Source organism: Culex pipiens, chromosome 2 (assembly GCF_016801865.2).
Source record: "Culex pipiens pallens isolate TS chromosome 2, TS_CPP_V2, whole genome shotgun sequence".
NCBI classification, from domain to species: Eukaryota; Metazoa; Arthropoda; class Insecta; order Diptera; family Culicidae; genus Culex; species Culex pipiens.
The window spans coordinates 77,871,452-77,985,980 of NC_068938.1; the positions used below are offsets into that span (position 1 = coordinate 77,871,452).

General features: G+C 36.5%; 4 protein-coding genes and 3 non-coding genes across 14 annotated transcripts; 3 read left to right on the plus strand and 4 right to left on the minus strand.

Moving 5' to 3' along the window:
- Window positions 1–10,567: 10,567 nt before the first annotated feature.
- LOC120419183 (uncharacterized) lies at window positions 10,568–11,466 on the minus strand. Its single transcript, XM_039581851.2, has 4 exons — window positions 11,313–11,466; window positions 11,095–11,250; window positions 10,775–11,032; window positions 10,568–10,719 (listed from the first exon to the last, which is right to left on the minus strand). Exons 1-4 carry the CDS (start codon window positions 11,382–11,384, stop codon window positions 10,660–10,662), a joined length of 546 nt encoding a protein of 181 aa, XP_039437785.1. The 5' UTR covers window positions 11,385–11,466; the 3' UTR covers window positions 10,568–10,659.
- On the minus strand, window positions 11,436–110,435 carry LOC120419182 (translation factor GUF1 homolog, mitochondrial). 2 transcript variants are annotated; one of them, XM_039581850.2, is made up of 4 exons: window positions 110,246–110,435; window positions 108,401–110,165; window positions 108,213–108,342; window positions 11,436–11,573 (listed from the first exon to the last, which is right to left on the minus strand). In XM_039581850.2, the coding sequence occupies exons 1-3, from the start codon at window positions 110,296–110,298 to the stop codon at window positions 108,217–108,219; spliced, it is 1,944 nt and encodes a 647-aa protein (XP_039437784.1). In that variant the 5' UTR covers window positions 110,299–110,435; the 3' UTR covers window positions 11,436–11,573; window positions 108,213–108,216. The 2 variants fall into 2 exon arrangements, with proteins under 2 accessions (XP_039437784.1, XP_039437783.1); XM_039581849.2 differs by lacking the exon at window positions 11,436–11,573 and having other exon boundaries at window positions 108,175–108,342.
- On the plus strand, window positions 20,812–90,595 carry LOC120419180 (vascular endothelial growth factor receptor kdr-like). Of its 7 annotated transcripts, none has more exons than XM_039581840.2 (17): window positions 20,812–21,659; window positions 55,113–55,688; window positions 66,342–66,455; window positions 67,070–67,233; window positions 67,292–67,627; window positions 70,574–70,718; window positions 74,932–74,946; window positions 77,160–77,317; window positions 77,380–77,869; window positions 78,025–78,200; window positions 82,010–82,063; window positions 82,210–83,437; window positions 83,491–83,659; window positions 84,092–84,390; window positions 88,815–89,419; window positions 89,477–89,633; window positions 89,697–90,595. In XM_039581840.2, exons 2-17 carry the CDS (start codon window positions 55,589–55,591, stop codon window positions 90,092–90,094), a joined length of 4,608 nt encoding a protein of 1,535 aa, XP_039437774.1. In that variant the 5' UTR covers window positions 20,812–21,659; window positions 55,113–55,588; the 3' UTR covers window positions 90,095–90,595. The 7 variants fall into 7 exon arrangements, with proteins under 7 accessions (XP_039437774.1, XP_039437780.1, XP_039437776.1 ...); XM_039581846.2 differs by having other exon boundaries at window positions 84,257–84,390; XM_039581842.2 differs by lacking the exons at window positions 70,574–70,718; window positions 74,932–74,946 and adding an exon at window positions 67,776–67,920.
- On the plus strand, window positions 88,517–88,588 carry Trnah-gug (transfer RNA histidin (anticodon GUG)). The gene has a single exon. It is a non-coding gene; the product is annotated as a tRNA-His (tRNA).
- Trnav-aac (transfer RNA valine (anticodon AAC)) lies at window positions 88,675–88,747 on the minus strand. The gene has a single exon. It is a non-coding gene; the product is annotated as a tRNA-Val (tRNA).
- Trnav-aac (transfer RNA valine (anticodon AAC)) lies at window positions 97,485–97,557 on the minus strand. The gene has a single exon. It is a non-coding gene; the product is annotated as a tRNA-Val (tRNA).
- Window positions 98,684–108,041, plus strand: LOC120419181 (vascular endothelial growth factor receptor 1-like). The gene is made up of 6 exons (XM_039581848.2): window positions 98,684–99,219; window positions 104,609–105,244; window positions 105,303–105,478; window positions 105,532–106,741; window positions 106,797–106,944; window positions 107,006–108,041. The coding sequence occupies exons 1-6, from the start codon at window positions 99,153–99,155 to the stop codon at window positions 108,000–108,002; spliced, it is 3,234 nt and encodes a 1,077-aa protein (XP_039437782.1). The 5' UTR covers window positions 98,684–99,152; the 3' UTR covers window positions 108,003–108,041.
- Window positions 110,436–114,529: the final 4,094 nt, after the last annotated feature.

The window sequence follows — 114,529 nt, forward strand, 5'->3', positions numbered from 1 at the left end:
CATCATTCCAAATCGGCCATTTGGCGGCCATGTTTGTTTTAGAAAAACATTCAAATCTTTATTCAGAATGTTTCAATCAAATAAATGGTTTTCTGTGTGTTGTTTGCAGAAGCATTTTTCATATCGTGATTATTTTTTCATTACAATTTACTATTTCTGGACCCTGAATCCAGAACCATCATTGACAGTCGCCTTAAGAATGAAGGACACCTTCTCCGACCTTTATACAGTAGGGTGCCCAGAATATGGGACTTTTTCTCAAAACCTCGCTCCACAAGCTGAATATTGTTCCTTGAGCTATTTTAGGACTCTAGGCCAAATATGAGCCAAATCGGTCATCATTTACCCATTGATACTCGCAGGTGAAGTTTGTATGGAAAAAAACGAAAAAATGTATGGAAAACCCAATATTCTCACGGTTTGGTCTGCACGGCGGGCTATTTCTTTTCAAATATTCCCAAAAGTGAGATTCTCATTGGAAATTTAATGCTCTACAACTTTGTAGAACATACCAACGCTGTAAAACTCGATCCTGAAAAGTTATCAACGAGTTAAAAAAGTCATTTTTGTATGAAAATCATTTTTTTCTCCAACTTTAGGCTCGGGTATCAATGGGTTAATCTCAACCAATTTTGCTCAAAATTTACACAGATGCTTAAAATAACCCAAAAAACCGTTTTCCGCTTGTGGAGCAGGGGGTCATTTTTTCTGGGCACTATATTATACAGCCATCCAGCGTCAAACAGGAAGTCTCTAAATCAAAAGTGCTCCGATTTGGCTCAAATTTGGAGTGACGGTTCTTTGTTTGTATTTTTTGTTTGGTGATTAGGGTGCTCCTAACCGTAATAGGGTGGTCCAAAAAATTGCATTTTTCGTCGGTTTTCGCAAAAAGCACATCTTTCCAAAAATCATATCTCCGGAACGGCTGAACCGATTTTAGAGCACCACAATTCAAAAGAAAGATTATTAGTTGTGCTTTTAAGGAAAAATATGTGGAGGGTCGAAAAAGCTAGCTGAATATTTCAAATGGTCCTAGGAAAATTTAATTTGCTAATTTGAAGGTCTCGGGACCAAAGAGCTCATATCTGAAAAAAAATTATCCTGACTCCTTGTAATATTTTGCATAACATATCCAAAAATTGCGAGTATCCATTAACACGATTCGGAGATATGAATTTTTGAACTGAAAACTAGGTTTTTCGACGCACCGCGCGCAAAAACGGAAAAATTACGAAACCGGGTAAAAATCATCTTTTTTCACTAAAACGATAACTTGAAAATTTCAGCGATGACCCATACATTTTTGGGTACCAAAAGTTGCGTCTTTCAATTACGAAAATTTTGGTACCCAAACATGCATAGGTGTGTTTGATGTTGTCGGTGTTTTAGTGATTTTTGTTATTTTTACCCGTTTTTGTCATTTTACCGTTTTTGCACGCGGCGCGTCGAAAAAAACCAGTTTTTATGTTTAAAAAATCATGTCTTCGAATCGTGTTAACGGATATTCGCAATTTTTGGATATGTTATGTAAAATATTACAAGGAATCAGGGAAAAATATTTTCAGGCATGAGCTATTTTGTCCCGTTGCCTTCAAATCAGCAAATGAATGTTTCATAGGACCTTTTGAAATATTCGGCTAGCTTTTTCGATCCTCCACATATTTTTCCTTAAAAGCCCAACCGATAACCCTTCTTTTGAAATGTTGTGCTCATAAATTGGTTCAGCCATTTCGGAGATATGATTTTTTGCAAAATGTGCTTTTTTGCGAAAATCGACAAAAAATGCCATTTTTTGGACCATCCTATTTCGGAGAGGAGCACCCTAATCGCCAAACAAAAAAACAGACATCGAACTATTGGTTCTCACCAAATTTGAATCTCATGAAGATATGGGAGTAATGTTTTGTTTAGGCTGTTCACATATTTCCCGGCCTTAAAATCGACTAGAAAAATCAAGAGACAAATTTAGTATTCGAACCTTTTACAAATTCAATGCAAATAGAAGTCTAATTAAATTAAAAAGCAATTGTCATGTTAAGCATGTTTGGGTTCGAATAAAAATATTTTGAATTATTTTGAATGGCATTGTGGCGTCATCCATAAAGTACGTACGCTCTTAGAGCGGGAGGGGGGGGGGGGTTACCGTAGGTGTGACAAGATGTGACGAAGGGGGGGGGGGAGGGAGATTTGCGAGACTGTGACGTCACGCTAGGTTTTTTTTATGATTGCATAATATTAATTCAAAATATACACAATTTAATTAAATCCTTTTTTCTAAAATTGTTTGCTTACTATTATTTAGAAGTACCGTCATCAGGGGTGACATTGGGTCTGGGGGGTGAGATTGGGTCATACAAATTTCTGCATTTTTGCATGAGCCAAACTCACCCCCCAGATCCAATGTCACCCCTGATGTCGGTATCACATTATAATTTATTATATAGTCACATTTTTTTCAGCTGGAACTTCAACATTTTGCAAATTCTTGCTTGATAAAAATAAATGCTTTGAAAGCAGGGTGTTCATAAGACAACTGATATAAATAGTTTAAACTTATAAGATACAAAGCTGTGAAAAACAGTTTTCAGGATATGTTTGTGGTAGATTGTTTCACCAGGTCTTCTAATTTTTAAAAGATACAAAACTGTTTTGATATCGCAAACTTTTTTTTTTTCATATTAAAAATGCCAAAAATACCAAAATTTTGAGAGTATAAATATTAGGGTGTTTCAGCCAAACAAAAAAGTTCTCAGAATCAGGCAAACCGAGGTTCCCCTAGTAGAGGATACCCATAGGGACTCTCATGCCAAATACCAGCCCATTTGGTTGAGAATTGGCCTGTCCCCAGCGGTTCAAAGTTTACATGTAAATTACTATGGGATTTTCATGCTTTTCGTTCAATCGTTCCTACAGGTCTGGGGACAACATGGATTCACTCGGAATAAAGACAGGTGTGTAGGGGATGGTCCAATGAACACATTCCAGAAGGAATTAGGGTTGTCCATTCTGTCCCCAAGGTGCGCATTGGATCGACGTCCGGTGTCTCCAGAATCATCGATTCACCCTTCAAATGTACGCATTGTCCTTAGTATGCTATGACGGCTAGGAGAAAATTACGACGCTCCATGTCAGACGGTGAACACGTGGCAGAGCATCTACTCGAGTTTTGGCTCAGAAACATTCTTTAAAGTACTAAAATTATAATTATTGATGTTCCTGAAAGAATTTCAACTATTCTAAATAAAGTAAAATGATGATTTTGTGTTAATAATGCAATCGATGCCTCTCCACGTGTTCACCGTCTCATATGGGGCGTCGTGGTTTCCACCTAGCCGTCATAGCATACTAAGGACAATGCGTACATTTGAAGGGTGAATCGATGATTCTGGAGACACCGGACGTCGATCCAATGCGCACCTTGGGGACAGAATGGACAACCCTAATTCCTTCTGGAATGTGTTCATTGGACCATCCCCTACACACCTGTCTTTATTCCGAGTGAATCCATGTTGTCCCCAGACCTGTAGGAACGATTGAACGAAAAGCACAAAAATCCCATAGTAATTTCCATGTAAACTTTAAACCGCTGGGGACAGGCCAATTCTCAACCAAATGGGCTGATATTTGGCATGAGAGTCCCTATGGGTATCCTCTACTAGGGGAACCTCGGTTTGCCTGATTCTGAGAACTTTTTTGTTTGGCTGAAACACCCTAATAAATATATAAAAAAAACTATAAAAAATCCCATCAAAAACAAGGGGGGGGGGTGGGGGGCTTGCAAAATGTGACGTACTTTTTGAGGGGTTGTCCAACCTTGTGTGACAAAGTGTGACATAGGGAGGAGGAGGTTAATTTTAGCCGATTTTTGTGTGATATGCTTTATGGATGACGCCTGTACAGTAATGAAAAAATATGTTTTTTCCTCGAAAGCAACATTTTCGTCAACTTTCAACAATATTAAGATAAGTTAGAATAAGTTTGCAAAAAAAACTGAACATTAACTTCATAAAATATTCGCAACAAAATTAGGCTTCAACTCAAATAAAAAAAGAGCTTTTCCTGCAACAAAAACCACAAAAAAAATCTGGTTAATTGTAAAATAATAAATTCACCTTATTTTATTTAACATTACTATTTTACATTAACATGTATAATTTTGTAAAAAAAGGTTTATTACCGTTAATTTGTCATTAAATTATTTTATTCAACGCCGTCAAACTGTTTCATCACAGTAAATTCAAATATTTTGAGAAAAAAAAGAAAACAACAACACTTTAGACAAAGTTAAATTTTGGAAAGTTAAAAATTTGATTGTTACAAATACCTTCAATTCCAGTAAAAAAAAAGGATTTTTTTTTATTCATGAAAAAAAAGGATTTATGAAATAGTAGTTTATGCAACAAGTTGCAAAAAGAGGATTTTTTCAGCACGAGTCGTACATTTATCCAACGAGGTTCACCGAGTTGGATAAATACGAAAAGTGCTGAAAAAATCAAGTTTTGTAACGAGTTCCATACAACGTTTTTTGCAATTCCAAAAAACACACACTGATTGAAATTTTATGTCAAATTTTCATGTATTTTGTCAATAAATCGTTTAAATAAAAAAATGTTGAAAAGAGTTACTTTTCGAAAAAAGTGCTGAAAAGTTCAACTTTTCAGCACCCATTTGAGTGCTGAAAAGTAGAACTTTTCAGCATTTATTTTGAAAAATGTTGCTATTCGATTCTGTTATTTTTGGTACAGAAAAGTAGGCTATTTCGTCGTTCAAGAATGACAGGAAAAGTAAGTAGTTTCACGACGGAATTGCAAAAATTGTTATTTCATATCAAGAACTGAAAATTTCATTATTTTTTATGGATTTTTTACAAATAATTTTCAGAGTAAAATCACATTAAAAGAGGTAATATGCTACTATTAAATTTTAAACCTTTCAAATTTTTACATTGTGCCCCAGTAGCATTAAAATTATGTTATTTTTTTTTTTGGAAATAAAGGTCACTGTTTGCCAAATAGATAACATTTGTTATACACAAATTTAATTTAAAAAAATTGCGGAAAATGTCTGTTCTGTGTTTTACATAATTTCCCAATGTTTTTAATTTATATTTTTCTATTCTGTCAAATAATATTCTTTGGAAAAAAAAAATCATAATCATTACGAGTTAATCAACCCAGAAGATGCAAATAGTATAAGTTTACCAAAATTTAATCGTACTTGAATTTTTTTTCTCAAATTTGATACCATAAAATGCCATTTGAAAACTAGATTTGGTTCGCAAACACCATAAATTCAGTTCTATAGTTTACATCACCAGATCATGCCTTTTCATCCATGCGTTTTTGTGGTATCAATCAAATTTCAAAGCATCATGTTAACAAAATGCGGAGTTTTACTCAATGAAATACTTTTTAAAGAACTTTTGAATACCAGAATCCGGTATCATAAGCTGCTCGGAGAATGTTGATGATACACCAAAATATTCAAAATTATGAAAAAGGTGCAAAAACCATCATACTCCAAATATTATGATAATTTATTCATCACCTTTGTTTTGAGTTTATAAAAGGTAATACAAATTTTGTTTGTATCAAGACTTAAATTTTATTTACAAATTTTATCTAGTAGTAGTAGGAGTAATGTAAAGGGGATTTTTTTTGTAGAATAATTGGCAATTAACTCGAGCTTTACGTGACATTTCTTTTATCATGTTATTCTATGATACAATCAGTAACGATCCATGAGGCAATCATTTAGTCATTAGTTCCACCACCAGCTATGAACAATATTAGAATTCACAAAGAGTTTTATAATTGTACCTAATACATTTTTGTTTATAGTCAAATTATACAAAAAAAAAACATATTAGAAAATTAAAACACACTAACACAGGCAATCGCTGCTCCTATGACACTTATCAGTAATAAAAATAGCACTTTCTGCACACTCTCAACTCCATTCCTCGATAATCTGCAAGCCATTTTTTTTGCTAGTCACAACTCTAAAACACTTTGAAGTAGAACGTTAGAGATTATATTTCCCAGCACAAGGTATCCTATCCAATCCAGCTCGCACGGCAGCCTCCGGAAAACTAAACACCCATCAAGATGAACTTGAAAATCGTCAACTCTTCCCTCGCGGCTGGATGAGCTTTACTCTGTGTAGAACGCCAAACACAACCCCCTCCACCGGCTGTACGGTTCACTAAGCCGAGCTTTGGATTAGCGTAAAGCTACGCTTGTTAGACACTATTTTTCGGTTGTTAAGGTTTGTCGAACAGTCGTAGTGCAACGGTTATTAGCAGGTTCTATCGCAAGCCAATCGTGGCAAGTAACAGATTTTCCACGTTACAACCAGTGACGTCAAACATTCGAGCAGTTCGAGCAGTGATTTTCCGGTGCGACCAGGCGTAAAGATTAAGCTAGTGACTCATTCTGCGGACTCTTAAAATTAATCACTGGGATGTTTGCCAATATTTGAACAATTTAAACGAATTAAAGCTTGTTCATCGATTGCCAAATTTCTCCAAACAAAAACGGATACTACTAAATTAGAATAACCAGTCAGCCTTAATCCCTTCTAATTATTTGTCCCACCGGGGAATCATCGTCACGACGTCAGACAACTAGATACTATCGGCGTCGATTCCCCGACGAGGCGTGATGAGTTTTTCCACCGCAAGATCAAAATGGGAGGAAAAACGGGTTTTTCGCGCCAACGGCAGTCACATATTGCGCTGGGGGAGGCGGATTAAGTGGCGGTAATATAATCGCGCGCACAACACTAAAGCTATACTATGGTGCGCTGCAATTAGCCGCTAATGATGACAGTACTTGCGGGTGCAAAATCAGTGATTTTCACTAGTTGGAGTTGTTAGAAGCAATGAGATGATGCTGGACTTGGTGTGTCGTCTGTTAGGGGAGAGAAAAGTTTCCATGCGTTGGTACTACTGGAGATGGGTGACATTAGTTGATTTGCTAGGCTTTACTCTCATTTAGAGAAGAACTAAACTAAAAGTTTCATAACTCTTAACTCAATCCTTCCTAGAATTCATAACTAGTATATAGTTCTTGACTACCCATTTCGAACTGAATCTTGGCACATGGCATTTAATTTGAATAAATAATTTCAAATGACGGGGTAACCACACGCATTATTTCGTTGAAAGGTAGACTTAACAATCATTTACACACTATTTTCTCAGAAGTACCTCGGAAAATATAGCTTTATGAGGGATGGTTGAATAAAATTAAACCTGCTGTGTGCTAAAAGCCCATCGATCAATCAAGTTCCTGACACTTATTGACAGCAAAAATTCACAAAATGTGAAACAACAACGTATATATAATATAATATTATATATAATTGATATCCAAGTCAGAAACAAACCTGACCTAAAATTGCTATTGTAAAATTTAGTATTACTTAAAAAAAATAAGTAATCAATTACACAAAATAAATTATTTTCTAAATTTTATTTTTTATTTTCTAGATATAAACTTTTTAAAATATGTATGTTTTTCAATATGTGTTGAATTAACTTTTTTCATGGTGTCAAAAACATTCCCAATTTGACTGAAAAAAAGAAAATAAACATTGTAAATTACATTTTAATTAAACTCGCTTGTATGAGAACTTTCAACATAAATTTTGAGTTTTTGTTGAAGTCTATATTTTTGCTCCATAATTTTGTTGGATAATTTATATATATTATTATTGGCTAAGAGCAAATATATCTGAAAATATAATATTATGCATTTTGACAAGATAAGCCTGTTATATTTTATTAAGATTTTGAAATTTTAATTGTTAATTTCAAACAAATTCTATTTTTGCCCATTTTAGAAAGAATTTTTAAAAAGAAAAGTACTTTAGATTATTGCAAAGTATTTCGCGATTGTTAAATTTGTTATTTCTTTATTTGAATGAAACTTTCTTCAAACATTATCTATGTCAAAAGATCCTGCTGTTTATTCGACCGTATCAATAAATTTTTAGGTTAGGTTTTGGCTTTCGGTCTGTTTGGGAAATCAAAACACTTGTTTGTTCTCTTCATCCGACGTTTCGACCCGGACCCAAAACGGGTCGAAACGTCGGATGAAGAGAACAAACAAGTGTTTTGATATGTCAAAAGAAGCAATTTTGCATCACAAAATAAGTACTTAAGTATAAAAAAATGCATCCTGAGATGGGATTTTGTCTTCGTCAAAATTGTACATTATAATAAGGAAAATAGCAAATAAAAAAACATATTAATTTGATTATTTTTCAATAAAAGTTGTATTGCCAAATAAGTATTTAATATTTTCTATTTTATATATGTTCTAGGAACTCCAAAAGACATCTTTTGAGCGAGCATGATGGTGCAAAATTGGTTCCAGAGTTATATTTTTTGGAAAAAAGCTTTGCAAATTGGCAATCGAAAAGTACCTTACCCATTTTTGTGATAAGAACACAGTTTTGGAGTTAAACCAATTTTAGTTTTTTTTTAGATTTTTTTTTTTATAATTTTTTATGAAGGGAGGCCATTTTCGGAAGAACTATTACCGTAAAACGGGGTGACTTTGATAGCCGGGGTGACTTTGATAGGTTTTTCCGCATAATGAAAAATACAATTAAAATACGTACGGAATTGTTTAGAATCATACTAACCGTGGTAGAGAAGTGTTCAAAGTACCTCAAAAAGAACTTTTCATAAAATTTTGAAATGTTTAGAAAGTTAGTTAACTAGAATTAAGAAAATGTCGATAAATAGCATCATTTTAATATTCTCAAAGTGTTATGATTTTCTCAATGAACCTGATTTTGAATCAAAAAATGGAATGCATTTTCGGATTCTTTGGACAATTTTCTACTAGGAGAAGGTAAAATAAATTTGTAAATAATTGATATTATGTGTTTTGGAAACATAATTCAAAAAAATCTCCCAATTTATAGGCATTTTCAGTAGAACAAACTTTATATAAAATGTGAAAACTATCGATTCTTGCTTCGATTTCAGTATAAAATGCCATATGAATCGATAATTTTATAATCAAAACTAGTTTTAACAAATTTCAGGCAAAATTCCGACCTTTTAACAGTTTTACCTTAAATTCATATGTACTTTGTTTAAAAGCTTATAAATTTAGTTAATTAAATATAAACATCGATTTTTTTATCTTAAAAACTGTATCGGTTACTTTAGTGATGGTACATTTAACGTACAAATAAAGTTTGATCATCTTTAATATGATTTTAACAAGAAAAACTATTACTATCAAAGTCACCCCGGAATTTAAACTAAGATTTTTTAACGTAACTATTTTTTTAAACACCATTGAAAAAAAAATTCCATAAAAGTGCATGGACTTTGTGTGGCCTACCCCAGTACACGTTTTAAAAATAATAAGCTTCAGAAAAACCTTACCTGTTAGAAAATATTCCAAAAACAAATTGAAATCCTATCAAAGTCACCCCGGTTTACGGTACTAGAAAGCTGAGAAAATCTCCTACAATTTTCTCTTTGAAATGACTTTAAAAATTGGAAAATTAGTTTGTTTTTTAAATACAACATCACAAAAAAATCATATCGATGAAAATAAGTTTTCCAAGTGTCACTTATTCAGCCCGTTATTTAAAATTAACGATAGCTCAGAACCTATTAGTTCAATTTTCAATGCTAAAAAATGAAAAATTTGTGAAGTTTTTAGATCCATTCAATTAAATTAATTTCAATTTTTTTTAAATTTGGTCTAAAATTTACAACGAAGAAAATTATCTATTTCTAGACCTTTTCAATTGTTATGCTAGATTTTAAAATTTTGAATGTATATTTATTTAAAAGATTTGAAGAAAATTTTACATAAGTTTCTGAGAAATCGTACGATAAAAATGGCAGGCTAATTATGTAACACCAAGCAAAACAAATAAAAAAAATCATTGATCTATGAAAAAAAATTATAGTTTTTAGTTTTTAGTTTTTAGTTTTTAGTTTTTAGTTTTTAGTTTTTAGTTTTTAGTTTTTAGTTTTTAGTTTTTAGTTTTTAGTTTTTAGTTTTTAGTTTTTAGTTTTTAGTTTTTAGTTTTTAGTTTTTAGTTTTTAGTTTTTAGTTTTTAGTTTTTAGTTTTTTGTTTTTAGTTTTTAGTTTTTAGTTTTTAGTTTTTAGTTTTTAGTTTTTAGTTTTTAGTTTTTAGTTTTTAGTTTTTAGTTTTTAGTTTTTAGTTTTTAGTTTTTAGTTTTTAGTTTTTAGTTTTTAGTTTTTAGTTTTTTAGTTTTTAGTTTTTAGTTTTTAGTTTTTAGTTTTTAGTTTTTAGTTTTTAGTTTTTAGTTTTTGTTTTTAGTTTTTAGTTTTTAGTTTTTAGTTTTTAGTTTTTAGTTTTTAGTTTTTAGTTTTTAGTTTTTAGTTTTTAGTTTTTAGTTTTTAGTTTTTAGTTTTTAGTTTTTAGTTTTTAGTTTTTAGTTTTTAGTTTTTAGTTTTTAGTTTTTAGTTTTTAGTTTTTAGTTTTTAGTTTTTAGTTTTTAGTTTTTAGTTTTTAGTTTTGTTCGAAACATCACACTTAGACAACACACTTAGAGTTGAATTAATTTCCAAATGAAACAAATACTTTATTACTCATTTTTTGATTGACCGATAAAATTTTAAATAAAAAAATTCAACTTCTTTGGTACTGCAATGATTATCCAATTAGACCACCATTCTTTTTCACCTGCATGTTGACTTTGAAACAGCTTTCTCCCTATAAAAAAAAATAATTATTATATACTTAAATAAAAAACAAAAAATACACTCACGTTATCATGCACAACCTTGCAGTCCACCTGGATCTTCCCTTCAGCCAAGAACAGATGCTGTTTGTACTTTTCCAGACTGTACTCCTGGCTCTCGTCGGTCTTGATTTCGGTGGCCTCAACCGGACAGTGGTCCGGAACTCCAAACATGGTCATAATTTCCGCAGCATCCTTGTTGTTCTTGGAATCCTCCATGCTGGCACACAAATCGATCTGTTCGTTCACCACCGGCAGTCCGTTCTTGGAGATGGTGACCGTCATCTGGAATCGGCCACAAGTAGTTGAAAATTGTACATTACTTCGAACAATGTCGACCAACTTACATCAGCGGTTTTAAATCCAGAAGTTTTGACCGTTGATTTGGAGTTCACTTTACAGTCCTCCGTCAGCGATGCAGTCGATTTTGGATCAATCGTAACGACCTGATTCGGTCCGCCACAGTTTTCAATACTCTCGATGATGAGCTCAAATCCTCCATTCTAAGCAGAACAAAATATTTTTCCAATCAAAAAAGATTTAAGCAAAGTCACTGCAGTCTTACGCAAGCGTTGGCCTCCAAAATGGCCACAACCATCAGCAATCCAACGAAATAACCCTTTCCACAAAGTGCCATTTTTGGGGTTTTCTGCAGCAGCCAGCAATCAATTAGTAACACTTCACTTGTCCAAATAGCGAATATTTCCAGGAGCGTGGTTATTTATAGAGCCAAAAATGTCACGATTGCGTGACATGATAACTGGTTTCAGTGCATCGGAAACAAGGAAAAAACTGTCTCACTGAACTATTTCCGGGCTGGATTGATCTGGAAGTGCAACGATGTGATCAATTACACGTAATTAGTAAACTTTTTATTGCCAGAATACCCATAGAAACAACAAATGAAGCTTTCATTTCATTTCGAAAATATTTATAGAATGCTCTTAAACAAAAGCCATTTCATCATATGATGGCTATGATGATATGAACAAAAAAAACAATTATTTATCTGAATTATAAAAAAAATCCAATTCCAATTGAAACTTCGTAAATTACATTATTCAAAAATAAAGCGCCTGAGCAGACGGCAAATGTATGACACCACACTTCCCGCTCAAGTGCCGCTGTACATAAAATTCTCTAGCAATGCATTTGCAAAGCAACATGTGGCCGATTGACGGTGTTCATTCATTTTTGCAAGTGAATATTCATTCATAAGCTTGAACAAAAGGCTTCATTATAACTTTGCGCTTCTTTAACCCTCTACTGCCCATTTTTTTCGATTCTTTTTATTTTTCCCGTGTTTAAGAGGTCATTTGGAGCAACTTTTGTTCTACGAAAAACTTTACTTCTCTTGTTTTATAATTTTCTTGTTGCATTTTTAGTATTTTAATTTGCATTTATCTTGTTAGGTTATCTTTTTTTGTGTTTTTTGACTACTTTTGTAGGGTACGGGGCAGAATGGGCCACCTTAGAAAAACAAGCCATTTCGTCTGATACAATGTTGAAGGGAGATAAGAAATGACTTAAGGGACCTTTCTAACATAGTTTCCATGAAGTTAGACCATTTTTATAATAATAGTCACTTACCAAAACAAACATGTTTGAAAATAGTGTTAATATGTTGTTAAATGACACTATTTTTACAAATAATTAGCATCAAAGCATCAAAGCAAGTAAAAAACTAATAATTAATAATAACTAAAACTAATGTTGCATTAAATGTGATTTGTGAGGCTACTAGGAGTGAATAATTCCATTTACTCTAAATTTTGAAACTTTTGATTGTATTCATAAGGCAGGAAAAGGGTGGTCCATTCTGCCCCTAAGTGGATTTTTATTTAACACTTCCACCACCAAGCCTCTAAGTAATTTGAAGGTTCCATTGTTGTTTGTTTACCTTGGAAGCAACATCTAGTAACGTTATAAGCGAAGAACAAACTTATTCAAACAATCCAACTTTTCAGAAAGCTTATTTTAAAACCTCGAAATAAACAACATTTGCGTGGTTTTGTCAATACATTTACATTTTTGCTCATAATTCGAAAAATACAATGAATTCAAATGTCGTGTTCGGTATGGTGATGTTATATGACGTCCTTTATAAGACCCTTGCCTTACAGTTGGTCTAAATCCATTCTAATGCCAAAAACTAAGGGTGGCCCATTCTGCCCCCCCCCCCCTGCCTCTATTTTTAAATCCCTGAAACCGGTTTTATTTTTCATTGATGTGATTAGTTTTCAGTAAATGGATTCTTAAAGAAGACTGTCTTACTGTCTTTTTAACAAAAGCATGAAAATTTTGGTCTTAATTTGAATAGTTATTTGAGCTTTATTTTAACTACTTTTCATATAATACGTGTATATTTTTAAACATAATTGCATGACCAAAACCCCCTTTCTGACCACAACCAAAGCTAAGAAATTAAAACTTTAGGAAAAAAATATATTCAATAGCCTTAAGACTTTTTGCCTTAAATTTGAGAATGATATTTACAATATTTACACAAGAAATCTTACGCCAAAGACAGCCTAAACATTTGTTAAAGATTTTAAAATGTAATGTTTTGCCAAAATAATATTTTGCCTTGTTTTAAAACAAACAAAAAAAATGTATTTTTTTAGGCAACGATGTTTATGACTTTTTACAATAAAGGACCGTTTTAAAAAGTTTTGGGTGTTCGAAAGCATTAAAATCATATTTTGAATCATCAACATTCAATCGTACATTTTTTGCCATATGATTAGACATTTTTTCTAACAATTGAACAAATATTTTATTTAATCAAGTCCCCAGATTGATCTTATAGGGCAGATTTTGTCATCTTCGTTCAGCTTCAGATTAACCCTTTCAGGCCTGATGAGTAATTTTGACCTACAAATTTTCTAAAATAACCTATAATTTTCGCATGGTCCAAAAATTGATTTTAATCTGAAAACATTTTTTCAAAAGTCAGGCCTGGTTAAAAACACAGATGAAAACACAGATTTTTCTCGATATTTTGTTTTGAGTCATTGGATTGTATCAAAAAGGAATGAAACAAGATTTTTGTTCAACACATTTGATTCAATATTAGTTTATTGAAGAGTTCCCGAAGTTTAACGTGCTTAAAATGCTATAACAAAATGTATTTTGTTAGGGTTAAATTATTCAAAAAGAATAATTTTATTGTAAAGGTCAGAAAATTTCACAAAAAATCCTTTTTATCATTTGAAAATGAAGACTTGTCTTTTCTTAAGAAAAAAAACTTTTAAGAATTTTCAGATTTAACACATGAAAAAATATTTTTAAAAATCAAAACGTTTACTTATATCACATTGAAAATCGAGATAAAAATTGAGAGATTGAAAAATTGATGCTTATTTGATGACGCTTCAAAACTTTTTTTGTTTGCTCTTTCGAAAGCCAAATCTCAGCAATCAGTTAACCGATCAAGAAAGTTCTAAAAGGGAAATTATAAGAAATTTTCTCAGCTTTTCAAAAATATGTTCTCATTTGTGATTGCATAGCATAGCATTGGTGTCTACCCGTAGCTGCTACTTCGTTATTGACCAGGACCCCCAAACATTGCTCCGTGGACCACAGATGAAAAGTAGGAACCAATCATCACCCCTTCGTAATTTTCAAAGGTCCCTATCGTGCTGATCAATACCGACGCCGGCCACGACCAGAGGTAAGACACGGGGAAGTGGATGGGAATGTTAGCCGATACTTGAGTGATGGAACCGCTAAATCAGCTGCGTCTCCGACAAAGTATCACATGAGTTTTGAGGGGTTAGTAAGATGGGTATGAGGTCAGGATTCACTGTGGTAGGTGATGCGACCATGAGCAATTTGTTTATCGGTTGAAATTTTTAAAAATCTTGGGCAGCCGGCTGCGGAAAGATACCTATCTAGGGATTTAAATATAGTATTAATTCGACCGCGATTCTCCAGAAATTCTCCGTCGGCGTGCCTTCCGATCAACGGTGATGTAGGAAGGGCTTCATTCATTAAAATTATTTTATATCTTAAGCCTTAATACATATCCGTCGACGTGCCTTCCGATCCTCGATGATATGCACGCAAACGAGAAATCCGAGAGGACGGCCCTCCCAATTTGAGTTGTGCGGAACAGTGCTGAAATCGCGTGGAAATCCCTCCCAATTAAGACGGTCTCGAAAATTCACGCATACCATCACAGAAAAATTACTAATTTTATTTGCAACGCGCGCAAACACACACAAGAGGTTTCATCTCACGCGTTGGTGCTGTGTGCATGTATGCGTGCTTGCTATTTTTCGCCAATAAGGACAAATTCATCTAGCAGTGAGGTGCAAGAATCATATTGAAATTGATTAGGGTAATTCTCTACCAACTCACACGAAATCGGGAAAAGTTGCCCCGACCCCTCTTCGATTTGCGTGAAACTTTGTCCTAAGGGGTAACTTTTGTCCCTGATCACGAATCCGAGGTCCGTTTTTTGATATCTCGTGACGGAGGGGCGGTACGACCCCTTCCATTTTTGAACATGCGAAAAAAGAGGTATTTTTCAATAATTTGCAGCCTGAAACGGTGATGAGATAGAAATTTGGTGTCAAAGGGACTTTTATGTAAAATTAGACGCCCGATTTGATGGCGTACTCAGAATTCCGAAAAAACGTATTTTTCATCGAAAAAAACACTAAAAAAGTTTTAAAAATCCTCCCATTTTCCGTTACTCGACTGTAAAAAATTTTGGAACATGTCATTTTATGGGAAATTTAATGTACTTTTCGAATCTACATTGTCCCAGAAGGGTCATTTTTTCATTTAGAACAAAATTTTTCATTTTAAAATTTCGTGTTTTTTCTAACTTTGCAGGGTTATTTTTTAGAGTGTAACAATGTTCTACAAAGTTGTAGAGCAGACAATTACAAAAATTTTGATATATAGACATAAGGGGTTTGCTTATAAACATCACAAGTTATCGCGATTTTACGAAAAAAAGTTTTGAAAAAGTTACTTTTTGCGTTTCTCTTTGTTTCGTCGTCCGTGTCTGTCGCGGGTGACCATGAACGGCCATGATCGATGACGACCAACTTTTTCAAAACTTTTTTTCGTGAAATCACGATAACTCGTGATGTTTATAAGCAAACCCCTTATGTCTATATATCAAAATTTTTGTAATTGTCTGCTCTACAACTTTGTAGAACATTGTTACACTCTAAAAAATAACCCTGCAAAGTTAGAAAAAACACGAAATTTTAAAATGAAAAATTTTGTTCTAAATGAAAAAATGACCCTTCTGGGACAATGTAGATTCGAAAAGTACATTAAATTTCCCATTAAATGACATGTTTCAAAATTTTTTACAGTCGAGTAACGGAAAATGGGAGAATTTTTAAAACTTTTTTAGTGTTTTTTTCGATGAAAAATACGTTTTTTCGGAATTCTGAGTACGCCATCAAATCGGGCGTCTAATTTTACATAAAAGTCCCTTTGACACCAAATTTCTATCTCATCACCGTTTCAGGCTGCAAATTATTGAAAAACACCTCTTTTTTCGCATGTTCAAAAATGGAAGGGGTCGTACCGCCCCTCCGTCACGAGATATCAAAAAACGGACCTCGGATTCGTGATCAGGGACAAAAGTTACCCCTTAGGACAAAGTTTCACGCAAATCGAAGAGGGGTCGGGGCAACTGCTGTGTGAGTTGGCGGAGAATTACCCATTATGGGATGAATTTTATTTTTTAAATAAGAAATTATTTAATTGTAAACTTATTTAATTGTTTAATTGTTTAATTGTTTAATTGTTTAATTGTTTAATTGTTTAATTGTTTAATTGTTTAATTGTTTAATTGTTTAATTGTTTAATTGTTTAATTGTTTAATTGTTTAATTGTTTAATTGTTTAATTGTTTAATTGTTTAATTGTTTAATTGTTTAATTGTTTAATTGTTTAATTGTTTAATTGTTTAATTGTTTAATTGTTTAATTGTTTAATTGTTTAATTGTTTAATTGTTTAATTGTTTAATTGTTTAATTGTTTAATTGTTTAATTGTTTAATTGTTTAATTGTTTAATTGTTTAATTGTTTAATTGTTTAATTGTTTAATTGTTTAATTGTTTAATTGTTTAATTGTTTAATTGTTTAATTGTTTAGCGTCAAACAGTCAAAATGTCAAAATGTCAAAATGTCAAAATGTCAAAATGTCAAAATGTCAAAATGTCAAAATGTCAAAATGTCAAAATGTCAAAATGTCAAAATGTCAAAATGTCAAAATGTCAAAATGTCAAAATGTCAAAATGTCAAAATGTCAAAATGTCAAAATGTCAAAATGTCAAAATGTCAAAATGTCAAAATGTCAAAATGTCAAAATGTCAAAATGTCAAAATGTCAAAATGTCAAAATGTCAAAATGTCAAAATGTCAAAATGTCAAAATGTCAAAATGTCAAAATGTCAAAATGTCAAAATGTCAAAATGTCAAAATGTCAAAATGTCAAAATGTCAAAATGTCAAAATGTCAAAATGTCAAAATGTCAAAATGTCAAAATGTCAAAATGTCAAAATGTCAAAATGTCAAAATGTCAAAATGTCAAAATGTCAAAATGTCAAAATGTCAAAATGTCAAAATGTCAAAATGTCAAAATGTCAAAATGTTAAAATGTCAAAATGTCAAAATGTCAAAATGTCAAAATGTCAAAATGTCAAAATGTCAAAATATCAAAATATCAAAATGTCAAAATGTCAAAATGACAATTTGACAATTTGACAATTTGACAATTTGACAATTTGACAATTTGACAATTTGACAATTTGACAATTTGACAATTTGACAATTTGACAATTTGACAATTTGACAATTTGACAATTTGACAATTTGACAATTTGACAATTTGACAATTTGACAATTTGACAATTTAACAATTTGACAATTTGACAATTTGACAATTTGACAATTTGACAATTTGACAATTTGACAATGCGACAATTTGACAATTTGACAATTTGACAATTTGACAATTTGACAATTTGACAATTTGACAATTTGACAATTTGACAATTTGACAATTTGACAATTTGACAATTTGACAATTTGACAATTTGACAATTTTACAATTTTACAATTTTACAATTTTACAATTTTACAATTTTACAATTTTACAATTTTACAATTTTACAATTTTACAATTTTACAATTTTACAATTTTACAATTTTACAATTTTACAATTTTACAATTTTACAATTTTACAATTTTACAATTTTACAATTTTACAATTTTACAATTTTACAATTTTACAATTTTACAATTTTACAATTTTACAATTTTACAATTTTACAATTTTACAATTTTACAATTTTACAATTTTACAATTTTACAATTTTACAATTTTACAATTTTACAATTTTACAATTTGACAATTTTACAATTTTACAATTTTACAATTTTACAATTTTACAATTTTACAATTTTACAATTTTACAATTTTACAATTTTACAATTTTACAATTTTACAATTTTACAATTTTACAATTTTACAATTTTACAATTTTACAATTTTACAATTTTACAATTTTACAATTTTACAATTTTACAATTTTACAATTTTACAATTTTACAATTTTACAATTTTACAATTTTACAATTTTACAATTTTACAATTTTACAATTTTACAATTTTACAATTTTACAATTTTACAATTTTACAATTTTACAATTTTACAATTTTACAATTTTACAATTTTACAATTTTACAATTTTACAATTTTACAATTTTACAATTTTACAATTTTACAATTTTACAATTTTACAATTTTACAATTTTACAATTTTACAATTTTACAATTTTACAATTTTACAATTTTACAATTTTACAATTTTACAATTTTACAATTTTACAATTTTACAATTTTACAATTTTACAATTTTACAATTTTACAATTTTACAATTTTACAATTTTACAATTTTACAATTTTACAATTTTACAATTTTACAATTTTACAATTTTACAATTTTACAATTTTACAATTTTACAATTTTACAATTTTACAATTTTACAATTTTACAATTTTACAATTTTACAATTTTACAATTTTACAATTTTACAATTTTACAATTTTACAATTTTACAATTTTACAATTTTACAATTTTACAATTTTACAATTTTACAATTTTACAATTTTACAATTTTACAATTTTACAATTTTACAATTTTACAATTTTACAATTTTACAATTTTACAATTTTACAATTTTACAATTTTACAATTTTACAATTTTACAATTTTACAATTTTACAATTTTACAATTTTACAATTTTACAATTTTACAATTTTACAATTTTACAATTTTACAATTTTACAATTTTACAATTTTACAATTTTACAATTTTACAATTTTACAATTTTACAATTTTACAATTTTACAATTTTACAATTTTACAATTTTACAATTTTACAATTTTACAATTTTACAATTTTACAATTTTACAATTTTACAATTTTAAAATTTTACAATTTTACAATTTTACAATTTTACAATTTTACAATTTTACAATTTTACAATTTTTCAATTTTACAATTTTACAATTTTACAATTTTACAATTTTACAATTTTACAATTTTACAATTTTACAATTTTACAATTTTACAATTTTACAATTTTACAATTTTACAATTTTACAATTTTACAATTTTACAATTTTACAATTTTACAATTTTACAATTTTACAATTTTACAATTTTACAATTTTACAATTTTACAATTTTACAATTTTACAATTTTACAATTTTTCAATTTTACAATTTTTCAATTTTACAATTTTACAATTTTTAATTTTACAATTTTACAATTTTACAATTTGCTAGATTTTTTGAAAATTTAAATTTAGAAAAATTTAATACTTTTCCGATACTATTCTTACTGCTGCATAAGAACAGTAACTTTGCTGCAGACCTTGGGCTGTGCCGACCTTGATGTGTTGTGACAGTTCGCTTGTGATTTTTCTACTTGAAATATGAAACATTCGTGGATTTTTCCGGCCTTTTTGAAAAAATATTTTCAAAAATTTAAAATCAAGACTAACATTTCAAACAGGCCAAACATTTACTATTACGCCCATTCTGGAAATTTCTGAAAAATTGGTATTTGATGTCCTCTAAAGATATCAAAAAATAAAAAAATTAAAAATAGTGTTTTTTGCAAATCAAGTTTTTGTGACAAAAATTGAAATAAAAAATCACCTTTTTTTACCGTGTATCATTTTTTTCAGTGTAGTCCATATCCATACCTACAACTTTGCCTAAGACACCAAATCGATCAAAAAATTCCTTCAAAAGATACAGATTTTTGAATTTTCACAAATCATGTATGTTTGAAATTATATGAACGAACTAATGATGCAAAATGGCTTCTTTGGGCATACCGTAGGCACCAAAAAAGTTTTAGCCGGATTAAAAAATGCAAAAAAAAATTGATTTACCGAAATCTCAGAGAATTGCTCACCTATCATCATCGTCTACCAGATTAAAATGCGTTAACATTTTTACTTTTTTGAAGTTTTTTTTTCAAATATAAATATAATTATATCAGTAACTAGGGGAAGAGCATCTTATTCCAGCGTGCCTCTAATGTTGGCAGGTCAGAACTTTGACATTCAATTAAAGCTTATTAAAAGGGTTTTCAACTGAAATCGAGTGATAAATAGCTCAAAAAGAAGTGAGCGAGCAAGTTTCTATCAAAAGTTTTGCAAAATTAGTTGTTTGAATAGTGAAAATCAGCAAATTGGATGGAGTTAGGAGCGAGGGCTTAACCTGCCAAATAAACGATAATTTCCCCTAAAATAAATTTTAAAAGAAATAAAATTAATTGAAAAAATACGTTTAGGTACCTCAACCCACAGTACCCTGCTTCATTCCACGAACCTAAATGAATATCCGTTCATCCCATCAATGAATCGGATAAACGCAATCACTGCACCGCTGCTTCATCCACTCCACTGGCTAGAGCCGATACGACTATCTTTCAGGTTCCAGTCACAGTCATTCACCGCTTGCTACGCTCACTCGCCTCGTTCCTTCGTTCGTCTTCGTTGCGCGTTCAGTCCCGAGTGAACCGTGAACCGTGGCGGACGTGTTTTCCGCGTACGCGCCAAGAGTCAACTCAATTTGTAGCCCGCGAAGCCGGTCTCGCGCAAAGAATTCCACAAGTGTGCGGTAGAGGTAAAAGTTTTATGGTAAAGGTGTGCTATAAAAGCCGCGCACACACAACCCTAATTGAAGTTCAAAGAATATAAAGGGTTTTGCGGGCGGTGAGTAATTCCGTCGTGTGTTACCTGTTGGGGCAGTGGGTGTTTGTGTGTGATATTACGTTACTTGAGGAAGTCTGTAAGCCCCTTTAAGTAAGTGTAGTGTAGTGGATACGCGATACGGTTCGTGTCACGTCTAGATGTTTTCGATTGTGAGAAGAGATTGTGCAAGTCTAGAGAGTGGAAGAGCCGTTCTACAGATGTACTAGCCATCTGGAGAGCACTTGAGCCCGGAGTTGTTTTGTACGTATACTGCTCGTAGTGCACCCAAGTTCTGGTGGTGAATGGAAGTGATAAATAATCGCTAGAAGGGAAAGAAGGAAACCCTGAAGAAGACCAAGTAGCCGCCGGACGGACGGACGTCGCGGGGTCACCCAGATTGTGTAAGAGGAGTGGAAGCTAAGAAGATCCCCGCGTAGAACGCAGCGTGCCTGGGCCAAGAACAAGCATAGAGTTCAACACAGAGAGTTAATGAATGAATGGAAAGCCGACCAAAGAATCCGGGGAAAGAAGTTTGTCGGTCGGTCATAAATATCAGTATCAACGAGATTCTCCGAAGAAGCTGAAAAGCCGACTTGTGCATCGCTAGTGATACATGTTAAAGGAGAATACAAAAATTTCATCGGAACCGCTCAAAAAGTAAGTACCGTGACATCACCGTGATTTCACGGGAAAATTTCCTCATAATTTCGTGCGTGCATTTCAACTATATTTAGCGTGGCCATCACCGTGCAAAACGTACAGTTTGGGGTCACGACAACGGAGTGTCTGCGAGTGCGTTCAAGAATAACAACGCAGCATCGTTCAGAGAGAGGAAGATGTTTGTGAAATGTGTTTGTTTATAATAAAAAAATGGCAAGACCCTGGCCGGGCGGCTGCGAGGCGTCAGCGTGGAAAAACATTCAAACAAGCGTCCGGAACGCGTGAGGAATTCACGCGCCGGATAGAGCACTCAATTCGTTTGCGATGTTTGTGAAGGGAAAGGTTAACGGTTAAGTGCAAATAAATTTAAAATGTTTGCAATTGTTAATTGATTTAGACATTCGAAAGTTTGCGAATTCATCGAAATTTTCAATATCATTTTCAAATAAGCATTGAAGTTAAAAATCGTAAAAATCTTGTTGAACAAATGTAAATTTTGTGAAATGCCACATTTTTTTTCATTTTTACTTTTTATGGAACTATTTTATTTTAAATGACAGTATGCAGAAAAAAGAGAGCGTCGAAATGGTCTATTCTAAATTTATATGTTTTACATAATTAAAAGTGACATTCTGTTACTTGTGTAGCTTGCAGCAACATTGTCAAAACAAACAAAAGCGTTCCCACATATCATGTGTCTCCACCCAAACATCCACACCCAAAGCCACTTAGTCAACCCGGTAAGCTGGCCACCACACATGCATGCAGCGCACCCAACTAAAGCTTACTCACACCAGACCACATTTCATACTTGTATCAAACGAAAGAATACACCTCAATTCACGTGAATCAGCCACGACGATGATGACGACGACATCGCGCGCAAGGTAATCTCCTCGGCCAGAAACAGAAACGAAGAAACACCGAAAAATAAACCGGTTGATTGTGCCAACTCCCTTCTCGCGTTCCTCAGACATATCAGTACATACAAACATTTTTTGGAGTATTGCTCGAATGTTACCTTCGACATCGCGAACTTATACTGTTATACAGGTACTACACACGTTTAGTTTGTCTTTTGTTGTTCTTTTTTTTTCCTAGTACGTCGCAATTGTCCGATTCTGCGGAGATAACCTGTACTCTGAGTTTATCGTAGTGTGGATTGTTCAAAAGTTACATCATCAACAGAGACATGTTTAACCTTCTAGTGCAAAAGCGTGGTGCAGTTTGGGTGCATTGTTTTATACTGCGTGTATAGAAGAGTAGTTCAAAAGGGAGTTTTCCTCGTCCACTACAGGGCTGAATTGTATGAGTGAACTGAGACTAAATCCCAAAACTGGGCTATTTATTGTATGAGAAAGGTTACTTTTTTCAGGAATAGCCATTTTTGAACATACAGTCGACTTTGTGGCTGTCGATCTTCTCGTTATCAATATTGCTCCAGCTGTCAATAATTTTGTCAGTTCCTTCAAGGAGCATGCTTTGATTTTTAGTTCTATAATTTGATACCTCCCGCTCTCAGCGGTCCCTTCAATATCGACAACGAGAAAGTCCACTGTATTACAGACTAAGAATTGCTTTAAACAACCGACTCATCGGTAAACATTTTTTAATGATAATCCGGTTAAAAAAATAAAACTTTCCCAAAAATTGTTAATTTTTTTCAGATTTTCGGTTGTTTGAAATGTTGACTAAAATATGGTAGAAAATGACAAAAAATTTACCCGATATACCGAGACTCAGTTAAATGTAGGTCAGCCATCTTTGTATGTGTGGAGAGCAATGATTTCAGGTGTTTTAAAGCAGTGTATAATTTATCGAAATAGCAGATTGAGTTATTTTTTATTTTGATTTGATTTGGATTGAGAGCAAGCTTCGCTTAGCTGACGGTACAGCTCAAATCGGGAATTTTTCTGGTACTTTTGTACAGTCATCCCACATATTCGGAACGGTTTACAGATCGACCAATATTCAACAAATCATAGAAAATCGTTAATTGAGCATAATGATTTGCTTTTACCTTCATGTGAAAGCTTTTCTTGCGATCTTTCGGTTGATGTATAGACCGGCTGTACATTTTTACGTTTTATATCAAGTCCGAATCCACAAATTCGGAACACTTTTTTCTTACGATGTAAACAAACTTTTTTTTCTCTCCAGGAGTACTTATTTTTTACAAAATACTAACTTCACACTCTGAAACCAATAAAACACATGCTTAGTAATGTTTTATGAGTGGTCTGATAACTTTTTTGTGAAAATATCAGTTAAATTCAGGTGTTCCACAATTGTGGGAGGCACAATAACATCCCACAATCATGGAACAAGCAATTTGGAGGCAGTATTTGCTGCTCTTGAAATGCAGTTTTTTGTTGAAACAGTACTACTTTTACTAGTGGAATAGCAAGATAATGTACAAATAAAGGTCCTAAAAATAGCAGGGTCGACAGAAAAGTTGCATTTGGCATCCTATTGACAAATTACCACAAAAGTGTTCCGAATTTGTGGGTGTTCCGAATATGTGGGATGACTGTACCCGACCCTCTCCGATTTCAACGAAACTTTGTAGACATGTTATTCTAGGCCTATATAAGCCATTTTTGTGTATATGGAGCCAATTGCAACCGAAAATAACATGTATTTTGTAATTAAAAAATAACTGTATCTCGAAGCCAACAACTTGTAGGAAATTGGACGGGCTTTCTGAAAAAAATACACTGAAAGATAAATACATGCCACTTCTATGAGATTTTCAGATTTTTAAGTTTAAAAGTTAAATTTTAAGGTGATGTCACGATTTTTTTCGTTCTAAATTTTTGAGGAAATAGCCTAAGATGTTACAAAAAGACTCACAAAAAATGCAGGATGGTATGTCTCTCCTAAAAAAATACAAAAATCATTTACTATAAGTATAACTATATTTTTTTAAAGTGGTCTAAACGTCAACATTTTCAAAAACCGATAGCGGGAATCGATTTCAAAGACAATTTTACATAAAAACCTCCATATTGACCATTGTCCTTTATCCACACTAAAAAAAATTAGTTCGCGTAAACGTGAACAGATTTCATGCCACCGGGAACCAGGAAGAAAACTGTTCAACTTTTATAGTGCATTGCACCATGAAAGTGATCAGTTTTCTTCCTGGTTCCTGTTGGCATGAACTCTGTTCACGTTTACGCGAACTCATTTATTTTGAGTGCAATACTTGGGAAGATACACCGGTTTTTTTTTTTTAATAAAAATGTTGAAAAAATAGGTTTTTTGTGGTTTTTGGCAATTTTTATATGACAGACTTGATTTTTCAGTCTCGTAAATATTTTTAACGGAAAGCTCGCCAAATTTGTCATAAATTTGCCTTTGACAGCTTTTTAATTTGACTCGTTTTAGTATTTACGTAAGCTTATTTTCTATCCAGGTTTCTGCCACATTGAAAAAAATATTCTATTTTCAGTTATAAGCATTGTAATAAAGCTTATATATGGGTCATTCCACCTGAAGTGTGCAAGAAAAAATGCTATTTTGAAAATTACCATCTCCGATTCTGCTTAAATTTGGCTGAGCTGTATCAATCTAGTAATTATTGATCAGCACGACTGAGTGCTTCTAGCATATGCGGCGAGTGTAGCTAATTTAGGTAATTTCATATACTCAAAATTTTAAAATTCGATATCTCTGGAACGAAACATATGTCTTTCTGTCGATAAGTGATTCTTATGTAAAATTGGACGGGGAATACGATGGTGAGGTCAAATTTAAATAATAAATGGGGCTGTTTTGAGATACGGCCATTTAAAATTTTTCAATTGCGAAATACAGGTAGAAAAAATATTTTAATCCAAATTTTGATCACGGAAATGGATTCTACGTCGAATTTCCATCAAAATTGAGTCTAAGACCGACCCTCTAAGATTTGTGGTTCCTGAGCAATCGCCGTTTGAAGATAAGAGTTTCGCTCAAAAATCGCCAAAAAGTCGATTTTTTGGGAGGGTACAAAACTGGAGGGGGAGGTCCGATTTGGATGAAATTCGGGATTTTTGCATGTTTTGATAGAATGTTTCGAGCAGATTCGGAGATGGTAATTTTCAAATGATGTTTCGCTTCAGATGGAATGACCCATATGTAAGCCCATACATCCAATTGAAATGGCAAACTCAGTCAGAGGCAATCTTATGAGAAATTGGACGAGCTTTCTGGTAAAAATATTTACGAGACTGAAAAATCAAGTCTGTCATATAAAAATTGCTAAAAAGCCTATTTTTTCAACATTTTTATTTTTAAAACCGCTGTATCTTAACAAGGATTGGACAAAAGACAATGGTCAATATGGAGATTTATATAAAATTGTCTGGGGAATCGATTCCCACTATCGGTTTTTTTTTTAATTTTGATATTTAGACCACTTTTCAAAAAAACAGTAAAAGTAAATGATTTTTGTATTTTTTTTAGTAGAGACATACCATCCTGCATTTTTCGTGAGTCTTTTTGTAACATCTTAGGCTATTTCCTCAAAAATTTTGAACGAAAAAAAATCGTGACATCACCTTAAAATTTACTTTTAAACTTAAAAACCAAAAAATCTTATAGAAGTGGCGTGTATTTTTATTTCAGTGTATGTTGTTTAGAAAGCCCGTTCAATTTCCTACAAGTTTGTCTTTGACCACTTTTTGTAACGATGCAACGGCTTCGAGATACAGTAATTTTTGAATTACAAAATACAAAAATATTTAATTAACGTATGCCCTTCTCAAATGTTATTTTCGGGTACAATTGGCTCCATATACACTCAACCCCCGGTGGTTGGTCACTTTTTCGTTTGACACTTTTTTAGTTTGTACCCCGTTGGTTGGTCAAAGTCAAACTAAAAAGTGACGAACTGTCACTTTTTATACGGCGCTCACGCACACTATCAAAACAAACGTTTGGTAATGTGTGTGAACTCCGTGTAAAAGGGATGTCAAACTAAAAAGTGACCCCGTTCGTTTGACAACAGTTGGTGTCAAACCAACGGGGTTTGAGTGTACACAAAATGGCTTATATAGGCCTAGAATAACATGTCTACAAAGTTTCGTTGAAATCGGAGAGGGTCGGGTACAAATGTACCAGAAAAATTCCCGATTTGAGCTGGAATTGCACAATAATGTCATAATTGTTTTTAATTAGATTTCGTGCACGCTCTTGCGGACTAATAAACATGCTGGGGAGCCTAAATTAAGCAAGCATGATGTTAACACTTTTTTCCGTGTGATGCTTTATAATTATTTATAATCAAAGAGTAATCTAGTGGAAAGTTGTGGAGTGCACCATTTTTGAGTTAAAACTATTTGTAAGTATTTTTATAAATCACGAATAACATTTCAAAAGGATGGCATAATAAGTTTAATGCTATTTTAAAATAGAAAGAGATAGACTTTTTCAAAACTTTTCTTTGTAAAATCGCGTAACTCGTGATGATTACAAGCAAATTCCTTATGTTTCTATATCAACATTTTTGTAATTGTCTGCTCTACAACTTTGTACAACATTGTTACACTCTCAAAAATAACCCTTCAAAATTAGAAAACACACGAAATTTTAAAATGAAAAATTTTGTTCTCAATGAAAAATGTCCCTTCTGGGTTAATGTAGATTCAAAAAGTACATTAAATTTCCCTTAAAATGACATGTTCCTGAATTTTTTACAGTCGATTAACGGAAAATGGCAGAGTTTTTAACACTTTTTTAGTGTTTTTTTAATGAAAAATGCGTTTTTTTTTTAATTCTGAGTACGCCATCGGGCGTCCAATTTTACACAAAGTCTTTCTATCTCATCACCGTTTCAGGCTGCAAATTATTGAAAAACACCTCTTTTTTCGCATGTTCAAAAATGAAAGGGGTCGCACCGCCCCTCCGTCACGAGATATCAAAAAACGGACCTCGGATTCGTGATCAGGGACAAAAGTTACCCCTTAGGATAAAGTTTCACGCAAATCGAAGAGGGGTCGGAGCAACTGCTGTGTGAGTTGGCGGAGAATTACCCAAATGTAAATTTAACATTTTCTTTTTGTTTTCCAACCACGTGAAGTGGCGATTTCGTAGAACAGGGCTTCTCGTTTTTCTTAGATCTTGTTTAAAACCATAGTGATTTTTTTTTTCTAAGTTTAACATAAACTTACGAAACCTAAATCGCACTTGACATTCCAGTACTCCTCTCTATTAAACTACAGCAATATTATACCCCGCTCAAACATCAAGTGCGAAGCGACAAAAACCACCCGCGACCAATCATGTCTGCGTGCCCTGATGCCATGAATGTCATCGTCGCTCAATTGCTTGCACCAACAACAATTCTACGACGCGGCGGTGCAACATCTTGAGACAAAACAGACCCAACACACACTCGCGTATGCCATCGCCGACAACCGTCATGCTTCATTGAATTTTAAATTAACGCTTGGGCGCTTCGTACGCGAGAGCTAATTGAATGAACGCGACTTGTTGGCTGCGAACTTCACGACTTGAGCGCGGGGTCCAATTCCTGGATCTTGAGTCGCTTTGTTCCTTGCTCTGACTGACTTGGTTGGCATGTGTATTAATTAGTAATGCAGTTCGGGTACGAGATGTTGCAAACTTTGAGCTCGAGGTGTTCCACCCAGATGTCTGTTGGAATTTAAGATTTTGAGCAGAAGTCAGGTGAGCAAATCAAGTGCAACGAGGAGAAGGAGAAGTCTAATTGAAATTAAGCTTGAGCAGCTGAGAATAACACTTCAAACCATTGCGAAGTACTTCGGTTGAATGTGAAATTCGCCGTTGAACCTGAATCAGTAATGAGATAATCGTGTTAGAAGATTTTTCACCCTCCTCTTTTTAAATGTGAGTCTTCTCGATACCGCCGAACTCAGTCAGGTAAAACGCCAATTGTGGTTGAGTTACTGACAGTTTTGTACGAAAACTTTGAGGTTAGAGTGAAAGAATCACCAAAAGTTCGCATCGAATTTAGTGATCTGGAACGAACTTTAACTTTAATGGAATCTTAACGCAATTTTGTCGAGTCACGCGCAACATTCCTGTTAACACTGCTTTGCAACGCGGAACAAACAGTCATAAAGCTTAAGGCGTGGCCTAGAACTGCTTGAAGTACGATCTGCGTACACTTCAAACACCATCTGGAAGTGATACACACTCGCATGGATTGCCTTGGAGTGAAAATCAGCGAAATTTCTTCGAACCAATCAAGATCGGCTAGTAGCGAGAAGAACACTCACTCCGATCAATTGACCGCACCGTGCGAAGAACGTGTGTCTCTTATTGACCAGCAGATATGAAGTCTTGAAAGGCAATTGACGGAGTGCGAAAGTGGCTGACTTTGGCGTCATCGCCGATTGCCGATGAGTCAAGATGTTGAGATGCTCCTCGAAATCTCTCGTGAATTAGTCAGGTCAATTCCTGATTTCAATTTGAAGTTACTCATGAATATTGCATTATTTATTAAATCAATTTCGATCAAAAAATCCCCACCCATGTGACATTTTCCAGACACTGGAAAATTAGCCAACATCATCATCATCATTATTTATTTAACCACCTCGCTCCATATGTGGTGGGCACTTTGTCATCGTGGTGGTGGTGGTAATGGATAAACTGACCAGAAGAAGGTCACGCGCAGGCCATTCGGAACCGGCTTCCAGCCAGGCAAATCTGTAAAGTTTAATGTCACGCATACCTGTGCCAAACAAGAGTACACGCGCGCACGCAACTCGGCCTGCGGGTCGTTAAGGGAAGAGGGTGATGATGATGGTACGAAATCCTCCCAGAAGTGTTAGACGGGGTTAGGCGAATAAGAACATTTTTTTAAAATAAAACATTGATTTTACTTTACGAACTATCCAAAACAAACTCAAAACAGAGAATTTTTCATAAAAAATTTGATATTCAAAAACATAGAATTTGAAAAAAAAAACAAAATGAGCTAAAGTTTAACGTTTTCTTCTGATCTAAATTCCCAATTTTCTAATTTTAAAAAGCTAAAAAGCGACCCATTCAAAAAACACAAAATAAATGTTTCACAATGTGTTCAAAACAGTTTAACATCGTTTGTACAACTGTAAGAATGCAAGAACATGCAAAATAATAATATAACTTTTTATACAGCAATTCCCCACGTAAAAAAAATAGTTTACTGATCAGACCCAGATTTGGCCAGAATAATTGGACCAGATTTTTTGTATGGCCATTAGGGTGACCTACTAGTTAGGGTGATCCAAAAAATGGCCGTCGTCGATTTTTGCAAACAACGCAAATGAAAGGTGATTGATAGGGCTTTCAGAAAAAAATATTTTGGAGTTTCAAAAACCTTGCCTTGTATTTTAAAAGGTCGTTTAAATGCGGTTTTGGAGGTCTCGGGACAAAATAGCCTATTCAAAATGGTGTAGTTTCATCAACAGGATTCCGAGATTTGTTTTTAATAATGGGAACTGGTTTTTTGGACGGAAAAAATAAGAAATATCAGAAAGTTTCACAAATGAGCAATTCTCTACAAAATAGGCCGATTTCAACCATTTTATTTTTTGTATTTTTTGATTTGGAATCTGTAACTTTTGAATGAATTTTCTGATCAATGAATGTCTTCGGCAAAGTTGTAGGAATTGTTGAGGAATATCCAGAAAAATAGGTACACGGAAAAATAATTGTCGATTTTTTAAATAACGGTTTAATGACAAAAACTCAATTTCCCAAAATAGGTATATTTTTTATTTTCGAGATTTTTTGATATGTTTTAGGGGACCAAAACCCGCAACTTTTGAGCCATTGAGAAATATTTTGATTTTGATTTGATTTGATGTGATAACCAACAGGGCCACAAGGATGACCTATGTAGCGGTTGCCTAGAATTACAGTGGCTCAGACTTAAAGGGAGCATCTTCAAATTACTGCCGTATGAAGGGCCAAAAGGGGGTGGTTGGACGCGAACAAGCAAAATCACTCACGGTGTCCTCAGGGGAAGAGAATCTCCTTCCGACAGTAACCTCCAATAACTCCGAAAAAAGACTGACAAAACTGAAAAACAGGGCTCGCACCCTGTTGGGGGCCTAAAAGGGCGCGGCAGACAGCTGGAGACTGACAGAGGTCAATAGATGTAGTAATTAGACAATCCTTTAGAATTGAATAATTAATAAACTATTTTCCCCTTGTGACGTAGTTCTGGTCTTCCACTATCTACATCCAATCTCCGCCATTACAGCATACCGTCCATTGAGAAATATGATCAAAAATTCTGCCGCTGAGTTATGATTTTTTGAAAACATAGTGAGGCCGTTGCAAATATTTTTTGAAGTTTATGTCCCTCAACTCTGACCAAAGTCGAGGGGGGGGGCAAAAAAAATAAAAAAGTTGAAAAATTGAAATTACAGGCCACGATATCAAAATTTGAATGAAAAAAGTGTTTTAAAATGCATTTCACATCTGTCCAGTTGTTTTGCAATCATAAGTTTCCAAAATTTCTAAGTATTGACGAAAATTTTATTTTTGCGTAAAAAAAAGTTTTTGCGGTGCTGTACATTTTAATTTCATAAAAGTTCAAAATATTTTTAAACGAACCCAAACCTGCTAAATATGATTATCAATGCAGAAAAAGGCATTTTAGATTGATTTCAGTTGATTAGACCTCTACTTCCATTGAAATTTTCAAGTTTTTTGAAAAAAATATTTTTTTGCCCCCTGATTTTTTCGACCAATTTTGAAGGGGGGGGCGACATAAACTTTAAAAAATATTTGCAACGGCCTGATTTTTGGAAAAAAAATCTAAATTTCATACATAAAATTTTTTTGACCAAATTTTTAAATTTAAAATTGATTTTGCAATCGAAAAATACTTTACAGATTTTTTGATTTATTGTTCCGTTTTCAAGATGTAGCCGCTGAAAGTTGGATTTCAGTGAAATATTTAAAGTTTTTCGATTTTTAAAAATAGTGACCATGAGTGACTATCTCTGATTTTTTTTTTTTTAGTTCGGAAAATTTGCCATAAAATTGTCTAAGAGACATTGAAGATTGGACCTACGGTTCCTGAGATACAGCGGATAAAATAATAACCTAAACCTAAACAACCCACCATTTTCTAATGTCGAGATCTCAGCAACTAATGGTCCGTTTTCAATGTTAAAATATTAAACATTCGTGAAATTTTCCGATCTTTTCGAAAACAATATTTTGAATTTTTTTTTGAGTCAAGAGTTACATTTCAAAGGAGCGTAATATTGAATGTTTGGCCAACGCACCAATCGATCCCAAAATTCCATCGAAAGATACAGATTTTTTCAAATTTACGTACCATTTTTGTATGGAGAACTGTATGGGTAAACCAATGACACAAAATAGCTCCTTTGGTCAAATTGAAGTCCCAAAGAGTTTGAGCCAAATCAAAATATACAAATAAAGTCATTCTCGAGCGACGAAACGGCCTACTTTTCTCTACCAAAAATAACAGAATGGGAAATTAATACTTTAAAATAGCACTGAAATGGGTGCTGAAAAGTTGAATTTTTCAGCACTTGTATCGAAAAGTAACATTTTACAATATTTTTTGGTTTGAACGGTGAATTCACTTAATACATGGATGCTTGACATAAAATTCTATTCAAAAAGCGTTTCTCAGAATTGTAAAAAATATTGTAAGCAACTTGTTGCAAAACTTGATTTTTTCAACTTGTTGCAAAAACTACTAATCCGGAATTCAGGAACACAAATTTTTCTTTTTAAGAGAACGAGTAAAAGTTAGATATGATTAAGAGTTGGGCAAGTCTCCAAAAGACATTCGAATATCATCCAATTTGATTATATGACATGGATAGGGGATTACTTTCATCCTAAATCACATGTCAAAAATCTAACAGTTCTAAACCCTTTCCTCCACCCCAAATGACGAATCAACCTTCCACTTAACTCCACACTAAGCTAACCCCAAGCTCCAAGCCAGAATCGCGCGTCATCGCTGTCGCACATGCAACTCCATGTAACAAAACATCTGGTTTGCAGGTATGTGTGTGCTTTAGGGCCGGCTCTCCCCCCTTCACATGCCGGTGGAGCCGGTGGAGCACACTCACACCAACTCCAACAACTTGAATCACCTCCACGCGGAGCCAGTAGCTGCTGGAGCCATAAAGTGTACAATATAAAACAACACGCAAAGGGGTTTTGCCGGTAAGCCGGCTTTGGCTAGTGAAGCTGAACACCGGCGGAGAAGGTCTGGTCGACGACGAACTCAAGAAGTTGCGCGCAGTGATGAATCATCGACGCTCGTTCACCGCGACGACTTCGAAGACGTGATTTCCGAACTTTCGTCACATGACGCTCGACCCGAAGGTTGTCGAATCCCAGTGGCTTTTTTTGCAGACATAATTCGCTGGTTGTTATCAGTGAAGAAGCGAGGGTCTTTCCGTTCCTGCTGTTGTTGGAGATACTGCACATTCAAAAAATGCAGAGGCTTTATCAGTGCGTTTTCCGCTCGATTTATCACAAACAGAAAGAGGGCCTGAAAAAAGATTATCAGCAATCGCTTGGAAAGTGTCTCGAAAGTTGGGCTAAGAAAAAAACCCCAACACGGGAAGGTAAAGTTGAACCTGCAAAGTCATTTCTGCGATTACCTTACCTTGTGCTGTTTACCTTTCTTCGCTGGCCACTTGGTGAAGGCAATCCGGTTTCGCGAGTTTCGTTCTTCGTTCTGGCTGTGGTGTTTGCAGTGGTTATCAATATCCGGTTATTTGTTTTGGGGGATTGGACGGTGAAAGGAATTTGAAAAATGAGGATTTTTAGCAGAGTGGCTTTTTAAGCCACCTTTTTGATTTTTAGAAGACCGATCGGTTTTATCTTCCTTTTTTTCACGAAAGTTTTAGATTAACATGCAAGATTTGAAGCGTTATCTTGAAGTTTGGTTGATAGGCTTAAATAGTTGATTGATAACTTGATGTATGCTGTATACAGCAATTCCCCACGAAAACAGCATGGAAAAAAACAAAAGTGCTCGGATCGGGCTCCAAAATTTTCTGGGGGTTCCTTGGCCGAAATAATTAGACCCGTATTTTTTTGTTTGGCCATTAGGGTGACCTAAGCCGTGTTAGGGTGGTCTGAAAAATTGCAGTTTTCGTCGATTTTCGCAAAAACCACATTTTTCGAAAAGCCATAACTCCTCGCCATTTTAACCGATTTCAATTGTCTTATACGCAAATGAAAGGTGATAAGTTGGCCTTTCAAAGAAAAATAGTAAGAAGTTTCAAAAATCTAGCCTAACATATGAAAAGGGCGTATGAAACTTTAAAATGCCGTTTTGACGGTGTCTGGACCAAAGAGCCTATGTCTGGAAATATTTTTATCGGATTCCCCGGACATTTTTACATAACATACTAAAAAATGGGAGGAGTTCATTAACAGGTTTTTGAGATATGATTTTTTGAAAATAAAATCCGTGTTTTTCGACGCGCCGCGCGCAAAAACCGGAGAATGACGAAATCGGCAAAAAATCAACTTTTTCACTAAAACTGCGATAACTTTAAAATTTTAGCGATGACCTATACATGTCTGGGTACCAAAAGTTGCGTCTTTTAATTACGAAAATTTTGGTACCCAGACATGTATAGGTCATCGCTGCAATTTTATAGTTATCGCAGTTTTAGTGAAAAAAGTTGATTTTTTGCCGATTTCGTCATTCTCCGGTTTTTGCGCGCGGCGCGTCGAAAAACACGGATTTTATTTTCAAAAAATCATATCTCGGAATCCTGTTAATGAACTCCTTCCATTTTATAGTATGTTATGTGAAAATTTCCGGGGAATCCGATAACAATATTTCCAGACATAGGCTCTTTGGTCCAGACACCGTCAACACGGCATTTTAATGTTTCATATGCCCTTTTCATATGTTAGGCTAGTTTTTTGAAACTTCTTATTATTTTTCTTTGAAAGGCCAACTTATCACCTTTCATTTGCGTATAACACAATTGAAATTGGTTGATATGGCGAGGAGTTATGTTTTTTGAAAAAAGTGGTTTTTGCGAAAATCGACGAAAATGGCCATTTTTCAGACCACCCTAAGACGGCGTAGGTTACCCTAATGGCCAAACAAAAAAAAGGGTCTAATTATTTCGACCAGGGAACCCCCAGCAAAAATTTGAGCCCGATCCGAGCACTTTTGTTTTTTTCCATGCTGTTTTCGTGGGGAATTGCTGTATATTTACACTTTTATTTGCATCCGCCTCGGGATTCGAACCGGCGACCTTTGGATTGTGAGCATAACCATTTTTGTTAAAGTGCTTCATTTTCCACACAGTTTCATATACGAAGTGATTTTTGCGAATAATGCCAAGCTCTGTAGATTCAACCTCAATCTTTTTCGTTTCTTAGATTAAGACATTGCTCGGAAAAACCTATCGTAGGGGAAATCTACCCATTTTAATCCTAATAAGCGGTCGTGTTTGAATGATGCTGGATAATCTAGAGTCTCCCTTGAATTTTACTAAAACCAAGTACACCAACGAGTAGAGCAAGTTTTTGTGAACATTTCTGTTTATTTTCACTTTCACTAAAAGTTATTCTATTTCTTTACCAAACATTTAACAAAAAAAAATTCCCAAGGGTATTCTAATCGAGGCGAATGCATTGGGCCACGCCCATTTTTCTAATATCGGCTTAGTTCTTTTTTCTTCCAACACTCTGTCGAGTGTTGCCATTTGCGCTGACAGTTCAAACGAACACTCACGAAAAGTGGCATTTATAGGGAAAGTTTCCTGGCATCGCTGGCTGTGCTGCTGGTGGTGTTGACGGCCAGCCTTTGTTGTTTTTTGCCTTCGTCTCTCGCTCGGTTTTCTTCAGCCTTCGATTGGAATGCAAAGTGAAAATTGAAACGTCAAACGACTTGGCGCGTTTGTTTTTTTGATGGCGCTTGCTAATTTATTACATTTTTCGGGATTATTCTTCAAGTGAGTGACTAAGTAACGGTCAAAAGAACATGTTGCCGGTAGTTGGAAGCAATTTCATATCTTAAGCGCCGTGAAAAAGTAAGCGAAAGTGAAAAGTTAATTTTGGCGATATTCATTAAGCGTTTGAGGGAGTCTCGTGTGTGTCACTGTGTGTGCCAACAAAATGATGAGAAGTGGTCTCGCAAAATACAAATTATGATCAAAAGTGCATTAAATGTGATCTTTTTGGCCAGTAAGTGGCATACATTTGCGTGCTTACTCGAGGCGGTGCTGTTGCTGGTAAGTTTATAGCCCAAATAGTATTTTTGGAGCTTTAATCGAGCATCAAACTCTCCATATGACGAAGATAGGTGTTTGATTGGAAAGGGTAGATTTCCCCTAAATAATATTTCCTCGAAAGCGACAGCCACGCTGTTTTCTCGTGAAGAAGCGCGTGCATCCAACGATACACAAATTCCGTAAACTTGCTTCTGTATTACCCACCCATGACATCATCTTTGCCCCCCTTGCTCACAAGACAACCGTTTAACGTCGTTGCAGTGAATCTGCCCCTGGTTGAAGATCGCCAACGTCAATTCGCCAAAACGATTCCCGGTAGCTCGCCGTCGATTCTGTTAAAGATATTCAATTCACGTCGTCATCGGTTGCTGCTCTGGTTCATCACTTTCAGCTGTTTGCAGCGAAGAAAACACATCCAGAGAAACAAATTAACAAATTGAACTAGTGGAAATTCCGCCACTCTACGAGACACGAGACGCCGTTTGAATAAATTACGAGCCGCGGTGTGGGGAGGTGACTCTCCTTTGGCCGGAATTATAACGGGAAATGTTCGGTCTCTAGTTGCTTTGATTATGGACACTTGCCCTGAATTTGAATGTATAATTTTCAAGATCACATGCCCGGCACCAAATACGGAGGGGGCCACAATCAGTCTCGGAGCTATGGATTTGAAGACAGCACGTCTTCGTCAACTCTATCTGAACATGATGTTTCTGGGGTGTGACGAGCCGTCTGACCGAACGGGGCAAGGGTCAATTTAGGGACTGAACTATCATTATTAGTGCTTTTCGTCATAAACCACGACTAGTGAGGCAGAACCTTCCATTCTCGACCATCACTTAGAGATTCCATTCCATAAAACACTACCAGTAAATTGAGTGTAACAATAGCTCAAGAATATTCAGCGAAGCGTAAGCGTGCCTCGTTCTGATAAAATGACTGTAATAATAACACACTCTACGTAACAATAACAGTCGGCTTTTGTTTTTGAGCGTTTTCCCTTTTGACATTGGATTTTCGCGAGTTTGAATTCAACTCTGCTGTTATCGCAATTTTTACACTGTTTCTCATCATCGTCATGGATGGCAGGTGATTTTTGAAATTATTTCATGTGATTTTGAAAAGGGCTTTAAGAAATATGTTTTCTTTTTTTTCGTTCTTGTTTCAGTAGAAGTTGTTTTACTATTTATGTGTTTTGATATGCGACGACAAATACGACAAAAAGATTTGCAACGACCTTACCAAAATTGCATATGAAACGATGTATATTTTCACATTTTTAGAAGAAATTTTATACATTTTTTTTAATATCTATCACATAGGTATTTAATTACATGCCCTGGTAAACATTTTTAAGACTCAAGTGTTTTGATAGTACACACAAAAAAAAAGTAATCCAGCAAAAAAAAGGGTGTTTGTTAAATGTAAATAAAATTTTGAATTACTTTATGAAATTCTATATAATATTACACCCTGAAATATGTAGTCCATCAGTATGGGAAACCTACTTGGCCGAAATGTCAAGCTCATATATGCGTTCATCGATTCCTTATTGGTATGATGGCCGAGCGGGCTAAGGCGTCAGTCCTTACTGTTGGTGCTGGGTTTGAATACCATCGGTTGCAACATTTTTTTGTGTTTATAAAAATTGTACATGCAGAATGTAATATTAAGTGTATTTTTTGACGAAGGTGATGTGCATGGTTTTGCCTGCGATTTTACCATCGGATTTTTTGCTGTGTAGGTTAGGTTAAATTTTTTACAATTATTAGTTTTCGAAAAATAGGAGTTTAACGAAAAGATATGTTTGTGGTCCCACCCGTGTGGATCGAAATGGAACCAGGAACGAAAAGATATGTTTGTGGTCCCACCCGTGTGGATCAATCGGACCGCGCACTGTACTCACAATCCAGAGGTTGGTGGTTCAAATCCCGCGGCGGGTGCTCTAAAATTCTAAGTGTAAATATGTAAATCCAGCCCCGTCGCTCCGGCGAATTCCTTGTAGTTAAAAGGAAGACACTAGTGGTTGGTACTAGCAATGGTGGCCGACAGCTATAAAGTCAACTTCGTATATGTTTGCGAAAAGGGACATCTAATTTGAAGAAAAGCCTCACTAAATAGTTGAAAAAAAAACATTTCTGAATTACTTAGTATCCAAAAGATCAGCCATTTTGCTTAACACTCTTAAAAAAAAACATTTTTAGATTATTGATCTTTATTTAACCTTCCTTCGGTATTGGAGTCCTTTTCGGCCATAACGGCCAAAATTTTCTGACATTAAATTTATAGTATAAATACACATTTTACAAACCAAATACACCTCGGATGAACCCTAAGCGAACGTTCATAAAAAAAGTTACTTTAAAGGTATTGGGGTCCTTTTCGACCCCAAACTAAAAAAAATCGTCGAAAATCCAGTTTTTGACTGATTCTGGTTCATTTGGTCACAAATGAAAGCTTAGGATGTCCCTTTTCCGAAACCCACCTGGAAAACCGGCCATCGAGATTCGGCTACAACCGAAAAATACCTTTTTGAGACCCCAACTTTAACGACCTGAATCTCCGACAAATTTCAACCAATCAGGATGCTCCGGGTTGCATTCGACGGGTATTTACCTGTACTTTGACCACAAATATTAAAATCAGAGCCAGGTGACCTACCGGTTCCGGAAATCCGGAACATCCGAAAAGTTCATGTTTTACTGTTTTTCACGTATATCTGATACCAATACACTAATGAATGTTGAAATTGATCCATAAAACTTACTAAAAACACAAAACACGATTGCCAGAACCACGCTGGAGTGTTACTGGCCACTTCCGAGTAACCTGGAACCGGTTCCCGGGTACTCGATGAACGGCCAACTTGACTTTTTTGGTGAAAACCCATCATGTTGCACATCAAACTCCATGAAATTAAAAGATATGTCCATCTTTGGTAATGTCGTTGTTCGCCGAGCCATCCTAGCCAATCTGAAACCGGTTACCGGCCCCTTGGGGACACTTCCGGAATATGAGAGAAACCCTATCATCCGATATATCAAACTTTATGAAATATATAGATATGTCAATATGGATTTTTGACGATTTTTTTAAAGTTTGGGGTCGAAAAGGTGATTTTTTTAAATACCCAGGGAAGGTTAAAGTATCACAGCAAAAGGCATTCACAGATAGGAATGCGCACAGATTGTTGGCTTTCGGGTCGTTGAAGATAAGGAAGGATAAACGCCTATATGAACTTGACATTTCAATCAATTAAGTTTTCCATACCGATAGGCTGCATATTTTCGGGTGTAATAGTGCACTGAATTTAATAAGAAAATGCTAAATTTATTTAACTCTCAGGCCTTTTATACGCAGCTGGATTTACTTCATTTGCTTCATTTACTGTTATATAGAAATTGAAAAAGTAAACAATCCCCACAGTATGTAAAAAATGGCTTGAAAAATTTACAAAAAAAAAAAACAATGGTTTTCTTATGTTAAAATTTTAATTTAAAAAAAAAGTTTTATTAACAGATTACAATAACTCATGAAGAATGCAAGCAAACCTCACGCAAATTCACTGATTTCATGTGAGCTGAAGAGACTTTGGGTTCGTTCAAAAATTACGTCCATGAATAGGGGGAGGGGAGGTACCGTCATTGAGGGAAGATCGGGACACATTGGGCAAATTGGGACCGTTGTTTTAGCCATGTGTTTGCACAATAATTTGATAGTTTTGATTGATTGGACTAGAACAGACATTGATTTACAAATTTAAAGTTTTTAAGTGATGTAATAACTTTTTAGTCAACAGTCCCGATCCGCCCCAGTTGACGGTACAACAAGAAAACAAGCAACATTAGTGACAGTTTGGTGTCATCTTTTGGTTAACCTAGAAACAAGATCGCCGTCTTCGGAAGACGACATGTCTGCCTTCCCACACGCACCTGTTTGTTATATTTAGCTCGCACTAAATCCACCAAAGTCGACTTACATTGACAAGGTAAAGATAGTACGTAGACTGACTAAAGCCGGTACAAATGTAGCTTGCTTCTTTGCCTTTCGACGTTGCAAGCGTACACATTCCTAGACACGCGATCTCTCATCAGCTGGTTTTACCCTCGTAATCCTGCCACCGAACTCGCTTCCTCCCAACACAATTGGGAGGGTAACATTTTAGTCTGTCTGTCATCGCAGTAGTGCCCCAGCTCTGAGCTGTTAAATATGCATGTAGTGCACTGATCTCCACAGAATGAGACATTCCTCGAATCGCTCGCTTTACTGCGTACTTGTGATGGATGAACTTTCAAGTGGCGAGTAGATAACTTTTTTAAAGGTTTTTTTTACTGGTTGAAATATTTTCAAGTTTTGGTCGTAAATCCACTCGAATGTATGGCACAGATTGTTGCTGCCCTTCTCATCAATAACTCAGAACGCGACCGCAATCAATTCTGGCACTGTTGGTAATAAATTTTCGTTAAGCGACTATTTTTAGCCCGATTGCGCGTGCCACTTGAGAGGCACACACTTTGAATCGAACCGTTTCATCCCAAGAGTTGAATTTCAGTAGACCCCTTTCAAATGTGATGTACCCCCCTTTGAACAAGTATCATATTCACCGCGCCCACTTCTTAAACCAAAACGCATTCAGTTGCACTGAGGATGGAATTTCAGAGATTGCTGACGACGACGTCTCGGGGTGCGCATCATTTCTTGGAGGAAGTTTGACCGGTTTTTGCGCCAGACCGCGGAAATTCCTTGGCGTTCCTCTGGGAGCACACGCGGTCAATTCTGGAACCCATATATGACGCCCCGAAGGTGGTCTAGCCATAACGGATCGCCACAGGAACAACTCAATCAAGGCTTCGAGCAGGTATCGGTAGCGATCAACCAGATCACGAGACCTTTGGAAGACAGTGGTGCCACTGTTTTCGATCACTTCAAACATTGTAACGACTAGCAGTCTTACAAACTTTGTTCCACAATTTGAAAATTAAACCAAAATCAGTAGGATCACTGTACCCCTTACGCACCCAAGATCCACAGCTCAATATGGCGATGATTGATTTTCCGGTTTTCGCTCTGACGATTTGTTTTTGCTTCGACGGACGATTAAAAGTGATTGGGATGATGACTAATGCCTGCAAGATGTTCGAATCGAATACCGTGCTGCTGCTTCCGAGAAATGATTGCACCCTCTTTTAAACGGCGATTGTTTCACCTTTTCACGAATGACTTTGTGGGGCGCTGGGGAAGAGTGCACCGCACTACTGCTGGTCATGGTTCAATCGTTTGGTTTTATTACCGCAGGAATGTTTGGGAATTTAAAGCGGGGTTTAATTGCTGTTGTGATGTACTGGTTTTAAAACAAACATTTATTTAGCGTCAAGCCATTCGATATATATTGTTAGCAATAAAAATAAGTGCCTTTAAAAACGGGAAAACATTGTGGAAAACGCCCGAACGATTTTCTGATGGATATTATTTCTTTTCATGTAAAATGTTTTAATGAAGCAGACACAATTATTGTTCATTTTGGTGACGTAAACAGTTCTCCGTAGAATGGCTTTTAAAATATTCAAAAATCTGTATCTTCGAACGATCGAATTTTCTTGGTGTTTAATGATTTGGATGAAACTTTGTCCATGCATTCCCTAAGTCAAAAGTAGTCATCATTTGTTTTTCCATACAAGTCTCCATACAATTTTGGGGCTGATCATACAAAATGGGTATGTCAATGTATGAAATTCTGTATCTTTAGAAGGGATGCTCTGATCGATTTGGTGTCTTCGGCAAAGTTGTAGGTTATGATTAGGACCTTCAAAAAAAATAGGTTTACGGAAAAAATCCGATGAAAAAAGTTTGATTTTGCGCTGCACTCTGTCCTATGAATTCAAATCCGAAATAAGTTTCTCACATATAAAAACCGAACTATGCGGGATTCACCCCTTTTTGTTGAAAAGTACACCTTCCGAGTGCTGCGCAAAATCAAACTTTTTTCAGTAAAATCGCTGTATCTCGCCAATAGTTTAAAACTGAATTTTAATGCTTAAAACGTTAAACGTTTATTTTTATCGAATTCCTTGGACAATTTTCTATAAAATGCAACCTGTAGAAAGTCTTTTGCTTAAATAGTTGCAAAGTTATGATTATAAGAAAAAAAAGTTTTTTAGAAAATCGTCAAAAAAGAGGGCGGTTCCATAAATAGAGGGAAGGTCCAATCAGCACCAAACTTGGGATTTCTGTTAACTATCGATAGATGAACGTTCCCTCCAAGTTTGGTCCAAATCGGTGAAGGTCGAGTCCAAAAGTGTACTCAGTTGACCTGAAATGACCCATATATGAGCTTGAAATTTCGGTCAAGTAGGATTCCCATACTGATGGGCAACATATTTCAGGGTGTAATATTACATAAAATTTCATAAAACAATGCAAAAATTAATGTACACCCAGGATTTAACACGCAGCAGAATTACTCCTTACTCCTCTTTTGCTGTGTACGTACCCGATTCTGCAACAACCTGATTGTAAAAATAGGTAAAACTAGCTGTAAACTATTTTTTAGACAGTACTTTTTGGAATGAATAAAAAAAAATATATCGATAGTTTCCGTAGTTATGAAGATATAAAAATGTCTGAAGCCAAATTCTTGGTGCAAAAGCTCTATAGTTGATGTGCAACGTTAAATCATTTTTTAAAAAGCTTGACATTTTTTTATCGAGCTTTGTAGCCTAATGGTAATGTTGACATTAGTTGATTAATAACTGTCACTGAATCTGCTTTGTAAAAGAAAAGCATTCCTGAAAAAAATATTTTTGAAAAGCGGAGAAAATTTGCTACCATTTTGTATCTGGAACATTGAAAATCAGACAACAAGTTTCTGAGATACAGCCTCACAAAGAATTTGAATCGCTGAAAATGATTTTTTCTAATTGTACTGTTTTATTCTATTGGTCTGATTTTCAATGCTAAAAAATTGTGTGAAATTTTCTGATCTTTTCATTAAAAATTATAGTTTTTTTTATCATGTCCAATAAAAAAAATCATTTTTTTTGCTTTTTGAGTATTTTTTGAACATCTCTGAATCAAGAGTATTCAAAAAAACCCAAATAGCAAAAATGAAAATTTTGTTTATTTGAACTATACAAACTGTATACAAAAACACTAGAAATATTTTAACCCAAAATACACAAAGAAAAATAAATAAATATTTGTTTGTTCATACTGTAGTCCCGATTTACCCCAGTTGACGGTATCCGAAATTCACAAATTTATTTATTGATTAAGATAATATTAATTAAAAATTCTGACGATTGGAGCGTGGTCAGAGAGCCCAAATTTATCACAACTTGACGAAACTGACGAATTCTGTTACTTCTCGGATAAGTTCATATTTAATCTGATGTTAAATAATGTCTACATACCTACTAGCTACAACTAAGCATATTGATTTTTTTTAATTGCACCTAACAGTGCTAAAAAATAATTATACCAGGATGGAAGCGATTCCTTCTCTGCCAAGAAAATCAATACAAATTACATTAAAAAGTGAACCTGTGCCACTCTATAAATAGCACTCGCTATGCAACAAGATATTTCTGTTGTCCTTCGGTCTTTTTGCTTCCTGTCTGTTGAAATATTAATATTACACTGCAGCGCACAATAGTGCAAGAAAAACAGTGATAAATCATTACTTCAAGCCCTCCACCCTCCGCATCTGGTTGGTTTGACAAAACGTCAAACTAGCCCAGCTTGTTTTGTTTGTTATGCTCACTCTCTCTGTTATCACACTGCTCGTTCAGCATACATTGTATGTTTTGTACATGTTTAGGGTAGTTTCAGGACAACTGAGACACGAATAGACTTTGATTGTATTACAAATTTTAAAAAGTCCAACATAGGCACCCTACCCTTAGTTGACATTTATCGCACATATGCTCAAGAGCTCACAATGTGCTGCGAAGAAAAAATCATGAATGTTTGCCTTATTGAACCTGAGCTTCAGAGTCTGAAGACTCTTCAGAGGAGGACCATCTGTTGCATCCATCGCTCCCACACAAGAGTCCATTGACGTTGGCCTTATCTTTGGAGGCGAAGACAACGTTGGTGTAGAAGTACACAGCCGAGCTTAAAACGATTATAGCGAAAGTTCAGCCTTGAAAGAGGTCGTCGTCCAAGTGTCACACACGATGATCGGCGGTACAAACGAGCCTGAATGGCGGCTGGATCCCTCTTGCTTTATGCAAATTGATCTCAAATGACGGCGTGACAAATTTCAATTTAAGCAAACAGGCGTTGAATGCAGTCACCGCTTGAAAGAAATTTTCCCTACAGGCCTCGCGCCGACTGTCTCACACACCTTCCATTAAGCTTATGCACATATTTCATGAATCATTACGGACTCTCTATGGGCACAAGTGTCACGGGCAGATCGCATGGTGGAGGGTTTTCCCCGTTATAATTACGAGTTCCAATGATCTCAGCTTGAAATGTGATCTCGAACTTCTACAAAGATTAGCTCTAGTAATCTGTTATTGATTGAGGATTAAAATTTTGAACTCTGGGAACCACCCTAGTGCAGAGACATATCAGCGCACAGAGCGAGAAGCTAATAAAATGCAAATATCTGATTGTGGTCACGCCTCGTCCGGGCAATCTAGATTACCCACAGGAGAGAAAACTGTGCGATTTTTTCCTCCCTTCTTTCTCCCCCTTGCGACAATATTTCATAGTTTACTGCAAACAGTTCCCCGCGTACCTAAGTGGCACACTTTTAAAGCATATGGATTGAATTATATTATATTACGGACGCCAACGGATTGTTATCAAGGCTTATATCAGTCTGATGGCCATGGGAGCGAGCCTATAGGATAGGTTCGCGAGACCGTTTAGTTTAAGTGGTTTAGTGAGTTATTCTTGATTAAAAACCGGGCAGGGATTTGGATTTGGTGCACTTGAAATTAATTTGAAAATTGAAGGTCCTCGCAAATGCGACTGCTGCACGTGCGGTGTTGAGCTCTTAAATTTTGTCAAGGTATAATAGAGAACGCTCCCTGAACACGCTCAAATCGACAGGATTGAATATTAGAGAATTTCCTGCCAAGAAATAAAATTGTAAATTTCGGGAATAAATGCTAGTGAATTGTCTTAGGCAACCATATGCACCCACGCATCCACTATCGCAAATTAAAAATTAAAATGATTTTCAAAAAGCTAAGCCAGAATTTCGGCTTTCGATTAGTTTTTGTGTTATTTTTATTTGCCGTAATTTTTGTACGGGCCTTCCTATGACCAAAGAATACATTTTTGCGCCAATCTAAAAAAAATTACAGCTATCCACACAAAAATGGTATTTAAGTAATCTTGAATCTGTATTCCGTTCTCAAGGAATTTCAGAAAGTTGGAACATTATAAAAACGGAAAAAAATCAACTTATTTTTTGGTGCAGTTTTCAAGGGTTTACAGAAGGACTGGCAAACAATTCTTGATTACTTTGATGTTGTGCTTGTAATTAGGTAATTCTGTATTTATTTGATAATTAACAGTTATTCAAGTAATTAAAAGTAATTAATGAGTAGTTCTAGTAATAAACTAGTTTTTAAAGTAATTGATTTATTTTTGAAGACTTTTTTGGGTTTTTTTTATTGGTTTAAAATCTTTATTGAATGCATTTTTCAAATATTTTTCTACGTAAAACAAGAGTATAATGATTTTAGAATCACTGTAATGTAAATTCAATAGATTGAGAAAAATAAATAGATTGTTTGCAAAATCATTGATGAATAATTCATTATTGTCATCTGGAGCCAACTGGGACAACTGTTTTAGTCTTGCCACTGTATTTTTTTTATATATATATTTTTTTGATTGGTTTGGATAGAACAGACACAGATTATTAAAAAAAAAATAGTGCTTTGCTTTCCAAATTTCAAGCTTTTAGGTGCTACCTACTGTTCCTATTCATTTTTCCCTGGATTTTTGTTATAATCAGTATTTTCGCGCATTTTCTTTTTTATGCAACTAAGATTTTTTCAAACTTAAAATTAGAGACACTTCAACTTTCTTATGCTTAATTTGAAAAATATATATTTCAAAGCAAAAATTACTTAAATTATTTTGCTCTTTCAAACATATTTAACAATTTGTCATAAAGTTCACAAAATAAAATTATGTTCAAGGAATTCAAAACCTTTTTGGCATGAGAAAATTAAAAGTAACAGAGAATTAATGTTCTGATCTGACATAACTTTTATATTTTGTAAGAAAGGTGTAGCTCACATGTCGGTGGATTAATCGAAGTTTCATAACATGAAGGTCCAAATTGTTCCAAATATAAAATGCTTTCAATAACACAAATTCGCCAAAATGTATATTTTTATTTTATTTGTAACGAAATTATTTAAGACAAAAGTCTCCTTAAACTTCTTAAAAATATGAAAAAAGTAATTTGGTCATTTGTAGGAATATTGTCCATGAGAAGTGAGTTGATCACTTTTTTTTAATTTCAGATCCCTCCTTCTCCTGTACATAGAAAAAAAAATCTTTAAAGAGCCACACCATGAGCTTTTCTTATTTCAGTAAATACATAAAAAAAAAGATGGACTGGTAAAATAGTAGTTTATGCAACAAGTTGCAAAAAGAGGATTTTTTTCAGCACGAGTCGTACATTTGTCCAACGAGGTTCACCGAGTTGGATAAATACGACGAGTGCTGAAAAAACAAGTTTTGCAACGAGTTCCATACAACATTTTTAGCAATTCCGAAAAACTCATAGAGTGAAATTTTAAGTCAAATTTTCATGTTTTTTAGTAAATCGTTTAAATCAAAAAAATGTTGAAGTGTTACCTTTCGAAACAAGTGCTAAAAAGTTCAACTTTTCAGCACCCATTTCAGTGCTGAAAAGTAGAACTTTTCAGCATTTATTTTGAAAAGTGTTGCTATTCGATTCTGTTAGTTTTGGTACAGAAAAGTAGGCTAATTCGTCGTTCAAGAATGACAGGAAAAGTAAGTAGTTTCACGACGGAATTGCAAAAAAGTAATTTAAGTTATTTATCAATGTGAGTCCAATTATTGGAGTAGTTAATAAGCTGACTGGGGAGTAATAAATGCATACATTTGGCAGTTTTTTTTTTTTTTTTTTTCGAAAAATAATTCCAATTATGTTTGCAAAAATTTTCTTTTGATCTTCTAAAAACCTCAAATAACAAAGAATTAAATATGCTGATTATTGATAGCATTGCTCATTTGATGATATCAAGCAGCAATTTTTTTTAATTAAATACTCATATGCTATTTTCAAATAGTTGGATTTCATCATTTTCAAGGTTTGAAAATTTCCCAGCTTTTTAAAGAATGTTGTGATAGTGTAACGTATCTTATTTTGATATGCCATCATAAAATGGTTTATACCTAAATTCTTTACTAGTTATCGTTATTTTGTTTGGAAAAGTACTTATTTTAACACTTTAAAGAAGTTTTCGGTTAATAACGCAACCGTATGCTTTTAAAATAATTTGTCTATCAAAAAGTTTAGCAAATTTAACCTAAATCGAAGAAAAAGAATGACCCAATAACTTCACCATTGTTCCATTTTTAACTATACTCATTTTATAGCTTCCCTGCACCGTGCGGTACACGCGGTTCACTTGTACCTCGGGTTTGCTTTGCGCCTGCTTTGTTCGGTTTACACCCGTACCCGACTCACACGAACCGAGGGTATTTTGGTTCATCGTACCAGCGCACCACGACACTCTCGGTTCGCCGCGTCGGTTTTGTGTCTGGCACTCACCCATGGCATGAACCCGGTATATGAGCCAAGGTGCTTCACTCGTTACGAGCCGAGGTACGTGCCGTGGTACGCGCTGGCGGTACAAAACGGGTTCAATACCACGGCGCGTACCACGGCACGCTGGGTTCATGCCATGGGTGAGTGCCAGACACAAAACCGATGAGGCGAGCCGAGAGTGTCGTGGTGCGCTGGTACGATGTACCAAGATACCAATACACAAATGGGTTCAGGCACGTACCGAAGCTAGAAAACCAAACCCGCGGTGTGCGTTGGCACTGGCGCATGGGAAGCTTGTTTTATACCATCTTTCTTAGAAATTTATACCATTTCAATATTTATAAATATTTCCGACTCTATTGTTTCAACCCGTTTAAAATTCCATCAACGAAAGTAACCCGAAAAACCCCACACATGAGCCCGACGATAAAATCGATCTTATCCGGGACCCATAAAACCTCTTCACTTTGGCACGACACCCACTCACAACTTCACACTGGAAACCAAGAAATCCCCATCACAAGACCGGCGAAGCATAAAATGTTGCAAATTGCTCCCCGGAGGCCACTTTTAACCCCTCAATTACTGGCCGGAAAATTCGCACCTCCCAGACGTCTTGCACTTTTCCGGCTCTTTAACGTAAACGCACCATGCATGCAACCCAGAAGAATGCCACGAAAGATGTTGTTGGCAGAGAGTTTTCAAGAGTGCAAAGGTCGCTCCCTTAAGTAGGGAGGGGAATTTCCTTGGGGCACTCTTAAAACAATAACATCTTTTAGAGTGGTTTGAGTTGTTGAAATTTCTTTCTAAAAAAAATAATCAAATTTATAAATGTATCCATTTTTAAGGCAAATGATTGAATTCTTTAAATCATATTTTTCAACAGTTTTCCTAGTGTTTCCCCTCAAGTAAACGATTGCATACCTATCAGGCGGATAAGATGACCTTGCTGGGGTAGAGCGGTTCCTTCTCTCATTTCTGTACAATGGCCCCTCCATATGCTGCGACTATCGATTTTTAATCCTAGGCCCATGCTGTGCCTCCCCTTAATCCTCAACAACAGTTAGTATATGCCACTAAAGGCCGCACTAAAAGGGAATGAAGTGCAATTCTCATGTTTCGTCCACGTATGCCACCGAATGATAACTTTATTTACACTCAAAATTTAATTAAATTTAATGTTGTTACGGTTTCAATTACAGTGTAAACTGTCAAACAAATATTTGCATTTCATAAACATTATCAGCCAATGATAATTTAATTTATGTTTGGGGAACTAATTTTAACCGTGTTCCCCGTAATCCTAACCTGCTGATGAGTGTGACTTGGCACAACACTAATCCATTTGTGGCCAATGACCACACATTTTGCTGTCCACAGTGACACACAGCCCGGGCCGGGGTAGCACCCGCCGCGCGAAATTAGAGCAAAATTGACGACCCGCTACTTCGCCTTACAACGTCCATGTTATGCTCGCTTGGTGCAAAAGTAATTGTTTCAATTTGTGGAAAAAAATAAAACGTATGAAAATTAAATAAATCTTAACAATTTAAAAATGATGTATTTAATACGTAATACCTGAACGAGCCGTTTAAAAAAAAATGATTTGGGAAATTCAAACTCAGAAACTGTCAAAACTTCAATGGTTAGAGTCTTGGCTACTTAGAACGCCATCTTTATTGAAACAAAAAGTTATTCTTCCACAAAACGACACACAAGGCAACAAACCTAAATCGCAACCAACGCGTTGATCTATGACATTTTGTTTCTCGGAATGACAACTATTTTGCTGCGTGGTCGCGAAATTCCTCGGAAGTTGCCGTGACGATTCGAAATATATTTTGCACCGTTAATAAAAATGACATTATCAGCGTGTGACTTTCTCGTTCGAACCAAATGAAAGGAAAAGAAAAAAATCCATACCACAAAGAGTGGCACAAACAGACGTCAGGCATTGCCCCGGAAAGCCAACTGTTGACAGTTTACCCTTGAAGTGGGGGCCGCTGATGCTCATCAGGTCATATGTTTGTCCTGACCGGGGGTAATTGAAAGCTTGTTCGATGGTGGCCAGCAGAAAAACCCCGACGGTGAGTGATTTCATCCAATTTATTAAGCTGGAAGAAGTGTTGTCGTTACGCAGCTGGAAGGGTCGTCCTTCGACCCGACTCTTGACCAAACGACGACGGTTCGGCGGTTCAATTTAGAATTCAATCCAAATCTCGACCGAAAAATATCCATCAAATTTTAATTGAAAAATTTTTGCGGATAAAATCAGGTATAACGTAATTTAGTGGATGGCCCATCGACGCGACGGAAAATCGTTTTAAAACGATGGGAGCGATTTAAACAATTTATCACCACTTCTCCGGGGGTGATCTGGAGAGTGAAGAGATGTGTTCTCCCATATACGCGTGCGGATTTATTACCCCACTATAGTTGTGGTTTTACTAGAGCGACGCCGATACAGCATGCGGGATTACACTTGAGGAAATTTTACAGAATCAAGAGTATTGCATGGTATGACAACCGTTTATTTTTTACTAATATTTTGAGCATTTCTGTACTTTAAATATCATAGAAAAAAACTGAGTTTGCGAATTTGATTTCTTGTGAAAAAAGTTGATTTGATAATCAGATATTTACGTGTACCATTTTATTCGGAAAAGTCCTCATCAATACTTAAAACTTTGCCGAAGACATCAAATCAATCACAAAATGCCTTTAAAAAGACACAGATTTTCGAATATTTACGTACCATTTTTGAATGAACAACTGCCAACATTGTATGGAGTTTTGTATGAAAAATTTCGCCAATTTCGCAGAGAATTGCTCAACCTGAAAACAGTACACAATATCAAAATTTCTTCAGAGTTCTTTCCGATTGCAAATTTGACTTTACATTAATATTAAGGCATTTTTTTCGGCTTTTTCTCCATGGTTTCCGAAATTCATGATTTTCTCGAAAATAAACTTGGCAGCACTGTCTAATGGATTTTTAAGCAACTTGTGTTTAAGCTCCAAAAATAGCATTTTTGTCATCTAAAACGTTTCCAAAATTGATAATAAAAAAAACGATTATTTTGCGCAATCTTCTTTTTTTGTTTTTGAAAAGAATAAAAAACACGTCTTCATGGTATGGTTGTTACAAAAATTATGTCATTTCTGTTGTTTTTACTATTGAAATCTTTTTCGACTTTTTCCCTATAAAATAAAGCAAAAAGTAGGTCAATGTATAGTTTTTCATTTTCGTTAATTCATCCAAATTTTAAATGCACGTTAACAGACATTTTAAAGCCTGCAGTACTGCCGCTTTATGGCGGAATGACGTATACGCCATTTTCTCATTTATTTTATTTTACCGCAAAAGATGGTAAGACTAGTTTGTGCAAATAAAATCATCCTAAAAAGTGAAAAGACTTATAAAATACAAAAAAATACGTTAAATTTGAGCTTAAGAAATTTGATTAGCACAGCATGCCAAATGTGATTTATCCGTATTTTGATCCCGATTAAACGACACAAATATTTTGTTAAAGAATCTATCTCATTGAAACAAATTAACAAATTTAATTGTGAATAAGAACAGTAAATTTCGTCAAAATTTTACTGGAAATTAAAGTTTATTTCGCACTTAGATACCTCCCACCTTGAGATTCGAACTCATTACATTTGGATTCTGAATCTGAGTGATTACCATCTGATTCACTGCCCACCATTGAAAAAACGGCTAATATCCACTTCTAATCTAATCTAATCTAATCTAACCCTAGCGCAGCCAGTCTTTCGAGGGCATCCTGGAAAATGCCTTAGGTTGATTAACGCCTAGCATCCTCTTGTCATTATTAACAATTGCAGTGCCCCAATGCAATAAATTGCTTTGAAACATCACAAAAGTTAAAGCGGCCAGGCCAACTGCGTAAAGTTTACCGCAAAGATGATTCGTTGAAGTGGGTTGAGTTTGAGCACGAATGTTCAAACAACAACACAATTCTGAATCTACAGGGGAGGAAGAAACGTGGGGATCCCCCGCTCACGTTCCTGTTTGTTAGAGCAATAAATCGATGGGAGCACCATGCTAAGAAGTTTTGGTGCTCCGGGACCCTTGGGGATGGGACATTGTATTTCCACAAATGCCCTGGACACTACTTGCCGTGGTTATAGCGCCACAACTAGCTCTGAAAAAACGGCTAATATCCACTTTTGGCAAAAACGAGATATTAGCACCAGGTGGTAGAGGATGTTCCAACGCATCTTCTGAAACTTGAATTTCACTGAAATAGTGTTTAGACTTGGCTGCCGATGCGAAAAACCAAACGGCTAATATGCCACTCTTATGGGAAATTGAATTGACGGAGATTTTGTGACAAACACTAAAACGCGTTTTTCTCGGAATACTTGATTTGGCATAATAGCCGAATTTTCAATTATGGGCAGTTCAGGCAGACCAACATTTACCAATTGAAATTTTCATCGAATCGGAGAGATAACTGTAGCTAAATCCTTTCGCAACAATTAATCATCATAAGTTACACTTTACGGTAAGATAAAACTAATCCATCACATATTTCTTTACAAAGTTGAAAATTCCCCTTTCAAAATATATTTTAATCAATTTAAGAGTTTCAATAAATACACAAGTGCATTCAAATAAAACGTTATTTTTATTTTTATTGTACTTGTGAAATCAAGATTGTTTTCAGTCAAAAACCCACCTTAGACCGTGGTTTGTTAACTTCTCACAAAAAAAAAATTGGTCGCGTATAAAATGCAATAAAAAGCTTTTTATTTTCTTTTTGGCTTCGTTGATTTAAATCTATTGGAACTAATTGGTTGGAAGATTTTTTACCTCATCTGTTGAAAAAATAACATTTTCTGTTGTGTCTAATCAATACCTGAATAATAATAAAAATAAAATTTAGAAAAACTGACAGGTTTTTTACACGAAAAAAATTTAGGATATTTAGGTGAAATTTAGATTTGAATATAACTTTTGAAGATACAGTACTTGTTGGGCTGAGAACGGAGCCCAGTTACCGAATGCTGCTCGCTAACTGGGCTGAACGAAAGATTACGAGGGGACCACCGATGCATTATATTTTCTTGATAAAATACAAAATAAAAGTTACTCTAATTCGTTAAAAATGTTCACATCTCAATTTTTAACTTTTTTTAATTGTGACTTTAAATTTGATGAAAGTTTGAATTTTTTTTAAACAAATTGAGCTTGATTTTTGCATCCATTAACCCCAAAATCATTTCTCTTGGTTTTGGTTATTTTGACGATTGTCTGCTTTTTAAATGGGTTACGGCCAAGTTATCAAGCGCCCAGTTTAAAAGCAGCTCAGTTAAACAAAAGATCCTATGTACAAAGGAAACCCATGGCGCATTGGTTGTTTTGAAAAAGTAATCTAGATATAAGGTACACAGTAAAAAAAATGTAAATTTCGAAGCTTTAATTTCTGAAGGTTGAATTTTACCTCTTTTATGATGTAATTTTACTTCAATTTAGACTGAAAAAGTGTCATTACACCCAAAAAGTGGTAAAATTACCCATTTTCAAAGGTAAAATTACAAAATATGTACCCCTTCCCAGATGTAATATTACCATGATTTTTTTTGCTGTGTAAAGAAGATTGTTTTCAGCTGCTCGACGCTGTCGTGCTATCTTGTCGCACCCGCCATTTCGACGATCCGAGAAAAACGCGTTTTGATGTTTGACCTTGAATAAACAAAAACTAGAGCACGCAATGTAAACAATAACAAACACGTTTTGTTTGGCTGACCATTATGTGCATTGTCCCGAAGTTTGGTTGAAGTTGGTTGCTGGAGTCCCGAGTTATAATAACAAATGTTTACGGTAGTCTAACTTGTACGTGCGTCAAACGCGTTCTGACCTGAAATCCCTTTGGCCAGTTGTCGCACTTACATCAATTTTCAGGGAGTGCAGATAGCACGACAAGATTGAAACTACTTTCATATGTACACAGAAAAAAAAATCATGGTAATATTACATCTGGGAAGGGGTACATCTTTTATGTCAGAAAAAAGGTGTAATTTTACCTCTGGAAATGTGTAATTTTACCACTTTTCTGGTGTAATGTCACTTTTTCAGTCTAAATTGAGGTAAAATTACATCATAAAAGAGGTAATATTCAACCTTCCAAAATTATAGCTTCCAAATTTACATTATTTTTTACTGTGTACAGTGACAAAAATGCACGGAGTTTTTTCGGATTTCGTTGAATATCTCAGGTTTGAAATCGAATTTTGGGGATCTGTGAAGGTCAAAAGAAGAGTCCTTGAGAGCTGTACAAAAAGGCGTTCTTAACTCAATTTGGCCCAAAATGCACGTGCGACAAGTTAGCACGACGGTAACGTGCTGGCGTAATTCTAAACGTCAAAATTGATCCTGGATGTTTTAAGCTATTCTTTGAATATATATTTATATTACTGATTTTCTCAAATTAATTTATTAATTTGCCTAAAGTTCTTAATTAAAGTTTTTAGGCTTCAAAACACGTTATTATCGAATGTAAATAAATTATGTCAAACAATCATATTGATAAGACATCTCTTTTGAGATCAAACTCACCGTCCCAATTGGGAAATGAATTTCCTCCGTGTAACACCACAGCCCTGGGAACGACACTCGAAACAAGCACATGTCAAGGTAATGAAATTATCCTGTTGGTGGTGATTTATGGTGACACGCAAAACGGGGTTCTCCCGGCGCGATTGAGATAATGCCTTATTTTTGTGAAAATTCAATTAATGTAAAACTTTTCTCATTTGTCGCAAATTTGTTCGCCTGAACTGATGCAGTCACACTTCCCCTCTCAACGATTAATTATTCAGGATAAGTGCTCGGTGGGACCAACCAGTAAACCAATAAATATTCCTTCTCTCCATCGAATGACTCCATAATCGGCAGCTGAGTAAATAGCAGTTTGCGTTTGATTGCCGTTGCGATGCCCGGCGTAGGTAATTGAAATCTATCGCCCAAAGGTCATAAAACTTGTGGCTTCTACTTCCTACTGGTCGAACCAAGAAGGGTGGAAAGATGATTCAACTTGCCATTGGGAATGTTTCGATATGGACTCTGCCCATTAAGTAACGCGTCAAAGAAACCATTAAAACCAATGCTCAATAACACTTTGCCCTGTTAATATGCCACCACTCTTTGAATGAGTGGGGTGAAGTTCTGAATGGCTGTTTTATCATTTGTAACAACTCTTATCTCAATTGTGTAGTTCGTTTTGTTTTTCTATGTTATTATTTTTTATCTCATGTTGATCTTTTTTTTGTATTTTATAATGTTTTTCAATTTTACAGCATTTACCCCTATACTCGCAACATATTTCAGTTTCAGGCGAGCTCTTTCGTTACGACCAACGCAAAGTGACCATAAAAAATAATTTCCTTCTTTCCGTTTTTTTTTTCCTTTCCCTCTTCCAGACTTGGTCACTTATCATCCCTGGGACAAGCTTTGGACCGTCAATCAAAAGTGTCAGCACATTCAGGGAGAGCCTGCTGCCAAGCGGTCCAAAATCATCGCGCGAAAAAAGAAAACCGTACAAAAAGTTCCAACAGCAGCAGAAAAAGTTGATGCAAATTTCCTGAACCAAACCATTACTGTCTTGAGCCCGCGCTGTTGGAGTTCATCGTGAGTTAAGGAAGCAATAAAAAAAAGTGTCGAAGTAAAACAGTGTGAGAAAAGCAAAAAAGTTCTTAAACGATGCTGCCGGAGAAAAGTTTAAACCCGGAGCGGAAGTCGATTGCGCGCAAAAAGTCGATGGAAGTCTAACGAAGAACCAACCAACCGACGAGAGTGTGTGCGGCTTGTCACTGTCGCGCAACAAACTAGTACTTAAGTTTCTAAACTTGACAGGCACAGTTGTGTGTTTGTGGTGAACGAGCAAACGAAAAAAAAAATGCATAATTTAAGCCGCCCAAGGAGGAGGCCCCACCGGCGGTGGCAACCGGCTGTGATATGTTTGCTTATAATTGTGCAAATGGTGCATTTTGGAGCAAGTAAGTTAATTTTTAAAATATTTTCACTAATCATGTTCGTTGAATCAAAAGTGCAAAAAAAACATTTTTGCATATCAAATTTGCAACTGGCGCCACGAAATAGTGACTGCCTTTTGTGGTCAACAGACAATACCCTCGGGGAATGAATGCAGAATTTCAAATGATTTTCGGTGATTTATGGCTTCTTGATAATTGAACTTTGAATGAAGTTCTAACTCCGCACAAAAAAAAAGCCCGGATGATTTGTGACTGTTTAGTCTGGGACGACACAGCGTGTCAAACTTGGAACTCACAGTGAAGAGATTTTTGGTTCTAAATGGAACTTGAAGATTGAATCTTTTTATTTCAATTTGCATTGGTTCTGCTTGTAGACAAAATATCGTTTTAACATCTAAACTATCAAGCAAGCAACATAACCAGAATGTTTCCACATTGAAAACATCCGATCATGGATGTTTCGGTATACAATTGACAATATTCCATGATGAGTATTTGAATTAGTTAACAGCTGTTTGGTTGACATTAAAAATACTTCAATTTAATCATTTCTTTATATTTGAGGGTCTGTATCAAAGGAAATAATAGACAAATCCTCAATTTTCTGAGTCTTTGAAAAAAAAAATATTCGTAGAATTGGACTCATGATTATTAAAAATAGAAAAAAAATATTTTTTTGTCAAATTGGTGACAATGATAGGTATATTTTGTTTTCAGAATGAAAAATACGAATTAAGTACAAACAAAAAAAAGTATATGGAATCATACTGAGCTTGGTAGAGAAGTGTTCAAAGTACCTCAAGAAGCGATTTTTAAATAATTATGAAAACATTTAATTAAATACACTCAAAGTGTCATGTTTTTCTCAACTAAAATGAGTTGGAATCGGAAAACGGAATGCAATATCAGATTCTTTGGACAATTTTACACTGAGATTAGGTAAAACTAGTTTCTAGGTTTCAAGTTTTAGGGGTAATTGAAACAGAAATTAACAATATTTAAAAAAAATTCCCTAAAATCATGCTAGGGGAACAGCATATAATTCCTGCGTGCCTCTAATGTTGCCATATCAGCACTTCGACATTCAATTACAACTCATGAAAAGCGTTTTCGACTAAAATCGAGTGATAAATAGCTCAATAAGAAGTGAGCAAGCAAGTTTCTACCAAAAGTTTTGCAAAATTAGTTGTTTAAACAGTGAAAATCAGCAAATTGGATGGAGTTAGGAGCGAGTGCTTAACCTGCCAAACATACGAGAATTTCCCCTAATAAATTGATTTTTGTGGCAACAAACTAAATTATAACCTTTAAACTACTCTAAAATGATTTAGTATTATTAAATAAAAAAGCGGTGATAAAATTTGTAAAAAAAAATGCATTTTGTAATTTAATAGGCAATCAACTATGTAGGTATATTTCACTAAAATGGGGTCGCAGAGCTAGAATTTGATGTTTAAAGCAAAATACAAACCATCGAGGCAATCAAAATTTTGGATAACCGAGTTTTTAGATAATCGAGTCTGAGCTGTATTCACTCAACCTCGAATTTATATAAATTTTATTAAAAGTTAAAACAAAATTAAGCTAAACAAGCATATAATTGTATTATTTTTTTCAAATGGAGCATTAAAACAAACCTTATTTATGATCAATTTGACGTAATCAATTCAATTTGCTCAAATTGAGGCTGAAATCTGTAAGAAACACAGAGACTATCAAATATTTCGAACATCAAAAAAATGGGAATTCAACTACCACTCATAAAATTTTTAAAAAACTTAAAAAATCGAAATTTCAAAAATTCAAAATTTTAAACCTACAACTTTGCCGAAGACACCAAACCGATCAGGAAATTCCCAAGATGCAGACTTTCGAATATCCCATGCAAGAACATTTTTTTTTTCGCAAAGTTTGCAATAAAATTGCCTAAGAGACTTTGAAGAATAGATCTCTGGTTGATTAAATATAGCGAACAAAAGAAAAAGAGACAACAAAATTAAGTTTTTTAAGTCTTATCCAAATAGCGTTACGTTACTTAATCCACCTTTAGGTGGTTGGTGCCTTCCTCACATTCATAAAGTGAATACACTACACAGCCTAAACAACATGAATAAATAACACTTACTTTTATCAAAATATCTGCGATCCGGCCTCAAAAAAGTGTACTAAAACACTAAAGTATTCATAACTTTTGATAGGGTTGTCTTTTAAATACCTTTCTAAAAATGTATAGCATTTTCTTACAAAAACCACCTTTTTTACAATCTTCAAAGGTTTAGCTAAAATGCTGTAAAATAAGCATAACTTTTGAAGTACATTTTAATTCTTCATAAGATTAACTAGGGTCTTGTGGGACCCCAAGACAGATCGAATGAGACCAAAACGGTCCAAATTGGTACAGCCAGTCCGGAGATAATCGTGTGCATATTTTTCGGACTTACAGACATACACACGCACAGTCATTTGTTCAGAATTTGATTCTGAGTCGATAGGTATACGTGAAGTGGATCTACGAGGTCGAATAAAGAAGTTCATTTTTCGAGAGGTGAGGAAGGCAAAAATGAATTGTTTGTGAATTTTTTTGATCCTTTCGAAAAAAATATTATTTTGGAGTGAATACTAATATTTCAAGAAGTTAAAATATTCTATATAACGCTCAACATGAGAACTTTGCAGAAATACAAAAAAATGTTGAAATATTTCTAATTGTTGCGTTCTATTGATAGATGTGACGCAATACATATTTTTTGTAAAATTATCAGATAAAAACTTTAAATTTTCACTATTTTTCCAACTTTTTTTGCGTTTTTGAGCAAAACATCATGACTCAATTCATTATTAAATTTTCAACAAATTTTGTCTGTGAAATTGTGCAAAAAATGTAAATCCAGCAAAAAAAAATATAATGTGCAGCAACCGATTAAAAACGCCACTGCTAATCTTCGTAGCTTTTGTTCGTGTTTGATGTTACGAGCCTATGCTTAAAATTTATTTAAAAAAAAACACGATTTTTATTGACATGAAAAATGTGATTGAAAAAAATCGTTAAAAGGTGAAAAAAAAATCAAATTATCTCATCTAATCTAATCAAATCCTAGCGCAGCCAAGCCGCAGAGAGATGATTCGTTGAAGTGGGTCGGTTTGTAATAATAATTAGGTTTTTTTTTCTAAAGACACTGTCTTTCAATTTTTAAAAACAGTGCTCTGCTCTTTTGAATCAAATAAATAATATTTTGAAATTTTAAAATCTAGCCCAGCATTTAAAGTTGTTTAAATATGTGTTTAAAGCCCTTTCAAAAAGTTGTTCCTTATAATTCCTATTCTTCCTATACCTTGGGTGTGCGTTTCTTTTTGTTTAAAAATAAGGGTAGCAATCTGTTTTTATGCATGAGATTAAAGCTAAAAAAATGATAGTTTAATTAAATTACAATGTACAAAAAAAGGGGCATAAATTTAACGCTTCGCACCCAAAACTCGGCAGCATTTGTCCAAGGTAGAGGGTGACGAGCGGGAATTCCCGGGAAAAAAATCCCGGGAAATCGACCATTTTTGAACCTCTCGATTCCCGGGAAATTCGGTCGAGACTCCCGGGAAATTTTAAACATATAAATATCGAAGCAAAATTATATAAACTAATCAGAAAATTATTTGGAGGATTCTAAATTGTTTCGAACATTGTATGTGAAATGTTCGATGTTCAAGTTCTTCTCTAATCTTCTTATTCAGAAAGTGTAAATTTTAAATTGCAATAATTATAACTGAAAGTAGCCAAAAAATGTGGTCCACAAATTTACCTTAAAGTATACATAACAGTTACATCCCAGATATTAAAATCTAATTTCTTTGAAATATTTTTTTTTAATTTTATTATTTCTAAAAGGGTAAAGCCTTTTCTCGAGCATAGCAATCCTCATCCCTAAGTTAATTTGGCTGTATCAATGTAATTTTCATTTTAATTTTGTGTTTCAAGTCAACCACAATATTAAATTCTAGAGATTTTTTGAAAGGGTCCTATAAGCTATTGTCTTTTATAGGACTTTTTCGAAAACAAAACTCTAGGATTATATTTTAGGGGAAAAAAACTCTGGCGATCTTTGTAAAGTTAATGTCCGCCAATTGTGAACATTCGCGTTTTCCGGATAACTGTAAATTTTTCTTCAATGAATATTTATAATTGACATTAAAAAGGAAAAAAAAAGTTATTTCAGTCGCTATTTATCATATTGCAAAAAAACGATACAGGGAAATTATACATTATTTGTAAACATGTTAAACTTTTTAGTTCCCAAAAAGCTCAAGAAACGATCTTGTATTTGCAGATTCAGAAAAAAAAATCAAAAGGTACATATAGTTCCTCCAAATAATAAGGATACTTAAAATAACGTTTCATAGAATAAGTATGAAAACATTGTAAGTAATTTCATTTAAAAAAAACAAATTTATTGCTTTTCCTTTTAAATTATTGCCACTATTGGCATAGTAAAAAAAACTCCCGGGTCCCGGAAATTCCCGGGAAATGACCAAATTCAACTCTCGATTCCCGGGAAATTGAAAATCTCGAGAATCGTCACCCTCTAGTCCAAGGGAATAATGGCCTCGAACAGAGAATAATGATACCGTTTACGGACAGAGACAATAATGCTCGAGATTGCCGAGAGAATTATGCACTCGAGTTTATTTCCAAATAAAAGTTCACCCGTCCAAAGCCAAAAAAAACAATTGTGTAAACAAAATTTATCCAAGTGCATTGCCAAAAAGTTATCTGTTCTCATTAGAATCCAACGGACATGGCAAACCGGCCATAAATAACCATTCCACTGCGCTAGAGTTTCCAAACAATGCGACCATAATGCCAGGCAATATACGAATGAAAACATAACTCAACGAAAGTAAGATCCCACAGTACAAACTTGTAAACATTTCCAAACACACACACTCACAAACACCTCTTCGTATGTCTCGCTGAAAGGTTCACATAGTTTTATCACATTTTCCTTATCGCTCTTCCAATATGCTTGTGCTGTGTGTGTGTGCACTAGCAAACTTAATCTATTTCCGTTTTCGTGTGTTCCCTTGATTCGCGTCGTTTCTTACAAACGAAAACAAACTTACGAGGGAACGACACACGGAACAGACACTTGCATAAGCTGGTTGGTGACATTATTTTGAATTTATGCAAAATTAAACATTATTTCCAAACTATTCAATGATTGAAGAAGACAAAATGTAACAGTTGAAAGCATGAGGATTTCTTAAAATTTTTCTCAGTTTCTCAGTACATTTCGTACATTGACATGCAGTTACAGTGTAATCGCAAAAAAGCTATGTTGTCTAATGGGTGTGTTCTACAGAAGATACAGTGCAGAACATGCTGATTGATGGCTGGTTAATAATGTACAAACAAACTGATTGTCCTAACCAAGTTAGGGCCCCGTAACATCTGCTGAGCCAAGTTGACGCGTGTCTACTCTTCACAGCGTACGGAACATGAGTTCGCCAACAACAGATCCGATTCTTGTGACTCTCTCTGTCAACATCAACATTGTGGTTTTTCGTCCGTACAAACACGAGTGTGAGAATATTAATTGCATCTCGAGTTATGAAAGGCTTCTATACACAAAACCGCAGATCGCCCCCAATTTATGGTGATGAAAACTGCATTATGCAGAAATGGTTGTCGCAGTGTGCAGTTACCATTACTTTTAGTGCGAAACAAATTAGTTTTCTGTGTGTTTCCGAGCATTAAATTGAAACATCAAAGTCTGCAAAGTTTAATTAAAAAACTACCCTCGATGCAAACGAAACACTCTGTGGGAATCCACACAAATCTATGCTTAACAGGGCTTGCGTTGAGCAACTATGGCTAAGATTACTCAGTCCTAGTTCTTCGCGGTTTTCATCCCCCAACCACGCACAGGTAATCCTATCCAAATGGCTTTTGAAAAGCATTTCATCACCACCACGTGCCACTTTATCGCGGCCGGATATGATAGTAAATCTTGGATTTCAGCAAACGCCCGAGGCTTCGTGGAAAATGTGGCGGAGGCGATATAAAATTGTTACTGCACTGCCGGCAAGGGATATCGTCGTGGTAGGACGGTCTACGTGGGCGGTCTAATGACAAGAATACTAATTTTGTGGTCTGATGATCACGTTACCGGCCCCGGATGATGAGACGTATCACGGTGACCGCAAGTGCATAATATGTGAACTAACTAGGCATAACTTTCTTCGTTTTTCATGAAATGGCATTATCGAAGAAAATATTAAATGACATTTATACATTAATACAGAGATCCAAAAACAAACGGTTGCATAAAAACGGAAACTCCAGAGTTTTTTTAAAGGACCTATAAACATATAAAACAGATAGCTTATAGGACCTTTTAAAAAACTCTAGAACTCAAAAACAAGTACTTAGAAAAACTATTTTAAATTACTTTTTTTTGAATTTAATTTTTTCTGAGTGCTTCTGTGAAGTTAACCAAGGCAGTTTGGAACCATAATTCTGTTAGAAATTTTCAACGAAATAAGCCTTTTTCAGATATTATTTTTGTGATTATCGGGCTGAAACATTTTGGATGCCTTCCGTATGCCCAAAGAAGTCATTGTTCATCATCAATCTGGCGCGATTTCGGAAAATTAAAATTTTGTGAAATTTAAATTAAGTGTTGTTCGCTTTTTAAGAAAAATGTAAGGCTTTTTCAGCTTTTCGAGAATGTTTTTTTTTCGAAAATTGACAAACGTGGAAACTAGCTTTCAAAATTAAAAAATCGAGACTTTTTTTCAAAAAAGTTACCTGAAAATGGCTTAAACCTGAAAACGGTGCAATTTATAGCAAAGTATTTTTTTTTTTCATTACAAATTTTATTATACATTAAAAATTTTAGTTAAAAATTTTGCTTTATTAAGATTTTTCAAAAATCTACATTTCGTCAGCTGTGTGCTATCTTGTGACAACGACCATTTAGTACTTTTCGAGAAAATCGATTTTTAAAGTTTGATGATAAATATTTTCAAAACTATGAATGGTAGAGTCAAACTTTTCGAAGCAATCGGTTCGTATACTATCGCTTAACAAACGCTCCAAGTTTCAACTAATTTGGTTACACCAGTTAAAAGATACAGTAAATTATGTAATCAAAAATCTGAAAAGCACGTGTCACAAGTGTGTTTCGAAAGTAAAATTGTACTACGTGTCACAAGTGTGCACAGAATTCCCATACAAACTAAAATAGGCTTAAATCAATAGTTTAACCGACTTAATCAGTATATTTTCAAAAACAAAAGATTGCATTGCCTTCAGAAAATATGTTTCAACTTAAATTTATAAAAAACAAGAAAAAAATTCCACATTTTCCAACAACATGTAGTTATGACGTGTCACAAGTGTGCACAATCATTTTGATGATAAAATGGTCTATGTCACAAGTGTGTATTGCGATATCCGGGAAACGGAAGCGAGTTCCCAAAATCGGGTTAAAGCATCTTGTAGTGTTTGTTAAGTATAGCAAAACGTCATCATTAACTCATTTTCGACCAAAATGGTCTATGTCACAAGATAGCACACAGCTGACGATTTATTAAATCAAAGATGTTTTGTGCTTTCTAGAATTTTCAGAAAAGATGGCATTTATGGCCCCAAAACATATATAAAAAAGTAATAAAAAGATTTAAATGGTGTTTTTTTTAGGAAATCAATATCTCGTGAAAAAGCGATTTTAAAAATCAATTCCACAGCAAAAAAAATACATTCCTTGTTCGGTAACTGGGCCTTTTTAACTGGATTGCTTTTGACCTGGGCGCTCAATAACTGTAATTTACTTAAAAAGCTTTATCCCAAAAAACAAAAAAACAAATCAAAGTGTCCGAGGGGGTTAATGGATGCAAAAATCAAGTGTTATATATAATACATTGTTTTATTTAAGTTATTTTAAAATTTTAAGTCACAATTCATGGAAACTTGAAAAAATAGCTATGGACAACATTTTTAATAATTTTTATTTTTGTATTATATTAAGAAAACATTGGTATTTTTCGTTCAGCCCAGTTAGCAAGCAGCATTCAATAACTGGGCTACGTTACCGAACAAGTAGGGGAGTTTGGGGTAATTTGGACACCCCTTTAAAAATCACATTTTCTTCGGATATAAAGTGAAAACGGCAATTAAAGTGATAAGGCTAGTACTAGTAATGGCCTATGAGTATGGACAAACCAAAAAAGTTGGAATAGGTTAAGTAGTTTTGGTATAATATGTAAAAGTTTCCAAAGGCTGGTTGGCACTGCCTTAAGTTCTAATATTTGAGGGTTGGGAAATAAGGTTTTGCAGGGATTTTATAGCAAAAAAGTGGACAATATTTGTTTAAGGGGGTTGCTTGGACGATGCCTGAGATATGTACGTATAAATATTGTGCATTTTATCAATTTTTATCATCAAAAATTGCAATTTTTGATAGAACATGCTATGGGGGTAATTTGGACATGGCTTGTGGGGTAATTTGGACATACCTGAAAGTCTACCTGTCAGGCAAAAAAAGTAACTTTTATGGTCGGTTGAGTTTTCAAAGTGATTTAATTAAATTTAGAGGGATTTAAAATGTCAATTTAGGGATTTAAAATGTCAAAACACTCAAAAAGGAATGTGAGGAATGAGACTTTCACAAAACCCCTATTTTTTTATTTAGATATTTTTTTTCAATATTTGAATGGATGAAAATCTGACTACTGCACATTTGGTGTTCAACTAGACTCTAATGTTGATTGTTTTTAATTAATTTCTTTGACATTTTTGATTTCTATGCTGGTTTACAATAATATTTAAATTTGAAGGACAACGGAATGTATAATTAAAATGAATGGTTTCAGGTTAATTAGTTCCAAATAAAGATTGATTAAGATAAATCTAAACGATACCTTAATCACTAAAAACTAAACTTGTGCCTAATCCAGAATCAATGTTTAAATCATTATAGAATGAATGATTAAATTGTGTAGACTACACTGAACTATTTGTTATCTTCCTATTGAATTATAGTTCTATCACAAAATCATTATATATAACATTGATGAAATATTATGAACAAAAAAATACTTAAAAATATAAAGCAATTACAAAACCAGGTTGAAGGTTAAAAAACATGCTCAACAAATCAAATTTTAAACTTATTCTTCAACATTTGTCCAAATTACCCCATGAAAGGTGTCCATATTACCCCAAAAGGTATGTCCATATTACCCCACAAGGCATGTCCAAATTACCCCACAAGGCATGTCCAAATTACCCCATAGGGGTGTTCATATTACCCCCACACAAAAATGTGGGGGTAATTTGGACACCTTTTAATTTTTGCGATAAAAATGGGGTTTTCATCAAAATTTATCGAAATAAATGACATTTTTCAGTAAAATATGGTCTCTTTTATCCTCTGGTGTCATCCACATTCCTTTAAAATATCCATACAGCTCGTGGCAGAGCTATTTCCTTAGGGTGTCCAAATTACCCCACACTCCCCTACTGTACGGTTTCTCCTGTCTCGTCAGAGGCGCTGGAGCAGAAATCCCACGTTAGAGGAAGGCCATGCCCCGGGGGGCGTAGTGCCAATAGTTTCGTTTCGTTTTCCCCTACTGTACACAATAAAAAAAAATCATTACATCTGGAAAGGGGTGTGTAATTATGCCTCTGAAAATGAGTTATTTTACCACTTTTCTGGTGTAATGTCACTTTTTCAGTCTAAATTGAGGTAAAATTACATCATAATAGAGGTAATATTCAACCTTCCAAAATGACACAATTTTTTACTGTATTTGAATTTCGGAAAGTTGAAAATTTTATTGGAGTAATAATAATATAATAGTGATTTACCAAAATAATGTGTAAAAATGTGAAATTTAAGAGAAAAAGAAGAAGATTTTACCATTTCCTAATGTAAAATTACATATTTTTGACGTAAAATCTGTCCCCATTCCCAAATGTATTACTACCATCGTTTTTTGTGTACCCACAACTTTGCCTAGACTTGGTATCGATTAAAAATTCCTTCAAAAGATACAGATTTTCCAATTTTGACAGACCATTTTTGTATGGACTGATGCCAAATTAAAATGGAAAATTATATGGGTTCTTTTTACACACAAAAAAGTTTCAACCAGAATAAAAAAATAAAAAAGACAAGTGAATGAAATTTCAGAAAATTGCTCTGCACACCTCAAATTTCCAGTTTAATTTAATTGTTGGAAAGTACCGAAAAAATCGCCGTTCAAATGAGAAATAGATATTAAAGATCTAGCAACACTGTCAAGTGTTACGAACATATATTTAAGTGGAATTTAAAGAACTTAGCAAGACGCAATGAGCTAAAAAATACTTCTATAATTACTTTTCTGAACATCGTTAAATGGATATTTCTGGCAACAATTTTTTAAGTTGATTTTCGAATACAGTGGAATCTCTGGTTGTCGATCTTCGCGATATCAATATTGCTCCAGCTGTCAATAAATTTTTCAGTCCCTTCAAATAGCTTTCTTTGATCTTTCATTCTATAATTTGATAACTCCCGTTCTCGACGATCCCTTCAATATCGACAACGAGATAGTTCACTGAATTAAAATATTTATATATTAACTCTTCCTAATTCCAATTCCAATATTTGGTTACAGCTAACGAAGCATACGACATGCTCGACGACCTGATGGACCAGAATGGGTCGCCGGAAGTTTTACAGAACCAACCTGATTTCGATCTCGATTCCGGATACCCGGGAATTAGTCCAAGTGATTTTTACACTATTTGCATGCCACTTATTTACTTTGCACAATTTGTCTCTTTTTCTACACCTAGCTTTTTGGAGCTTTTAAGATTTTAATTACAATGCACATTTTCAAAAAGTTCAAACAGCACTTTTTGTGTTAAAGGCTGTCCAATGGATTTAGTTTTCAGTTATTAATCCCTTGAGATTAATATAGCGGTATATTGATTTTGCCTTTTAAGTTGATTTGTTTCATCTGAATAATTCCAACGAATGGAATGTCATCGGAACAATACGTAATCAACAATTCATTCGATTTAAATTAATGGATTAGTCGCTTCAACAACCAGCATCCTCAAATGCGATAATTTAATTAGCACTCGACTCGATAACCCAAAGCAGATGACTCCATTTGTGCAGGAAAACACTGCAGGAGGAGACATGCTTTACCTCTGCACAATGATGTAGTTAAACTTTCGTGCTTGGCAAGCTGTGCACATCCCACGCATGCAAAAAGCAAGTAAATGCATTCCAATAGGAGTAGCACCACCAGCATGAAGAATAAATCATTTTCCCACCCGACTCCCACCCATACCGCTTCCTTTGAATATCCTTTCTGATTTTATTATTTCGTTGCAGCAAACGAAGCGAACGACATGCTCCGAGACCTGATGGTCCAGAACGGGGCACCGGAAATCCTGCAGAATCAACCGGACTTTGAGCTCGAGGTGGACTCCATGATGGAGCTGTCCTGCCAGGGTACGGAACCGGTCAAGTGGATCATCAAGCGGACTCCCGATGAGGTATGACTTCGAAAATCCTTTGAACGTGCTTGAGTTGAACGTTTCGTTAATTTCACAGGATATCGAACCTGAACCTGAAGTCCTGCAAATTGAGGAATTCAAAACTGGCGTCGCTGAGAAGCCTTTTGGTAGTCGAGTGACCATTCTCAAGGCCACGCCGGAAATCGTTGGACGGTACTACTGTCTGTACGAATCGGCAGAAGATACCGTCGATGACCTCGCAGAGTTGCCTCCGCTGTACAAGGCGGACAGCACCTACATCTTCGTCAAGGATCAACAGATGGTACCGGTGCTGAATCCAGTCGTGCACGGCGTTCAGTACGCCGATGTCATCATACCGTGCAAACCTTCCTCCAAGGATGGGATGGTCGAACTGGTCAAGGACGAACACGAGGTAACTTCAGGCGCTAACCCCAACCAACCTCGAACTCTTTCTCGTTTCAGCACTCCAAACGCTACCTCCGACCTTCTTCAACTCCAAGTCTATCACCGCACAATCTCTCTCTATCTCTATCACTCCCACCCATCTTCTTTCGCTCTAGTACAACGAAACCTGCCGGGATGCAACGTTCTACCCGACCAAGGGTTTCCTGTTGCGCAATGAAACCGCCGAGCTCAGGTGGCTCACCTTTCACTGCTCGAGCCGCGAACACGCCCAGAGTCAGCCATTTTACCTTGAACTGAAAAGTATGTGCCGCGAACCTTCACTCAACCTTCAGTGAATATCCCCCCTCGATCCTCCCTCTGTAATAAAATTTTCAAAGCAAATCCAACCTCCCGAAATCGCGCCGCCGATTTCGGGCGAACCACTTGTAGATTTTCCACCGACACGTCTCGTCGCTAACCAGAGCTAGAGAGTTGCTAACTCACGGTTCCAGCGCTGAAAATGCCCCTCGCTGCAGTTGATCCACGCGCAGTAGATAAACCCCGAACCCCCTAAATCGCAAACATTCTTTGGCCACTAACTCTGTACAAGTCGAAGTAAGCGCAGTAATTTGATATCACCTCCGGTTCTTTTGTATCTAAGCTTTAGTGTAAATACTGATATAAAGGTTCTATCTGAGATGATTTCAACGAGCGGTAAGATCAAGTGTCACTACTATAGTCGTTTTATAGTGCAGGTGTCTGCATGAAGATTCGTACAATTTGATTTAATTGAACAAAAAACAAAATTACAATATTCCAAGCCAAAAATGCAGTCATTTTAAAACAATTTGATTCAAGCTAAGCTCGCAGGAAACTTGAAAAATGTCCCTTTATTGCCCCGAAAAACTCAGAAAACGTTGAACCTGTCGATTCAACACATTAGTCCGCATGATATTAGGCTTGAAGATCGTATTACATAAATACGATCCACAAATCTTTCTTACAGTTTTTCAAACGTAATTCACATCGCATTTGAATATTTCGGTTCGCTTTCACATTTTATCATAGGTCCAAATAAGATACATCATTTCACCAGTCGTACCTTACGGACAACTGCGATTCTTAGAGATTATGGGTAATTCTCTACCAACTCACACGAAATCGGGAAAAGTTGCCCCGACCCCTCTTCGATTTGCGTGAAACTTTGTCCTAAGGGGTAACTTTTGTCCCTGATCACGAATCCGAGGTCCGTTTTTTGATATCTCGTGACGGAGGGGCGGTACGACCCCTTCCATTTTTGAACATGCGAAAAAAGAGGTGTTTTTCAACAATTTGCAGCCTGAAACGGTGATGAGATGGAAATTTGGTGTCAAAGGGACTTTTATGTAAAATTAGACGCCCGATTTGATGGCGTACTAAGAATTCCGAATAAACGTATTTTTCATCGAAAAAAACACTAAAAAAGTTTTAAAAATTCTCCCATTTTCCGTTACTCGACTGTAAAAAATTTTGGAACATGTCATTTTATGGGAAATTTAATGTACTTTTCGAATCTACATTGTCCCAGAAGGGTCATTTTTTCATTTAGAACAAAATTTTTCATTTTAAAATTTCGTGTTTTTTCTAACTTTGCAGGGTTATTTTTTAGAGTGTAACAATGTTCTACAAAGTTGTAGAGCAGACAATTACAAAAATTTTGATATATAGACATAAGGGGTTTGCTTAAAAACATCACGAGTTATCGCGATTTTACGAAAAAAAGTTTTGAAAAAGTTACTTTTTGCGTTTTTCTTTGTTTCGTCGTCCGTGTCTGTCACGGGTGACCATGAATGGCCATGATCGATGACGACCAACTTTTTCAAAACTTTTTTTCGTAAAATCGCGATAACTCGTGATGTTTATAAGCAAACCCCTTATGTCTGTATATCAAAATTTTTGTAATTGTCTGCTCTACAACTTTGTAGAACATTGTTACACTCTAAAAAATAACCCTGCAAAGTTAGAAAAAACACGAAATTTTAAAATGAAAAATTTTGTTCTAAATGAAAAAATGACCCTTCTGGGACAATGTAGATTCGAAAAGTACATTAAATTTCCCATAAAATGACATGTTCCAAAAATTTTTACAGTCAAGTAACGGAAAATGGGAGAATTTTTAAAACTTTTTTAGTGTTTTTTTCGATGAAAAAAACGTTTATTCGGAATTCTGAGTACGCCATCAAATCGGGCGTCTAATTTTACACAAAAGTCCCTTTGACACCAAATTTCTATCTCATCACCGTTTCAGGCTGCAAATTATTGAAAAACACCTCTTTTTTCACATGTTCAAAAATGGAAGGGGTCGTACCGCCCCTCCGTCACGAGATATCAAAAAACGGACCTCGGATTCGTGATCAGGGACAAAAGTTACCCCTTAGGACAAAGTTTCACGCAAATCGAAGAGGGGTCGGGGCAACTGCTGTGTGAGTTGGCGGAGAATTACCCTTATAGCAATCGTTCTTGACACTTATATCAAAAATATCCTTCATAATGTTTAATTCCTTTTAAACGCACTGTGTCAAACAGTTTCTCAATTCAGGGGTCAAACTCGACTCACCTATAAAAAATGTGTTTATTCCAAAGTTCAAAGTTGAACGAATCCTCACGCGACGCTACTACCCGCAGTCAATAACTATGGCAAAGTTCTGTAAATACAGTGTACAGCTAATGATAACCTCTATACCTACAACTCATGTGTGTACACAAAATCAACAAAGTTACACCTAAAAAGAACGTCCCATGCAGGTTTCCCTCACCGTTCTACTTCTGCCCTTCAGACGACACCTTCCACACCCTACCCCTTTATTCCCCCCTTTCGAACGTGTCGCGCCGTCTATCACATAACCTCTAATTAACTGTATAATATGCCACTGTTTACCAATTGTTACCTACCGCTTTACCAAACCTTCCCTATACCACCGTTTCGAATACACAGATGCCGGTCAACCACGGAGGCTTCTCCAACACGCGCGGCTTCACCATCCTGGTCAAGAGTCTGGAGCAGAGCGGCCTGTACAAGTGCCGCTCGCTGAACAACACCGAAAACGAGTTCCACTTTGAGCTGCACGTCAACGAAGCCTGTGAGTTGAGCACGCTGCTTGATCCGTTCGCCGCGAACGGAACCACTTCTTCTACTTCTTCTTCTAGTACTAACAACACCTTTGTCGACAACTGTCGCGTCGAATCATCGTCGCCCATGTCGACCGTTCCGGATGACGACCGTAACGGGTCCGCGTCGTCGTTGTCCGTCGAAGTCTTCAACGACACAATCGATGACGGCTGGTTTCTTGCCAAACTGACCAATATCCGTGACAGCAACGACACCACAGATCAAGACGAAGATTTTGAACTGACAACGGCGACGACCACCCTAATCACGGCACCATCCGAACGCCTCGACAAAAGCTCCGCCAACGATATCGCTACCACTACCATTAGTTCTACTAAGCTTGCTACTACTAGTTCTGGTGTCGGATCCGAAAAGCTTAACGTTTCGTCAGCTAGAGTTCCTCTTCGTCAGCGCGGTGGGACCTTGGGTGCTTCTCCAACGCAGGCCGATCCGTCGGCCTCGCCACAAGTTCGGTCTAGAACCAGCTGTAACTATCTATCTCACTTTCACCCGTACTTATTCTATACTCTATCGTTTTGCTTCCTGTTTGTGTCTGTTTTGAAATACTTTCCGTAGTAATTAGTGCAAACGTTTCATTCTTATTTTTATGAATACTCCGCTTCTTTTCGAATGATTGCCCCAATTTCAACCCCGTTCTACACACCTGTTGGTAACTGCATGCACCTTTCCAGGGTCATCCTATCTTTTGATTAAGCACTTTTGAGCAATTCTTACGAAAACGAAATTTATATCATTTTGCATCATTGATCCATTAATAAAAGTTTACAAACAACTCATCTTTTTAACACAAAATTGGTTTTGTAATTTTTCAAACTTTGCGTAATTACTCAGCAAAATGTTTGCTTTCAAATGACAATACAGTCCGTCCTCGAGTATCCGAAGTCCTCGACAAAATTTCACTTCGGGTTATCCCAACTTTTTATCAAATTTTGGGCCTCTTTCCTAAAATATTACTCCAAAAATGTTCCAAAGTGATTTGATTGTGACCCGGGCAGGTGGAAATAACAGGGAGAATACCATTTTAATAAGGGACCATCCACAAACCACGTGGACACATAAGGGGGGAGGGGGTCGGCGATTGTCCACGCTCCGTACAAAAAAGATTTTATTTGATTGGAAATTGTCCACGATAGGAAGGAGGAGGGGGGGTGAGATTTCCAAAAAAGTGTCCACGTGGTTTGTGGATGGTCCCTTAACAAAGTTTTTTATTTATGAAATTTTTAAATGAATTCTGATACCATTTCATGTTATTTCGATCATGTTTTGTTATCCATTTGTCTGGTTTTTTTTTTGGTATTGGTTTGTTATTGCAAGAAAAAAATAATAACAATGTCAGTTATTTTAATTACGATTTCTCTGTTATTATCTGAGTTATTATAACAGCTAATCTGGGTATTTCAATAACATGTTGAGATCTTGGTTTAACAGGTTTTGATCTTCTCGTGTTATTATGAGTTATTAAATCGTATCAAAACTTGTTATTCTTGAGTTATTTCCACCTGCTCGGGAATGTGCGGATTGGGATATTTTAACATTTTATTTTAAAATGAATCAGGAAACCAACAAGTCGAATTAAACTAATATAGGGACGCTGAACATTGAGACTTAAAAAGAGAGAGATTATAAAATAAACGAATCTTCAAATAATCTCCTTTTTTATTTCACTCTTTTTTTACTTAAACTAGTTTTTATATTTTTTTTGTTATTTTCAGGATTTTTAATAAATTTAAGAAAATGAAAAATGCTTTTATTGCAATAGAATTAAAAACGTCAAAGTAAAAAAAAAATATTTATCGTGATTTTATTGATATTTTGCAATTTTTTACGGCAGCATAACTGCATTGTGTGATACTTTTCGCTTGAATTTTTTTTTAAATCAGGCATCAATTTTGAAATTCATGTTTTTTTTATTTCTTTGCTCCTTCTTCCTTCGACCTCGACCAGAGCCGAGGGACGAAAACTTTAATTTAAATGAATATACCTACCTTATCATAAATTGTTAAATTTTAGCAATTTAAAAATATTTAATGAAGGAAAAGAACCTTTAAAAACATAATAATTCGAAAACGATAATCTTTGCGCCTCTTTTGTATATTTCCAAAGTCAAAAACTGAAACTCTTGTGAAATTACATGTTCTTTTCAATAAAAATATTCTCAAATATTTTAAATTAAGACAAATATTTATAAACAGTAGTAATTTTAGACATTTATTATTAAATGGCTAGACTTTAAAATTTTGAAAACGTGTTGTCAACAACAACAAATTTCAAAAATAAGGTAAATTTGTTGAAATTTAAAATTGAACCTTCAGTTGCCAAGATATCGTTTAGAAAAAGGTTTTTTAAGTACAGGTGACATTCAGAAAAAAAAAATCATAATACTGAAACTTAACAAGGTCAACAGGGCATAAACAATAAAAATATCGCAAATGTTTCAGTTTTTCAAAAAAAAAATCAGTGGTGCAAAAAAATACCTCTAAGATTTTTTTCAAAATGCAAAAACCAGTTTATATAAAAATTTACTTTAAAGTAGAAATTCGATTCGATTGTAAATTTGTTTTTGCATTTAAAAATGTAAAAAACTGCCATATTTAAGATTTTTACAAAAAAAATGATTATATTTTTTCTAAATTTATGACTCCAGTGCCAGATTTGCATCATCCTAAACTCAAGCGCAAAAGATGCCTTTTTGCAATTCCGTCGTGAAACTACTTACTTTTTCTGTCATTCCTGAACGACGAAATAGCCTACTTTTCTGTACCCAAAATAACAGAACGGAAATAGCAACACTTTTCAAAATAAATGCTGAAAAGTTCTACTTTTCAGCACTTAAATGGGTGCTGAAAAGTTGAACTTTTCAGCACTTGTTTCGAAAAGTAACACTTTTCAATTTTTTTTTGATTTAAACGATTTATTGACAAAATACACGAAAATTTGACTTAAAATTCCACTCAATAAGTGTTTTTCGTAATTGCAAAAAATGTTGTATGGAACTCGTTGCAAAACTTGATTTTTTCACCACTCGTCGTATTTATCCAACTCAGTGAACCTCGTTGGATAAATGTACGACTCGTGCTGAAAAAATCCTCTTTTTGCAACTTGTTGCATAAACTACTATTTCAATTCCCTAAAAATCTTGAAAATAACAAAAAAACAACTTTCAAGGATGAAAAGTGAATGAAAATATGGGTTGTCAATTCGTCGTTGTTGTGCTATCTTGTCACATTTTTTTTTAAATCTATAAAACTGGATAAAATCCGTGAATTGTTGTCACTTTTCATATAATAGGGGAGATAAACCCATTTTAATCACACTAAGCCGTTCGACCAATTCTCATCACTTTTGCCGTTTCCGCTATTAAATCAACATTTTCAGATGTATCAACAATGGAGAGTTGCTTGCTCACTTTTATTTGAGCTATTTATTACTTTGGAACAGTCAAAAAAAAACCCTGAAAATGGCTGTAAGTGCGACAACCGGCGTTTGACACACATACATGCCCAACTACTGTAAAAATTTGTTATTATAACTCGGGACTCCGGCAACAAAATTCAACTAAATTTCGGGAGAATGGTTAGCCAAACAAAACGGGTTTATTATTGTTTACATTGCGTGCTCTACTTTTTGATTATTCAAGGTCAAAAATTAAAACACGTTTTTCGCGGAACGTCAAAAAGATAGCACAATAACGTCAACATGAAAACAAAATGGAAAATAAAAAAAACTTTAGTAACAAGTTTTAATATTTCTAAATTAGAATTGAGTTTTTAAGTGTCTTCAATTTTATTATTTAATCCTTTCTGATAACAAACAATCTTCATCCGCAGTTAATTTCGTTTTCGTAGAACATTGCACATTTTGTTTTTAAGGATACTTCACAATTCACTGATGATTTCAAATAAAAAAATGTTTCAATGAAATATTTATGAATGTGGTGGGAAGAATCTGTATTTTCACCATTTCCACTCAGGATCGTCAACTAATACCGAACCACTGACGCGGCCAGAACTACCGCTGTCCTTCATAACAAAGTTCAATAATTAATATTTCTTATTTCTCATTTTCCCCCCTGTCACCCTCGGGTGTGTTACTCCCAACCCCATCTGCCGCTACAAAATCCGAATCAAATTCAACCTAACGCGCGCGCGCCTCCACTTTCGTAGATGATTACGACCAAGGTATGCGGTTTTTACCCTATTTGTGCAAGTTTAGCAAACTAGAAGTTCTATTAAACAAGCAAATAACACAAATGCAGCAAAAAAAAAATAATAATGGCAGCGTTGTTTTTCCGTGGCGCTAGAATACCATCTAACAATCACCGACAATTTCCTCAAACTTTTCTTCGTGTTGTTCTTGGCTGTTCATTTTCAAGTGGATTTCAACTAACCCGCCCCCGCGTGATCTTTCAGCAAAAAACACACCTATTGACGCACCAAACCGGGACTTTTCCTCTAGTCAAACTCGACTCGAAAGTAGTTGTTGAACTTAGTTTTAAATTCTTCACAACATTGGAATCGTTCCCCCTGGATTTCCTTTTCACCTTTCGGTGGGTTTCGGTGGGATCTTAGTTTGCAGCTAATTCTAACAACTAAAAACAACAATCACAATCTTTCTTCCTAGTTTCACGGTGGAGATCGGGAAGACCGTAAATTGGCGCAAGTTACCACCTGCTAACGCTACTACGCTACTACCATCTGTTCAATGTTTTTCCAATGTTTAGTTTAAAAATGGGTAAATTGAGTGTTTCTATAATCATCCATGTGTAACGTCGTTGTTGAATAACTGTTGCAAAGGTGTAAGTGACAAACATCCGAATTCATGTAATTTTATCAGGGTTTGTTCAAAGATTACGTAGCATCATTCACTCACCCTCGTAAAACATTGTCATTACAAATTCAAATTTAAGCAATCGTCAACACTCTTCACCCTTAAATAAGTAACGTAATATTTGAATGAACCTTATCTTCAGACAAACTGTTGATTTTAGAAATCATTTTCTTTCTTATTTTTCTTTTGTGATAGCCAAATATTTTTACTTTCCAAATTATTATCTTTAATACAATTAATTAATAAATTTTGTACAACAAAATGTCAGCAAGAAAAAGCAGACATACCAAATACCTAACCAGAAAAAAAAAAATTAGATACTTTTAGAGAGTTGAACCACTTTATTACAAGTGACTTTGCTTACTTCTGTACAAGCCTAGATTTTTTAAAATGGTGATTTATTTGGGCATTCAAATACGAATATTTTGTTGCTGAGATACAATCTAACATTTATAAAGATTGTTGGTTGGACGTTTAAGCAGCATGCATTTCTGAAACACAGAAAAGAAATTTGTAAATTCTTTTTAAAACAATTTAACGACAATTCTTGATTGATTTTTTGAGAAAAAATCTTTTGTAAAAAATCATGCCAAAGAAAAAATATTTTCAAAATTCTAGCATCTAATTTAATCAAAAAGTTAATCAATAGTAAACATTATCAAAACAATAAAATTTTGTTAAAATGTTAGAAATTCAACATTTACATTTACTTCTAGAATATAAACTTTAGAAAACAAAATCAGATACAGATCTAATACTTTTAGAGAAAAAATCAAGATTGCTCAAGAAAGGATCTAAATTGGCGTTAGAAAATAAAAGATTTGCTTTTTTATATATATCTGCTAAGTTGACTTATATTTGCATTCTAAATTAGCTAAAAAAGATCAATTTAACTAAAAAGTTGCTAACATTTCAGTTATGTTACCATTTTTTTAGCTATCTCAGCTAATATTTCAGTCAAGTTAAAATAATAACCAATCAACTGTTTGCCTTGAACATTCTCTTCGCGTAATTTAAAAATAAAAGAAGCAGTTCCAAAAAATAATATTATTTACATATTATATAAAACATTATTCATAAATTCATTGAAACATTTTTATAAAGCAATTCCATTATCAGACGTAGCTTCGATAATCCGAGTAGCAAAACCCATTAGAATAGCAAAGAGTATCAAAATTGAATAATAGTAACGTTCAGACTATCGAGGTCACCGTATGATGCACACTAATCACTATCCACCCACCCACTACTCACTAACTTCTTTACACGCTCGAACCACACTAACCGCCTGTATTTAGCGCGCGCCAATTACCACCACCTGGTAATCAAGCATGTCTAACCTGTGTCTGTCCTGTCCAAGTCCTAACAACTCCGTTTGGCTTCTCAACCACTCTGTGTATTTTATTATCGGTTGTAGCTGGCTCATTCTCACCCCGCGCCCCCGCCCAGTTTGGTTTAATTTGCTGATTTTTATACTACTGAAGAGTGTCTCGAGCCGAATCTAACTTTATCAATTTCCCCCACCCACTCGACCCAATTAACGCCCGTCTGCTGCCGAAAACAGCCATCACGGAGTACATCCGAAAGCCCCAGATCGAACCCCAGGACGATGCGTTTGTGAAAAAGGGTGGCACGCTGAAGCTCAACTGCACGGTCAACGTGGCCCACGACGTTCAGTTCAACATGTGGTGGCAAAAGTCGGATAAGAAGCGGATTGAAACAGTAAGGGCGAGATTGGTTTCGGGCGACTTTGGTATCGAATGTCAACGGGATTTCTATTGCAGGATTCGAGGTTCACCGTGAGTTCGGTTTCGGCGGAGCAGCATCCGGATTTGGCGCACAACAAGCTCGGTCGGATCGAGCTGACCGTTAAACGGGTTACGGTCGAGGATGCAGGGTATTACTGGTGTCAGGTTAGGGACCACAACAACCACGAGAACAATCGAGCCGTCAAAGTGTACGTCATCGATCACGGAGAAGACTTCATCAGGCTAACCGAGGACAACAACTTGAGCTTCATCAACGTTTCGATCAACAAACGGGACGTGAGGATCAGGATCAAGTACTCGGCCTATCCAACGCCGGTCTTCTACTGGACCAAGGACAACGACGATAAGCCACTGATTCACGGTGAAAAGTACGAAGTGAACGTCAGCACCAAGGACGTCACGTTGATCATCAACCGACCGGCGATCGACGACGCTGGAACGTACACTCTACACGCGCACAACGAAGGATCTCAAGCGACGTACGACATGCGGGTGTACATCAAAGGTGAGATCCGTCACAAAGCCAACGCCGCTGCGCCAACACGCTACTAACCCCCAGATAACTGCTTCACTTTGCCCGGTGTAGAGAGGAACGTTCCGCGTAAAGCTGGAACCCGACTAGCACACAAATAAAACCGTATCCGTAACCCACTTTTTCAGCTAAACCAATCCTCACTATGGACCCCGTCTACGCTCGACCCGATGAGATGGTCAAGTTTACCTGTACCTGCGTTGGCTATCCCAAGCCCGAGATGCGATTTGCGTTCTTCCCGTGCCAGGCGGAACCCTGGGTCAACTGCTCGCAGCCGCTGCTGCCGAAGACGATCACGGAATATGTAAGTTGGCGCTTTGTTGGTGTATAGATTCTCCGTTAGTGCATGCATATTTGAACTAGTGGTGTGGTTCTTGATATCTGGGTATCCAATGGAAACTGAATTACGACGGATTTGATACAGGATTCAGATATTACCTAATACAAGGCACATCTAGAATCAAGGTTGTTAATCGATAAAATTATCGTCGATAATATTATCGTCTGACTATAACGTTAATGGTTATCTTTTTCGTCGGGACGTTATTTCAATTTTAAAATGTTTCTAAAATCGATTAATTCAATCATATCATGTTAAATTTTCAATGCTTTCTCTAAGAATATTATTTTTTTGAAAATCAAGTAAGTTTCAAAGTTCAAATATGTACCGTAAAACGGGGTGACTTTGATAGGTTTGCGATTTTTCCACAAAATGAACAGTACAATTAAAATACGTACGGAATGGTTTAGAATCATACTGACCGTGGTAGAGAAGTGTTCATAGCACCTCAAAAAGAACTTTTCATAAAATTTTGAAAAGTTTAAAAAGTTAGTTTACTATAGTTAAGAAAATATTGATGGAAGTCATTATTTTAAACTTCCCAAAGTTTCATAATTTTCTCAATGAACATGATTTTGAATCGGAAAACGGAATGCATTTTCGGATTGTTTGGACAATTTTCCACTAGGAGAAGGTTTAATAAGTTTGTAAATAATAAATAATATGTGTTTTTGAAACTCAATTTCAAAAAATCTCCGGATTTATATGCATTTTCAGTAGAACAAATTTTATACAAAATGTGAAAACTTGTGATTCTTGCTTCGAATTCAGTATAAAATGAAATATAAATCGATAATTTCATAAACAAAACCAGTTTTACAAAATTTCTGACAAAATTCCGACTTTTTAACAATTTTACCTAAAATTTATATGTATTTTGCTAAAAAGCTTATAAACTTAGTTAACTAATCATAAACATAGATTTTTTTTCTTAAAAACTATATCAGCTACTTTAGTGATGGTACATTTAACGTACAAATAAAGTTTGAACATCTTAAATATGATATTTACAAGGAAAATTATTACTGTCAAAGTCACCCCGGAATTTAAACTAAGAATTTTTAACGTAACTATTTTTCTAAACACTATTGAAACAACTTTTTTTCCAAAATAGTGCATGGACTTTGTGTGGCCTACCCCAGTACATGTTTTAAAAATATAATCTTGATAAAAACCTTACCTGTTGGAAAATATTCCAAAAACAAATTAAAATCCTATCAAAGTCACCCCGGTTTACGGTACTCAAAATTGTTCACAAAATAGTGTATTTTTCTAAAATACTCAAATTTTCATGATTTTCAATATGGGTATCAATTGAAGCGAAATTTTGTATGCTTTTTACTGCCCATGATCGCATAAATGTCCCATATGCATTTTCATCACTTTTGAGTTATTGATGCAGTTTGGTTCAAAATCGTGTGCTCTTTCAAAAGAGCCTATAACATCCAGTACTTTGTTCTAGAAATCTGGAGAAAATTCAGGTTTTTTTTGTGAAAACTTAACACGTAGCCTTATGTGTGGGACAAACTTCAAATGCCTTTTACTCAGTTTGCTGTTTTTGCATATGGGACATTTATGCGAACATGGCCAGTTTACATTTATTAGTGTTTTTTTTTGTAAAATACCAAAATTTTTCAAAAATTACCGTATTTTTTCGAAAATACTAAAAAATTCATAATCATAACTTGCAATATAAGTATGAATCGAAGCGAAAGTTTGTTTGCTTTTTCACATCTATTAGAGTTTTTTTTTAAATACTAAAATTTTCACAAATTACCGTATTTTTTTCGAAAATACTCAAATGTACATAATTTGCGATATAAATATCAATCGAAGCCAAATTTGTTACGCTTTTTTCACTTTATTATAGTTTTCATTTTGGAAAATACTAAAATGTTAACAGATTGCCGTATTTTTCGAAATACACAAATTTTATAAATTTGGAATATGGGTATCGAACGAATTAACATTTTGAATGCTTTTTCAATTTATTAAAGTTTTTTTTTTGGTAAACACTAAAATTTTCACAAATTACCGTATTTTTTTTCGAAAATACTCAAATGTACATAATTTGCAATATAAATATCAATCGAAGCCAAATTTGTTACGCTTTTTTCACTTTATTATAGTTTTCATTTTGGAAAATACTAAAATGTTAACAGATTGCCGTATTTTTCGAAATACACAAATTTTAAAAATTTGGAATAAGGGTCGTTCGATTAACATTTTGAATGCTTTTTCAATTTATTAAAGTTTTTTTTTGGTAAACACTAAAATTTTCACAAATTACCGTATTTTTTTCGAAAATACTCACATTTTCAAAATATGCAATATTGGTATCAAACGAAGCTAAATTATGTTTGCTTTGAAACGTTAACAGAGTTTTTGGAAAATACTAAAAATTTTAGGACGAAGCAAAATTTGGTTTGCTTTTTCACATTAAAAGAGTTTTTTTTAATACTAAAATATTTACAAAATACCGTACTTTTATGAAAGTATTGAAAAGCAAATTACATGTTTTTAAAATTGAAGTATTTTGAAAAAACACGGTAATTTGTGAAAATTTTAGTATTTCTTAAAAAAAAAACTCTCATAAATAAATAAGCAAACGAAATTTTGCTTCTTTTGATACCCATATTGCAAACTAAGAAAATTTGAGTATTTTCGAAAAAATACGATATTTTGTGAAAATTTTAGTATTTTCAAAAAAAAAAACTTTATAAATATGAAAAAAAACAAACAAAAATTCTTCAAACATTTTTACAATTAAAACGAAGTTGACTTTATAGCTGTCGGCCACCATTGCTAGTACCAACCACTAGTGTCTTCCTTTTTATCTACAAGGACTTCACCGCCCTGGGCTCCTAAGTGTATGAAAGTATGGCACGGAGCGACGGCGCCGAATACCCATATTAACACAAAGAATTTTAGAGCGCCCGCCGCGGGATTCGAACCGGCGACCTCTGGATTGGAGTCCAGTGCGCGGTCCGATTAATCCACATGGGCGGGACAATCGGACCGCAATTTGAGTATTTTAAAAAAAATACGATAGTTTGTGAAAATTTTAATATTTTCAAAAAAAAAACTCTAATAAAGTGAAAAGCATACACAATTTCCCTTCGTTTCATACCCATTTTACAAATTATGAAAATTTGAGTACTTAAAAAAACGGTATTTTGTGAACAGTTTTTAGTAAATATTTTGCTTTGAAACTTACTAGATTTTCAAAAAAAAATATTCTTAATGAAAGCATTTAAAATTTAACATGGTATGGTTGAATTAAGTCGATTTTAGAAAGATTTTAGAAATGAGTTATCGTCCATTATCGGCAATGGATGTGATTATCGCCGATAGAATTAACGAAATAACGATAAAGATAGATTATCGTTATTGTTATCGAGCCTCGATAATGTTATCGTTAACAACCTTGACTAGAATCCGTGAACAATCCAGATCCAGGTTTGACTTAGATTCAGTTTCAACCTAGGAAAAATGCTATTTGAAGTTCGATACAATTTAGATTCAGATTCGACATAGATTCAGGTATGATTTAAGTATACTTAGATCGGAATAGGACTTAAATCCAAATATTTGATAGTATGTAGGATCCAGCCTAGGTATAATTTTAATCCAGAGTACTACTTGAGATTGACTAAATCAAGACACGAAATTTGTTCCGATATCCAGTCTCCAGGATTCACACCACCAGTTTAAAGCGTAATCTTTACGTATTATATCCTTTTTCAAAATTATCATAAACTCGACTCTTGAAGAGTCCCGCTAGATTGGTTGCTTCTGCTGAACCTGACGAAGAATTGATTCAGAGGGTAAGTCCTGCGTCACTGTCTCGTGTATCGTCCCCTCGGCTTAGCACGGTAAAGGTTGCGCTTTCGTCTGTCTGTCTGGGTCGTCCCTTTCGCATACTTTCTAGCTGTCCCCGAAGCACCACTCAACTCGTCCAATCTCGTTCCAGGGTCTACGCCAGCAGGACAACGGCCTGCACAAGGACATCATCACCAGCGAGGACTTCAGCTTCCTGGCGAGCAGTCCCGGATACGTGGGCTGTTCGGCGACGAACAGCGAAGGGCGTGCCTTTGCCAAGGCGGATCTACTGATCAGCGATCTGGACGAGCCGGTCACGATCGAGCTGATAGAGCCGCGTGTGGAGGTCACGCTGGGTGACCAGGTGGAGATTGTTTGTGCCGCAACGGTCTACAACCATACCGATCAGATTGAGTTCTTCCTGGATGGGAATGTGCTGAGTGAAAGCAATGGCGAGGGGATCTCGTTTGAGAGTTGGTACGAAAGATACGCGTACAGGAAGAAGCTGGTCATAGCGGACGCTCAGAAGATGCACGAAGGAGAGATCAAGTGTCAGACGAACTTGGTGGATTCCAATGAGGTGGAAAGCAAAGAACTTCGGCTGGAAGTCTACAATCCGATTGCACCGTGGATCGTTGAGGGTAGCGGCTCCGAAACCGTTGAGCTGAGCATGGGAGATGCAAACCAGTTCCTGTGTAGTGCCGAAGGAACGCCAAAGCCGAAGGTGGAATGGCTCAAGGATGGCCAGCTGATGCACTTCGACAACGATACTCCTGTGCAGGTCATCAACGACAATACGCTGTTCTTCCAGTTTGCAAAGGAGGAAGATTCCGGGGAGTACACCTGTCGGGCTTCAAATAAGGTGAGCTCGGCGGAAAAGAAGTGGACGCTGAAGGTGAAGACTGTGACGATACGACGAACCTGGATCTACCTGGTTCTACTGCTGCTGCTTATCCTAATCGTAGCCGTTATTCTGATCTCCTTGTTCTACTACAAGAAGAAGAAGGAAGTGCGAACCATGAAGGAAGCTGGACTGGCAAACTTTGAAGAAGGTAACCTGGATCAAATGAACCCGGAACTAACGCTAGACGAGCAAGCAGATCTGCTGCCGTACAAGAGCGAATACGAGTTCCCCAAGGAGAAGCTAAAGCTTGGCAAACAACTGGGAGCTGGAGCGTTTGGAGTGGTTATGAAAGCCACAGCCTCTGGCATCATGGTCAACGAAGATGAAACGATCGTTGCCGTCAAGATGGTCAAGAAGCAGACGGATAACGAAGTTATGCGAGCGTTGATATCCGAACTGAAGATCATGGTCCACCTGGGACAGCATTTGAACGTGGTGAACCTGTTGGGAGCGGTCACCAAGAACATCGCTAAACGTAAGATTCAAGCATCAAAATCTAAACAAAGACTTAACCTTCAATTTTTGTAGGAGAACTCATGGTCATCGTGGAGTACTGTCGCTTCGGTAATGTACAGAACTTCCTGCTGCGACACCGGACGTACTTCATCGACCAGGTGAACACGGAAACGGGTGAAATCGACTCATCCATTGAGCAGAACCAGCTCCGCTGGTCCAAGGCTGGGTACACCTACAACAGGTATGATTTTTTGGTCTGACTAACCCAACAGAAAATAGTAGTTTGCAAGTGTTTCTTTACTAATCGAAACTCCTAACCAAACTGGTGAATTGTGGATCGTACTCTCGAAGGAAGTTTCGGCTTCTTCCTTGATTACGATCAACCATATTAACAACTTCTAATTTTCGAAATTTCTTTCTTTCATGATGACCATTTTCTACCTTCCTTTGGGACGCATAAAACCGTCGAACCATCTTAACAACCGCTCTTACTCTCGGGATCTATCCATCTTACTCATGTGTTTGAACTGTGTCTTGTGTTCCCTTGTGATGTCATGCTAACCCTCCTGGTGCTGGTGTGTGACGTGTTGACTGCTCCTAACCCCCATCGGGATATGTTTTTGCTGAATTTGCGTATTTGGTGACGGGTTTGCACGTGGTGAACGCACTGTAGTCAGGGCTTGAAGTATGTTAATCTTTCGTTTTCTACGCACAACGTGAACAATCCCAACCAAAACAACAACAACAACAATAATAACAACAACAACAACCATCAACAAACGCGCCAACGGCCGCCGTCGACGACTGGGGCCACGTACATCAACAACTATATCAACAGCACCAACTCCGGGGATTATACCAACCCGAAGGCGCATCTCAACTCGAAGGGGTACGTGCGGCACTCGGGAATCCAGAACATGGGCATGCTGGACAGCTGCAACACGGAGGCGACCGTCATGACGTCGGTGGAAGGTAGGTTGGAGGCTGTTTTTCTAGCAAAAAAAAATCTGCTATCTATGGAAAGTTTTTTTTTAATTTAATGAAGATTTTAGTTTCGAGAATTGGTAAGATTTGGTAAGATTTTTCTTTTCTTCGTACATTTAGCTAAATATAGTTGTTTTATAATCTTTTGACAATCAAACAGGATTTACAAAGTTCAAAATGGATTTTAATGATAAGAGATTTCTCTAATATTTTTTTTAAACAAATATATTCCAAAGATCGATTCACCTACAAAGCTAGGTCAGCCAAAAATCCGTACTAAAAATCAAAAACCTTAAAATTTGAAAAACGCAATTTTCACCGATGGAATATTTCATTTCGTCGCCATCGTGCTAACTTGTCGTACGTGCATTTTGGGCCAAATTGAGTTAAGAACGCCATTTTGTGCAGCTCACAATGCTTCACCTTTTGACCTTCACAGATCCCCAAAATTCGATTTCAATCCTGAGATATTCAACAAAAACCGAAAAAACTCCGTGCATTTTTGTCACTGTACATATGAAAGTAGTTTCAATCTTGTCGTGCTATCTTGTCACTCCATGAAAATTGATGTAAGTGCGACAAAAGGCCAAAGGGATTTCAGGCCAGGAAAGTCAGGATGCGTTTGTCGCACGTACAAGCTAGACTACCGTAAACATTTGTAATTATAACTCGGGACTCCAGCAACCAACTTCAACCAAACTTCGGGACAATGCACAGAATGGTCAGCCAAACAAAACGTGTTTGTTATTGTTTACATTGCGTGCTCTCGTTTTTGTATATTCAAGGTTAAACATTAAAACGCGTTTTTCTCGGAACGTCAAAATGGCGGGTGCGACAAGATAGCACGACGACGTCGATTTTATACATATTCTGATTCAGGCCGGTAAAACACAATTATCTTGTATAAATCTCCGGTATCTCGTTTATAATATTTTGCTCTAGCCACGCCGTGCCTATTGATGGGTCAATCTTTGATTTCAGGGGATTTGGACCACCCTAACTTACAGTGATTGGAATAATTGGCCCATAACAATATTTTTCTAGTTTGGCAATTTAAAATACAGCTAAATAATACAGGGGGATGCTAAAGGCAGCCATCTTGAGGATTCAGATTAATATCACGCGCAAACTGCGCAAAGTAAAAACAAAAATATTTTTTTTATTTGTATTTTTTTATAGCGTAAATTCTGATTAACTGTAGTCAAAGTCAAAATACACAGTACTTCAGTTAAATGTTTCATGTGATATAAGTACAAAAAGATCACAACTTTAGTTGTTTATTTTACACATAAATTGAGAAAAAATCACCTCAAAAACATACACTACCTTTTAAACTTTAAACATGAAAAAAATAATCAGTTTCTTTCCATTTTATGTCAGAAATTTTTGTACTTTGTGATACTGTTGTGTCGCCCCCCTGAAATAATATCAGAAGTGATCACTTTTTAGTTTGACACTTTTAGTTTGTATTCCGATGGTTTGAAAAAGTCAAACTAAAAAGTGACGAACTGTCACTTTTTACACAGAATACAACTACATTTAAAAAAAAAAAAACGTTTGTATTTACAATTTTATTTATTGGCAGGGAATTAACTAAAATGCAATTCTGTCGATTGGAGCGAATGAAACTGAAGCGTTTACTGACATCAATTTCCAAACTGTCGAGTTTTGTAATGTTTAGTATTTATTTGGATTTTTTTTTTAATTCGATGTGCTACTGTGATTTGTTTCTGAAAATCAGTCTTTTTGCCGAACCAATAACTTCTTGCTTGCTAAATCATTTTGCGTTTGAATCATTAATTTTAAATAGCGAATTTTAACAATTCTTCATAAAAACTTAATTTTATCATCAACATAGCTAAAACTACTGCCACAATGTTTATGTTTCCAAACCTTAAAACAATTGTCATACAAAACCAATAATGTTTATTGATTTGCCTACCTGACGTAAGGTTCATTAAGAAGAAAAGCATTTCTGTTTGAGAACACTTCTCCAATCAAGACATTAGGCTGAAAAGTTTATTTTAGCAAAGTAATTCTTTACCATATTTTTTGGAAATTTTTAATTTTGTACTTTTTGATTCAGATAAATCATTGTTCTTGCATTTCCTACGTTAAAAATCAATTTTCCGTAATTAGTTTTTCCATGCTTCCATAAAACTCCATTCAATTTTGATGGATTTGGCGTCTTCGTCAAAGTTGTAGGTAATAATGAATACTTTTCAGAAAAATGAATACAAAAAACACCAAATTTTGATTTCATTTTTATTACTCAAAATTTATGGTTTATGGTATTCCCTAGCCCTCATTTTCAACTGATGATCTCAGAAACTATTGGTTCGATTTTTTTTCCTAAGAATATAATCATTTGCCGATTTCCTCTAACATTCCACACATAACTGATTCGGAGTATTAGGTACGGTACGGTCCACGCATCCTCCCTCCTCTGTTGATTCTGTGAAATGAGCTCTTCACAGATGCTGGCTCTGTGTTTAATGCAACGCAGTAGGCCTGGCCGCTTTTATTATTGCTATAAAGCCATTCTCTACGAAATCGGTCTTATTTTTTTAAACATTCAATATTACGCCCTTTTGGAATGTTAGTCTTGATATCAAAAAATGAAAATATTGATTTCGCAAAGATCGGAAAATTCAGGAATGTTTCATATTTTAACATTGAAAATCGGACCATAAGTTGCTGAGATATCGACATCAGAAAATGGTGAGTTGTTTGGGTGAGACTAAGAAAACATCAATTTTCCTGTTTTTAAACCTTTGCATGACAATATCTCAGCAACTAAGTATCAACAAAGTTCTAAAAAGCAAAATATAGAGAATTTTCTGAACTTTTCGAAAATATATTTTTTCTAGTGAGCAAACATGAGCACTAATTTTAAAAAATTGAATAACTACGACTATATTCAAAAAAGTTACCTTAAAATGGCTATAAGGCTTTCTAGGCCCAGTGAAAAAAATATAAAATTTAACCCAAAAATTACGAATTTCTCGTCACAGTGTCCTGATGAAAACAATGATCGAGCTCGAGTTGTCACAGCCCTGCAAAGTATGTTGGCTGACATATCGAGCGGTCAGTAAAAAAAAAACAACTAGAAATCGCCTGACAAAAAACTTTTGCTAGAAAGAGATAGGAAACCTGATGCAAACAAACGTCCAGCTGTCATGTAAACATTCTTTGTATGTGTTGGTAAATTTCTGACTAGAAAGCCTTAAACATGAAAACGCACTTTATCAAAATTTCACTAAAGTACTTTTTGATTGCAAATTTGATTTTACATAGAAAAATGCAGTTGAAATTTTTTTGCTACGGATATTTCGATTTAAAAAAAATCAGTATAGATTGTTAAAAATCATAATTCGGTCAAAGATTTTTTGCACATTCTGGAAATATCTTTAAATTTGGCATTTAATATCTCCTAAAACATATAAAAACAAAAAAAAAATAAAAATGGTCTTTTTTTGCAAATCAAGTTTTTGGGACAAAAAGTGAAATCAAAAATCACCAAAACACATTTTTACCGTGTATCATTTTTTTAAGTGTAGTCCTTATCCATACCTACAACATTGCCGAAGACACCAAATCAATCAAAAAATTCCTTCAAATGATACAGGTTTTTGAATTTTTAAACATCATTTTTGTATGGACAGCTGCCAAATTTGTAAGGAAAATAATATGGAGAAACTAATGATGCAAAATGGCTTCTTTGGGCATACCAAAGGCACCAAAAAAGTTTCGGATTATTAATACAAAAAAAAAATCTTATGACCGAAATCTCAGAAAATTGCTCTACTGGGACCTGGTTAGGACCAATTCGGCTTTTATAATTACATTTTACTTAAAGCTAAGAGTAATGACATCAGGAGCGTTAGAGGGTTAAATATCTACATTTGCTACTACACCACAGAGCCCACAGCTTGTTTGGTGAGGTGGGGCTTACTCGAGTTCGCAGCGATCAATCGATTGGAAAGTAACCGAACCGTGCACGAGGTCCAAAAATAAAATAATTGCTGCAAGAAACAGCGATCGATTCAATGCTTCTTGCAGCGAACGAGATATGAACCACAACTAAATTGGAATAAATTGTATCTCCCATGCAGCCGTGATCGTCTAGTGGTTAGGACCCTACGTTGTGGCCGTAGTAACCCAGGTTCGAATCCTGGTCACGGCAATGTTTCCGCGAAGCATTGTCACGGATGGGAGTTTTTTTTTAGTTGCGGATTTTTTTTTTTAAATCAACAACCATTAAAAAAGAATTGTTTCCGCCCGGGATCGAACCGGGGGCCTTCCGCGTGTTAGGCGGATGTGATAACCACTACACCACGGAAACCGATGATTTTAGTTGGGAAAAGTAAAAATTCTATAAAAAAAATATTTTTTCTCGGTTATCCTCGCAGGTGAGGAGCTCAACACGGCCAACACGGTGAGCTCGAACGAACCGCTGTGGCGCTCCAACTACGGCATGGACTACAAGGGTCCGGCCCGCTCGGTCACCACAACCGATCTCGTCTGCTGGGCGGCACAAGTCGCCTGCGGTATGGAGTATCTGGCCTCGCGGAAGGTCCTGCACGGTGATCTGGCCGCGCGGAACATCTTGCTGTGCGATGACAACGTGGTCAAAATCTGTGACTTTGGCCTGGCGCGGTCCATGTACAAGAGCGACAACTACAAAAAGAAGGGCGAAGCGCCACTGCCGTTCAAGTGGTTGGCGTTGGAGTGCATCAGCGATAACGTGTTCGGAACTTATTCGGACGTTTGGGCGTACGGAATCGTGCTGTGGGAGTTCTTCTCGCTGGCGAAGATCCCGTACCCGGGAATGGAGGCCAACCAGGAGTTGTACAACAAGCTGAGGGATGGCTATCGGATGGATAAGCCGCAGTACGCTAACCAGGACGTGTACGACATCATGCTGAACTGCTGGAACGTGAAGCCCGATACGCGACCCTCGTTCAAAGATCTGAAGAGCCGGTTCAACGCGATGCTGCCGGAGGAGTTGCGAAATGTGAGTTGGGAATGGTAGTTTGGTTGGGATATTGCTAACTTTTGATTTTAATTGCAGCATTACATCGACCTCAACGAGCCGTACTTGGCGATGAACACCGAGAAGGAACAGCGAGGTGAACCAGACTACTTGGTTAGTTTGGCACCACCGGAAGAGATGGCGCCAGCGGCGCCTCCAACCTACGTCAACGGTATCATTCTACCGCTGCCACCGAGTACGTACTTAAAGTTCTTAAAGCCTAAGAAGCCCCTTAACTGAGCTCCTCCCTCCAACACAGTTTCAGACAATCCCGACTACCTGAAGATGACGAACGCCAAGTCCGACTCGGAGGAGAGCCAGTTCGACTTTGCGGCGTTCGCCAACAGCCAGCCGTCGCCCACGCTCAAGAACAACCTGGACAGCAGTCCCCAGCAGGGCAGCAAGCGGCACAAGAAGAAGGGCATCCCCGAGGAGATCCCGATGCTGCGCAACAACGGCACCTCGTTCAACTCGGACTCGGAAACGGAAGCGACCAGCCCGGTGCCGACGGTACGCACGACCAAGATCACCCAGCCCGACCACGAGTACGCGAACCTCAAGCGGATACGGGACGCAACGACGGCGGACAACAACGATGCGTTCAGCAATCCCGGCTACGTGGTCGTCAACACGGTCAACGAGAAGCGATCAAAGTGAACACACACTTCCACACTTCCTCTCAAACACACACGCTTACTTACTTGTTAGCACACACACAAAAATAAAGCGACATCTGCTGTCGACAATCCTCGAGAGTTGTCTTTAGGGAACGAGAACGAGAATGTTACGTCCGCGACTGAGAAACGAGAAATTTTAATCTTTACAACAGTGATCTTGAAAAGTGAACTATTTTGTGAGTGTATTTGCAATTGTGCGTTGCTCGTTTTAGGATCTTTCTTTTTTTTTTTAATTCAAAACTAGGTATTACACACAACACAGTGAATATAGTGGAGTATGTCGTAGTTGGAGATGATTTTATTTACAACTAGATAGTGAATGATTGAGAGAATTTTAATACGAGAACGAGAGCTTTTATTCACGGAGAAGCTTTTTTTGTGAACAAGGATGCCTTGAATGTTTTAGATGTAACGCGATACCTTACTCATTTGAATGTAATTGTGTACATAAATTATTTAAATGTAATTTAAGCTAAATAGAGACATGAGTTCTATGTTTATATATCAATATCACACATCCTTTTTTATCGGGTAATACATTCAGGTAGATTTTTTTCCTCCTCTTCGATTTGCGTGAAACTTTGTCCTTAGCAATAATTTTGATCCCTGATCACGAATCCGAGGTCCACTTTTTAGATATCCCGTGACGGAGGGGCGGTACGACCCCGTTTATTTTTGAACATTCGAAAAAGGGCATGATTTCCAATAATGTGCAGCCTGGTTTGGTATCAAAAGGACTTGAGTGTAAAATTGGATGAATTTTATGTAAAATTGGATGGACTTTTATGTAAATTTGAAAACTCTGCAATTCTTCGTTACTTATCCGTTAAAAAATGACATGAAGTCTGCAAGTAGTAGACGAAATACGTATCTGAATCATAAGAAAAACAACCAAAGTTGACACCAGAAAAAAATGATTTTTTTTTTAAACATTGGCAAAGTTGGATATAACAAGTAAAACCTCCGAACGTTCAATTTTCTTTAATTTTAAAAGTTCTTCATTTCAATGCTTTTTAAAGATCAAAAATTGATTGAAAGTGGATTTTTGGCAATTTGTATAGATCGAAGCCCGCTTAGAGGCGGGCTTGGGTTCTAGAGGATTAACAATGCACAGTGGTCCAGATCGCAAAATAAGTAGAAAATGGATTTTCCGAAAAATTGTGAAGTTTTGGAGCTTTGGTGTCTTCAGAAGAGTTGTTGCAAATAAAAAAGGGCAACTTTTGATCTGGTTAAAAATTTTGTTGGTTCACGATTAGTGTGATTTTGAAAATCTAACTTTTCAGGAATATTTTTGGATTTTTTTTCGTCTTCTAGATGCTTTCTCTAAATTTGGTCGTAGAAGGCGTAGATTGCAAGATAAAATGTTGGTGTCTTGGACAAAGTTGTTTGGATTGGCAAGCCCAAAAACTTTCTAGAAGACGTAAAAATTCCCAAAAATATTCCTGAAAAGTTAGATTTTCAAAATCACCCTAATCGTGAACCACCCAAATTTTTTAGAGCAATTCCATGTCAAATAGGGAATCGGTTGTACCCGACCCTCTCCGATTTCAATGAAACTTTGTAGACATGTTATCCTAGGCATATATAAGCCATTTTTGTGTATATGGAGCCAGTTACACTCGATAATGACATTTGAGAAATGCGTAAGTGTTTTAAATATTTTTGTATTTAGTTAAATATTGCTGTATCTCGAAGCCGTTGCATCGTATCAAAAAGTGGTCAAAGACAAACCTGTAGGAAATTTGAGCTTTCCGAAAAAAATACACTGAAAGAAAAAAACACTCCGCTTTTATGAGAGTTTTTGATTTTTAATTTTAAAAGTCAAATTTGAAGGTGAGCCCACGATTTTTTTTCGTTCAATTTTTTTGTGAAAATACACTGAAAGAATCCAACATAGTAATCTCAAGTGTTATTTCACGTGAGTGTCTCAAAAAATCAACACGATAAATTCACATGCTTTTCCTTTGACCCACACATATTTGTCTTGTCAAATTGATGTGAAAATCATTCGATATCAGCTGATCGTCAGTGAAAAACCTTTCATCCTTTTCTCGCATGATGTTCACTTTAGATTCAAATGAATTTCACTTAGATTTGCCCCATTTGACATTTCCTTTGATTTTGACGTGGAAAACACGTTAGATTGAAATTTTTTGGTTTTTGAATGTGGTTGGCGAAAATTTCTTCATAAGTAAGATGGCCACGAACGGTGGTGGAGCAAAATTGGCTTTTTGTAGTGTAAATGTTCATTTATGAACCAAATATCCTGAGTTCTTTTAATTATTTTAGTTTGAAATTGAGCTTTAGCGCTGGTGGTAAGAAAAAAACAAAGGAAATAGTTAGATTTTTTTAAATTAATGCAGGTTAAATATTGTTTTCAGAAAACAAAATTCCGGCTAGCGGTCATCTTCAAGTGGCACAAGTTTGGGCCATACATTGTCATCGAGGCGCCCTGCTGGACCGGTGAAACACGACGGTCAAGTTGTTTTAAGAGGGCTCAAGTTGGCCGAGCAAAAATGCACCAAGACGATCAAGTACTTCTCGATCCAGGCTGGCCGATCCGTAGCTCGTCCATGATGTCCATTGTGAATCTCGAGAAGCTCCGCTTGCAACCTTTTAATCGGGCTTATGATGGTCCACATTCTTCAACGCAGCTCAACAGTAAAAGTTCAGTTTCAGAGATGTGAAATGTGATTCAAATCAGTGAAAAAATGAATAATAATAAAAGTTATATTTAAATGAATTCGTGAAATAAATTTATTTAAAGAAAAGCCTTCAAATGTTTAAGACACCTAAAAACCACTTGAAAACCATTTGATTTCCACTAAAAAATCATTGGAAATTTATGAGAAAAGCTTTCCAAACTTATGTGCTTCGTCACATGAAGTTAACGTGTTTTTCATTCGAATTTACTGAGTGGTGCTTTGAAAATTTTCTATGTGATTTACACATGACATTCACATGCAAAGTCGAATGGGGCAGATTCATGTGCAAAACATGTGACATTACTATGTGCCTTTCTTTCAGTGTAGCCTAAGATGTTACAAAAAGACTCACGAAAAATGCAGGATGGAGCAACTCACCTAAAAAAATACAAAATCATTTACTGAAACTGTTTTTTGAAAAGTGCTCTTAACGTCAAAATTTTCAAAAACCGAATACGGGAATCGATTCTCCAGACAATTTTACATAAAAGTCTCCATATTGACCATTGTCCTAAGTCCATTCCTTGTGAAGTTACAGTGGTTTTAAAAATAAAAATGTTGAAAAAATAGGTTTTTTGATGGTTTTTGGCAATTTCTACATGACAGACTTGATTTTTCAGTCTCGAAAATATTTTTACCGGAAAGCTCATCCAATTTCCCGTAAGTTTGTCTTTGACCACATTTCAATTGGATGTATGGGCTTACAGATATAAGCTAATTTACTATCCAGGTTACTATACTACACTGAAAAATATTATGTTTTCAGTTATGAGCAATGTAATTAGCTTATATCTGTAAGCCCATACATCCAATTGAAATGTGGTCAAAGACAAACTTATGGGAAATTGGACGAGCTTTCCGGTAAAAATATTTTGAGACTGAAAAATCAAGTCTGTCATATAGAAATTGCCAAAAACCATCAAAAAACCTATTTTTTCCTTAAAATCAAAAAATCTCATAAAGGTAGAGTGTTTTCTTCTTAACCCTTTCAGGCCTGATGGGTCATATATGACCCATACCGAAATTCGGTTGTATAAAATCACACAGTGCTCAAAACGTATAACATTGTTCAGCAAAATTGTAATTTATGAGTTTCTCTACCTAGGAAAAAATGTTTGAGTGGTTGTTAATGGCCTTTTTGACGACCTAGAACATCCTGAAAACCTGAAATTTGGAAACTTCAGAAAATGTTGAAGATAATTCAGGCTTACAACGATTTTTCCAAGCAAATGAAGTTTAATTATTACCAGTCACATCCCCGCGACCATTTGGCACCACTTCGATCCCTTTGGATATCATTTGGGATGGTCTGGGTCCTCCAAAGTGTCCTGAAATACAGATCTTGGAGTCTACCGCCGTAACAACACGATTCTACCAAGTTTCCGATTATGGTTCATATTCAGTGATGTCCCTGGGACCCTTTGGCAACACTTCGATCTCTTTGGATCTCTTTTGGGATGTTCTGGGTCCTCCAAAGTGTCCTGGAATACAGATCTTGGAGTCTACCGCCGTATCAAAACGATTCTACCAAGTTTCCGATTATGGTTCATATTCAGTGATGTTCCTGGAACCTTTTGGCAACACTTTGAGCAATGTGGATCACATTTGGGATGTTCTGGGTCCTCCAAAGTGTCCTGGAATTCAGATCTTGGAGTCTACCACCGTAACAACACGATTCTACCAAGTTTCCGATTATGGTTCATATTCAGTGATATCCCTGGGACCCTTTGGCAACACTTCGATCTCTTTGGATCTCTTTTGGGATGTTCTGGGTCCTCCAAAGTGTCCTGGAATACAGATCTTGGAGTCTACCGCCGTAACAACACGATTCTACCAAGTTTCCGATTATGGTTCATATTCAGTGATGTTCCTGGAACCTTTTGGCAACACTTTGAGCAATGTGGATCACATTTGGGATGTTCTGGGTCCTCCAAAGTGTCCTGGAATTCAGATCTTGGAGTCTACCACCGTAACAACACGATTCTACCAAGTTTCCGATTATGGTTCATATTCAGTGATATCCCTGGGACCCTTTGGCAACACTTCGATCTCTTTGGATCTCTTTTGGGATGTTCTGGGTCCTCCAAAGTGTCCTGGAATTCAGATCTTGGAGTCTACCGCCGTAACAACACGATTCTACCAAGTTTCCGATTATGGTTTATATTCAGTGATGTCTCTGGGACCTTCTGGCAACACTCTGAGCTATGTGAATCACTTTTGGGATGTTCTGGGTCCTCCAAAGTGTCCTGGAATATAGATCTTGGAGTCTACCGCCGTAACAACACGATTCTACCAAGTTTCCGCTTATGGTTCATATTCAGTGATGTCCCTGGAACCCTTTAGTATTTTTTTTACACTGACTACTCTGATACTTTTGTATCTTTTGTAATATGGCCCGTTCTTAGGTTTTATGTTTGTAAGATTGAGGGGAAACCTCGTATATTTTTGACCCATATAGAGTTCAATACCGATCATATAGCCCAATATTCAGCTCGAATTTTGCCTGAGAGTATCTAAGCGAGTAGAAAATTGCAGTTGAAGCACTTCTCCGTGTATTGTTACAGAGTTTTTCAATGCTCAGACTCAGCCGCCCACAGATCGTTCTAGAGATTGAATGTGTTGGGTTTTAGGAGGTTTATGACTTGAACAAATTGAACTCACGCTGCAGCCAAAATCCTCCCTTTACCGCCACCTACCCCTTTTGCCTCGCCAGATGGGATTCAAGCCATCCTTTCGCTTACAAAGCGAAACCCGCCAGGAGCTGGCACCCTTTAACATTACTAGACTTCAAGATCTGTATTCCAGGATTTCCAGGACACTTTGGAGGACCTAGAACATCCCAAATGTGATCCACATAGCTCAGAGTATTGCCAAAAAGTCCCAGGAACATCACTGAATATGAAACATAATCGGAAACTTGGTAGAATCGTTTTGTTACGGCGGTAGACTCCAAGATCTTTATTCCATGACACTTTGGAGGACCCAGAACATCCCAAAAGTGATCCACAAAGCTCAGAGTGTTGCCAAAAGGTCCCAGGAACATCACTGAATATGAACCATAATCGGAAACTTGGTAGAATCGTGTTGTTACGGCGGTAGACTCCAAGATCTGTATTCCAGGACACTTTGGAGGACCCAGAACATCCCAAAAGTGATCCACAAAGCTCAGAGTGTTGCCAAAAGGTCCCAGGAACATCACTGAATATGAACCATAATCGGAAACTTGGTAGAATCGTGTTGTTACGGCGGTAGACTCCAAGATCTGTATTCCAGGACACTTTGGAGGACCCAGAACATCCCAAAAGTGATCCACATTGCTCAAAGTGTTGCCAAAAGGTCCCAGGAACATCACTGAATATGAACCATAATCGGAAACTTGGTAGAATCGTGTTGTTACGGTGGTAGACTCCAAGATCTGTATTTCAGGACACTTTGGAGGACCCAGAACATCCCAAAAGTGATCCACATAGCTCATAGTGTCGCCAAAGGGTCCCAGGAACATCACTGAATATGAACCATAATCGGAAACTTGGTAGAATCGTGTTGTTACGGCGGTAGACTCCAAGATCTTTATTCCAGGACACTTTGGAGGACCCAGAACATCCCAAAAGTGATCCACAAAGCTCAGAGTGTTGCCAAAAGGTCCCAGGAACATCACTGAATATGAACCATAATCGGAAACTTGGTAGAATCGTTTTGTTACGGCGGTAGACTCCAAGATCTTTATTCCAGGACACTTTGGAGGACCCAGAACATCCCAAAAGTGATCCACAAAGCTCAGAGTGTTGCCAAAAGGTCCCAGGAACATCACTGAATATGAACCATAATCGGAAACTTGGTAGAATCGTGTTGTTACGGCGGTAGACTCCAAGATCTGTATTTCAGGACACTTTGGAGGACCCAGAACATCCCTAAAGTGATCCACATAGCTCAGAGTGTTGCCAAAGGGTTCCAGGAACATCACTGAATATGAACCATAATCGGAAACTTGGTAGAATCGTGTTGTTACGGCGGTAGACTCCAAGATCTGTATTCCAGGACACTTTGGAGGACCCAGAACGTCCAATAATGAAATGTAACTTTTTTTTGCCTGTTTCTGTTTACTTATGGAAAAATTTAACTACTGGTACCAAAATTGTAGATTAACACAGCTCAGAAAAATTCAGGCCTGAAAGGGTTAAAGTGTATTTTTTTTCGGAAAGCCCGTCAAATTTCCTACAAGTTTGTCTTTGACCACTTTTTGATACGATGCAACGGCTTCGAGATACAGCAATATTTAAATTACGAAATACAAAAAGATTTAAAACACTTGCGCCCTTCTCAAATGTCATTATCGAGTGTAACTGGCTCAATATACACAAAAATGGCTTAAATATGCCTAGGATAACATGTCTACAAAGTTTCATTGAAATCGGAAAGGGTCGAGAAAAAAGTACCTAAAAAATTCCTGATTTGGGCTGGAATTGCTCTTTACCAAATCAAAAGTTGCCCTTTTCCATTTGCAACAACTCTTCTGAAGACACTAAAGCTCCAAAACTTCACCATTTTTCGGAAAATCCATTTTCCACTTAATTTTGCGATTTGGACCACTGTGCAATGGCAAAACTGCAAGTTTTGTGAGTTTAGAAAAAATGATTTGAAAAAAAAGTTAAAAGAAATAAATTTTGTTTCCGCCCGGGATCGAACCGGGGGCCTTCCGCGTGTTAGGCGGATGTGATAACCACTACACCACGGAAACCGATGATTTTAATTGAGGAAAGTATTGCATTTGGAATTGTTTGTTTTTGTCCTTTGGTTTGGAATTTTAATTGAATTTCAATTTTGTAATATTTAAAAAATAGTAATAAAGCTATTATAATCTAAAACAAATGGATAGTTCGCAAGCAAATAGGTTCTGTCGCCCTACAGTAATTGCAAATTGAGTGAAGCAATAACTTCCCGTGGTTCGGCTATCAAGCGGAAATGCAACGCGATGTTGATGCGATAAAAAGGTCAGCCAAGAATAGCCGTACAAAGTTGGACTTTGAATGCCCAAATAATTCAAAATCATATTAGCAATTAAACCAGAATTTAAATTAAAACAAAACTTTTATTGTAGACAAACTCCATCCAAGTTCGGTCAAAGACTGTAAAAGTCCTCCCACCTGACGGTATATCTTGTGTAATAAGGACATTTCCATGCCAAACGGCTATCAGCGCGAGGGTGTTGGACATTCTCCAGAAACAACAACCGCCGTACCCTTTCTTCTCTAATGACCCAGAGTACATTAGAAGTGGCGGGAAAAAAATTGTTGATTGGTCAAAAGTCCCAACTGGAAGGCAAATCCTTCTTTCCCGCAAAGAGCACCAAACACAACACTCATAACTGCGCACACACTGCAGTGTTTTAGTTTTTCACCTGGGGGGGAGGAGGTGGTGACACATTACAAAAGTGTCAAAAGTCCCTCGACAGTGGCAAAATTTTACTTGCGGGGGTGTTTTTTTTTTATTTTGTAGTGCTGCATGTGGTTGGGATATGGGGCAAAGTGTTGAAAACAGTTTTAAAATATTTTTTTAAAGACGTTAATTTTAGTTTTATTTTGAAAAAAACTATATTTTACTGACAAATTTTTCATCAAAATTGAGTTTTTGAATTTCTTTATTTTTCTACAGTGACACTCTCGTTTTATACAAAACTAATCAACAAATAAATATATTTATTCGTGCACAATTCGCAAACAAAACCCACTTTCATCTCCCAACAAGTCAACAACAGAGATAACGCGTCCGACAATTGGCAAGCTACTCTCCGCGGGGAGTGCGCGCGAAATCGCGCGAATGCAAAACGCGATAGGCGTCGAAGAAGGAGGAGGAGAGATGCACGCCACGCCGCAACTAATAAATACACAGTCAGCCGTCAGTAGCTAAGTAGATTTCGCGACACCAAGTCAAGCCCGGACGGCGCGGTCCTCCCCTTAACAAACTCCAATATCACAGGGGAAAACTCAACGTTTAAAGAGTGACATCATTGCAATCGGAAATGGATTGGCCAGATATTTGTGGTGATCGCCTGGCTGGATAAGAGATGCAATTTGTGACGGAATTTTGAAGCAAAAATGTCCGACGACAGTTGAATACTAATTCTGTGCCAAGAAGATGAAATCACGAAAAAAATACAACTACGTAATTAAAACAACAACTACAAAAGCAACAAGATGGTGCTAAAATTATCATGCTAAAGTGTTTGCTCGGCCTGTAAAAGTATGTGTTGTCAGTCGAACGTACGCGGTTTGTAAATAAGCGTTTTGATTACAATTTTGAAAACAAACCAAAAAAGATCAACGAAATTCGGCCATGAGACGCCCATCTTTAATCAGCTGGATGGTGGCGATACACATGGCAGCATCATGTTGTGGCGACGGTAAGATATTTATAGAAGTTCAAAAATACTTGAAATGCTTAAAAATAGGTCACCCTGAAAATTCATACGAAAACAAGATTTAAAAATCAAGCAGATTTGACAGAACATTCTCAACGAACAGATCGTGGAAAAAGGAAATACATTTTCCACTTAAGAGGCAGTATTTGTAGATTCTGCTCGGTTTGTTCTAGAGGTCGTATTGAGGTGCTCCGATTTGGATGAAACTTTCAGGGTTTGTTTGTCTATACATGAGATGAACTCATGTCAAATATGAGCCCTCTACGACAAAGGGAAGTGGGTTAAAACGGGCATTGAAGTTTGAGGTCCAAAACACATGAAAAATCTTAAAATTGCTCGCATTTCCGTAAAACTTCATCAATTTCAACTCTCTTAGATGCATTCGAATGGTCTTTTGAAGCCCTTCAAAATGTGCTATAGACATCCAGGATTGGTTTGACTTTTTCTCATAGCTTTTGCAAATTACTGTTAAAAATGGATTTTTTTAAAACCTTAATAACTTTTGGCAACAGCCTCCAACACCCATACTCCCATACGTCAAAAGCTAGGGAATTTCATGGACTATAAGCCTACGGTATTAACTTTTTGGCCAATCGCAGTTTTTCTCATAGTTATTCGATTTTTCTAGAACAAACATTTTACAACGTTAGTTTTTGCCCTGTAGGCCAAGAAGACGGTATTTTTTGGTCTCAATTTTGTCATATTCGGAATCCTCGGACAATTTCACGTAAGTTAGAAGTATTGGAGTTGTAATTTTGATTTAAAAAATAATTAAATAAAACATTTTTGAAAAAAGAAATAGATCTTATTTACCCTATGATCAATACGTCAAATGCTGTATCAAGTAGGCGAAATCCTGTTTTACCCCCAATCCAACAAATTGTTAAAAAATATTTTAATTAATTCTAAATGGCATTTTTTCCAATCAAATTCAAAATTCCAACACCTCAATCTAATGTAAAATTTTCTGAGGATTCCGAATATGTCAAAATTGAGACCAAAAAGTGCCGCTATGGAGGCCTACAGGGCAAAAACTAACGTTGTAAAATGTTTGTTCTAGAAAAATCGAAAAACTTTGAGAAAAACTGCGATTGGCCAAAAAGTTAATACAGTAGGCTTCTAGTCCATGAAATTCCCTAACTTTTGACCTATGGGAGTATGGGTGTTGGAGGCTGTTGCCAAAAGTTATTAAGGTTTTAAAAAAATCCATTTTTAACAGTAATTTGCAAAAGCTATGAGAAAAAGTCAAACCAATCCTGGATGTCTATAGCACATTTTGAAGGGCTTCAAAAGACCATTCGAATGCATCTAAGAGAGTTGAAATTGATGAAGTTTTACGGAAATGCGAGCAATTTTAAGATTTTTCATGTGTTTTGGACCTCAAACTTCAATGCCCGTTTTAACCCACTTCCCTTTGTCGTAGAGGGCTCATATTTGGCATGAGTTCATCTCATGTATAGACAAACAAACCCTGAAAGTTTCATCCAAATCGGAGCACCTCGATACGACCTGTTTCACATCGGTGAAAAACTCGCTCTTAATTGTGATAATGCATCGAGATAACAAACCATCTCCTTAAAGTGCAGTTTACAACAATCAAAATAAATAATGTTACTACCAAGTTATAACCAGTGCAATAACATGAAATCTTAACGTTTAATATTCACGTTTGGTGACTCTGGAAAGACCCGTTATGCTTTGTATTTCACGGCAAGAAGAAACAGGTTTTGAATTATTTAAAACATGTTGTTTCGTTTACCAAGCCAACAAGTGTGGTGCAGTTTTACCGGTACGAAAGTCTTGAAGGTATCGAGTTTTTTTGTGGAGTATTTAACATTTTGTTCTAACGCGACAATAACGTGATCCGTGATCGTGAAATGTTGGTCACCTATTTGATTTAATATCTGCCTTACACTGTTTCAAGGCTCTCGGTTCAATATGAACAGTATCGGGCAACATTAACCCATTAACTAGACTAATAGATGAAGTTTCAAAGAACTTTTTCATAAATTTAATCGGCGAAAACCTGTTTGCAGCCCAAAAAAATGACAAAAGTTTTCCATTATTTCACAATCTTGTCGAAGTCTAAGACTTGATCTAAAAAGATAAATGTGAAAAAAAATTGCAAATTTTTTTTTGCACCCATTTAAACCTCGAATATAAATGCGTTGTTTTAAAAAGTTTCAGCTCAAAATAAGTACTTTGATTGTAATTGTATTCTGAATTCCGGGGCGACTTTGATAGTCATAGTTATTCTTGATAAAATCAGATATAAGGTGCTCTAATTTTATTTTTATGTCAAATGTACCACCACTGCTGCTGATATCATTTTTAAGAAAAAAAAATAATATTTATGCCCAGTTAACTAAATTTATAAGCTTTTTTTTAACAAAATACATATAAATTTAAGGTAAAATTGTAAAAAGTCAGAATTTTGCCTTAAATTTTGCATTTTATATTTAATTTGTTCTACTGAACATGCCTCAAAAACACATAATATTTATTATTTACAAAATTATTTTACCTTCTCCTAGTGGAAAATTGTCATGTTCATTGAGAAAATCATGGAACTTTAAGAAAACTTAAATAATGCTATTCATCATCATTTTCTTAATTATAGCTTACGAACTTTTTAAACTTTTCCAAATTTCATAAAAACTTCTTGTAAAAGTACTCTGAACACTTCTCTACCACGGTCAGTATGATTCCATACCATTTCGGACGTATTTACTTTGTTCCCTTCATTTTGCGGAAAAATCTCAAACCTATCAAAGGGGTTTTACGTCACTAAATTGAATTTTCAGATCTTTAACATTTTAAATAACTCGTCCAACGATGGGTCCCATGCCCCATCATCAAAACATCTGAGATCCGGCATTGAAAAAGTGTACAAATAACACTTGAGTGCTCATAACTTTTAATAGGTTTGTCAGATCTTCATTCTTTGATCCCGAGACCTCCAGAACCGCATTTTAAGTTTTCATTCGACCTTTTCAAATATAAAGCTAGATTTTTGAAACTCCAAACTAAATAATTTGTTCACTCTACAGCGTTCTCGATTGCGAGATTGCTACTCGAAACTAGGTGTCCGAAGGCTTTGATTGTTAAGGCAATTGCAAACCTCTTTTTACACCTTCCATCCACCTCGGGATTCGAACTAACGACCTTTGGATTGTGAGTCCAACTGCCTACCAGCGACTCCACCGAGACAGGAGAGACGACTCCTACACCTGAACTGAGCTATCGACCTAACCTCTAGGTTAGACCGGGGCCAACATTTACTTCCTCGTCCGACGGAAGGCGTGATCAGATAAATCTCGTCTCGAAAAATGCCGCACGGACCGTCTAGGATGGAACCCAGTCCAACTGGGCTGAGAGGCAACCACGATTACCACTGCACAACCGGTCCAAACTATTTTTCTCGAAAGGCCCAAACCTTTAATTTGCGTCAAAGAGAGCTAAAATCGCGATGAAATAGAGTTATGATTAACACTGGAACGCCCAACGCATGCCCAACTTACACGGACGCCCAAGCCTCCTAAAAAAGGTGGAACGGTAACTTCAACTCGCTGGTTCTCGGGCATTACTCAACCAATCGGAACGATTCTTGTTTCCAGTGATTTGTAAGAATGTCTAGATGATCCTAAAATTTTGCAGAACTTGATTTGAACAAATCTGTAATTTCTGCGACCGGAAACATCGTTCCACCTTTTTTTAAACGACTGCCTCCGCGGAATTTTTGGCGATTTTTTTTACACGCGAAAAAAAAAGTTGGAACGATGTTTTTAATAGCAAAAATTACAGATTTGATCAAATTAAGTTCTGCAAAGTTCTAGAATCATCTAGACATCCTAACAAATCACTGGAAAGAAGAATCATCTTGATTGGTTGAGTTATGCCCGAGAACCATTGAGTTGAAGTTACCGTTCCAACTTTTTTGGAGCCTTGGGCGTTGGAATGTTAAAAAAAATTGTTTTGCGAAAATCAACGCAAATGGCAATATTTCGGACCACCCTATCACGGCGTAGGTCACCCTAATGGTCAAACAAAAATAATACGGGTCTAAGTAATTGGTCAAAGGACCCCCAGTCCAATTATGAGCCTGATCGGAAAACTTTTTTTTTCGTTTTCGTGGGGAATTGCTAGATAAATCGGAGCGTTAGGGACGGTATGTCCACATCTCCTTCCTTTCCTGATGATGAAAAGATGGTTCCGTTCATAGGATCAGTTTCATGCGATTACACAGAAAAAATACCTCTTTTAAAGTAATTTTAGCTAAAAAAAATGTGTAAAAATGTGAACCTGATGAAAATTCACCAGAAACTGACGAAAATTCACAATTTCCTGATGTAATGTTAAACTTTTTTGACACAAAATCTGTCACCATTCCCTGATGAATATTACCATCGTTTGTTTTCTGTGTATGCAACGCATTAGGCCTTTCCGCTTTAATAAGTAAAATGCAGGGGTGCCCGACCTGCGCTTCGCGACGACTTTTGAAAAATATTGATTTTTGTCACTAGAATTAAATTATCATTTATTCAAAAATATATTCTTAAAAGTTGCTATGTAAACCTATGCCATTAAAATTTGATTTCCAGTACTGGTCAAGATCCAGAAGGCAAAATAAGTGGATTTCAAATGTATTACCAAATTCTCAAAATTGGATCATAAAACCATTTTGATATGATTACAGTTATGCTGTTGTCAAAAAAAAATTCCTACTTCTCTGGTCCTTATTTTTGGATTTTTTTTATGGGGAGGATGAGAATGTTTCGACCCTAAAACTTTTTCTTAAATCAAACAAATATTTGCTTTGTTCAGTCAAAACTATCAAAATGTTAGTTTTTTTTTTTTTTCAAAGAAAAATCCATACAAATTAGCGAATTTTTAGCTCACCCGGTAAGAAGATTAGGGCTACAGCAAAATTTTGGGCTGGAACTGCTAAAAAAATGGCTTGCAAAAATAGAACCCAACCAGCCCAGTAGTAGTTTGATGATGGATCTCCGCTCCATTAGTATAGTTCATCAATTAATTGCATTCATTATGTCGTCATAACGACTTAAGGCTAGATAACAAGACGATAAGGGAGTGCATTATGTTTGCAATCGCAAATGTGCATAGAAATTAGAAGCAACGCTCCTCACGTCTTGACCTAAGATACATTCGAAGCTATACTGCAATAAAGATATTTTTTGTTGCGGGATTCCCAATCCGGTCGATGACGCAAATAGTTTATGCACTTTCGGTGCATGCGGCAATTTGATGCATCGAGCTACGTGATACTTTACCCTAAACAAATATTATAGTGTAGAAATTGTATATGTGACCTTTGGTCATTAATCCAATTTTGTTTATATTTATATTTCAGCTACAGCGGAATACATCAAGAAGCCCACAATACTTCCCATCAATGGATTATTCCTTCAACCTGGTGACACCGGCAAGTTGATCTGCCAGGTCAATGTGACCGCGGACATGCGGTTCGACATGTGGTGGGAAAGCAAGGACAACACACGGATTCAACCCAGTTCGAGGATCACGGTTGGTCCCGTTACGGAAACTCTGGATGCAACCAATCTACAGCGCAAAATTGGTCAAATTGAGCTGACGATCGCTTCCGTTGAGCAGAACGAAACCGGTGAAAAGTACAAATGCCGAGTTCGGAACCTGGACGAGGAGAATCAAACCAACTATCGTTCCGTTGAGATTACCGTGGGAAACGAGATCCGGTACGAGAGTCCGCCAAAGATAAACGTAACCGCTGGTAAACGATCGCTTCGAATCGATATCAAGTATCGATCCTTTGCCCAACCAGTATTTTACTGGACCAAAGACGACAGCGACTTGCCGTTGCGGTCCGGATCGAAGTACACTTTTAGCGAGAGCGAGTTCAAGACAACGCTGACGGTGAGCAATCCCGCCGTCGAAGATGCTGGCAGTTACGTTCTGCACGGCGACAACGGCGCTGTCAAGCGCAATCTTAGCGTTAGGGTATTTGTAAGAGGTTGGTAATCTTCAAGGTGGTATTGAAGGAGTGATCAACTAACGATCATCTTTTTTAGGAAAACCAAGTCTAACCATGGATCCGGTCTACGTGAAGCCGTCGGAGCAAGCAACCTTTACCTGTACCTGCATCGGATATCCCAAGCCGACGATGAACTTTGCCTTTTTTGCTTGCGACGACGTGCCGTGGACCAACTGTTCCAAATCGGTCCAGCGAAGTCAGGTCGATCAGTTTGTAAGTGCATGCTTGGTATACTAAAGAAAAGATCTACAGAATTGGTATTGCAGGGAACGCGAACTCCAAACACCAAGGATTACGTGACGATCGAGCAGTTTGTAATCCCCAACGCAACTACCGCGGGATACGTCGTGTGCGCAGCTGAAAACAGTGAGGGATCGTCAATGGTCCAGGCCGATCTTTTAATTGGTGATTTTTGGGAACCGGTGGTTATTCGAAGAATTTCGCCAGAGTTCGAGGTGGTTTCAGGGGATCGCGTAGCGATCGTATGCGCTGCATCCGTGTACAAGCATACAAACGAGATCGAGTTCCTCTGGAACGGTAGCTTGGTGAAGGAGAGCGAGGAGATTACATTCCAGGATTCGTACGAGAACTACGCTCATGTGCGGAAGCTTGTGTTGGACAAAGCTTTGAAATTGCATGCAGGTGTACTGAAATGCCGCACGAAGACGTTCGAGTCCAATGTGGTAGAAAGCAAGGAGATTCAGCTGGAGATATTTGAACCAATGAAACCAAAGATCTTCGGAGAAAGTGATCACGGAGAGATCACGCAGAGTTCCGGTGAAGCATGTCAGCTGGAATGCTACTCAAAAGGAATCCCAAAGCCAACGATCGACTGGCTAAAGAACGACGAACCTCTCGAGAACGACGCCAGAGTGCACGTGATCAACGGAACCACTCTCTACTTCACATACCTGAAAAGGGAGGACTCCGGACAGTACCGTTGCCGGGTTCGAAACCGAGAAGGTCAAGCGGAGAAGGGCTGGACCCTAACTGTCACCGGGGATATCGTAGAAAAGACGTGGATCTACGCGGGACTGGCGATGCTGATCGCGCTAATCCTCATCGTAGTCCTAATCACGTCGTTTTACTGCAAGAAAAAGCAGGAAGTCGCGGCCATGCGAAAAGCCGGACTGGTCAGCTTCGCCGAAGGTTACAAGGGTCAACTGAATCCGGGACTACCGCTAGGGCAGCAGACTGATCTGCTCCCGTACGACAGCCGGTACGAGTTTCCCGCGGAGAAGCTCAAACTGGGCAAGACGCTGGGATGTGGAGCGTTTGGAGTGGTTATGATGGCCACCGCTCAGGGGCTGGTGCCGGACGAGAAGGAAAGCACGGTGGCGGTGAAGATGGTTCGCAAGCAGACGGATAACGTCGTGATGCGAGCGCTGATATCGGAGCTGAAGATCATGATCCACCTGGGACCGCATCCGAACGTGGTGAATTTGTTGGGGGCGATTACGAAGAATGTCGTCAAAAGTAGGGTTTGTGAGGTTAGAGTTTTTGGGAGTTGACTAAAAGTATTTCTTTGCAGGAGAACTGATGGTGATCGTGGAGTACTGTCCGTACGGGAATCTACAGGACTACTTGATGAAGTATCGTAGAAGATTTGTAGATCAGTTCTCGGAAATCGATGGCAGTTTGGACTATCGTTGGCCAAGTAATGTATCCGCCGTCAGCAGGTATGATCTTAATCTCGCCATTTGCCAAAGTATGTTCTAATTTCTTTATGATCTTAAACAGCCAATATGTTAACGATTCCAACAACAACACGGGATCGGAGATCAGCAGTAACCCGACCAATTCCACCTACATCTGCAACAACAGCAACTACATCACACAACCAGGCAGTGACTTCAACAAACCGCTGGGTCACATCAACCGCGCCATGATCCGGGACGACGATCCCAACCCAACTACCGTAACGACCACGGACCTCATCTCCTGGTCGGCCCAGATCGCCTGTGGCATGGAATACCTCGCGCACCGACTCGTGATCCACGGCGATCTTGCCGCGCGAAACATCCTGCTGGGCGAAAACAACGTCGTCAAAATCTGCGACTTTGGACTAGCGCGATCGATCTACCACCGGAACGATCACTACCGGAAGAAGGGCAGCGATCCGCTGCCGTTCAAGTGGCTTGCGCTCGAGTGTATCGATCACGCAGACTTCAGCACCAAATCTGATGTCTGGTCGTACGGCATCCTGCTCTGGGAGCTGTTCTCACTGGCTACCAACCCCTACCCGGGCATGGAGATCAGCAAGGATCTAGTTGACAAACTACGGTTAGGTTATCGAATGGACAAACCTCCGTACGCCAACAACGCCATCTACGAAATAATGCGACAGTGCTGGAAGGAGCGTCCGACGTCCCGTCCGACATTCTGGGAGCTAAAAGCCATCTTCAGCAACATGCTTCCGGATCACCTGCGCAACCCAACCGAACTGAACGACCTTAACCAACCGTACCTGATCGCCAACAACGTTCAAGGTGGGCCCAACTACGTAATGAACGTGAAACCACCGCCGCAGGTGGCTCCTCCGCCGGTGCCGCAGGCGTACATGAACATGAAGGGTTCTTCGGTGGCGCAGGAGCCGGAGGTGATCTCGATGGTACCCCTTGAACAGCAGATCAAGGTCGGCGAGTCAGTCGCTGTGGAAGAACTGGGCGGCGTATCGCCGCGCAGTGCCGTCAGTAATCCCAGTTACGTGTCGGCGGTGAATGTGAAGAGTTTGTAATATAGTTTAATTTGTAAGAATAAAGAGATTCAGCGATCACTGGATCGTTGAGGCATGGTCCAAAGAACGGTTGTATTGTTACTTGTCAGACGTTTCGATTTATCAAATAATAACAGTTGAAGCTATCTAAGAACTTTCACAACTTACAATCGAGGATCAAACGTCGATCACCTTGAAGTATTCAACTAGTTTATTCTGGCAACCACTCACCTCATCACCGCTTCAGCACGTTGATAAAGGTGTCCCGCGGCACGTTGATGTTCGCGATCGCTCGCATTTTCTTCTTACCTTCTGCCTGCTGCTTCAGCAACTTCATCCTCCGAGTAACATCTCCGCCGTACTGAAAGAAATCAACAGTTATCTTCCGTCAACTCCCCAAAATCCACCCCGAAACTCACCAACTTTGCCGTCACGTCCTTGCGGTACGCCTTCAGCGTTTCCCGCGCCACGACCTTTCCCCCGACCGTGGCCTGGATGGCGATCTGCACCATCTGCCGCGGGATCAGCTCCTTCAGCTTGAGTACCAGCTCGCGGGCGTGTGACTGAGCCTTGCTGATGTGCACCACCGTGCAGAGTTCGTCCACGAGCGTTCCGTTCAGCAGGACGTCCATGCGGACGAGCGCACTGGCGACGTAGCCATGATCCTCGTAGTCGAAGCTAGCGTAGCCAGAGGAGATCGATTTGAGCTGGTCGTGAAAGTCCAGCACGATCTCGTTCAGCGGCATCAGGTAGGTGGTCATGATCCGGTCGTTGTCGATGTTGATCGAGGTTTTCTGGACGGCACGTCGTTCGACGCAGAGGCCGATTATCGGGCCGGTGCACTCCGTTGGAGCGATGATCGTGCCGAGCACGTACGGTTCGTAGTACTCTTCGACCGAGTTCGGGTCCGGAAACAGGGCAGGATTGCTGACGAAGATGGTGTCTTTGCCTCCGTGGGCAGCGATCAATTTGATGCCTTTCAGCTTGATTTTGTACGTGACTGAGGGTGCGGTCAGGATCGGTTCTGCGTCATACTCTTGCTGTAGACGTTGGCTGAACACGTCCAGGTGAAGCAGACCTAGGAAGCCCAAACGCCAACCTTGACCCAGTGCCGGACTGGAGTCGGGCACGACCGTTACGGCGGAATCGTTTAGCACCAGCTTCTCGATGGCACCTTTGAGGTAGGGATGCTGCGACTGGTCCGCCGGATAAACCCCGGCAAACACCATCGGCTGTTGGGGCTTAAACCCCGGCAGTGGTTCACAGTTTTTGTTCTTCTTCAAGTACAACGTATCACCAATGTTCGACTCCTTACTCGTCCGCATGTTGCAACCCAACAACCCAACCTGTCCCGCCACTAACCGCTCAATCTTCTGCTCATCCGGTCGCAACATCGCCAAACTCTTGACCTCGTACACCTTCCCCGTGTGACAAGAAACAATCTCCTGCCCAACACGCACCTCCCCATCCTTCACATACACCAAATTCAACGCTCCCCGATACCGATCAAACCAGCTGTCAAAGATCAACGCCCGAAACTGCTCGCCCCTCCTGGCATCCGGCGCCGGCAACCTCTTCACAATCTCCACCAACACCTGCTCACAACCCGTGCCCTGCTTAGCCGAAATCCTCAACACCCCATCCGGATCAATCCCAAACAGCGTAAACAACTCCTGCGTCACCGCGTCCGGCCGGGCATTCTTCAAATCAATCTTGTTCAACACCGGCACAATCACCAACTCCTTACCCCTCGCCAAATGATAATTCGCCACCGTCTGAGCCTGCACGCCCTCATTAGCGTCAACCAACAAAATCACCCCATCACAAGCGGCCAACGACCGCGACACCTCGTTCGCAAAGTCCACATGCCCAGGAGTATCGATCAAGTTCAGCAAATAGTCGCTGCCCTCGTACCGGTACAGCAGCGACGCAGTCTGCGCCTTCACCGTAATACCGCGTTCCTTCTCGACCTGCAGACTGTCCAGCACCTGCTTGTTGGTGGCATTTTTCTTAATGGTCCCCGTTAGCTCGAGCAACCGGTCGGCGAGGGTACTCTTGCCGTGGTCCACGTGCGCGATGATGCTAAAGTTACGGATGCGGCTAACTGGAATTTCGTCGTACGCGATATCGTCAGAGAAGCGTCGACAGGAAGTGCTCAGGGTGCGGTGAATGAGCGGTTTGAGACTGTAAAAGGATTGTACATTAGATCGAACTCTTGTGTGTTCACAATGTGAAGTCAACAGTTGAAATTTCAAGCTACTCACCGCTGCTGTACGCCAATCCGTCCCAGTTGACTTAGTCGAAGGAATGAGAGCATGTTAAATGTGTGTCTTAGTTGATCACTCTAGCAATTCATTTTGGCTAATTTGTACATTTTTATAAAAGTTGCGGACTTAGAATTACACAATGTTCACCAGACTGCACCGGCGAGGTCAGGTTGCTTGAATCTGAAAAATCATAACAAAAACAACATCTGATTGAAATGTCAGAAGCAGCTGATACAAGCAAGGCAATGAAAAGGAAATGGTTGGACAAAATAAGGTGAAGAAAACGAGAGCTGGTTGTCGTTTTTCTTTTTCTGGCGATTTTTAAAATGATATTCATTTTAAGGTATTTTATTGCTTATTTTCATAATTTTTTTTACAATTTAAGGTGAAACGGGACGCCACTTCTTGGACGACTTCTTCACGACTTCAACTTAAATTAATTTCTGAACTCGACAGATTACTTGCTATCGCACAATTTAGTGTCTGCAAAAATCAGAACTTCGTAAGTTATGGGATTTGCCCTAGAGGTGCTTCCAAAAGATTGAGTCGTGGTGTCAATATGTTGCTGCCTCCCCGTTTCACCTTAACGATCGCGACCGGCAAATGATGAGTAGTGGTTCTCTACGATTTCGCAAATCGAATTTGTCTTTGTATTTTTTTATTTGCATGAAACTTTGTCCATGTCCAAGAAGCAATTTTGCATAATTAGTTTTTCCATACAAGTCAGTCTCCATACAATTTTGGGCATGTATGAAATTCTGTATCTCTAGAAGGGATTTCCTGATAGATTTGGTGTCTTCGGCGAAGTTGTTGGTTATGATTAGAACTTTTCAGAAAAAATATGTACAATCCAGACTCATTAATCCGAAGCCTCGATTATCCAAAGTTCGATTATCCGAAGGTTTGTATGGGACATTTGATAATTAAATCATGACCAAACAATTTTTAATGTGAGCAACTCTCTACGAAATCGGCCGATTTCGACCATTTTTATTTTTTCTATTTTTTTATTTGACTCAAACTTTGTGGGGGCCTTCCCTATGACCAAATAAGCTATTTTGCGTCATTGGTTCACCCATACAAGTCTCCATACAATTTTGGCTGCTGTCCATACAAAAATGGTATGTAAATATTCAAACAGCTGTAACTTTTGAGTGAATTTTCTGATCAATTTGGTGTCTTCGGCAAAGTTGTAGGTATTGTTGAGGACCTTTGAGAAAAAAAATAGCAGATTTTTTTATCAACTTTTTTTTCACTAAAACTCAATTTCCCAAAATACGTATTTTTTGATTTTCGAGATTTTTTGATATGTTTTAGGGGACAAAAATCCGCAACTTTTGAGCCATAGAGAAACATTGTCAAAAAATCTGCCGCCGAGTTATGAATTTTTGAAAAAATAGTGATTTTTGGAAAAAATCGAAGTTTCATGCAAAAACAAGTTTGACATTATTTTTTAATGCAAAATTGAATTTGCAATCGAAAAGTACTTTACAGATTTTTTGATTAAGGGCTCCGTTTTCAAGATATAGCCACCGAAAGTTTGATTTTAGCGAAATATTTGCAGTTTTTCAATTTTTAAAAATAGTGACCATGAGTGACCATTTCTAAAAATATTTTTTTTTGAAAAGTTCAGAAAATTTGCTATAAAATTGTCTAAGAGACATTGAAGATTGGACCTCTGGTTGCTGAGATACTGTGCCTTAAAGAAAAAGAAACACGAAAATTGAAGTTTTCCAAGTCTCACCCAAACAGCCCACCATTTTCTAATGACGATATCTCAGCAATTAATGGTCCGATTTTCAATGTTAATACATGAAACATTCGTAAAATTTTCCGATCTTTTCGAAAAAAATATTTTGAAAATTTTTAAATCTAGACTAGCATTTTAAATTGGCGTAATATTCAATATATGGCCCTTTTAAAATGTTAGTCCTGATTTAAAAAATTTCAAAATATTTTTTTCGAAAAAATAGGAAAGTTTAACGATTGTTTCATGTAGTACTTTTCGATTACAAATTCAATTTTGCATTAAAAAATAATGTCAAACTTGTTTTTGCATGAAACTTCGATTTTTTCCAAAAATCACTATTTTTTCAAAAATTCATAACTCGGCGGCAGATTTTTTGACCATGTTTCTCTATGGCTCAAAAGTTGCGGATTTTTGTCCATCAAAAAATCTCGAAAATCAAAAAATACGTATTTTGGGAAATTGAGTTTTAGTGAAAAAAAAGTTGATAAAAAAATCTGCAATTTTTTTCCGTATACCTATTTTTTTTTTCTCAAAAGTCCTCAACAATACCTACAACTTTGCCGAAGACACCAAATTGATCAGAAAATTCACTCAAAAGTTACAGCTGTTTGAATATTTACATACCATTTTTGTATTGATAGCTGCCAAAATTGTATGGAGACTTGTATGGGTGCACCAATGACACAAAATAGCATATTTGGTCATAGGGAAGGCCCCCACAAAGTTTGAGCCAAATCAAAAAATACAAATAAAATCCATTTCCGGTTTTGGTAGAGAATTGCTCATGTATTATTTTATTTTCTTACTTTTAACATAAAATTCGAGCCTTGCGACCCTATTTTAGTCAGATTTGAATAGTGTCGTGATCGGGGACTTTCTTTTATAATAAAAACACAGATATTTTGCAATTAACAAACAACACGTCTTATTCCACAGAAATTAACCAAAAAACTGATTTGACAATCTTCATTCTCTCTTTCGCCAGCCGCGCGCATCTCGTTGTTTTCTCGCTTGTTGTTCTCTCTCGCAGCTCGCTAGCGCGCTCTCGCACTCCATCCGCAATCAGCTAACAAGGCAATATTCATGAAGGTTTGCACTTTTTGTTGCGCTCTTAACTATTATTTATGAATTATATCAATGTTATAATAAATACTCATTTAATAATTTATTACATATTCAATCCTGCAACCCATAATCCCTACATTCTCCCTCTTTTCTACTCTCAAGATGACGAATATCAATCATAATTCCTAACAGAAAAATTGCATGAATGCTAAATCAATCAATGTTTTTTTTAAATTTCCTAAAAGATTTTCGTCGGGTTCCTCGACTTTGTTTTCATGCTGATCTAAATACGAAAGCGCAGTCTTCGAAATGTTTCATCTATGTTGTCCAAGAGACTGACATCCGATCGCAGGAGTTGTAGAAAATGGAATGCACTGATGAGGTTGAAAATTTAAAACACCTGAAAATATAAGAAAAAGAAAAAAAAACGAGGAGAAAAACAAAAACCACAAATATTTCTCAAATAAACGCAGGTTTATCAATTTTTTATGCAATACGAGATTAGTGATTGTTTACCTGATTTTCTTTAAATTTTATGTAATTTAAAATTAAAAAGCAAATTTTACAAACATTGCTGAAGCAACACAACACGATTTAAAAAAATAATAATTCAAATTCAAAAGCAATATTTTTTTTTAAACATTTCGAATTAAATGGAATCAAATTATTTTTCTTTATTATCATTTTGTGAATATGAAATATAAAACAATGTGTTCTAAATTCAAAAATCTAACATGTTGCTGACTTAATTAACAATTGAAGCATAATCCTGGCGTTTTTAAAGTTTTAAATTCATGTGTACGATATAAAACAAAGAATAAACATTTCTAAAAATATATACAATGTGGTAATTTATTTTATTTATTTAAAAAAAATCTGAAACAAAAACTATGACAGGCACAGATATTGTTTTTACTCAAATTTACACTTTGAATTTATGTGCGCCCGCCACGGAGTTCAAATCGATCAGCCCAGTGCCACGTCCGATTGATCCACCAGACGGGACTTGAAGTTAAACATAAACTGATTTTAATATTAAATGCAGTCGTGACGAAAAGTATATGTTTGTAATTAATACCCAAAAACACCCAAAATGGATCCAGCCTATTTCCGTTTCAAGACATTGATGGAAGTGACAATTTTGTGAAATTTTTGAAATACGTCTTCCACGACTCGGAAAAGTTGCTCCACCGGAAGGAGATGTCAGCAGCAATAAGATAGGAGCTTGTTAACCTCACGAAGTGGCCATAAGCTTAAGCGTTCCTGTGGTTCCACGTCTTTCAAGAATTGTCGAAGCAGATGTGGGTGGCGTTCATCATCCAGCCACTTTAAAGTTTTGGGTCGCTTGCAGTCATTCGTGCAGTACCAAGACTGCTGCCGGAGGTTCTGCTGATCAAGGCAGGAATTCAAGATTTGTGAAGTTTCAAGTGTCATGTTGCGAGGCGATCGAAATTGAGCTGTATCCA

What these genes read in the sequence shown, in the direction of transcription:
- LOC120419183 (XM_039581851.2), bottom strand. Translation starts at nt 11,384, where the DNA reads ATGGCACTTTGTGGAAAGGGTTATTTCGTTGGATTGCTGATGGTTGTG. An exon ending in CTGGATTTAAAACCGCTGAT is followed by an intron (nt 11,033 to 11,094) that starts GTAAGTTGGTCG and finishes GGCCGATTCCAG; the next exon opens with ATGACGGTCACCATCTCCAA. An exon ending in GCAAGGTTGTGCATGATAAC is followed by an intron (nt 10,720 to 10,774) that starts GTGAGTGTATTT and finishes TTTTTTTTATAG; the next exon opens with GGAGAAAGCTGTTTCAAAGT.
- LOC120419180 (XM_039581840.2), top strand. Translation starts at nt 55,589, where the DNA reads ATGCATAATTTAAGCCGCCCAAGGAGGAGGCCCCACCGGCGGTGGCAA. An exon ending in CACCAAGAACATCGCTAAAC is followed by an intron (nt 83,438 to 83,490) that starts GTAAGATTCAAG and finishes CAATTTTTGTAG; the next exon opens with GAGAACTCATGGTCATCGTG. An exon ending in CATTCTACCGCTGCCACCGA is followed by an intron (nt 89,634 to 89,696) that starts GTACGTACTTAA and finishes CCTCCAACACAG; the next exon opens with TTTCAGACAATCCCGACTAC.
- LOC120419181 (XM_039581848.2), top strand. Translation starts at nt 99,153, where the DNA reads ATGAGACGCCCATCTTTAATCAGCTGGATGGTGGCGATACACATGGCA. An exon ending in AGCATCATGTTGTGGCGACG is followed by an intron (nt 99,220 to 104,608) that starts GTAAGATATTTA and finishes TTTATATTTCAG; the next exon opens with CTACAGCGGAATACATCAAG. An exon ending in GAAGTCAGGTCGATCAGTTT is followed by an intron (nt 105,479 to 105,531) that starts GTAAGTGCATGC and finishes TTGGTATTGCAG; the next exon opens with GGAACGCGAACTCCAAACAC.
- LOC120419182 (XM_039581850.2), bottom strand. Translation starts at nt 110,298, where the DNA reads ATGCTCTCATTCCTTCGACTAAGTCAACTGGGACGGATTGGCGTACAG. An exon ending in CGGATTGGCGTACAGCAGCG is followed by an intron (nt 110,166 to 110,245) that starts GTGAGTAGCTTG and finishes ATCCTTTTACAG; the next exon opens with TCTCAAACCGCTCATTCACC. An exon ending in AGGACGTGACGGCAAAGTTG is followed by an intron (nt 108,343 to 108,400) that starts GTGAGTTTCGGG and finishes GATTTCTTTCAG; the next exon opens with TACGGCGGAGATGTTACTCG.